This window comes from Leucopleurus acutus (assembly GCF_964270905.1).
Source record: "Leucopleurus acutus genome assembly, chromosome: X".
Lineage (NCBI taxonomy): Eukaryota > Metazoa > Chordata > Mammalia > Artiodactyla > Delphinidae > Leucopleurus > Leucopleurus acutus.
In genome coordinates this window covers 116,836,407-116,980,585 of record NC_139148.1, presented here as the reverse complement: position 1 = coordinate 116,980,585, position 144,179 = coordinate 116,836,407, and the positions used below count along the sequence as shown (strand labels likewise).

The following is a 144,179-nucleotide window of genomic DNA, read 5'->3' as shown; positions in this document are numbered from 1 at the left end:
TTCTGACTCCAATCTACTGTGTTAGACCTGGCCAAGCTGAAGCAAAATTGACTTCTTGAGTTTAATTAAACTCAAAAAGTACAAAAAAAAATCACCTTACAAACAGAACTTTAGATAATCTCCTAATGACAGCTCTATTTTGCAAAGGAAGAAACTGAGAACTGAACTGAATTGAAAGAGCCCACTGGATGCCCACAGGTTAGTGAGAGAGCCAACATATGAACCCAAATAATAATATTTAAAAAACCCATCTTATGATTCTGTCAAAGCTATTTTATAATTCTCCAAAAAGTAACTATATATACACACACACACTCATATTTTTAATTTTTACACTCATGTTTGAAAACTAAATCCACTTGCCTGATTCACCCTTTCTCTTTTCTCCCCTCTTTTTGGTATCACTGGGTTCGGGGGATTTTCTTTGCGGAGGTTCCTCTGCAGTCCTAGCACTGACATCTTGGACATTCGCAGTAGAACTAGACGCACCATCGTTAGAAAAGCCATAACTGGCCTGATATGTAGCAATAAAATCTTCAGTGATCTAAACAAGAAATTCAGCACACATACATAAATTCAAAAATGATTTCCTCACGCAAAAAGTTTACAGTGTTAAATAACAGCATATTCAGTTATACAACTTAACATACAAGTGTTTCTGTGTAAATGCAAGAGCAGTCACCTTATCTAGAAAACTGCACACAAAATAATAAAAAATTAAGACATGGGTACTTGGGTTATCAGCACAAAAGTCTGAGATACTATTAAAGGCATTTTAAGTTGGCACCTTTTCTAGTTGTTTCATTTGTAAATTACTATCTCTGCAGTCTACTTGACTAAGGCTACAAATAAATATAACAAAGGAAGTATCAGATAACAATAAACAGAATAAAACCAACAGTCAACTAACAATCTAACAACAGGATCAAATTTTCTTTTACTATATGGATGAACAAAAGTATACGTACTCTAAATATTTAAATACCTGTAGGCAGAGAACACAAAAAGGAGAACTCTGATTTGGTGTGTAAAGAATGGGGCTAACAATTATAAAATTAAATGCTATTTTAACACCGTCACTAATTAAATCACATTATCATTTAATGTCAGAACAAATCAAGAACAAATCCCAACTCACATCTATCCTCCTGGCTCTTAGGGAAAAAACACAATTGCACAACAAAAGAAATATAGTTATATCTTCATACCAATCAATGAAAGGCACACACTGGAATGAGGAAAATGTAAAACTTGAAGTTTGAAGAGGTATGGGCTTCCATAACATAAAAAGATAGAGCCACAAATTAATCCATTATCAGACGATTGTTAAAGTACTCCGAAGGCTGAAGAAACCAAATATGCACTCTAGCTGGCACCACCAGCAGCCAAGTGAAATAGTAAGTTTAACAATTCAGAGGGATTGGAACATACACACAAATACAAAGTGGGAAAGAAAAAAGGTGAAATAAATAATTAAAAAATCACACTCAAATTACACAATGGAGACACAGTTTGTATTACTGGCTTGCAAGTCTATTAGTGTGTGATAAGTATCCTTTTTTTCCACCCATACCGTGAGACTTTGATTAACAGGGTACTTTGACCAAAAAGTTTCGAGCCAAGTTTAACATCAGTCATTTTACTTTCAAGCTAAAATAGAATACCTCACAATTTCCAAGTACTCTAAATAAATATGCTCAGATCTTTTCCATCCATATTCTGTGCACCTCTTGTCATATTCCCGTGGTAATATGGTTCAAACATACGTGTCTAGGCACAAAATTTAGTAGGAAAGTAAAAAGAGGTGCAAAGTTCAATCAGTAAAGAATTATCAATTTATCAATTTTTCAAATTAAGAAGCTGAATTTTGCACATAGCACATCAGCTAAACATCTGAATTCCTAGGATAAGTAAGATTGAGACTACGTGAGATTAACATCGACTGAATTTGCTCTTGGTGTTTTTCCTCTTTGCAATAAAAAGCAGTCACCAACTGTAACCTTCATAGATAAAATTTATTAGGCATGGAAAAGGCTTAATAATTAAATTACATTGAAGCCATCTCCCTAAAGATTTCCGTTCCTTTACACGTCGGTTCTGCTACAGACACAACAAAAAGAAACGTCACTATCCAGAGGGGCTCTAACCCAGGACCTCAGCAAAGAAAACGTGAAAGGAGCGCCCCGCGAGGCTGGCCAGGCGGGCCCGCTGCGCATCGGCGCCCGTGCGACTTTTACCTTGGGGAACCAAGCCTTCTTATCCAGGTCCCACTCGTATGGGGTGTCAGTCGGCTGCTGCTGGAAAGAATCGTTTTCTCCACCGGGATCTTTCTCGGTGTCGCCGTCCTCAGAGCCTCCGTACAATTTTTGCATTCGCAACTGCTCATCAAACTCGTCGTTCTCATCCAAGTTGTTGCTCATGTTGCCGACTTAGCCCAGGTGCAGTGTCCGGGAGAGCGAAGAGGCCGAAGTGACGCTGGAGGGGAACAGAGAAAGGGAGGCTGGCCGTGCTCAGCCCGCGCCCCCCCCCCCCCGCCTCCCCGCGGCGCCCCAGCAGCCCCCGGGAAGTCAGGGCCGCTCGCCAGCCGCACCGCCCCCCGCCCACCGCGCGCAGGCGCCGCTGCTCCCGGCCCAGCCGCCCACCTAGCTCGCCCCGCTGGATCTTGACACCGCCACTCGAGCCACAACGCGGCGGGAGCGGGCACAAAGTGCTCTGTGCTCCCCGGCGGCCGATTCTAAGACGACGGCGGGTCCCGCCACAACGTCTGGAAACCGCTTGACAACGGAGGCCCGCTCACGCTGACGCAGTCGCCATTGTTGACGCAGTCGCCATTGTTGACGCGTCGCGACGTCGCGGGTCCCGCAGACACGCCCCCAGTGGCGTCAACAGGCGCCGACGCGGGCAGGCGGCGTGGGGCTCGGGGGGCGGGGCTCGGGGGCGGGGCTCGGGGGTCAGTTCTGCTGCCGGGCGGTGATGCCCAGCTGGGACTTCCTGGCGAGGCGCCTCGGGGCCGTTTGACTCCGCTGGGTCCCCGGTGGGCCGGGAGGGGCCGGGACGAGGCGGTAGCCGAAGGCGTGGGAAGGTTCCCCCTCGGCCGGCTCCGGAGTAGGCGTCGGGGCGGCCGCCATCTTGGGGGAGTGGACAGGGCGGGCGGGACAGGTTTCAGTGCGAGAGAAAGGCGCCCCTCCTTCGCCCGGAGGCTCCTCCTCCGCGTAGGAAACGAGTCTTTGGTTTGTTTCGTTACGATTTCACTAGGAGAGGCGCTGGCTCTGGTTAGCCCGAGTTCCTAGTACAGGGTCTGGTGTCTAGTGCGTGTGTGGTGAGTGAATGAATGAATGAACGAACGATGGGTGGAAGGACCAACCTTCTTTGCAAGCCTCTGCTCCCTCCTTTATCTCTCCGGTACCTTCCTCAGGCTGGAGATGTCTCTGGAAAGGAAGGGCAGCAATTGCCTGCCCCTTGTACTCCGTGATTCAGACGTGCTCAAGCTCCAAACCTAAAACTTTTAACGTCCAGTGTGCACGCCACCTTTACTGCCCCCACTAACGTCGTTTTTTGCTCTCTTAGAAAAAAACATGCACGCAATAGGACTTGCGTGCATTTTTATAATATAGATAACATGAGTTTTATTAGGCTCATTTAAGCATTGCTAAATATTTCTTCCAGGATTCAAAAATAGTGTACAGCTGTTTTCAGCAATGTGTTCATTGGGCTCCCATTTCATTCCTGAGTGAGTTCACAGCATAGGTGATAATATGCTACGCAGCCCTGCTGCACGTAACACTGAGTGCCTGCTCTCTCCACAGGCCCCTCTTAGCAGGTGGCCAAAAAGGTTACTTCCCATATGACCCAGTCATGGGCTACCCAGAGGCCTGTGAGGTGACCTGGTAGGGTAGCCCCGCATTCTAGACTGAATTTGATTCACTGAGCCAATAAGCCTCTCCCAGAAAGAGGGTTGAGTATGGAACAGACAGGGACATGGTCAGAGTAACCCAGAAGCAGGGAGGCCCACACAGGGAAGGTAGTAAGCAGAACAGAGGCCTTGTGTGGAGAAGTTCTTCAGGGGTGAGAGGAGAAGCTGAGGCAGTGACAGAGGGTCATTGAGTCACCGTAATAGTGGAGCAGTGGAGTTGGGACCTAAGCATGCTTGTACCTACAATGGCATTCTACTTGGCCACTGGCCCTGACAGTTTTGTGTTTTTTATTTTAATTTAATTTAATTTAATTTTTTTGGCTGTGCCCCACGGCATGCAGGCTCTTACTTCCCCGACCAGGAATCAAACCCGTGCCCCCTGCAGTGGAAGTGTGGAGTCCTTAACTACTGGACCGCCAGGGAATTCCCAGTTTTTTTCTTTTTTTTTAAGCAATACTTTTGTCTCTATGAGGCCTGGTTCCTGTTCTTATTTCCTTGCGGATTCCTAGAATTAAATCCCTAGGAACTGAGGTAATCTGGAAGTATCTCTTTATAACCTGTTCTTTTTTTATATATAAATTTATTTTATTTATTTATCTTTGGCTGTGTTGGGTCTTCGTTGCTGTGAGCGGGCTTTCTCTAGTTGCGTCAAGCGGGGGCTACTCTTCGTTGCGGTGCGCGGGCTTCTCATTGCGGTGGCTTCTCTTGTTGCAGAGCACGGGCTCTAGGGGCACCAGCTTCAGTAGTTGTGGCGCACAGGCTTAGTTGCTCTGCGGCATGTGGGCTCTTCCGGGATCAGGGCTCGAACCCGTGTCCCCTGCATTGCCAGGTGGATTCCTAACCACTGCGCCACCAGGGAAGTCCCTATAACCTGTTCTTATTTCCAAGATTTTTTGCAAGAAACACTCAAGTTAACAAGCAAAAAGGGGGGTCCTTTGTTATTATAAGGATGGGGGTAGCTCCTGAAACTCCAGGAATGGAATATGGATGGGCTGCACAAGGGGCTGCTGGACCCAGGAAGACAAAACCCAGACAGCCGGCTTCTCCCTGATCATCATCTTCGTTCTTCTCTGTGAGGGGTGATCTGTGCTGTACTCCTGGCCTAATAGGCCACCGACTTCTTAGTGGATAAAAATTCATTAACCTACAAAAGCAGAGACTGTCTGGACAGAGAAGTCATCTACCTGGCCTAGGAAGTCTTTCTGGAAAACTACTGAACTATACCAAAGTAGATTTTTTTTAATGGCCCATTCAGGCTCACTCTGTTCGGGAATTTTCCTGTCCCCACTTCCTGTAATCTCAAGACTTAGTGGAAATAAAAGTAACTCCTTTTGACAAAAAAAATTGATGGATCCCTGACTTAAGATGGTAATAACTGCAGAAATTCTTTAAACCCAAATTTGCTATTGTCAGTAGGTATACCAGTATTAAATGTTTTGTAATACTATCAACTTCAATGACAAAGACTTACCTAAGTTTGTGACTTTGTTTTCCTGCTTTGTAGCATATTATATTATTATGGTCCATTATTCTAAGTCTTGGGTCAAGGCAGGCCCTGAGCAAAATTGAGAAGTATACAAAATTTGTTTTTCATGTGTTCCCCCATGCCCCCATTTAGGACCCTCTCCAAAGAAGTGAAATGTAGTAACATTTCTGCACACAATAGTCAGTGTGAGAAAAATTGTGGATATTGGGGCCTACTTGTAAGTTTAGCTCTGACAAGGATAATCTGTGAAAAAAAAGACCGCCCACTCCAAAAAAAATCAAAGCAAAGCCATGAATTTTAATCCCAATTCCCTAATTCTGGATGGGAAGCTGATGCACTATAAAGCCATTCAGGGATTTATTTTATATCAGATCCCTAAGTCACCCAGGGATTACTGAGAATGAAGAAAATCAAACTTCTTGGAGCTCTAGTTTTGTCAACTGCTAAAAAGCTCGCTTAGGGGCTTCCCTGGTGGCGCAGTGGTTGAGAGTCCACCTGCCGATGCAGGGGACGCGGGTTCGTGCCCCGGTCCGGGAGGATACCACATGCCACAGAGCGGCTGGGCCCGTGGGCCCGTGGGCCGTGGCCGCTGGGCCTGCGCGTCCGGAGCCTGTGCTCCGCAGCGGGAGAGGCCACAGCGGTGACAGGCCCGCGAACAGCAAAAAAAAAAAAAAAAAAAGATCGCTTAGCTTTTGTAATCTGGTACTTTTATCAAGTTATTTCTAAAATGTTATGCTTAGGAGAATAAGGATGTAATTTTTACCCGGAGTAAGGAAAATAGTAAAATATTTTGGAGTTTGGCACTTGAAAATACATTTTGGAGTTAAAATAGGTTCTCAGTGATATTCTGTCAGAAGTATTGTTTTTAGAATATAAAGTTACACAGTCATTTAAAACTTTATTTCATATTTATTTTTCTCCCCTTGTTACAACATCCAACCCAAAGCAATACTAATACAATTCTAACACCCCCCCCCCACTTTAAGTAAGCCAATTTTACTTAAATGTAAAGTCTAGTGTTAATATATATCCCCTTTTCAAGCCACATCTTTAAGCAAAAGTTCACAATTACACAAGGCATTTAAAGAAAGCTCAAAACTACCAAAAGCACACCCCAAAATCAAGTTTTTGAAAATTCAAATTTAACTATCGATAGTGCCAAACATATGCTTTAGTTTGCCCCCAAGAAAACATTTTCTGAAACCATAAATCTAAATCTGACACGTCTATTGACAACAGTTGTTTGAAATAATATTTATTAGCAAGCTTATAGCGTTAGCAAGTAGGAGCAGAGGATAGAAAATCCTCTGATTTCCAAGGGCAGAGATTAATTAGGTCATACTCTTACAGGATTTAGGCACACATCAGGTTTAAGGTAGTCAAGCAGGAAGATGATCTGACAATAACTGCACACCCAGGTGTTAGGGATCTCATGTGGTACTTCTGCATTTTTTAGAAAGAGGGCACTGCTTACCAGAAAGAAATGAATTTCCTTCAAGGAAGGATTTCAGACACTGGCAGGCTCACAGGTTTTTTGACAGAGGTCCTTCTTTGGAGCCCTCAAATGACACCATAAACATGGCCACTTATTCTGCCTATGAAGAAGGCAAGTTCTTCACAATATGTGTGAAAGATAACTTTGCCCAATTATCAATCAATGGGAGTTGTAACTCCAGAACTACCTTAAGTCAGTAAGTGCTGACCTAGTAAGGCAAACACCTTGCCCCCGATCCTTAATCGGTACTTTATGCTCACTGACCCCAAGACGTTGTCATTGCATAGCTTTAGTTCTAATGGAATAGAGATTAAAGGAAAAGGGCAGTCAAAAACAAACCCTGGGAAGGTTTTTTTTAGGACTTTGTTTTTTAAGAAAACTGCAGAAGAGATGTTTTACCTCTCTTTGAGCCCCTTTTCATATGCAAAGTATAATCTGTAGATTTACATCGCATAATAAACACAGTCTTATGCAAATCACAGGAGTATATGTGAAATTATAAGCATCAGAGATGTGATGGAAACATATTAGATTTTTTTTTTTAGGGGAGTTCTTTATTCATAGGCCTAATTTTTTTTAACATCTTTATTGGGGTATGATTGCTTTACAATGGTGTGTTAGTTTCTGCTTTATAACAAAGTGAATCAGTTATACATATACATATGTTCCCGTGTCTCTTCCCTCTTGCGTCTAACATACTAGATTTTTAAGTGTCATCTTGTTTATTTCACTTCACCTCCTATTCAACCTCTCATAGGACCCACTGACATACGCAGATATGTCTTTCTATGCCTAGTGGGGCTCCATTTTATTTAGAAAGCCCAATAATGTTCGTTAATGCTTGTAGATTGAAGAAAATCATGGTTTGTCTGATCCTTCCCTCCTAAGATTTCAGCACAATTCTCAAGCAACAAAAATCCTGACACCATACACCTACACACAGCTCAGAGTCGAATACACACGCTGGGAGGAGAAATACTATTTTTAATTGAAAAGCTAGGCTCTGTCATCTTCCTTCTTCACAGTACAGCCAGCAAACACGGACACACTAATTTCAGACACCTGAGTGCTTGCAGCACCCCGGACCCTTCCCATCACGGCCAGGTTGTCAAGAGGGGTATCGGCAGCAGGAGGGTCAGGCAGCTCTGCCTTGCAACAGAATAACTGAGCTTTAAAATGCTGCTGGAACGTCTTGCTCAGCCAGTAAAGAGCAAAGGGGTTTACACAAGAATTGCTGAAAGCCAGAACCCGAGAGAAAATGGTGACAATGAAGTGAATGGCAGAGGGGTCCACGTAGGTTTGAGAAGTGAATGAGCGGTAGAGGTACAGGAGGTGATTCGGCAACCAGCAGAGAGCAAACAGAGCCACCAGCACCAGCACCGTTTTGGCAATTCGCTTTCGGGATTCAATCTATAGGGGGAAGAAAAATGGCAAAAACAAGCAAGAAAACAAAACAAAACAAAAACCCAAACAAAACAAAACAACAACAAAAAACAAAAACAACCGAAAACCCAATCAAAAACATTTAGCTGGCAGAGATTTAAAAAAGCTATTCTCTAGATTTACATAGAAATTTACAGTTAACAGGCTGGTGTCCCTTTGAACGTGCAGGTAAAGGAAGTCAGCCCGTGGCTAGAGAATACAGCAAGTTAATTGACATGGTAACCCGTGATCTTGGTCTCTGATTAGCTCTAATTTAGAGACTCCCATCCCTGGTTTTGAGATACTCTAGGGTGTCTCTAATTATCTCAAGCAGTGTTGTGGAATTATCGAAAATTTAATTTAATTAAGAAATAGATGCTATACAAACCTGCTTTCACTGCACCAGCAGAGGCTGACTAGGTTAGAATAGTCTTCTGGGGTTTATGAAAGTTGCTAAATTGGTACCCAAAATTGTTGTTAACATATAGGAATTCTAACTATATAGTCAAAGGAATAAAAATCAATGTGCCACCCTTCATGTATGAAAATAATCCTACCTGCACCTCTTAATAAGAGAAATGAACCAGATTAAGTGAAAACATTGCCTGTAGTCACAGATAGAGCAAAGATAACTGTTCACATGGGCATTAAAACGCAACTTTAGCCTCCTGACCACCACTGTTGAAGCAACTGAATGTACTAGCTCCAAAAAAAGGCGCTGAGCTCTGCACATACTGGTTAAGAGGTAAATGGAATCATCTCCTCCCACCCAAGAAAGATAGAAATCCTGTTGGGTTTTTTTAATCAAATGGAACGATGTTTTGCCAATATTCTTTTTATTCTGTTCATATTTATGAGAGGAGAGCACACCTGGGTCTTGCAATGGTCTTAATCAAGCTTCTGTGAATCACTGTGTTCTCTTGCCATTGGCACTGCATCCCTCGAGACAACCCCTCCGCCCAGTCTGCTGATCTGTGTGTAAGTGGTTTGCATTGAATAATGTTATGGCTTCTTGCCAGTTCTACCATCCTGTGTTTTTCTAAACAAAAGATGCTTCACTTTATAGTCTCACCTTGTGTGATGTTTCTCACTATCCTGTGGGGTGATTTTTGATCCCAAACTTGAGCTGCTCCCTTTCTAATAATAGTAGTCCTACCACTTATTGAATGTTTACTATGCAGCAGGAACTATGCTAAGCGTTTCATATATATCATCCAGACCTCATTTTCATTTTATACATGAGGAAAGTGAGGCTCAGAGATGTTAAGTAACTTACTCAAGATTGCTCAGCTGGTATGGAATTAAATCTTGGGTCTGACAGACTCCACAGCCCATGACCATAACAAAAATATGATACTGCTAAAGTATTTATTGCTCAGGGGTGCAAAAGGAGGCATTTCCCTTCTAAATTCATGTGTGAGTCCTGATTAATACATACCTGCTTGCGGGCATGGCTTTGTTCCTCAGTAGGTATGTTCAAGGTGCTTTTGTAAAGAGTCCTAGCAATCAAAGAGTAATAGACAGAGATAATCGAAAGTGGAATAATGTAGAACACTAAGAAGCACAGCAGAGAATGTATCTCCTGCAGGAGCCTCTCAGAAACAGGATAAGAGGCACACGATTCAAAGGTCATATTTTTGTGGGGATCTCGAAAAGTATATACATTTGAAAATATAGCCTCTGGTAGAGCAATGACCATAGACACGATCCAGATGCAGCCAGCTTTGGCACAGGTCTTCAGGATGGCATTGGGGGGCTGACGCTCCAACGGCTTCACAACTGCCTTGTATCTAGAAACACATAATCATAGCAAAGGGAAAAATCAATATCAAAATTACAGAATCTTAAAGTTAGAAGTGATCTCCGTGGTCATCCAGTTCTACCTTCTTATACCATATGTATATAACCAAGTCAACATTAACCAACTGGAATTGGTTATGATTTCAAATATGCATAATACATCCCAGTATTTTATATTGATGCTAATCACTTTTTCCTTTATTCACTGTTATGAGATATTCCAGATTTGCAATTTTTATAATTTTCTTGTAGACCTTCTACTTAGGGCAAATAAATATTTTTCGGCACGATTTTGTGTGTGATGGAGAGTAATTCATTACCTGTGCATTACCTTGTGTTCTAAAAGACTTCCTTTTTATGTAAGTGACTGATGTTAAACCTAATTCTCCTTTCCTTGTGAGAGAGCAGTCATCAACCTTCCTAGAAAAGAATTCCATGAGTTTATGCAGGAAAGAGGAGAGGGTTAATTTCTTCCCTGTTCATAAGTGCTAATTTCGTGCCCAAGCCGACCCAATCTGTAGGTAGATTTAGGGCAAGGCAAGGGTGAAATCGGAAACCCTGTACCCATGAAAAGATGCCTCCTTATTCTGACAAATCCACCTTAAAATCTACAGCCTTTAAGTAAATCTGCCCTCAAACAGAATATAAAACCAGTCAAAGCAAAATTCCATAAAAGACACAGGGAAAGCTTTTCCTCCTCTCAGATTCCAGAATCCGAAGAAGCTTTTCCTTCTGGTACTGCCAGGCATTGATTACTTACAGGCTTCTTGCAGGCTTTTTAAAGCATCACTTTTAACATTTGGAGCCTTAATTTTTCTTCATGCTTTCACAGTTATCATTCTACAATAGGCACAGAAAGACCCAGTACGTAGACTGAACATATCCTAACAGAGCCCAAACACCCTGGCTGCCAGAGGTTCTCACACGCTCCATCCATAGAGCTCTAAAAATCAGCCGGGATTAATTTATGTCTGGAAATGAGAATGTCATTGAACGCCTATAGAAATAAACAAATACAATTAAGTGATGACATTACACTGAGTTACCAGGAAGCTGAGAGCCTCACCGTTTTCTTGCCATTAATTAATTTGATGCATTTCAAATAAATTAGATGCATGTATCTTTTTACCATTCTTCCAGTAGACAGTAATGTGTATGTGGTCAATTTCACACCTATGTTGATGTTTTAATGTTGACAATATTGCACCACTAGGCTGCACTAATGTATAAAGAAAGGATTGTTTTTCTTTTACACCTGGAATAATTTGCCTTAATAAACCGAGGGGGAAAACACCGTTCAGTATTCTTTCAAACAAACAATTACACTTCAAAGAAATTAAATGATCCCTGAAGCACACAATTTCAATCTCTCGTCCGATGCTAACACAGGAATTTTAACATTCTTACACCGACTTTTATTTAAAATGCCCCCCGATTTTTCAATCTTACATCCAGGTTACAGAGTGTGAGAAAAGCAGAATAGTAGCCAGTGAACGCTCCGTACAAGCTTTCCTTTCTTTTCGCCTAATTTCACATCCTGGCAAATATAACTGAGAAAAGAAACCCACCTGTCAGCACTGAGAATTGTTAACGTGAACACTGATACACCAACAGAAGTGAGCCGGATGAAAGAGAGCACCTTACATCCAATTCTTCCGAACAGCCATCCTTCTGCAAGGTAGTGGGTTGCATCGACTGGCACACAAGTTAGCAGAAGTAAAAGATCTCCAAAAGCCAGGCTGGTGATGAAAATATTGGGAACTGTTTGCATGGATTTGGTCTTGAAAAAGACTTTGATGAGAATAGCATTTCCAAGTATGCCCACTGAAATGATCACAGCATAAGTGATATAGATGGCACACAATGCTTCTATTCCTGGAGAGTTGTCACCGGTCCTTCCTTTATTTGTGGTATCATTAGGAACGACAGGGCTTGATGATTCTGTTTCATTTGTGGTTGAAATTAAAGTCTGATTAGGTGACTGAGGCTGCCTTTGAGACATTTCTTCTGAAGCCTATGCCTTTAATATTTCTTCTGCTCAGTTCAAATGTAGTTGATTGTCACGTCCAATGCCTACGTCTAGTTACGAGATGGTAGAGCAACAGAGCAGAATGGAAAGCAAATCCAAGACACCCAGATACTCCTTTCCTTCGGTTGTTCTTTGTCTCCCAGCATGCTTGGCTAAATGCTTACCGATCTGGCACTGGAGTGTGGGAGGTGGAGGACTTTTACCGGCGTTTCCATGACAGAAGGAGGGGGGTTTGGGAAATGCTCTGCAGTTGCTTGTTCTTCCCTGTTAGGGAATCTTATGGACTACCTAGATGTTATTAAACAATACTTATTGTTTATTAGAATCACTCTGTTTCCATGTCTAACCACGAAGATCTGTATAGATTTTGTCAATTTTCATCCATTTCTCTGCAATCAGAAGGTGGTCTAGTGCACTCTCTTTTACAGGGTAAATAAGTATGTGTGTCCCCTGAAGCACAAACTTGAATCCACTCCTCTAGATTTAATATCAGAGAGGTGCTGAGGCAACAAATCATTCACATTTTGATAGGGCTGATGTCACTTCCGAGGAGGAATAATTCAGGTGACCTGGGCTTATCACCCAGCTCTGACACATGGTAATTCCCAACCCTGCGTATTACCAGGGCTCTGCTGCACAGTATCAAAGCAACCTTTAAGAGATGCAAAATCCAGGCAAACCACCAGTTACTTTGTCTCTAAATGTCCTAATAAAACACCCTTTTACCGTTTGACCGTCTGTTTTAATGCCATATATTTTTGTAAATGCCATTTAGGGTTTCTCCCTTTAGAAGTGGTTAAAAGGAACCTGCCTTGTTCCAAAACAAAATAATGCAGAACCCAGCTCGAGGTCCTGACGCAAAAGGACTTGTAAGAATGAAAATCATTCTTTTCAAGTGAGGGAATGCCACGGGCTACTCCAGAGGTGATGGACATGGAGATAATGTTTACATCAACCGAAGGAAGCAGAAAATTAAGGCAATTCCCTTAGTACCAGCAATAGTACCAGCAAGAAATGCCCCTTGACACAGAAAATGTAAGTATGTGATTTCTGCGTGTATATGCAGGGTGGGAGGCCAGCAGTCTAAAGGCATTGGATAATATTACCTGCTAAGGAATATTCTCTGAAATGATCAAATTCAAAGGATAATCTCTCAGCTAGGAGAAACTTTTTGTAGTAAGGTGCTTATAATTATATCCAGATCAGAATTAGTCTGGGAAGTGGCATGAAAGACAGCAAAGTATTTGGCTGGCCAATGAACAGGAGGCGCAAAGATAGCTTTTTCTACTGACGATAATAGGTGCAATAAATTCTACAGGGAGAGTGAATTGGATGAATTGAATCAATTATCTGGTTAATTTGAACAACCTAAACCACACCTATCCTCCACTCCTTATGAAATTATCTCCAGGTCTTGAATTACCCAGTGAAATAACTGTTTTTGATGGGAAAGAGGAAGGGGAATGCTTGGATAAACCCAAACCCCTTAGCTTTGAAGTATATACCCTTACGTAATTTCACACACTGGGCTGCCTCTTTAAGATCGGCTCTACAGAAAACGACTCTCTATACCGTTCACATCTTGTTCTCACAAAGCTAGTGATAAAATCTCTCTGGGATTCCTGTGTAACATTTAGCAAAGAGCAAGCAGTATTCCCCAATTCACACCTCGGCTGATGGCCACACAGCATTGTTTAGTAAGAAACAAACCCTGGCGGGCGATTTTTAAAATGATCTGAACTCGGAAGATCTCAGGCACGCTTGCCTCAGGCTGCAACCACATGTGTGCTTTCCCTCCTTCCTCTGCCCTCTGGTCAGGAGAGGTCAGGAGAGAGCAGTGATGTCCCGGGTGCTGTTGGTGTTTGGGGATCTCTAGAATTCCAGAATCCCAGCAGATCAAAGATGGAAGTGAACTTAAAGATGATGAAATCAAATCCTCAGTTTTTTCAGAGGCAAAAATGAGGTTCAGAGGGGGACAGTTATCTCATATGAGGTCACACAAAGCATTCCATAGCAGAGCTGAGATGGAAGCAGGTTCCCTCTGGACTCTGAAAGCAGCAAGAGCTAAAAAACAGTCAGTTCCTGACAATGAGCCATATTTGCTCATTTGGCATCGTGGACTTAGGTTTTCTGTGTGTTTTATTAACTAAAGAACAAGAGATTTCCAGGCTAACAAGTAAATCGTGATAGATAATTTAAGTTCATCTGCTTTAATATCTACTTCGTTTACCCTGTAATTCACGCACAAAGCATAATCGTGTCTAGTTAATCGTCTGTAGTTCAAGTTGCAGGGCACTTAGCCTATACAAGATGATGAAATCCCTTTTTGTTTGTTTTTAGTACATAATTGGTCAATATTATCATCCTAGATTTTCAAAACCAACTACTTGGTTGTAGATTAAGCAATTGTAATACAACCTTAATGTAACCTTTTAACTCAAAAGGAAGTATTAGACATTGAACAAATAAATTACCAATTTTCTAAAGTTGGTCTTCCTGGTTTCAGTCCAATTCAGTTAATGTTGTCAAATTTCAGCTTGAGTCAGAATCACCAGGAAGGCTTAACAAAACACAGATTGTTGGGTCTCACATCCAGAGTTTCTAACTTGATAGGTCTGGGGTGGAACCTGAGCATTTTCATTTCTAACAGGTTCCCACTTACATAGGATAAAAATGAAAACAGTCCAGTTGTTCAGGAGAAGCATGGTTTTTCCTGATATTGAGGTCGAAGAGAGATTTCTGTAGGTCTTCATTAAAGAAAAAGGAATTCTGTGATGTGATGGATACTTCAAAAATCCTCCGTATGAATCTCAGTCCCGGGTAAGCCACATCTACTGAACCATCGGGTACCTGCGCTCAAATGACTCAGGGTGCTTGAGGTGATCTTTCCAATGGGAGAAAAACGAAGTGGTTAAACTTTTGGCCTATGACTCAAGGTCAAATTCTGTCTGCATATTTGAGAGCTGAAAAATGAATAACGAGAATTCCCAATCTATAAGTCTCCAACAATACAGGTTCCTTTTTTTTTTTTTTCTTAATGTTCTTGTGCTGGGAAATAGGATGGATTTCTTTGTTATTAATTAACTGGGTTAGATCAATTTTAAGAGGACAAGTTTGACTTGTGGGTGTATTTAGATCTATGTAATAGTGATTCCTGTCATCACAGAGTTCTCTGTTCTCCCTCATAATTTCTTGCTCCAAAACCTTATTGGTATAGTTCCATATTTCAAGAGGAGACTACTATTCAGAATGGTCTCTGCAGAGACCAGGTTAAAAAAAATACAAATTATGTAATGGTAGGCTCTACAAGGAGTAGAAATTCCACTCGAATCTTTAAGTGGAATTTTTCGTTAAAGCAAATTCTTGTCATAATTACTGATGGCTCCGAAAAAGTGAACAACCATGTATGCTGTTCAGATTTCGGTGCCTTTCATGCCCTGACCACTGTACTTGTCCACCCACACATGCCTAATATTGTATGCTGTGGTCAATGAGTCTCCAATTATAATAGATGGAGGCAGTTTTGCATCAGATAAAATGTTTAGGCTTCCTAAATATTGAGGTACAAATTATGAAGTAGATAAATTTATCTCTTAGTGCATTTCTACCTCTCAGTAACCTCCCTTTTCCTAACATTCTCTCACATACCCTTAATCACGTGTTCTGTTTTCACGGGGCTTACTTTCAGCTTCCTGCAGCGTAATCCCTATTAAGGGACTCTAAGTCAATAAAGGCCACACAATTCCATTCCTAGGTATCTACCCAAGTAAATGAAAACATATGTCCACACAAAGACTTGAATGCAAATGTGCATGGACGCATCATTTATCAAAACAAACTGGAGGGCCTCCCTGGTGGCGCAGTGGTTGAGAGTCCGCCTGCCGATGCAGGGGACACGGGTTCGTGCCCCGGTCCGGGAAGATCCCACATGCCGCGGAGCGGCTGGGCCCGTGAGCCATGGCCGCTGAGCCGGCGCGTCTGGAGCCTGTGCTCCGCAACGGGAGAGGCCACAGCAATGAGAGGCCCGCGTACCGCAAAAAAAAAAAAAACCAAAAAAAACAACTGGAAACATCCTAAATGTCCATCAGTTAGCAATAGGGTAAACATAATGTGACTTATCCATACCGTGGACTACTAGTCAGCAATTCAAAAAAGAACAGTATTATTTTTAAAATCCAGTTTATTGGTTATTAATTTTACTTTTTTATGAGACATAAGTATTATCATTCTGTGGCTATTTAGTTAGCAACATGAAACCCTTTCATGATCTATTATCTGCAGTGGGAATCGTCCCAGATAAAAATGGTGACTCTTGCAAATTGGAAATTGCATATTAAATGCATTTTGATCATTCCACTCTCACCTTGACCGTAGGATTGGAATAACTTGGGAGAGTTGATTTTCCTACATAGTAGCACTAAACTGTCATGAGTTCAGACTGGCCACTGATCCCAAATAAGAACAAACTATTGATACGTGTTACAACAGGGATGAATCTCAAACATATGCAATGAAAGACACCAGCTACTCTGTATAATTCCTTAATATGAAATTTGTAGAAAATGCGAAACTATGGTGATGGAAGGCACATCAATGGTTGCCTAGGTCTGGAGGTTGGAGCAAGGATGACTGCTAAGGAGCCCAAGGAAAACTTTGGGGATAATGGAAGTGTTCTGTAATGATGTGGCATGATGATGTCTGCATGATGGTATAAATTTATTAAACCTCAAACTGTACACTGAAAATAAGTGAACTCATGATATGTAAATTATACTTCAAGGGAGCTGAAAAATGAGAAGAAAATAGTAAGTCCCTGGCTAGATGCTGTTGGAGGATGGCGAGGTGGAAGAGTCTCACCTGTGCCTGGATCAAGGCTGCTCTCGCTGGCACTGCTGCCGCCCCACCGGGCACCAGACTCTGCCCTGCAGCCCTCTGCCAGGACTAGGGCTCCTGCTTTGGGGAGATACAGAGATAAGTAAAACATAGCACTTGTCCTCAAAGAACTTAACGAGAGAGAGGAGGTAAGGACACAACCAGGAAACCTCAGTTTCTCGGGCACCTACACACACGGGCTCACGCAGGATCTTTTTATTTTTTATTTTTTTATTTTTTTTGCGGTACGTGGGCCTCTCACCGTTGTGGCCTCTCCGGTTGCGGAGCACAGGCTCCGGACGCGCAGGCTCAGCGGCCATGGCTCACGGGCCCAGCCGCTCCGCGGCATGTGAGATCTTCCCGGACCGGGGCATGAATCCGTGTCGCCTGCATCGGCAGGCGGACTCTCAACCCCTGCGCCACCAGGGAAGCCCCGTCACGCAGGATCTTTAGCTTCTTGCAAAGTCCTCCACCTCAAGTATTTCTGGCAGCCCCTAAGGATGGGGGTCTTAGCTGTAGTTTGGGACTCAGGTTGTGCTAGAGTTGGTGGCAATCGTTTAACTCTTCAAGGTTTTTCCTAGTGTCTTCCGTGTGCTCATGAACAAGTATATTCTCACAGGCGCTGTTGCTGCTCCACTGGGTGCCTTACCATCTCCGGGTCACTCTGCCAGGCCTCGTGGTCTTCTCCACTGCCCCACCGAGCACGGCAGTCCCTCTCCAGGGAGCACCACTGGTCTGCGAGGCTCTGCCAGTATGGTAGGGTAGGATAAGCCTGCACATTAAGAATAAGTTCTCCTATATATATAACTGATTCACTTTGTTATAAAGCAGAAACTAACACACCATTGTAAAGCAATCATACTCCAATAAAGATGTAAAAAAAAATAAGTTCTCCTTGAGTCTTCTTATTATTTTTGTAAATTTATTTGGTTGCACCGGGTCTTAGTTGCGGCAGGCGGGCTCCTTAGTTACAGCTCACGGGGTCCTTAGTTGCGGCTCCAGGGCTTCTTTGTTGCAGCTTGCTGCCTCCTTAGCTGCGGCACATGGGCTCCTTAGTGGTGGCATGCAAACTTTTAGTTGCAGCATGCATGTGGGATCTAGTTCCCTGAGCAGGGATTGAACCCAGGCCCCCTGCACTGGGAGGGTGGAGTTTTATCCACTGTGCCACCATGGAAGTCCCAGTCTCCATAAATCTTAAAACTGCTCATCACAAGAAAAAAAAATTTAAACTACACATAGTGATGGATGTTAATTTATTGTGGTGATCATTTCACAATATATCCAAATATCGAAGCGTTATGTGGTACACCTGAAACTAATATAACGCTGTAGGTCAAAAATACCTCAAAAAACGTCTCATCTTCCAGTATCCAGATTACAATGGCATTGAGACCCCGCCCCCATACACACTCTTTTTTTTTCCAGAAAGAATTCTAATGGTTCCCCTCCTTAAATTGACCCAAGCATCTCTAGGGTTGCTTCCACACATGCACGAATCAGTCGTCTGCTTTATTTGTTTGGTCTAGTCCGCTGGGTTATTGGCAACCTAACCTTGCCTCTTGAAATGGACTTCACAGCTGTTAACAAGGTGGTCCCATGTGCTGCTCTCAGTTGACCGATTCAGTTCTCCCCATTTACATATGAGAAAGCTTTACATAAGCTTTCCCATATTTACATATGAGAACGATCCCAGGTAGCTGGTTCCAGAGTCCTTGCTACTAACCACTACCCCCGTTAATCAGAGGTGGCCCCGACCAAACCACCAGCTTGAACTGGTTCCAGCACAGAGTGCTGACTTGGTCCATCCTCATCAAGATGGTTTCTCAAGGTGCCATTTCTACTCTGTCAGACTCAGCTCAGAAGGGTCCTAAAGAAAGACTGCCTGGGCCCTGGAGGATTCTAACCTTTCAGCGGCTTGGGTGCAGCTCTTTCCTTTTGAGGAGCACCCACAGGACATCCAGAATGTCTGCGTGTCCTGAACCAGATGCCCTCCAATGATCTGGACTCTGAGAGCCTGTCCACATTCCCCTTTTATGGAAAACCTCCTTTCAGAGCACCCTCCTCACTCCTTCTCAGCAATCTGACCTCATCTGGGACCACTCCAGGCCATTAGACATCGTTTATGCCAGGGGTCCCCAACCTCCAGGCCGCGGACAGGTAGCGGTCTGCAGCCTGTTAGGAACCGGGCCGCACAGCACGAGGTGAGCGGCGGGCGAGTGAGCGAAGCTTCATCTGCCGCTCCCCAGCGCTCGCATCACCGCCTGGACCACCCTCCCCATCCCGCCGCCCCCGCTCCCCTGTCCATGGAAAAATTGTCTTCCACGAAACCGGTCCCTGGTGCCAAAAAGTTTTGGGGCCGCTGGTTTATTCGTTTGAACCTCAGTGGGCTGTGTTAGGAAGAGGGGGTTAGGATCTCATTCCCTTTGCTGCCATGACAAGCCTTCCTGGATACAAATAGGTCCCTGGATAGGACAGAAGCAGGCATCCAGGGAGGCTGGGCTGGGCAGATTCAGTTACGAGCCTTCGCATTGCACTCCAATTCACGGCTTCCTACTACCGACTTGGCCTTTGTGCCTGAGGCAGCTCTGTCATGCTTGGTTATTTCCTCCCCTCAGGAAGATTTATCTCCTCAGAGGCCCTTAGCCCCACCACCGTTCCCTCAATTTACCTGACTGCCCAGTATGTCTCAACCCCAGCACCTAGGCTCTAGCTAGAATCCATGCCACAAGCAAAATAGAAAGTAAATTCTGTCCCGTTGGAGGAGAGCTGAGGGATCAGGAAAGGATTCATGGGAGAGTCCATTTCTTCGGAGGGAGTCTGGAGGATTTCAGTAGGTAGTGATGAGGGACGGGAAAGAAGTCAAAAATAAAAATAAACAGGGGAAAGGGGAAAGGGGGAGGGATAAATTAGGAGTTTGGGATTAACATGTATACACTATATAAAACAGACAACCAACAAGGACCTACTGTATAGCACAGGGAACTACATTCAATATCTTGTAATCACCTATAAGGGAAAAGAATCTGAAAAAAAAAATATGTATGTATGTATAACTGAATCACTTTGCTGTACACCTGAAACTAACACAACATTATAGATCAACTATACTCCAATAAAAAAAAACACCAAAACTCTGCAATAAAAATAATAAGATAAACAGCGAAGACACAGGGGTGGGAGTGTACATGGGCATGTTCAGGGAATAAACAGTCCAGTTTGGCTGAAGTGTGGGTGGAAAGGAAGCAAGGTGATAAGCCTGGCAAGGTAGGTTGAGGTTAACTTGAAAAACATTTGAACGCTGTGGTCTGAGACTGAACTTAATTTGAAAGGCAATAAGAAGTCATTTCAATAAGAAGTTATTTCAATGTTTTAGCCGAAGAGAGATGGCGTCAGATCCCCTCTCCACAATCTCAGACCAGATACTCCAGGAGCCTTCTTCTGTATTTTGGTTGACAATTTAGGGGTACAGCCACCACACTACACCTGTGGTTGAGAGAATTAAAGTGGGTGTCTGGATTAGCTTGGCTCCTTTAAAAACACCCGAGACACACCTTGTCCCTTAAGAGGTGCGCTGAACCACACCTAAGGGGTGTACTAGGGCAGATTGGCTGTGACCCTGGAATCATTTCTGAACATCACCTTAACCTGCCCATACCTCATCTTATCTTTGACCACATTGTCTCCAAGTCTTATTTGGTCTGAAGATCTGGTTTTGTTTTGCTTTTCCAGTTCCCATTTTCCGGGCCCACCCAGTACAAGCAGGGCTGGTTGGAGTGCCGTTGGGGGCTGGAAATAGGAAGGAGGGGCTTCAAAACAGGGTTCCTAGGGCCATGCCAACTTTAAAAAGCCTGTTTGCTGGAGCCGATGCTGGGGGATAGAAGCCACGTGGTTGAGGAGGGAAGTGTTCTAGCTGGAGAGTCGCGAGGTTCAGATATGAAGAGCAGAATATACACATTTGGCCACGACCAGACTTCCGTGAGGCTCGATTGGAGGTGGACTAACAGCCACCATGGACCTGAGCGCCTACTGTGCGCTGGGTGCTGTAATGTGTTCTCCATGCATGTTATCCCGTTTAATCTGGAGCCAGCTCTCAGAGGTAGATGATAGGCTTTTGCATTTTAGTGGTGAAGAAATTGTCTCAGAAGGTAAAGAAATGTGCTTAGGGTCACACATGTTTGTAAGTGGAAGAGCCAGAATTCAAATCCTGAGCCTTCTAGTACCAAGGTCTATTTTCTTTTTATTCATCCTTAAGGCCAGACAGAAAAGGACAAAGCATAAGGACGAACTGGAATAAAGAATAAGATCAGATGCAAAGAATGCAGGCTGTTGCCAGTTGAGCGCATTGCCGGAGCACCCCTCTTCTGGGCAGATCCCTGGGGCATGGTGTAGGGGCAGCTGAGGCTGTTTAGATCTACTCTCTAAGAACCTGGCCTTTTTGATTAGTGACCCGGCTGCTCTTCAGTGGGGATTCCTCTGGCACTGCCCTGGGAACCCCAGGCCCTTGCGGGCAGCTCTGACTTGCGGAATCTAGCCTGGTTTCTATGAGTTGGGTTCATCTGGGAGAAGGAATGGACAATAAAGCTAAGCACCTAGAGCTTCTTGAGTGACCGTAGGAGGAAGGGGAGGTGTGTAAATTAGAGAAGATGGGTCCGTGGAAGCGGGGGGAGAAGGATTGGTGACCCGAGCTGTTTCAGGGATTCTTCCCGAACCTCACAGTAACTTCCAACCTGTGAGTCACCCACCTCTACCCTCCACCAAGAAACAAGAGAACTCCCCGTGGAGGAAGGAAAATGAAGGGTACTTTGTAAAGTATTAAGAGAAGGACTTAGGCCCGAGTTTATATAAGGTAGGAAAAAGGTAACGTGGAAGGCCATCTAAACTAAAGGCAAACGCAGGGCCACAAAAAGTAATAAAGGAGCTTGAAGCCAAGTCCAGAATGCTGGCTGGAGCTCCTTACACACTCCTTTGCCTCAGAGCCAGTCCTCAGTCACGTGAACTGGGAGCTGGAACTGAATACATAGTTGCGCGTCCTACAGTCCCAGGAATGGAGGATGTGACAGGATCTGCACTGCCCCTCTCACAGGCCCGAGGAAGTGCTTTAGCGTCTGCTACAACAGTATAGTGACTTTCCTGGGCAGGGCTAACCCCGAGAACATCCATCTCTCAAGCGATAGACTTCAGGGTCTAGGGAGCAGGCCCACGGCGGCTTTGCTACTGTTATCCCATGCACCAGGGATCTGCCCAGAAGAGGGGTGCTCTGCCATGCACTCAACTGGCAACAGCCTGCATTCTTTGCATCTGATCTTATTCTAATGATAGTTTGAAGCTCTGGAGATGCACGTAAATAACAACAAGAAGTAGACCATGAACTCGTGACCAGCGAAACAGACTGCCATGGCCTTGTGAAGACATGGTGGTGCTTCAATTCCCGTTTTCTTTCTCTTGTTACTTCTGAGACGCTCTTCCTCCGTTTCAGACTATCCACTTTCTTTCCAGCGGGGTGCTGTGCAAAATAGCTCACTGCCTCACTTGGCACGTACAAGAGCAAGGGGGCCAGCCCCTTCCATGGGGCGGGGGTGGTGGTGGCGGCAGAGCATATGGTCCCGGCACCAGCAGGGGCAGTTAGGACGCAGCTGGGAGCTCCCCGCACAACTGGCCTTTCCGCTCCAAAGCCGACCTCACCCAGATGGCTTTCCCATGCAGTTTGTCAGACAGACCAAAGTTCTCATTCTTCCTCCTTGTTTAGGATTCAAGTACGCCCGACACACCCTCAGAGGCACTGGGCAGTCTTGTTCCTTCACGTGGTGTGAGGCTGGGGAGAAACACCTGTGTCCCAGGCTGCATATCAGGGGGGTCGCGTGGACTTAGGTACCGAGTCTCTGAGTCTCACGGCCCGTGGCTAAGTAGGGGTCCATGATGGACATGAGGTTAGGGAATGAACATCCCCAGATTAACCTGAGGTCGGTTAACAGAGGCAGGATGAGAGAAAGGCTGCCAAAACAAGACTCTCCTCGACCACCTCGAAGTTTCCTGTCTTTAAGGGTATATAACAAGCTTGCCTTAGTCATTTTTATGGTGGGCAATGAAATGAACTGTGTTATACGTCTCTCTCACACACACCACACGTTTGAGTGCACATCAATACGCAGTTACTTACATAATCTCAAAGATGATCTCTTGGAAGACTTTGAAAAGATTATGTGGTGACAAGAATCCTGAGTACGGAAGGGGGAGAAGTCGGAGAGCCTGAAACAATGACTCGCCAACACAGCTGCTCCAGAGTCCTCGAGAGTCAAGACTCCGCTTCTCACGGGCCTGGCATGCGGAGCTGTCTGCCTCAACCCATTCTTTAGCTCCCTTGTAAATAAAACAACTGTGTTAGGGCCTTTACAGGGCTGGGGTAAGGGATTTAGGTAATACTTTACTCTTTCAGCTGAATTTACTATGGGCAAGGGGACACTATCTCTCTCGGTTTCTAGAACTAATAAACCAAGACTAATCCTTGAATTTTGGGCAGTGACTCAACAGAGTAGAAAGGTGGATTTGTGATCATGGCTTTCAGGAGGTTAAAAGCAAAAGCCAGAAAACAAGGATTCAAACTTTTCCGAAACTGATTGACCCTCTTTCCCCAAGGATCAATACACTCTCCACACGTTCTGCTCCACTCTCCTTTCTGCCGAGTCTACACTGCCGTCTCCTCTGCCTTGGATAGACTGAGATGGGGCGGCTGCATTTGGGCCTTTACAGCAGCTGGGGCCAGGAAGCACCATCAGCTTTTCTATTTTCCCAGAGCCTGATCTATTTCCAGCGGAAGCAGTTGGGTATTGACTATTACAGGGATAGGTCAAGAGTCATCTTCCCCTCGATTGATGGGTAGAACACAGACCAAAGGGAGAATTAAAGGGAGCTCCAGTCCAGAGAAAATAACTAACAGTGGAGGAAATGTTGGTGCCCCATGAGGTCTAGCGCCTCCTTCCCAAGCCTCTGCTGCCGTGTGCCTGTGGTCTCTGCAGACCCCTCCCCTCTGAAATTGAACAGTTGCCTTAGGGACTCTGCAGGGGCCAGGAACTGGAAATAGCATCAGCTTTTCTGTTTTTCCAGAGTCTGATCTATTTCCAGTAGAAGAAATCATGCACTGGTTAAGGGGCATGGATCAGGAGACATCCTCCCCTTACTAGGCGGCTGGGAGGAAGCCCAGGGGGAGACTTGGTTGGATGGCCCAGTCAAGGAGATTTGGTGTTAGTCAAAAAATTGGTGGCAACGGCAGGGACAAATCTGCTGCCCTGTCCACGCTAGCTGCCCCTTCCTAGGTGTTACCCCTATGAGAGGGAGGCTTAGTGTGAAGACCCAGCCCGGGAACTCTGATAGTGGTCCTCTAGACTGTGGTAGAAACAGTGAGAACACGTTTTGGCCTTGGACCAGCGGGTGTGGGCGATCCCTTTTCTGGGCCACAGCAGCTGTGTGCCTGCCTTTACAGAGGCAGGTGCCTAGAATTACTCATAGCATTTCTATCATGTTTGAGCTTTAACTGTGTGGAAGGGAGCAGTGTGGGTGGTGATTTGCGGTAGATAAATTTGCATCCGTAGTGATCCTTTCCTTGTGAGGTGGGCTGGAAGACAGCTCAGGCTGGTTTGCCAGAGCCTGGCCCTGTTTAGAGACCTCTGCAAGTATTCTGTGGAATGATAGGAACAGAAAGGGAAACATCGTTGCCCTGGTCCCACTTGCACAACCTTTCTGGGCCTTTTCTAATATGCCAACAGACTCTACAACAGCCTGCCTTTCTCCTTTTACCGATACTTCTTGCTTTTCTCCTTATGCAAGTGGGGGCCTGCAGTCCCTAATGCCTGTTCTGTGTTCCTGCTTTACCTTTTCTGGAGGGAAAACTGTGTGCTGGTTCATAAGGGAAACGGATCAGTTAGTAGATGACGTCCTCTAGGGCTTCGAAAAGGGCCCAAGGGAGGAAGGAGCCTGGGGGTAATTGAGTATTGACCTCAGGACTAAATTGGCAGTGGTGGAACTAAAGTAGGGACAGGTGGAGAAAGGATGATGGCTTTGTGACACGCAGGAGTCTTTTTAGAGTGCACCTCCAGCCAGACAGCGCAGCCGTTTCTGATGCCAGCCGTGCTTAAGGGGGCTGTGCCCCTCCTTGTCCATCCTACCTCCTTCTCTCTCATCTCTGTCCCATTTTATCAGAGTCTCTAAAACTAAAACCCATCAGAAGTGGATGAGACGGGACTTCCCTGGCGGCGCAGTGGTTAAGAATCCGCCTGCCAATGCAGGGGACACGGGTTTGAGCCCTGGTCCGGGAAGATCCCACATGCTGCAGAGCAACTAAGCCCGCGAGCCACAACTACTGAAGCCTGCGCGCTAGAGCCCGCGAGCCACAACTACTGAGCCCGTGCCCCACAACTACTGAGCCTGTGCTCTAGAGCCTGCGAGCCACAACTAGTGAGCCCACAAGCCACAACTACTGAAGCCTGCACTCTAGAGCCTGTGAGCCACAACTACTGAGCCCACACATCACAACTACTGAGCCTGTGCTCTAGAGCCTGCGAGCCACAACTACTGAAGCCTGCGCTCCTAGAGCCCGTGTTCCGCAACAAGAGAAGCCACCGCAATGAGAAGCCCGTGCACCACAATGAAGAGTAGACCCCGCTCGCCACAACTAGAGAAAGCCCGCCTGCAGCAACGAAGACCCAAAGCAGCCAAAAAAAAAAAAAAAAAAAAAAGTGGAAAAGTGGATGAGCCACCGCTCAGAAGGACCGTCTTCTCTGGTTGCTGGGGAAAGTCTCCATCGCCCCCACCCCCTCCCATCCCCTCACAACCCCTTCTGCCTGGAGCCTCCCACTATCTGGCTACTCCTACTTGGAAGGAGGTGTGCCCTGGGGGCCAAGGGCAAGGCCTCCCTCCCCTGACCCTACCCCACCCCTACTCCTCCCTTCTCCCATGCTGAGGCACGGGGGGCAGGAAGGGGAGCATTAACTCGGGGCGCCATGGGGTCAGGCTGAGGGACTAGCCTGCAGGGGCGCTCCTGCCCCCAGGTTTGCTTCACGGCCGCACTGTCTGCGAGAGGGACTCAGCCTCTTCTTCTCAGGGGGCCGCACCTCAGCCCCTGTTGGCTATCCCTGATGGAAGCGTTTGGCATCTCACACCCCGCGGGCTGTCCTCCCCCCGCACCGCCCTCCAACAGCTCTTTCCTTCCTCCTGGCCACTCTCCTTCCCTCTCTTGCCTTCCTGCCCTTCTCTTCAGGTCTGTGAGGGTGACTCTCCCAGGAGAACAGGCTGTAGCTCAGGCTCTGACCCGGGGACCAGCGGAAGGCCCCCAAGAGAGCAGCTCACTTTCCCTGGTAGGGGTGGCATGTGCGGTCTGCCTTAGCTCGGTGTTGGCGATGGCTGGTGGTCTGGTCACATGATCCCAGAGCTGGACCTCCTGCAGGTGGGCGGGGCCTTTATGCTTTAACGGGGGCCTTCTCCAGCTGGTTTCTTGCAGAATATTCTGTGTTCTCAGACTTGGTGCAAACGTGGGTAGGGGGTCTTGGTGGACCTGGTATGTGCTAACTTTCTGGGTGTGCTCTAGCTGCCCTAGGCTGTGAGGGCCTGAGGGGCACCATGAGGGAGACACGGTGGGATCAGGTAGGGCCGGAGGCAGTCAGCAGCAGGTGACACTTGGAAGGGTTTGGTGCCAACCCCTGGGCTTTTCTTTACTTCAGGCCTGGCGTAAAAGCCAGAGCAGCAGGTAAAGAATGACCATAACACGTAACTGGTGCAGGAAGTGGGGTCAGTATCTGTGCCCCTCTCCCCCCAAAACGGGAGGCTCTGGCAGATGGGGGAGGGAAGTACCACAGCAACAGAGTCTGATGACATACAAGAGGTTTCCATTGGAAGGAATAGGCAAGGCAGTGTAATCAGGCTTAGGACTGGCTAGCTGGAATAATTTCCCTGGGCTCCAGGAGCTGTCCCTGCTTGTCTGGTACCTGGCCCTGGGGCCGTTAGGGCAGGTGGATAGTGGCTGGAGTGGAGAGTTGGGCGAGGGGTACTCTGGAGTGCTTGATTCACATTGAAATGACCTCACTCACAAGTTGTTTGTTATCTCTAGGAATTGTCTATCCTGAGGGGGCAGTCCCTCCAGGGTCAGCAAGGCCCCAGAGCCCAGATGTCAGAGCATCAAAATACAAAAAATAAAAGACCTGGTTATTAAACAGGGGACAACAGGTCAGCAACTTAGTGTCAACTGAAGAAAACAGAAGTCTTTGCATTGTACTAGCAACTTTTCTCTAAGTTTATTTTGAAATTTAAAAAAAAGGAAAAGAAAAAGAGAGAAAAGACAAAAAAGGGCCCATCCAGAATATCATAGTCCCTGAAGGAGGACCCTATCTTTCCCTCTCCTACATTCTGTTTCCATGGCCAGACAGACAGCCCAGCCCACCCCACTGCAGTGGGACTCAGGCCTTAGTAACTAGAACTCACTAGAAGAAGGCAGACAATTGTTGAGTAGATTTGGTATGGTCCCATAAGTCTACCATTTTGGTGAACCCCTGGAAGGCAGAAATTGGGGCCAAAATTGCAAGCCCCCCAGCAGACCTGCTGGTACTGGAAACGTAGAGATTCAGCCTTCTGCAACAACTAAATCACAGGAAAAACAATCTTGGGACAACAGGACGTCTTAGAATTGGCCACACGAATAGCCAGAGAGATGTAGCACCTAACTAAAACTCTTAACAATATAACTAAACTTTTACCTGAGGTGGTGGGAACTCCTATAGACCTTTCTCCTGGGCATCCCCTGCAGCCTGGGGAGACTGGCTGTGCGCCTTGTTCCGGGGTCCCTCCCGATGGCAGGTGGACTTTCCATACTCAGCTGGGTGTGGCAAACCAGCAGCACCTACATGCAAGTATACTTACAAGAGTCCTGGCACAGTGACCTAATGTCAGGGGGGAATTGTGGGAAAATAAAGTTGAGCGCAGTAAGTCACTGCTAGCAAGATGACATTTGACCAAACCATTCACATTGGCCAGGTCAGGAACTGTCGGAAGCCCCAGCTCTAATCACTATGTCTGATAACTTCCTTACAAGAAACCTGTCCTGCTTCTTTTGATCTCCCCCCAAACCCTGCAATGTGATGACTGCCCCAATATTATTAAAAATTCCTGCAGGTAGGCTCCTATCACGTACGTGTGTGTGTGTGTGTGTGTGTGTGTGTGTGTGTGTGTGTGTATCCCCACCCAGGGCCAGGTGTGCTCTCTCTCTTTCCCTCCACTTGAACATCAGAAAGCCCTCTAACCAGTGGGTCCACCCACCCAGGGATGGGCAAAGTGAGAGGAGTCCCTGGGAGAGAGAGAGAGAGAAAGAGAGTGCGGGTGGGCAGGCACCTGGTTCTGGGGACATATGTATAAAAATAAACCTCTGAATCACTTGAAAACATTGGCTCTGGTGTGGTGTGTTTTGACATCCAATACCTTTAAGCAGGAAAGAGCAGCAGACCCAGCACTGAGCTGAGTCAGATCGTAATGATGAGAGTCCTAGGTAGAACACTGGGCTTGGGGAAGAAGCATAGATCCAGTAACTAGAGCAAGGGACAAGGGAGCCTGGACCTTGGGACAAGGCATGTGCAAAGTGGTAAAGAGCATGACTTTGCTGCCTTTCTGTTCATTTAGAGCGTCCATCATGCACCAGGTGCAGGTGCTGGGCTACATGCTGGCTATACAGTGACAACTAAGACAGGATTGTCCCAGCCCTGGTGAAGTGGGTGAACAGAAATGGCTTCTGCTCTCCTGCTAGCTATGTGATCTTGGGAAAATCACTTCAGCGCCCTGTGATTTGGTTTTCTCAACTGTAAAATAAGGATGATAATACCTACCTCACGTGGTTGTTTTGAAGCAGTGGCAGCTCCTGGATTTCCATACAGGAGTGACTCAGGCACAGTTTAGTTGGAGGGGACAGTTTAGTTGGAGGGGACAGCCTAAAAAATAGCTGGGTCACAGTGTGTAAAAAATACCAAGGAATCAGCAGTGTCTTTTCATTCTGTATATAATTATTTGGAGTTGTTTTTCAGAGATATGATGGAGATGGGAGGAAAGCTAAAACTTTCCTTCCCCCTGACATCCTTCAAGCCACCTCCTGACTCAAATACTTCATGAGGACAAAGCAAAATAATGTGTGTAAAGTGCTTACTACAGTACCTGGAACATAGTAAGTGGAACCTTAACAAAATCCAATTATACAATTTGGTCCACAAAGACTGGACTTACACAACCATAATCAGGTTGGGCTAGATTTACAGTAATTCTTAGTTCTCGCTACACCTCAGCATCATCTCAGGAGATGTTAAGGGATACCTGTGCCTAGGCCCCAGCCCCAGAGGCTCTGAATCAATTGCTCAGGTCTGGATCCCTAAAATCTGTGTGTATGTATATATATATATATATATATATATATATATATTTTTTTTTTTTTGCCGCACAGCATGTGGGATCTTAGTTCCCCACCAGGGATAGAACCTGCGCCCCCTGCATTGGAAGCATGGAATCTTAACCACTGGACTGCCAGGAAAGTCCCTAAGATCTGTATTTAAAAAATCTCACAAGGTGATTCCTAATGTATGGCAAAGGTTGAGACCAATATTAGGGCCTGGAGATGCTGCTAAGTCTGGAACTGGGGGTCAAATTATCATCTCCTAGCAAGAAGGGAGACCTGAAGACCCTGGGAATGAGTCATGGCCTTTAAAAGTAGGGTTGGGGGGATGGTGACCACATTGATCAAACTACAGGGTGGGTGGCTGTTCCTTTTTCCTTTTCTTTTTGCTTTTATTATTATTTTAATGTTTTGCTTTCAAAGATATAGCATTATGTCAATAGAACTATAACCACAGTGTTCTTTCTCATGCTTTTCCCAATGTAAATGCCACATCATAAAACACTTTGGGAACTCACTGGCTAATTGAATGAATAATTCAATCTTCAGGAAATTAGAAGCAGCATAAACATCCTTTTATAAAATTTTGACTTTGAGCTCAAGATGTTGCTTGGCAAATACATTTGAGAATATGTGCATCTTGTTTATTTCTGGGTTCACAGCATCTATTCCAGTGACTTTATACAGAGTAGGCTCTCAGTAATTGTTTGTTGAATGAATGAACGAAGGAAGGAAATTAACATGGCTCCCCAGACTGATCAATGGAACTGAGCTTAGCTGCTAAGACATATTCTAGTTTAGGAATGCATACATGTAAGACAAGTCTCTTGTCTTTATATTAGGAAGTTAATGTTAATTTTAAAATAAATAATTGTAACTAAGGATTCTCATATGTGCTGCCACCCTCAGAAGACTTAAGTGAGTGAAGGGGAGTTAGAGTTATGACTCTGAGCTTGTATATCAATAGTTCTGATACTTCCTCCTTGAATATGTACCACTAGATCAGTGCAAACTTGCATCTTGATTATTAAAAAAATAGCTGAGTCACAGTGTGTAAAAAATACCAAGAAATCAGCAAAAAAAAAAAAGCTTGTAAAATTAATGAGCTAGCAAGGTTGCAGGACACAAGATCAACACATAAGATTCCACTGCATTCCTATACAGTAGCAACAAACGTGTGGAAGGAAATTAACAATACAACCATTTTAAATCACTCCTAAGGAAATGTAATAATTAGGTATAAATCTAACAAAATATGTATAGGATCTCTATGCTGAAAATTATAAAATGCTGATGCAAGAAATCAAATATTTAAATAAATGGAGAGACATACCTTGTTCATGGATTGGAAAACTCAACATAGTAAAGATGTCAATTCTCCCCAAATTGATCGATAGGTTTAATGCAATTCCTATCAAAATCCCAGCAAGATGTTTTTTACCTATAGACAAGATTATTCCAAAATATATATGGAAAGGCAAAGGAACTAGAATAGCTAAATCGATTCTGAAAAAGAATAAAGTGGAAAGGATCACTCTACCTACTGTTAAGACTTACTATATACCATAAAACCATAGGGAAGTGAGAGGTACAGAGCCCTTACAGATACACTTTCTCCAGCTTACTCCCTCTAGGCATCTTATCTGACCTCTCTCTCTCTCTCTCTCTAGTTTCTAGATCACATGGTCTTGTTTTTCTAAAGAATAGATAGTATAATATCGCTTATATGCAGAATCTAGAAAAATGGTACAGATGAACTTATTTACAAAGCAGAAATGGAGACACAGATGTAGAGAACAAACTTATGGATACTGGGGGGGAAGGGGTGTGTGGGATGAATTGGGAGATTGGGATTGACATATATACACTTCTATGTATAAAATAGATAACAAATGAGAACCTACTTATAGCACAGGGAACTCTACTCAGTGCTCTGTGGTGACCTAAATGGGAAGAAAAACTAAAAAAGAGGGGATATATGTATATGTATAACTGATTCACTTTGCTGTGCAGCAGAAACTAACACAACATTATAAAGCAACTATACTCCAATAAAAATTAAGATAAATAAATGAATAAGGGCTTCCCTGGTGGCACAGTGGTTGGTGGTTTAAATTTGGTGGTTTAAAACAACAGAAATTTATTCCCTCACAGTTCTGCACGGCAGAAGTCAAATATCAAGGTGTCAGTATCTTTCTCTGAAGGCTGTAAGCAAAGGATTCTTCCTTGCCTCTTCCTAGTCTCTCATGGTTGCTGGCAATCCTTAGCATTCCTTGGCTGTAGATGTATTACTCTAATCCCAGCTTCCTTTGTCACATGGTGTTCTCCTTAAGTGTCTGTGCCCAAATTTTCTTCTTTTTATTAGGACACCAGTCATTGGATTAGGGCCCATCCTCATCCAGTATGACTTCATCTTACCTTGATTATATCTGCAAAGATCCTATTTCCAAATAAGATCACAGTCATAGGTACTGGGGTTTTGGGGGAACACAATTAAGCCCACAACTTAAACCATATATTCAAAAAAGGCCTTATATCCATAATATATAAAGAACTCTCAAAACTCAACAATAAAAACACAATCCATCCAGTTATAAAATGGGTACAAGACATCAGCAGATATTTCACCAAAGAGGAGACTTGTGTGGCAAATAAGCACAGGAACAAATGTTCAACATCATTAGCTACCAGGGAAATGCAAATTAGAACCACCAGGAGTTATCACTACACACCTATTAGAACAGTTAAAATAAAAAATAGTAATAATACTAAATGCCGGTGAGGATGTGGAAAAATTTGATCACTCATGCACTGCTAGTGGGAATATAAAATAGTACAGATACTCTGGAAAACAGTTTGACAATTTCTTATAATTTTAAATATACACTTATCACATGACCCAGCAATCCCACTCCTGGGCATAAAGAAATGGAAACTAATGTCCACACAAAAAAGTGTACACTATTGTTCATAGCAGTTTTGCTTGTAATAGCCAAACATTGGAAATAATTCAAATATTCTTCAATGAGTGTTGGTTGCACAAACTCTCCTATATGGTGGAACACAGTAAAAAAATAAATGAACTATTGACACACGCAACAATTTGGATGGATCTCAAAGACATCATACATAGTGAAAAAAATCTCAAAAGGTTATATACCGTATTATTCCATTTACATAGCATTTTGAAATGACAAAACTTCAGAGATGGAGAACAGATTAGTGGTTGCCATGGAACAGGGATGGGGGTTAGGTGCAAATCCATAGAGGGAGCACCAGGAAGTTATTTTGTGGTAATGGAAACAGTTCTGTGTCTTGATCGTGGTAGTGGTTACACAAACTTATACTTGGGATGAAAATGCATAGAGCTGTACACACATGAGTGAATGTAGGTTTAAAAAATGTGGAAAATGAATAAAGTCTTTAATGATATTATACTAATGTCAATTTTCTGATTTTGATATTGTACTACAGTTATATAAGATGTCACCATTGGGGGAAGCTGGGGGCAGAGTGTGTGGCTCTTTCTACTAGTTTTGCAACTTCCTGTGAGTCTATAATGATTTCAAAGCTTTTTTAATGGTCTGAATGCCAGGTGTGTGTGTGGATTCCATTAAATTATCTTCATCATCTTTGCAGGATCATCAGAGTTATTATAAGCTCTGTGTAGTAATAATAAAGATTTATCAAGTACTTAGTATGTGTGAGCTACTGTGCTAAGCATTTTACATTCATTATCCCATCTGATTCATACTCCAGCCAGAAGAAATAGGTAGCATTATGTCGCCTGCCTTTTATAGATCAAGAAACTGAAAATCGGAGAAGTTCTGTAACTTGCCCCAGGTCACAGGGTTATAAGTGGCAGAACAAAGGCTTGAACATGGATCTATCTGACTCCAAAGCGTGTGATTGAAAACACAATGCCATAATGACTCCATACTCGGGCAGTTGTGAGGCCAAAATGGGCCATCATATGTCAGTTGCCTAGCTCATGTCTGGAACATGACCAACATCCAGTGACCAGCATGCTTTTACTATCATCGTCTTCATTACAGATGATCCCCAACTTACAATGGTTCAACTTGAGGATGTTGCAAAAGCGATATGCATTCAGTAGAAACCCTACTTCGATTTTGAATTTGACCTTTTCCCGGGCTAGTGATATGCGGTCAGATACTCTCTCGTGATGCTGGGCAGTGACAGCCATAGCAGCTCCCCGTCAGCCACGCGATCACGAAGGTAAACACCCGATACCCTTACAACCATTCTGTACCCAGACAACCATTCTGTTTTCACTTTCAGGACAGTATTCAATAAATTACATGAGATATTCCACACTTTATTATAAAATACTTTGTGTTAGATGATTTTGCCCAACTGTAGGCTAATGTAAGTGTTCTGAGCATATTTAAGGTAGACTAGGCTATGATGCTCTGTAAGTTAGGTGTATTAAATGCATTTTCAACTTAATGAGTTTTTCAACTTATGATGGGTTTATTGGGACATAACCCCATTGTAAATGGAGGAAGATACGTATTATTTACTAATTGTGGTCTTAGCCTTAGCCCTGAGGAACATCTGGTCCTTATGCATAAGGCAATGTGAATAATGCCATAAGAGTCAGATTCTCATTTGTAAAATCATAAAAATAACGACCACACAGGGTGATTGTGAGTTCTGAGTAAAATTAAAGGTGATAATATACGTGAAGAGTGCTCTGTAAACAGCAAAGGTCCCCACACGCTAGCTGCAGTGCATTTTATTCTATTACTTAACCTGGAGATTGGCAGCTAAAAAGCTTTTTGCCTCTCAGCCATGCCACAATCCACACGCTCATCACCCTGCTCGCTCGCTATGTGTTTCTATGGCATCAATCACCATAGTTTCTAGATTCTTTGACAGAAATATTAGGTGAAAGGCAGTTTAATGGAAGGAATCTGTGAATCTGATTCAAAGAACTCCATCCTTTCCAGCTTGAAGCAGCGTTAAGCTGAGCAGAAGGTCACATATTCACTGATTTTCCATTCATTGCTTCCAGGTTCCTTTTGCAAAACTTAACGTGATGAACTTAAAGTTTTTAAAATTATTATTATTTTTATTGAAGTATAGTTACTGTACAATATTGTATAAGTTAGAGGTGTACAATATAGTGATTGAAAAATTTAAAGGTTATACTCCATTTATAGTTACTATAAAATATTGGCTATATTCCCCATGTTGTAAATCTATCCTTGTAGCTTATATTATACCTAACGGTTTGTACCAAACTTAGAGTTATTTTTGAGGGTTTCAATAATTGATAGCTTTCCCCAAAATCGTCTTTCCTCCTGGTGTAGAATTTCATGGTCGTTCCTCTACATCAGGGGTTGGCCAACTATGACCCATGGGCCAAATATGGCCTCCCATCTGTTTTTGTATGGTCCTTGAACTAAGTGGTTTTGTCTTTATATTTTTTATTGCTTGACAAAAAGTAAAACATAAGAGAATAATATTTCACAGCACATGAAAATTACATGAAATTCATATTTCAGTGTCCATAAATAAACTTTTGTTGGAACATAGATACTCTCATTGTTCAGGCAGAATTGAATAGTTGTAAAGCTGAAAATTTTCTTAGCTGGCCCTTTACATATAAAGCTTGCCAACCCCTGCTCTGCATGATAAGAACATCAATCATCCCAAATGAACTTATCTACGAAAAAGAAACAGACTCACAGACATAGAGAACAGACTTGTGGTTGCCAAGATGGGGTGCGGGAGGGATGGATTGGGGGTTTGGTGTTAGCAGATGCAAACTGGTATATGTATTCGGTTGGCCGAAAATGTTCGTTCGGTTTTTTCCATACGATGGCTCTAGTAGCACTAGTTGTCTTTAAGTTCATTCCAAAACAATTTTGTTAGATTGTATGTGACAGCTGTCATATCAGCGTGCATTTATAAAAAGACATCAAAATTGGTGAATTTTTGTGTAGCCATTTTAATATTGAAGATGGAAGGAAAAAGCAACATTTTAGGCATATTATGCTTTATTATCTCAAGAAAGGTAAAAATGCAACTGAAATGCAAAAAAGATTTGTGCGGTGTAGGGAGAAGGTGCTGTGACTGATTGAACGTGTCAAAAGTGGTTTGCGAAGTTTCATGCTGAAGATTTCTCACTGGACGATGCTCCACAGTTGGGTAGACCAGTTGACGTTGATAGCGATCAAATTGAGACATTTATTGAGAACAATCAATGTCATACCACGCGGGAGATAGCCGACATACTCAAAATATCCAAATCAAGCGTTGAAAATCATTTGCACCAGCTTGGTTACATTCATTGCTTTGATGTTTGGGTTCCACATAAGTTAAGGGAAAAAAACTTTCTTGACCGTATTTCTGCATGCGATTCTCTACTTAAACGTAACGAAAACGTTCCGTTTTTAAAAACAAATTGTGACAGGTGATGAAAAGTGGATACTGTACAATAATGTGGAGCAGAAGAGATCGTGGGGCGAGTGAAATGAGCCACCACCAACCACACCAAAGGCCGGTCTCCATCCAAAGAAGGTGATGGTGTGTATGTGGTGGGATTGGAAGGGAGTTCTCTATTATGAGCTCCTTCCGGAAAACCAAACGATTAATTCCAACAAGTACTGCTCCCAACTAGACCAACTGAAAGCAGCACTCAACGAAAAGCGTCCGGAATTAGTCAAAAGAAAACACATAATCTTCCATCAGGATAACGCAAGACCGCATGTTTCTTTGATGACCAGGCAAAAACCGTTACAGCTTGGCTGGGAAGTTCTGATTCATCCACCATATTCACCAGACATTGCCCCTTCGGATTTCCATTTATTTCGGTCGTTACAAAATTCTCTTAATGGAAAAAATTTCAATTCCCTGGAAGACTGTAAAAGGCACCTGGAACAGTTCTTTGCTCAAAAAGATAAAATGTTTTGGGAAGATGGAATTATGAAGTTGCCTGAAAAAGGGCAGAAGGTAGTGGAACAAAAGGGTGAATATGTTGTTCAATAAAGTCCTTGGTAAAAATGAAAAATGTGCCTTTTATTTTTACTTAAAAACCAAAGGCACTTTTTGGCCAACCCAATAGAATGGATAAACAACAGAGTCCTACCGTATAGCACAGGGAACTATATTCAATATTCTGTGATAAACCATAATGGAAAAAAATATGAAAAAGAATGTATAACTGAATCACTTTGCTGTACAGCAGAAATGAACACAACATTGTAAATCAACTATACTTTAATAAAATAAATTTTTAAGAAAAGAACATTGGTGATTCAATATGGAGACCAATAAAAGCTAGCTAGTTCGACACTCAACCTACATTGAGCCCTACCCCTCATCCCTACACACCATTTTCCTCTTCCTTCCCTCCCACCCCCCATATTTCTAACCAAATCTATCTCCCACACTATATTGCAAGCTCTTTGGAGGGAAGGATCCATTTTTTTCTCCTTGTATCCTACAAGGTGCCTGGCACAGTGTTTTACTCATAATAGACAAGTGATGAGTGTGTTTTAAACAACAGAGTTGGATCAAATTTCCATAGCAACTGGGTTTCTGAAGCGTCACCATGCAGAATTCTTTATACCCAGTCAATCCATTCAGTGCCTGAGGTCAGATGTAGAGATGTTACAGGTAAAATAGTATTTACACTCGATTGCAGGAAGATTCAGGAATCACAGTTCTGTATCAATGTCTGTTGCTTTTACTCTTGGAGTGAAGACCTTCTAAATATGTCAGAAAACCCCCAAACCATAAAAAGATTGATACATTAGACTACATAGTAATAAAGAATTTATGAATGGAAAAACCACCTAAACAAAGTAAAGAGACAAATGAACTGGGGAGGAGAGGGATTAATATCAGATAAAGAGCAAATTTCCCTAAATGAACAGCTTTTACAAGTCAATAGGAAAAAGACCAACAAGCCTTAGAAAAATACGTGAAGAAGATGAACAAACAGTTCACAGAGGAGCAAATACAAATGGCTATTGACATAAGAAACGATGCGCAGGGAGGTCCTAAGTGTAACCCTCAGTCCCAGTTAGTTCTTGCCCGTGGGAGGCAGTGGATCCCGGGAGAAGTCCAGCACGAATCCCTCCTCCCTCATCTTCATCGCTTAGGGAGCGGTCATTTCATTCAACAGTCACTTACCACGCACCTGCTACAAACCAGATGCTCTGCGAGGTACTTATGTGCTTATCTTTTTTCTAAATTGAGGTAGCGTTCATACCCACCACCTATCAAAATACAGAACATTTTCATCTCCCCAGAAAAATTTCTTATGCTTTTTCCCAGTCTATCTCTGCCCCAGACCTTTATTTTGATTTCTATTATCAGGGATTAGTTTTGCCTCTTGGAGAACTTCATATAAAGGGAATCATACAGAAAAAATGAAGATGCTCAGCTTCGGTAATAAGAGAAATGCAAATCTAAATTCCACCACGATACCATTTTTCACCTATAACATCGACAAAGGTTAATGACATATTTCACTCATGAAAGTGTGGGGAAACAAGCACTCTCATGCACTGCCGGTAGAAGCATACACTTTCTCTGTATAAAAATACTCATGCCTTAAAAAAAAACACAGAAAAGAAAACAAAATATGCATGCCTTTTGACCAAACAGTTCCACTTCTAGGAATTTATTCTGCAGATATACTCATATATGTGTTAAATAATTTACACACAAGGTTAATCATTGCAACATTTTAAAAAATAACAGGAAAATATTAGAAACAAGCAAAATATAAATCAGTAGGTGACTGATTAAATAAATGATGTTAAATCTATAAATAGAATACTCTGCAGCCATAAAAAGAATAAGGTATAACTGATTCACTTTGTTATAAAGCAGAAACTAACACACCATTGTAAAGCAATTATACTTCAATAGAGATGTAAAAAATAAATAAATAAAATAAAGTATACCGGAGGATGCGCATAAAAAAAAAAGAATAAGGAAGGGTTTTACATGAAAGAAAATGATAGAATTTTCAACGTATGTATACCTTCTTGTAAATTTTGAATTTATAGCATGTAATGCATTACTTATACAAAAGTAAATTTAATTTTTAAAATGTGTTTATTTCTTGTTTCTTGATGGCCGACATTCCGGGTTTGTTTCATAGCCATTCCTTAGACGTATGCTAGACAATTCTATCTGTTCAGTAGTTAATAAAACCTATGAAATAAATGTTTGTTTGGAAGGGTAAGGATTTGCCGATTTAGGGAATACTTTAGGCTATTGGTCATGAATGTTAGCGCATAAAATTTGAGTCTGGGGCTTGGCAATGAAAATGAAGGTTTATGGAAATATAAACACATTTTAACTTAGTCACAGGCACCAATGGTGATGAATATAGGCAAAACCTCTCACTTATAGTGAATCATTAATTTTGACAATTGAAGTGTAAATAGGACCATAAATAGAATTCCCAATTATCCTCCTATGCCACATGCAGCAGATAGGGTTTAGTCATGACATATTTATAACGAGTGATATTTCTTCCTTATTTTCTGCACCCTGTTCTGTGCAGTCTAGTATTGATTATGAGAGAATGAAGGACTCTGCCTCTTCCCGGGTCTGTTTTGCTTTGTTATCCTTCCGGACAAATGTCAAACAAATTGGGATCTTTAATGGCTCCTTCATAAGCTAACCAAAGGAGAAAAATGCTTTCTTCCCTGAGTGTATTGTTTCTAGGGATGAGATTTGACTGAAAGCACGTCCATACACATATAAAATGAACTGTTATAATAGCAATTAATTTTGCTTATACTAACGACTGGGTGTGAACATCCTCAAAGTGCAATGTAAGTCTTCAGTATCCAAATAATATACTATATGATTTTAAAACTCTAGGAGTAGTCAATGCTTTCCAACGATGCTAACAATACCACACTCTAGTGCAAGGTTATTGCTTGTTTGCTGATCTGTCTCCCCCACTGGCTTGGGAGCTCTGTAAAGGCAGGGATCATGCATATTTCCATCCTTTTAGCTTCCTTCTCTAGGTTCTCATAATCTTTGTCATAGAATAGATGCTCAGTTGCTTGTCAAATGAATAACTCCCCTCTCCCTGTTGTTATCTGCCACATTTAAAAAAGCAAGAGTAGAGACTTTATTGTGTATGTTTTGGGGTCAAAGTAATAGGTAGAGGGCAAGCAGGACTCCCCAGTCATGCTTTACTGTCCCTATGAGCCCCTGACCAACCATGCCCTAAGTCATATGGTCTACAACTACTGGCACTCATAAAGAAACAAGTGTAAGAACCCCGAAGAGTAAAAAAGCACTAACTTGGAAGCACTGTACTCTTGGTCCCCATACTAATTTGTACCTTGTTAATTTTAATTTAATAGTCTCTGCTGCTTGATTCATTTACCAACACGGATAACACAGGTCCAGACAACATCCAACAGAAAAGCTTAGAATTCAAATGAATTTGTTTATGGTTTAAACCTCTGTTCATTCGTTTAATGAAAATTAAATGCTTAAAATTCATTCGAGTACATGTTCCTAACTAGATTTATCGCTTTTATCCATTTCTGTCTCTAAACCTCTGGCTACTCTGTAAACCAGGAGTTGGCAAACTCTGACCCATGCATAGATCAGTCACTTATTTTTGCAAATAAAATTTTATGAGAACACAGACACACCCATTTGTTTATGCCTGGGGCTGCTTTCACAGCAGAATTGAGTAGCTACGGCAGAGACTGAGTGGCTCCCAAGCCTAAAGTATTTACTATTTGGCCCTTTACAGAAAAAACTTCACTGACTCCTGCTGTTACTGCACGATCATATGACAAAAGATCTAAAGGAGGGTACATTGCCTCAACAAATAACTAATATTTAACTGAACTCGAATGTGTGCCAGACCCTAGGAATTAAAAGACGATGAAGACCCTGAATAGTGTTTGTACAAGATACACTATCAGCACCAAGAAAAGTACATATTCCCATTCCAGGTGACAGGGTAAACAGTGGTGCATTTGTGATCTAAATGTTACAGTGAAAAGCCACCAGACACAAGATGAGGATCTGAGGCAGGCTAATCTGCTCTGCCTTTCACAGAAGCAATTATATACTTTCTAGAAACCTGGAGAAATTCATTCCAGTGGAGAAATACCTACCTCAACCAAGCAATGTGCTAGGGAACAACTTGGACTGAAAGTAGGAAGACTCTCCGCTCTATAACTAATAAATAATAATAGTTAATACATAAAGCACTTATTATATGCCAGGCATATATATTAACTTGTCTAATGCTCATAAAAACTCCATGAGTAAAGAATTTTATTCATTATCCTCACTTCACACATGAGGAAATTGAGGTACAGAGAGGTAAAGTAACTTGCCCAAATCACACAGCTAGTAAGTGGGAGTAGGGATTTGAATCTATGTGGTTTGGCTTTGGAGTCTGAGCTCTTAACCATCCGTACTGTCTTTAACTGATTTGTGACTTTGGACACCTCACTCAATTTCCCTGAACCTCAGTCTCCTCATCTGTAAAATAAAAATGTTGGTCATAATCTCTCAAGTTTTTAAATTTTTATTTATTTTTTTTCTGTACGCGGGCCTCTCACTGTTGTGGCCTTTCCAGTTGCGGAGCACAGGCTCCGGACACGCAGGCTCAGCGGCCATGGCTCACGGGCCCAGCTGCTCTGCGGCATGTGGGATCTTCCCGGACCGGGGCACAAACCCGTGTCCCCTGAATCGGCAGGCGGACTCTCAACCACTGCGCCACCAGGGAAGCCCACCTCTCAAGTTTTTATAGCTATACTATTTCAAGATTCGTGGGATTAATAGACATTTACAAGTACCTAACACTGTGGGAATTACAAAAGACTATATAAGACATGTATAATTCATTCATTCAACAAATAGTTAATGAGTGTCTACTGTGTACCAAGCTGTGCTCCAGGCACTAGAGATATAGCAGTGAATGAAACAGAAAAAAATCCCTGCTCTCATAGTACTTGCATTCTATGCCAAAATAATATGGAAGAATATTTGTAGAGCAATTGCAATGCACCTGACATTGTGCTGTGTAATTTACATGGGGCGTTGTCTCCTTTAGTCTTCGCAGTGGTCATGAGCCCTATGGTACAGATGAGAAAACTGAGACTTGGAGAGGTGAGGTGCTTACCAAAGGTCACAGCAGAGCCCAGTTCTGTCTAGTTGCAGAGTTCATTTGTAACTCATGTTGCACTATTTTCCTTATAAGGACTTTATAACCAATGAACTGGCTAACATACAGTTATAGTGAACTCGCTTAAAAAGAACCTCTTGGCATTTTGATAGTTTTTAAAAGTGAAGCAAGAGTAATGGTAGGAATCTAATTTGAAAAGTCACATGAGAAACTCTGAGCTGACAAGACAGAACATAAGGATTCCTTATCTGTATGGTGACCACTGGGCCTCTTGAGAAGAATCACAAAAGGGATTTAGAGATTGAGTCTCCCATACTAGGATTAAAATTCTGGGACAAAGTAGGAAAACAAAGAGTGCCCTAACCTCTGGCTGGGGAATGGGGGAAGGCCCCAGGATGACGGAAAATTCACTCTAAGGAAGAAGATAGAAAAAGAAGGAAAGGGGGACTTCCCTGGTGGTACAGTGGTTAAGAATCCGCCTGCCAATGCAGGGGACACGGGTTCGAGCCATGGTCCGGGAAGATCCCACATGCCGCGGAGCAACTAAGCTCATGAGCCACAACTACTGAGCCTGCGCTCTAGAGCCTGTGATCCACAACTACTGAAGCCCGTGAGCCACAACTACTGAAGCCCGTGCGTCTAGAGTCCATGCTCCGCAACACGAGAAGCCACCGCAAAGAGAAGCACGCGCACTGCAATGAAAAGTGGCCCCCGCTCACCACAACCAGAGAAAAGCCCACGTGCAGTAACGAAGACCCAATGCAGCCAATAAATAAACAAGTAAATAAATAAATTTTTAAAAAAGGAAGGAAGAAGGGAAGGAAGGATGGAAGGGAGGGAGAGGGAGAGAGAGAGAATATACTTGTGTCTTTGGTCTTGACTTTGAAGTCATCAAAGAATGCATTTGGGACCCAGAGTGGTCTCAATCAAATGCTCTCTAGCCCAGATCCTAGAAGAACTTGTGCCCCCATAAAGTGTACTGCCAAGCAGGGAATTGACTCTCACAGTTTCAGTAGCAAAACTGTGCAAGGACTCAGAGCCAATTTTTGTGAATGTCCTAAAGTTTGGTGTGACCTTAGGGAACAACGTTTGCAAAACCTGAATGGATTCAACCATTCTAAAGTCCACCCTAAGGAGGTTTTATAAGGTCTTTGGGTTTTTGGTACTTGTGTTTATATAGCTAAAGTCAAGTCAAAGGCTGTATAACTATCCAATGAATTTAGAATATTCCACTGCCTCAACCATTGTACAAATGTCTTAACAATCGATTGCTACATGGTGGATCCAATTGGCTGGGTAGGTGCTAGGACTTGGCTCTGTCAGTGGTGTGGAGAGTGGGGAGACTCATTCAGGTTTGAAGCTAAGCTAGGATTCAGACACGTCTAAATTCTCCAACTTCATTGAGCCCTCCAATCCATCAACCCATCACTTTCTCTCAAGTTCTTCACCTTCTCCCATCTTTCCTTCCTTGTCCAGCTTAGGTTCCATGAGCCATTTTTATAATCACTTCTTTGCAACTCCCTGGTTTCTCTTTCTCCCTCGCTCCTCTCTCTCTCCTCCCCCATAGTATTCACCTGGCAAAAGTCCAACTCTGATTGAACTCAGCATCGGAGCCACTAAATATTTCTGGAGATAATCACAGAACTGGGATGCCTGCCTTCACGTTCAGTTCATGATCACAAGGATCAAATGGCACTTCATACCACCAGGAAATCCTGGTACGTTTCCCTGGTAAATTCATTTTATCACTCTCCAAAATAATCGTGTCACGTCTCTCCTCTCTCCTCAAACCTGCTATACTCCTCATTCTCAGCAGATGACCTCACTTTATATTTCATTGAGATAATAGAAGCCCCCTTACAGGAATCCCCTCCTTACTTCAGTTATCAATCATACCCTTCCCCAAGCTATTCCTAGTCTTTCACTGAAGACTTCAGTACCTGAATTACCATCTTCTCAGCCCAAACTCTTGATATTCTTGGTGACTTCAACATCTTAGTATAGGATCCATCCAACACTCTAGCTGCTCAGATCCATGACTCCCTTTCTCTCTTTGTGATCTTTTCCTCCAACTCACTTCAGCCACTCATTCCCATAGTCATTGTCCAAAAATGCACCATCTGCAAAATTTTGACTTCAAGCATCTCTCTGATTGCCACCTCCAACCCTTCCAGCTCACTTCTTCTAGTTCCCTTATGCCAACCATTCTTTGACTCTTATCTAGACCTCCAATCCAGTAACCCTACCACTTTTCCACCAACCAGTTGAAACTCTCATGTCTTCATTTTCTTCCTTACCCAGCTTAGACTCCAATACTATGACCACCCTCTTGCATATATTCTCAAAGGACTGATCCCTTTCTTCCACCATCATTCTTGCCTGACAAAACCTCAGTGGTGGTTAAACCCAACTTTCCACCTACTCTGTCCTAGCTCCTGAGCAGATAAGCCTGTCTGAAGGAAAGCACGCAACCATACTGACTCATCTTACTTAATATTTTTGCCAAGACCTCAAGTGGGCTCTCAGTACTGGCTGGCTGGCCTACTGTATACATTTCTCTAGTCAAGCTACTCTCCTACTCTTCCAGACGATTATTTCACAGCTTCTCCTCTTAAATCTCCAAGATTCTCTTTACTTTTTCTCTCAAAAGATGACTTTTCTTCTTACTTTATTGAGAAAATAGATATGATAAAAAAGAAAATTTCATATGTCTCTATCACAAAATGTACCAACTTACCTACCTCTCTAGCCATGTAATTCAATTGCACGCAAACCAGAGGCCAACCCCTCTACCTGTACACTGGATCCCATCCTCTCTTGCCTACTGGAGAATACAGCTCCAACATATATGGCCCCATCCCCTGCATCATCAAGATTCCTCTTGTACTGGATTATTACCCTCGGCATACAAACACGTGTTCTATCATTCAACAGAGAAAAGCCAAATATCCTTTAAGGTACCACTTCTTTTCTCTTCTCCTCTTTACAGCAGAACTCCTCAAGAGTTATAGAATTTCACTGTCTTCAGTTACTTTCCTCGCATTCTCTCTTGAATTCACTCGAATCAGGATTTCATCTCCACTAGTCCACTAAAATTTCTCTTAATAATCTCTCCAGTGATCTCCATGTGTCAAATCAATAGCTCACTTCTCAGCTCTCATCTTACTCAACTTCACAGAAGCATTTGACACAGTGGTTCCCTCCTTCCCTCCCTCTTGATACAATTGACTTTCTGGAAACCACACTCTTCTGGTTTTTGTCCTACCTTGGTAACCACTTCATCTCAGCCTTTCTTTTTTTTAAATTGTTTATTTATTTATTTTGGCTGTGCCGGGTCTTAGCTGCGGCATGCGGACCTCTTAGTTGAGGCATGTGGACTCTTAGTTGCGGCATGCATGCGGGATCTAGTTCCCCAACCAGGGATCGAACCTGGGCCCCCTGTATTGGGAGCGCAGAGTTTTACCCGCTGGACAACCAGGGAAGTCCCGATCTCAGCATTTCTTGCTAGTTCCTCCACATCCTTTCAACTTCTAAATGTTGGAGTGCTCCAGAGCTCATTCCTCAGACTACTTTTCTTCTCTATCTAATGTCGTTGTATCAATGTCCATAGTTTCAAGTGCCAGCAATCAGTTGATGACTTCCAAACTGATGTCTCCAGTTGTGACTTCTCCCTTGGGCTCCAGCCTCATCTCTCCAACTGCTGACTCTCCACCTCCACTTGTTGTCTAACATAGAGCTTGCATTTAACATCTTCAAAAAAAATCCTCTAGATTTTTCCACTAAAATCTATTCTTCTCCTAGTCATTCCCATCTCAGTTAATAGTACCACCATTTACCTATTTGCTCAGCCCCAAAGCTTAGGAGTCATCCTGGGTTACTCTCTTGCTTTCACACCAATCCATCAGCAAGTCCATTCAACTCTACTATCAAAATCATGACCAATCAACCTACTTCTCATCTTCCACAGCACCATCCCAGTCCAAGGTACAGTCATGTCTCACCTGGCTTACTGTAATAGCCTCCTACCTAGTTTCCCTGCTTCTTCTCTTGCTCTTCTGCAGTCCATTACCTACAAAGTAGCCAGAGTGATCCTTTATAAAAGTAAAGGCTTCTCATTGCTGTTAGAATGTAATCCAAAGTCTTTACCAAGGCCTATAAGGATGATCATAAACTTCCCATGCCCACATTTCCAGCTCTGACTCTATTCTTCTTTGCTAGGTTCTAGTAATACTTGCCTTCTTTCATCAGTGCCTCTAGCAGGTTTCTCCCCCAGGGATTTTTTGCTCATTGTTCCATTTCTCTGACACATTCTCCCCTCACATTCTTTTAGGGCTCTGCTCCTCAGAGAGGACATTTTTTGATTCCCTTTGAAACAATAACCACTTCAACTCCCCCATACACACAACCACCCAGTGACCCCTTATCCTATTTTATGTTTCCTCCTAACACTTGTATTTCTCTGAAATTCTATTATATATTCTATGTTTTTAATTCTTCATTACATGTCTTCTCCCTTAGAATGAAAACTCCATGACGTGAGAGGGGAGACTTTGTCTATTTCACATTATCCTCAGATAGAGCCCAGAACTGTGCCTGGTATGTGTTCATTGAATGAATGAATCTTGTCATCACCAAATCCACGATTCTACCTTTATCTGTACATGTCCGCTCCTTCCTCTTGATATAGTGAAGACTACCTCCTTCTTTCAAACTCACCTCTTGCAAGCTGTTGCCCAACTCTTCTCACCCACTCAAGGTTTTGACTCCTTTATTTATTCCCCTCTTTCCTACAGCTTCAATCACTCCATCTCTACTAGAACATTCCATCAGCACTTGAACATAATCTATTATAATCTCCCTTCTTAAAAGATTCCATAACTCCACATCCCTTCTCAGATTTTCCTGCTCCCCTTCACAGCAAAACTGTTTTATAGTTGTCTTCACATGTTGTGCCTTCTCCACTTTCTTACCTACTATTCATTCCTCAGTTCTCTCAGATCTGGCTTCTTTACTTATCGATCTATTGAGACAGCAATGAATATTTTAAAAAGGGATGTTTTCGAGTATGGGAGGGTTCTATAATTTTATCAAATGACCAATTAATTACCTGGGCCAGACAAATTGCCCTCCCTGGGACAGAGCAGCAATCGTAGATGACACAAATCAGTTCCAGTGCTCTTAGATGAAAGTACAATAGCTAGGGGACCAATCCTTTGTGCAGGAATCCAAGCATATAGAGACAACTCCCTTGAGACTATGCAGGCCTTAAAAGATTGTTTAAGTAACTCTGGTCAATGAAACAGGTGTTTCCTGTTTAAGTCTAGAATATACATTTTTCCTGAGCTTTTTATGTATACAGGGGGTGGGGAAAAGTTTGGGGACACATTATTGATATCTTTGGGCATCCATTGCTCCTGGGTTATCTGTTGGGGATAATCTCAAAGAAATTAATGGGAGCTTGATGGTCACTGGCTGTTCTCTAACTGATGTCAGTTACAGTACTGAACTTCTAAGTAGAGATAACCAGTGACCCTTATACTTACTTTAATCTGTAAAATCTCAACCATTCTGCCTCCTTAATATTGATTGCCTTGGAGATAACATTTTAAGAACAGAATTGTGAATGAAGGTATCAGAAGAGGCACAATGAAAGGATAATGATGACAATAACAACAGCAAAAATAAATACTTACTGAATACTTACTATGTGTCAGGCACTGTTGCTGAATGCCTTATATGTATTACCTTATTTAATCTTCACAACATCCCTATAAAGTAAGTACTACTTGCTCTCTCCATATTACAGGAGAAGAAGTTACGACACCAAGAGATTAAATGCCTTGCTTGAGGTCACACCTCTAATATGTGGCATAGCCTGAATTCAAATACAGATCTGCCTTACCCAGACCCACACTATAGGTTCTTCACTCTGCTAACCTGGAAAAAAAGGAAAAGAAAATGAAGAAAAATGACAATGGATAAATATAAACTATTTCATTGAAATGCCTGAAGATATCAATAATGTGTCTCCAAACTTTCTCCCACCCCCAATATTACTGAAAAGCTCAGGAAAAATAACTATATTTAAGGTGAAAATTAGGCCACCTTTACTTCCCCTTCAATCATCCACATTTGCTTTTTTTCTTTTCCAAGAAGCCACTCACTGGTGCCACAATGTTGTGATATTTGTCCTTATGTTTAGAACCTTGAGTTTTCAAAACTCAATTTCCTAAAATATCAAATTAATTGTAGTCTTATTCTGCTTCTTGGGGGTATTCTTTGGTGCAAGAACGCCCCCTCCCCAGCCTCTAGCTAGTTAAGCTGCACAGGAAACTAGTAATCAGCCCACAGCCCTATGCTGCTAGCTGAGTTCCTGTCTGATCATCTTGCTCTCTGACCCTCCTTGCAAGTGTAGGGAAGTTGGGCCTGGGGGCAGAGAATTAACCAGGATATAGGCCAAAGGCAGTTGGATTTGGATCCCAAGGACTGGAGGCTAAGATGGAGAATTACCCAAAGCAACCAGGAGTAGAAAGAGGCAGAAGTACCAGTGCAAGTCCTTAATGGGTATTGAGAATCATGCTAGGGAAACCAGTACAGTCACTACACCCCCACCAGCAGAAGTGGGGTGGAAAATGGGAGACAATGGGAGACAGTGACGGGATCAGGATGAAAGCAAGGTTGGAAGCATGTTGAGAAGGCCCCCGAGTGCTCCTTACCTTAGCTTGGTATTCCAAGTGCTCCCACTTCCTTCCCGACCTCCTGTCTCATCATCTTCTCCCCACCTAACGACATGAACACAGAAAGTTCTTCCATATCTCTGAGGTTTCCCATAGACTGTTCCCTTGGCCTGGAATACCTTTCTCCTACGCCTTGGCCCAGAGAAACCAATTCATCTTTCAAGGTTCTACTTAAAAGTCACCTCCTCTGTGAAGCCTTCCTCATCCTCCCCAACTTAAAATTAGTCACTGCATCCCCTGCATTATCATTAGCTTTACTTGTATCCTTCATAGCACATAAATTCTATGTAATATTGTAGTTATTTGTGAACATGTCTGCATCTCTCACTAATGTGTAAGCTCTATGAGGGCAGTTTTGTTTCTCCCTTATACCTAGTTCCTTGAGGACAGAGATTTTTAATTTTTGTGTATCTTTGTGTCCCCAGGGCCTAGCAAAGGAGCTGGCACAAAGTGAGGCTCTTCCTAAGTGATTATTGAATGAATGAATGAATGAGGAGTTAATGAATGAATGCTGGAGACACACCATAGCCTGTAAAACACTAAAACAGCAGGCAAGGCAAAACAAAACAAAACAAAACAAAAAAAACATTTTATCTGCACACCATCGTTTTCCCAAAAGGACTTGACATGGCTTGAAAGTCACGTATATTTAGATTAGGACAAATATAAAATTAGGACATTGCTGAAGAGGACAGCCAGCGAGTGATTTTTGTTGTAGCAACTAGTCTCTAGGTTTAAAGCAGTAAGAAATAAAAATCCATCTTCAAAAATCCCATTTTCTGCTTTTTCACTCTTGACAGACGCACATAACTTTCAGCAAAACAGTAATGTTCTTGGAAGAGCTTGAATACATGGGATACTAACACACATGTCCTTTCTCATTAATTTTTTGTTATTCTTTTCTCAGCACTAACTGGTAAAGTACATAGGTGAGAAAACAAATGTCAAGGAGAGATGAAGAAGAGAAGTGTCAAAAAAATTAAAAAAATAAAGATTCTAGGTAGAAGATGAAGGTAAGCTTTGCCCACTGGGATATGCTGTTGAGTCAGCTGTCCTTAAATCTAACAGCCAACGACTTCTAGAGAAGATCTGAAGAGGTTTACTGTGAGAGAGAGAGACAAAGACAGAGAGAGACAGAGGCAGAGATAGAGAGACTGGGAGAGAACATATTCCCCGGTAAGCTAAAGGAAAGATAAGGAGGAAAAATCAGCAACTCCATCAGGAAAGGAGGGACAGGAATGGACTAGGAACTGAAGATAGAAAGTTACTGCACCTGAAGGCTGAAATTGTCCTGGCCTCTCTGGCAATCAAGGAAATAATTCATGAAGTCCCGAGAGTAAGTCATCAACTCTGAGCTGTCTCTCCAGGAGCGAGGATGGCTCTGTTTGAAACCTTCCCCACTCTCTTGGCCAGTGCCCTTGGTGAGTTGTGACCCACACTGGCAGGCTTGGCTGTAACCTTGAGAAGAGGGGAAGCTGAGGGGCCCACAAGGTTCTGAACACGTGGAATTGTTAGCTCTGGGCTCCTACTCACTGAACTGCCCAGCCATGGACTTTGACAAGTGATAGGTAAGAAATCTTCCTCCAAAGAACCATATTTTTAAAGTAAAGATTAACACTTAAAATATGAACATTTAGATTTATTTACCTTGACTTCCTTTCTAAAAGAAAACCGTTGAAGATTACAGTGATGGTTTATTTAACTCCTCAATTTGGAAAAGCTTTTCAGAACATAGGAAAATAATAACTAAAATTTTCTATTTGTTAATTAGCTTTTCTCATTGCCAACAGCTTAAACCTAGTCCCCTCCTCCCCAGAAGACAAGTTACAGCTAAGGCTTAAACATTCATCTCTCCCTCCTAATTGCTGTGTAGGAGTAATTCTGTGATTCTGGAAGGAAACTTCAGTGAATAAATGAACGACTCTCTCATTGCTATTTGGAAGTTATAAAAATTACAAGACATCATTCCATTATATTCTCTCATTTCCTTGTCATTGGAAAAGGTTCCAACCTTTCATCATATTAAAAAGCAATTATCAAAATGTTTTATTCTATAATAAGTTTGACTACTAGGAGGGAAAGTATTCAGAAATCAAAATAAGGGGGTTCTTTTTAGCATATAAACAGGTGAGTCAACCTTCCAAATCTGAAAAAAATGAAAGATTACCTTTAAAAGCAACTTTTTGGAATTTGGTGTCTTTACTTTGGTGTTTCTGTACAGACTAATTCCTGTGAAACCACTGTGATTGCATGAAAAGATGTTATCTTCCTGCTGACTCTGCAAGCCGATGGACTTGAGTTACAGTTCCTTCTAAATTTGGCACACAATGCATTCGCCAAAGTCGCTGGGCTTTTTAGAGAGAATCTGCAGAGCACACTCCTGTGGAGTCAGCTGGTCGACTAGTAGTACGCTCTGAAGCCGCCACACGCAGGTCACTGTGCTTCCGGGCTGGGGAGAATTACAAAGGGATTTAAAGATATGCCACCTAACCCCTTCGTAATAATCCTTAACATTTGTACAGAACCTTACAATTTACAAAGGGCTTTCCCCCAGGTTATCACTTTTGATCCTCACAATAACCAAGAGAATCCGGTACAGCAGGTCTTAACAATCCTCATTTGATACGTGATGAAACCAAGGCTCACAGGCTTTATGCGCCTTGCCTGACGTCATGAGGTGAGCAAAAAAGGAGCTGGGTCTGGAGCCCAAGTCCCGTGATGAAGAGTACGGTGCTTTCGCATCCTGTTGTTTCTCACGTATCAACAAGTGCAGGGGCACCCATGAAAGTGACAGAACAAAACCAAATTGTATACAGAACCAGCAACCTGAGTGATCAGCCAGAAAGGAGCAAAAGATGCAGGAGCGGGGTAGGCTGGGTGTCACTCATGGCCGAGGCTGCTAGACTATAGGACAGCTTTGTGTGAATTAGAAAAAAGGTGCTCCCTACCTATGGATGCAGTCCCGGAGGTGCACGGGGCTTACAGAGCCTTTGTGGGAAGTAGAAAAAAGGTGGGGGGAAGGTGCCCCTTCCTGCCAGCAGATGTGGCCAGTGCCAGAGTGCAGAGCCTGGTAAGCACGGTTTAGCTTTCAACCCTCATTATCCTCCTCCGCTGGGTGCCTTGATGCTGGGCATTTCTACAAAGCCGTATGCGGTGGTCCTAAGTTAAGTAACTAGCAGGCCTAAGAATAGGGAAAGCTGGCTAGAGTCTTCGCTACTCAAAGTCTGGTCCTTGGGCCAGCAGCACGGGTTTCACCTGGGAGCTTAGTAGACATGTAGAATCTCAGGTACCCCTTCCAGATCTCCTGACTGAGCATCTGCATTGTAATAAGATGTCTAACCGATTTGGGTGCACATTTAAGTTGAGAAGCACCGGGCTACAAACAGGTGGGCCAGGAACGGGATGTCTGGGTGTTGGAGACAGGCGAATCACTGCTTATTCATGGACTGGCAAGCAGGTTGTCTGGCTGCAGAAGAGGTCTCGCAGAATAAAGCAGAGCCCCCGCCCTTCAACAGATGGCGTTCTGCTTGGAACTCAGTGTGGCAGGAAGTTGAACTCTTCTTGCGTTACTTCGTTCGGCGATGTTTGAGCCATCTCTGATGCATTAAGCTCTACACGTCTAAAGCTCATAATCCCTGTTCTCAAGGAGGTCACTGTCTTGAGATAAGAGAGAATATTCAATCCACTGCAACAGGCACCCCAGTGAAGGTGTAAACAAAGAGCTGGGGGAGCACCAAGGCGCAGCAAACCCCTCTGCCTGTGATATTTGAGTGCTGAGTTGAAGCACGAAGAATTGCTCGCACAGAGGGGAGAATGGAGTCTCTCCAGGCAGAGATGTCTATCTCCCGCGCTGAATTGTGGACCTTTTGTGGGTGTCTGATTTACTTTTTTAAAAATAAATTTATTTATTGTTTTTGGCTGTGTTGGGTCTTCGTTGCTGCGCGCGGGCTTTCTCTAGTTGCGGCGAGCGGGGGCTACTCTTCGTTGCGGTGCGTGGGCTTCTAATTGCGGTGGCTTCTCTTGCTGCAGAGCACGGGCTCTAGGTGCGCGGGCTTCAGTAGTTGTGGCTCATGGGCTCTACAGCTCAGGCTCAGCAGTTATGGTGCACGGGCTTTGTTGCTCCACGGCATGTGGGATCTTCCCGGACCTGGGCTCAAACCCGTGTCCCCTGCACTGGCAGGTGGATTCTTAACCACTGTGCCACCAGGGAAGTCCCCTGATTTACTTTATATCTTCCTCCCCTTCCCTTATTTCAGGGCCTAGCACAGTGGCCAGTGCACAACTGTTAATGAATGCTTGTTAACTGATGAACCAATAGGCAGACTGGATAAATAAGCGAATGGCTTTGGAAAGAGGAATCACGTAGACTAACATGGGAGGTGGAGAGACCTTATAATTGTTCAGGAATGACGTGGTTAAGATCTGCATTTGGTCTATGGCTGGAGAAATGAAGGAAAGATCTAAGAAATACTGTACTATGTCAGGATTTCTTGTCTGAAACAAAAATGTAACAATGTGACAGAAATATTCTTAAAATACACCTTTGTTAAATGTGAATACTCCTTTACAATGAGCTGAGAGAACTGCAATCAGATCCGTTCTCTCCAACTGGGTTGAGTGGAGGGCACCGGGGAAAGGCCGCTACCAGGAATTAGGCCTACATTTTCCAGCTTACCGTGGGGTTCCATTTGGCTTTGGATGAGTGAATGGGCATTTTCCTTTTATAGATCTTCACTGCACAGAATAAGGTAGGAGTCCCCTGAATGATATCTGGTCATTAGTTGACCTTTTCTAATCTGCATAATACTTCCAGAGCGGGGCAGAGGGAGGGGGTCACAGACCAGCCAGGGACCCAAAGGACCCTGTTAATACAACAAAGCACATTGCAGCCCACCAGCCCCAGAGCTTCCTTACACTGAACACGCAGTAACGCGGCATAACTGGCCTGGAGCCTGCATATACTGTAGGTTGAACACAGATGGCATTTTCTACAATATAAGGAATACATTCGAGGAATATAAGTAAGTTAGGCTCTGCTCCTTAGTGGAAGACATTATTGCACTTTCAGGGAAGGCTATGCAGTTCCATGTGGTTGAAGCCAGTAGAGTTGGTGGGGGAGGAGAGACTTCATATAAAAGATGCAGAGACACTGAATCAAGTTCTTGGTACCTGGAGAAGAAGAGGGAAGTAAGGACTCCAGAGGCATTTCAGAACTGGGGAACAAATTGAATGTGGGTGGCCAGACATTGGAGAGACTTGAGAATGATGCCCAGATTTCTCATTTGGGAAGATGGGATTAAGTTAATGAGTTGGGGTGTGAACATGTTGACTTTGAGGTGTCTAGGAGTCATTTAGATGTCCATTAAGAGTTGGAAATATAGGGCTGGAGTTCAGTAGAGAGGGTTAGGCTAGAGATACAGACATGAAATTTACAAGCATATTATTGCTAACAAAAGCCATAGGAGTGAATTCTCTCTCCCAGGGAGAATACACAAAGCAAGAAGAGGAGAGGACTGAGGAGAGAACTCAGGGAAAAGCCAACAAGAGCCAGGACAGAATGGTGTCAAGGAAGCTGAGGCAGGACAAAGTTTCAGCATGGAGGGGTGTCAATAGTTTGGAATGCTACAAGAGGTTGAAAAGGATAAGTGCTGAGAGGAAATCATCAGATAATTTAATTAGTAGGTCCTTGGTGATCTTTGCCCAAGCAGTTTCAGTAGTGCAGGGGAGGAAGAAGGTAGGTTGCTGGGGAGGAAGAAGGACTGAAAAATGAGAAACTGGGGATTGTGAGGGGTTTGGTGCTGGAAGAAAGCAGAATAGGGTGCTGGCTTGTGGGGGAGACAGATTCTGGGGAAGGAATTTTAGTATGCCAGAGGTTTGGGCACTGTGAGCAGAGGACAGATTTGGGTCATGGAGGAGAAGGAATTGATGGAGGCAGATCCCTGAGGAGGTGATGGAAGTGTGTTTCTTAGAAAGGAAGAACACCTTTTCTTGGAAACAGAAAGGAATTAACAAGTAAACAAACATGATAGAATGTGATGTTTTGGAGAACATCAACATCTTCACCATTAATAGAAATATTAGTGCCTGGAAAATTAACAAAGAGGAAAGATGCAATCAGGCTTGGCTGTGTAACAGAATAACTAATTCGAATCACTCATGCTAATAGCTCACCACTTATGCCTAATTAACATACGGCACGCTAACTACTGTGTGTACCACCATATATTCTATACTTGTCAGCTTAACTTCGTTTTAAGTTTTATTTTATTTCACAGATAAACTCTCTTCAGGTCTGCTCAGGCTTCACAACTTGTAGCTTATGTAATATCGTTTGTTCACCATCTTAAAAAGATTTTAGAAGGTGTATTGGCTTGGACAGGAGAAAATTCTCAGATGTCAGTTTACTTCTGTGACATTTAACTTGGAAGTTAGGGGCTGAGAGAGGAAAAAATAATGTATATACAGGAAAAAAGGAGGCCAAATTTACGGCCTTGTCACACTTAAGAGATATGCTCACTAATGGAGATGCTTGTCCCATTTTGAGAGAAGATTGTGGTTTTGAAAGAAGCTTTTCTCCTAGGCCTCTGGTAGTTACATATAATTACTCCATTCTAGGGAGCACAGATGTGATGAAAACTCAGCTGATGTGTTCTTTGGAGGTCATCTTGTGAGATGTGGTTTGATGTGCACTACAGCAAAACTTATTCTGAGATTTTTTTTTAACATCTCTATTGGGGTATAATTGCTTTACAATGGTGTGTTAGTTTCTGCTTTATAACAAAGTGAATCAGTTATACATATACTTATGTTCCCATATGTCTTCCCTCTTGCGTCTCCCTCCCTCCCTCTGAGATTTTTTTGTTCCCTCATACAATGACTCATCTGTTGGCCTAGGACACTAAAATATGTATTATTTAAAAAGGAATATGCTTTTAATTCTATTTTAATGTTATAATGTTTAATGGCTAATCACTATTAAAATAATAACTACCTTTTATTGAGTACCAATTATGTAATAAACATATTACATGTACTATCTCAGTACTCAAAAAATTTGCATTGGATCTTCTTTAATTTTGTCATTAATGTTGAGAGATAGACAATGCTATCAATCCCCTTTTACAGAGGAGGGGGCTAAGACATCATCTACCATCTACCACCCATTTCTTTGTTCCCACTCACAGCAAACACCATTAAAGAGTTGCCTCCGCTCTGTCTCCAATTTTTCCTTAGAGCTACTCCAATCAGGATCTCGCCTCCACCATTTATAACACCTGCTCCAGCGAAGTCGCCAATAACCTTCACATTCTCAATCCATGGGTCAGTTCTCAGTCACGGTCATCCTTGACCCGTCAGCAGCACTGAAGACAGTGGATCACTCCCTCCTCCATGCACTTCCTTCCTTAGCTTTCAGGACACCTCGCTGTCTTACTTTTCCTCCAACTTCATAGATCACTCCTTAGTCTCCCTTGCTGGTTGTGTTCCATCTCTGACTTCTTGATGCTGTGGGGCCTCAGAACTCAGTCCTTGGAGCTCTTCTCTAGTTGCACGCCTTCCTCAGGTGGTCTCACCTAGTCTCATGGCCATCTCTATATCCATGACTCCCAAATTTGTACCTCCAGCCCAGACTTATCCCTTGAACTTCAGGCTTGTGTTCTTACTAAACATTATCTCCACTAGGATTTCTTTTTATTTATTTATTTTTGGCTGCATTGGGTCTTCATTGCTACGCGCGGGCTTTACTCTAGTTGCGGCGAGCGGGGGCTACTCTTTGTTGCGGTGTGCGGGCTTCTCATTGTGGTGGCTTCTCTTTGTTGCCGAGCATGGGCTCTAGGCGCGTGGGCTTCAGTAGTTGTGGCACACGGGCTCAGTAGTTGTGGCTCGCAGGTTCTAGAGCACAGGTTCAGTAGTTGTGGCACACGGGCTTAGTTGCTCTGCGGCATGTGGGATCTTCCCGGACCAGGGCTCGAATCCGTCTCCCCTGCATTGGCAGGCGGATTCTTAACCACTGTGCCACCAGGGAAATCCTCCACTACCATTTCTAATAGACATCTCAACACGTCCAAAACACTATTTCTGATCTTTCCCCACAATAAACAAGTAAGAAAGAAGGAAAACCTGTTCCAAACTCTGCCTTTCATCAGATGTGGGCAGTAACTATACCTTTCATCAGTTGCAGGCAGGATTTCCATCCCTCTGGTTGTTCAGGCTAAAAACCTTGGAGTCATTCTTGATATCTTATTTTTCTCAATCACCATACCCAATCTGTCATGAAATCATGATGGATCCACCTTCAAAATATATCCAGAATTCAAGCGTTCCTCACCCCTCCACTGCCACCTCCCTGTTCCTTGATCTTGCCAGAAATATCTTTGTCCACCACTGGTAGCCATATGGCTAATTTCCTTTCCTCTTTGCCCAAATGTCACCTCTCAATAAGACCTACCCTGACCACTCTATTTAATACTGCAACCTGCACCCTATCCCCAACAACCCAATACCCAAGTACACTTCTCAACTATTTATTTAGTCCATGACATTTTCTACCTTCTAACTTATTTATTATGTTAATTGTTTGTTGTCTATCTCCCCCTTATTAAAATGTCAGCTCATGAGGGCAGGGATTTTCATCTGTTTTATTTGCTACTGTACCCCCGACCACCTAGAACAGAACCTTGCTTATAATAGGTCCATGAATTTTTGTTGGATTGTATTAAACAGCTTAAGTATCTTGCCAAGGGTTGGTGACACAGTGACAGGTCTAGCATTTAAACCCTGGCCTCTCTGATACTAGTAATGACTCCATTCTGCTGCCTTCCATTATAGCCTGTGGCAGTGGGGCTCAGCAGGTGTGCCCTGAACCTCTCTGGTGAGTCAAGAAAGTGATGTACTTTTACTATGACCAAACATGCAAAATGTCACGATGATGACTGTCGTAAAGAATATTGTGTTGAGTAGACCACGCAATATAGAATAGACTGGAGTTCAACCTGCAAAGGGGGAAGAGGCATAGGGCAACATCAAACAACATCAGATGGATGTCACAGAACAATATCACTCCAGATGTCCAGAAAGACTGCATGTTCACATGCCTCAAGGGTATATAAGTGAGGGTGGTCAGTGCAGGGAACTGTTCTACTCAAACCATGACACAGGGTTGACGTGTGCTGATAAACACGTAGATTAATGTCGCCATGCTATCCCAGGCCCTGTGAGACGTAGCAGTGAAGTAGGGACTACATTATTATTATTACTGCCTTGTTTAGTAAACTTTTGAAAGCCCTTCAATCTAGCTATCATATCCCAATAAAAGTTTTTAAAAAGTGTGTCATAGGCTTTTAAAAAAATTGTTGAGAACCCTTGCAATTGGGATAAGTTTCACTGGTTTTAACCGCTCTTCCCCTGTGTAAGCAAAGCAGGGCAGTACACCTTTTTCCTGTTTTTATTTTTAGATTAAAAAAAATAAACAGAAACCATAGGATGAAGTTGAATTCATTTAAGAGGCCAACGACAACAAAACAAGTGAGAATTCTCTCGAGTGGATATGCAGGGTTCAGGGGAAGGAGTACAGGGCTTGGGAGATCTGAATCTAGTCTAAGTTTTGCAACTGAGAGTGTGACTTTGGCCAAGTCATTTCCCTTCTCAGAGCCTCAGTTTCTTCCTCAATAAAAATAAGTGGTGAGGTGAGGGGCAGCCCTAGATGACCTGCACGCTCTCCCCCAGCTCTGATCCTGTATGAGTCCATTATTCTGGGTTGGAGATAAAGGTGTTGCTTGAAACAAAGTCTTCAAGAGATTAGGAAGTGTTTGGATTTATTTACCTCTGTATTTAGTTAGTGCCTTAGGTGCAGAAGGTTGAGTTAATCAAACACAGAATTTATTTATTCCCGGCCATCCCAGCATGTCATTCACACTCTCCTCCCTCATTGGCCACCATTCTCTTCTGGTTAATTACTATATTTTTGTTTGTATGTATTCTTATAAAATGCATATTATCATTTTCAATGAATGTCTTTAATTTCTGTAAATGGTATTACAGTAAATATTATTCTGTTTCTTGCTATTTTTTTTACCCAGTATTGTTTTCAAAATCTATACATGTTGTTCTATCTACATCTAATCCCTTGCTTCTAATTGCTGAAGACGACTCCCAAACGTGTGTCCACCACATTTTGCCGCTCCAACTTCCTGTCACCATAAGTAATGCTGCAATAAGAAACATTCCAATTTAGGGCTTCCCTGGTGGCGCAGTGGTTGAGAGTCCGCCTGCCGATGCAGGGGACACGGGTTCGTGCCCCGGTCCGGGAAGATCCCACATGCCGCGGAGCGGCTGGACCCGTGAGCCATGGCCGCTGAGTCTGCGCGTCCGGAGCCTGTGCTCCACAACGGGAGAGGCCACAACAGTGAGAGGCCCGCATACCGCAAAAAAAAAAAAAGAGAAACGTTCCAATTTAGAAAAGTATTGTTGGTGAGGGTGCGAATAGTAAAGGCAGCTGCTTCTGAGCTGTGACTAGAATAATGAGGTGCTACTGTTAAGTCTCCTTTTCTCCAACATGCTATAGAGCCTCTGGTGATGGAATTCAATCCAAATGCTTCCACTGGGGATGTAATCATGATTTGGGCTCTTCTCGTGCCAAGTAATTATGTTAGCAGGTTTCCTTCACTGAATTAACTAGTTGTTTGAATCAAGTAACCCAGTTGATCAGAGATCTTGACATTGTGTAGACCCTCCGCCTCTACCCTCACTCCCAGGACATGAACTCACACCATCCCCCCGATTATGACCTCAAGTGGAGCTTGAAGGAGGCCTACAAGTTCTTCTGTTTCCTCATTCAGCGCTTCCTCCTGTTCTCCATAGCAGCTATTTTAAACCTTCTCCACCTGATCACTTCTCCCCTCACTCTCAGCAGGTAACATCACCTCCTACTTCAGAGAGAAAATAGAAGCTAGCAGATGAGAACTACCTTAAATTCCCATTACCAAATCTATAAATTTGCCAGCATCCACTCCCACCGTTTCCTCCTTCCTTCCTGTTACAATGGAGTGTCTCACCTTCTGTCTAGGAGGTGTCTGTCCATCTGGGCTATGGGTCCCATCCCCTCCTTCCTTGCTCGGTTGGCTAAATTGTACCCTCTCCCCCTCAGTATTTCAATCTCTATACTTCAACTAGCTATTGATACTTCCCATCACCATGTAAATGTGTTCAAGTCTTTCTGATTTTAATACTATATTAAAAAAAAATCTGTCTCAACCTCAGTCCTTTCCAGTGACCCCCATCTCCACCACCACCTCCTGCAACATAGCAACTAAATTTATTGAAAGAGCTATATTTTTGAGCAATCAATGTAGGTTTAGAATCCGCCCACTGGCCTCATCCTTCCTAACTATGGATGGGTCTTTCACCAAAATGCCTGCCAGCAACTTACCACACTGATCGCAAACTCAAGTAACTGAAAAAGCACTTCAGAGCAGCTTCCCATGAGACCATTCTCTAAGAATTAGTGAAATGTTTACAAGAAATAATAATAACAGCTAGTGAGGAGGGGGGGTAGTGGCATTTGTTTCAATAGTTTGACTCCCATGAAAAAATTCTATATTAAAAAAAAAGTTTCCTTAAGCATGAAAGAGCTACAATTGTCCCCCTACACACTCAACCTCCTGATCTCACTAGAGTTTCCTTGTCACTAAATCCTGAAGAGATATTCCTCCCCTTTTCATATTTCCACTCTCCACAGCATATTGCCACTACTTTGTCTGTTGTGAACCTCTCCCTTCTCGGCTTGCACGACCCCTCATACTTTTGGTTTCCTTCCCACCTCTCTAGCCATTCCTTCAAGATGGCTTTTGCAGGCTGATCCACTTCTGTCGGCCCCTTCGTGTTCCTCACGTCTGGGCCTCCTTGCTTCCATTATTCCGCTATATACTATCCCTCAGTAATCACATTGATTCCTACAGTGGCTTTGATCGCCATCCATACCCCCCAAATGTCTATCTCCATCCCTAACTGCTCCCCTCTGATCCAGACCTACCTATCCAACTCCTTTCTAAACATCTACACCTGAATGTCCTGCAGGCATCTCAAAACCAGATGTCCAAGACTGAATTTGTCATCTTTCTCAACAATCCCCCTTTGATTACTTCTACTGTTACTATCTCAGTGAGTGAATGATAACAGCCAAGACAGGGAAACTCAGAACACTACACGTATTTGATCATTACTAAAATTTTATTTTTTATTACTAACATTTTAAATTACAAAAAGTATATAGGCTTTAATTTTATAAAAATTAAAACAATCCATAAGTATATAAAATAAAAAGTGAAAGTCCCCACCAATTACTCCCCCAGAGGTAAACCACTGTTAACAAGAGGGTGTGTATCCTTGCAAACTTTCTGTGGGCTACATATATATGGATATGCATACACACACGGTTTTATTTTTACACACATTTTATCATACTATATGTACTATTTTGCAATTTGCTTTTTAGCACAAACTATATTGTGGACATCTTTACATTATTAATCATATTGATGTAACTTATTCTTTTTATTAGCTGCATATTATCTCATATTATATATAGCCCACATTTATTTAACCATTATGATATTGCTGGGCTTTAGTTTATTTCCAGTTTTCACTGTTCCAGGGTTGCTGTAAAGAACTTTGCCCATACATCTTTATATTTCTATGCTAGGATAAAATGCTAGAAATTGGATTTCTGGGGATAATTACATGTACATTTAAGTTTGGGTGGATACTGCTTAAGTACCCTCCAAAAAGATTTTCCCTTCTACTTTTCAGTTGAGAGACAGCATACATAAAGTGGATAAAAGTTTCTATTTTAAGTGTGCAGCTGGATGAACTTTTATATGTGTATATTCCTTTGTAACCAACATCTAGATCAAGATATATACCATTTCCAGCACCCCAGAAATTTCCCTCTTGCACCTTCCCAGTATATACCCTTCCCCCAGAGATAACCTCTATCTTGAGTTCTATAATCATCAATTATTTTTGCCTGTTCATATAAATGAAATCATACTGTATATAATCTTTAATGTCTGGTTTATTTGACTCAGTATATATTTTACATTTACCCGTGTTGTTCTGTGTATCCATAGTTCATTCTTTTTTCACTGTCATGTAGTATTACTCTGCATGAGCCTCCCACAATTTGTTTGCTCCCACTGCTGATGAGTATTTGGGTTGTTTCCATGTTTTGGGCTGTTACGAATATCAAGCGGCTATGAACATTTGTGTACAAGTCTTTTTGTGGACATATGTTTGCATTTTTCTAAGGCGTATACCTAGGAGTGGAATTGCTGGGTCATAGAGTTGTTTAATTTTTTATTAGAAACTACGAAACAGTTCTCCAAAGAGGCTGTATCTATTTGTCCTCCCACCAGCTGTATAAATTGAAACCTCCAGTAATAGTGTGTGACAGTATCACACACAGTATTGTTATTGGACATTTGGTTTCCTGTCTCCCCAGTCAATTGTAGGAATTGTATCTGTCTTATTTAGCACCTCAAACATAGTGGATTCTCAATAAGTATTTGAGGAATTAGATTTATAATTAAGTGACTTCTGTATATTATGCCTGAGGGTCTCTACCACACAGTTTGAAGGGTGAACATTTGTTACTACAATTTGTTACTGGTGTGGATGTTTTATTATTCCAAGGACAGCCCCAGTTTCTTATGGGTAGCACTGTGGCTTATATATCACTGCATCCTCTGTGGTGTCTGGCATAGGGCTGGGCCCAGAGGAAGCACCTGTAATGACCAGCATGCTGTACTTGGTCAGATAAACAGCTTAAAAGAATGTCAGACCTCCCTGAAACCTTTACTTGCTTACATTTCTGGACTCAGTCAAAAGGAAGCAGTCACTAGCTGTATGGCCACTGGTCCCAGTGTTAGGAAATAGTCCCCCAACCTCAAGTCCACAAACCTATTTCTTTTTGGGGGGACATGTACAAGACTATTTATTGCAGCATTCTTTTGAAATAGCAAACATTTGGAAACCATCATTAGGAAACCTGTTTAAAAAGTTATGGTATAGCCATACAATGGAATACCATGCAGTCTGAAAAGAAAAAACCCTTCATGTTCTGACATATTGCTAAATGTAAAACAACAACAACAGTATCAAAAAAGCCAAGATGCAGAGGAGTAGGTATATTACACAACCATTTTGAGGTTAATAAAGGATGGGGAGAAGGACTGGGAGAATATTTTGGGGGTGGAAAACAGCTAGAGGACAATCCAACTCACTGTCAGCCTTCACAACTTGATTTTTTAGGTCCACCAACTGGGGAAGTCTGATCCACTATAAAGTATACCCCTCTGTTTCTACCCCTGAAAGGGCCAGTGTCTAAGATTTGATGGAAGCTGTTACACTAGGTCTTTATTCTTCCCCTATAATTGCTCTAAAGTTTTCCATTCCTCTGGGAATTGGTGGGCTGAAGATTTATTTTTTAATCTTTTTTGCATGAACTAGACCTTCATCAAAATTCACTGCAACCCAGATTCATTTCTATTTCTGGTCCCCTTGCTGCCCCAAACCAGCTAAGCACGATGGATGAGCTGGCTAACATTCTGAAGGTGAAAACTATCTATCTATCTATCTATCTATCTAACTATCTAACCATCTATCTAGTACATCCCCCGATTTGAGTGCCTTCCCCCATTAATGTAGCACATCCTTCAGGCTTGCCTCCCCTCCCATCTAAGTGATAGGAGGTGTGAGCAAAAACCTTCCACCTGTTTCTATGATGAATACTAGGTTCACATAAGTAAATATTGAAAACTTGAGAATTTGCCAGTCCCAACTTTTTGTTTAATTCACATAAACATTTGCATAAGACTACATATGTTAAAGAAACATCTGTAGCTTTCTTATGCATTTAGATGAGATGAATTTTTTTTTCAATATTTGAAGTTACCACTTACTATTGATTTCTTTGGGGGCTTTTCTTAATACTCACACCTGAATGCCATATGCCTCCCCCTTTTCTATGAATCTCACTTTGTGAGTATCATGCCAAGAGTATGGTAAGATGGGGAATGTAAGCAGATTTCCTTCTCCCACAACTGAGCCCTCCCTATTCAGAGCTGAAGGGTCCTAGAAGATGGGATCAAAATATATTTTCAGGACTTCCCTGGTGGCGCAGTGGTTGAGAGTCCGCCTGCCGATGCAGGGGACACGGGTTCGTGCCCCGGTCCGGGAAGATCCCACATGCCGCGGAGCGGCTGGGCCCGTGAGCCATGGCCGCTGAGCCTGTGTGTCCGGAGCCTGTGCTCCGCAACGGGAGAGGCCACAACAGTGAGAGGCCCGCATACCACACACACACACACAAAAGGTGCTATTGTATTGTGAGTGTTTTTGGTAGCTGTAGAGGAAATTAAGTCCAAAAGGATTAAGTGAGTTCCTGGATATTAAACAATGTGTTTTCAATCTACACAATTCCAATTTCCCAGATCCCCAAGTGAAAGAGCTTCATGTTAGGGAGCATGCTGAAGTTTGGAATCATTATTAACTTTTATCAATTCAATATCTCTGTAAGGTAGGAATCATTTCCTTTCCCTCAGTTTACAGATGATCCAGAAACTCAGAAGAAACACATTCTTCACACAAAATCACAGAGGAAGTAGTAAAACTGGAAATTAAAGCTTACTCTTTCTGACTTTTAAAACTATGCTACTGGTCTTCCCTGGTGGCGCAGTGGTTGGGAGTCTGCCTGCTGATGCGGGGGACACGGGTTCGTGCCCCGGTCCGGGAAGATCCCACATGCCGCGGAGCGGCTGGGCCCGTGAGCCATGGCCGCTGAGCCTGCGCGTCCGGAGCCTGTGCTCCGCAACAGGAGAGGCCACAGCAGTGAGAGGCCCGCGTACCGCAAAAAAAAAAAAAAAAAAAAAAGCCACACATCATGCTTAGCCACAGAGTGTAAGGCAGGCAAAGTTCATCCTCAGGGTCACTCCGCTGCCTTTGGATGAGTCTTCTCTCTTCCATCTCTTACTGTTGCTCACCCTGACCTTTGCTCCCTAGGAAAAACCACCAGCTTCAGACAGCTCCTGTTCTGTTCCCTCCCTCAGAACCCTGCCTCCTGTGCCCTCAGGGGCTGTCTTGGTTGAGAAGTTCATCCCCGCTAAGGAACTGATGGGTGTCTGTGGATTGATGAGCCACCGTTTTCACAAAACATGTTGACATTTTAACAAGGGGCTTCAATCAAAAGAGTAACTTTAGTAAAGCGGATTTCAGGTGCTTTGTCATGACAAGCCAACGGGATAGCATCTTTTTTTCCCCAAAAGGTATGACCTTGTGACTTTTCTTATCTACTGCCTGCGTGGGTGTCCGGCCAACTGGGTACCTGGAAACTTCTGCCGCCTGAAATTGTTTGACTCTCAGCACTGTAAGGACCCTGATCACGATCTTTTTTTTTTTTTTCTTTTAGGATGTAGACACAAGAGTTTTCGAAACAAAATCTCCAACGCTATAGACAGCTCTCCCTTAACATATCATAACTATAGGCTCATAACTTCTCTACAAAAAAATGTAAGAAACAACTATTACAATGAATAGGAGAATTATTCTGGCTTTAATATTCACTAAATGTTATCTTATTCTGCCCCTTCCAAAATAATATTTAGAATACAAAGTTGAAGCAGATGCTTTCACAAAATCAACATTTTCCCCAATCTGGGGGTAGGGGAAGGTGGGTATCTCGGCTGGGATTTATTGAAGAAATCTTTGTTTGTGAATGGAATTCATTTTGATTTCCACAGCTTCACAACTCAAAGGAGAGAAACAGTTGAGATCTTCATCAAAGTTGTCTGCATTAAAGAAAAAAAGAGGGCTTCCCTGGTGGTGCAGTGGTTGGGAGTCCGCCTGCCGATGCAGGGGACACGGGTTCGTGCCCCGGTCCGGGAAGATCCCACATGCCGCGGAGCGGCTGGGCCCGTGAGCCATGGCCACTGAGCCTGCGCGTCTGGAGCCTGTGCTCTGCAACGGGAGAGGCCACAGCAGTGAGAGGCCTGCGTACCGCAAAAAAAAAAAAAGAGCATTTTCAGCTGTGGCATTAGGGACTTTGCACATAGTAGAATCATAAGACATGTTTATCAAATGAAGGAATAAATAGAAGAATTAGAAAGGAAGTAAAAGTTGTGGCGCTTTCCTCGGATAGTTTAATCTAAATTTGGGGTGAATTAATTCATCCTGACAGTACTGTTAAGCAATTACAAGTGCATCTGTTCTTCCTGCCTTGTGAATAACAGACTATGTTATTCACAGTAACCTTAACCTAGAGGAGGCTAGTCATGGACAAACCTTGGAGGCCTTCAGGAAAAGACAACATAAAATCATAACACACCTATCTGTATCCCCTATGAATTTGATATTCCTGCTCTGAAGGTTCAGCTGTTTCTCAAGTTTGAGAGTGCCTAGTGGTACAGAGGGTGCAAGTTTTCACTCAGTGCCAATGGAATCGAGTTTCTGGCTGCCATATGTCTGATGGCAGCATCCAGGTTGCAGTCGTAGAACCTGTGGCCCAAGAGGCTGGACTACCTGCCCCACTGGCTGAGTTACTGTCATAACTGACAAGCATCTCAGTGCTGGCTGCAGGCCCCTGGGCTCTCCAGGTCTATAGCTTGGTCCAACGACATTAAAATCCTGGACATGGTATTTCCTACTACTCTTTCAAAGAAAAGTATGTCCATTTGGGCTGTATATTTGCTGATGAAACAATATCCCTCAAGGACAGCAGGGGAGCCAAGCCTAACTCACCCTCTTGAACATATTCCCCAATCAGATCCAACTATTATCCACTAAAAACCTTCCACAGTTCGTGCCTCTATATGCCATGGCTCCCCAGTGGCTCCACATGGGCACCAACATATCTGCAAGTTACCTGGCCAGAAATTTGATGGACGCTTGTGGCCATGGAAAGATTTTCTTCACATGCACCGACTTGCCCATGTAGAAATGGAGGCAGAGACTCCAACACTAGTCAATGAGCCTAAACTGGAAAATGGTGTGGCCTCACACAGTCCTGAAGCTGGTAGGCCCTTTGGAGATGATTCATCCTGCCCCCCACACCCCACCATGTTGAAGGTAGAGGGAATGTAGTTCCGAGTAGGGAAGTGATGTGCCCAAGGTCATGGAGTTAGTGAGTTGAGCCAAACTCTTCTGACTCTAAGTTTGGTGCCTTTTTTTTTAACCCACCATACTGCTTCCAGATTGCCTACAGCCCTTGGAAATAGAACTGCTGATGGAGCCAATAGAATGAAAACTACAGGGGGATGAGGCCATTCTACCACCAGCACTGAGATGGAGAGAATGACTACAGCTAGGCCACCAGAGGTGTTCTGTGTGTGAACCGGAGTCTACTCTGGTCTTTAAGAAAGGCAACCAAAGGCCACTGCACTATGGTCCATCTGGAAGCACAGAACACGGAGTCATCATAACATCACCTTGAAGTTCTTCAGTTTTTGCTCTAGTTTGCCTTTCTGCTTACTTTAGGCCTTTACAGCAATCCTTTCCCTACACTTTCCCTCCTAACACCCGTCTCCACCTCACATCTGTCTCTGTACCTAGAAGCTTGGCTTCCTGTGGAAGAAGGTGAGCCTCTAAGAGTAATGTGCAGCTCAGCCGGTATTCTCGGTGGGGTGCGATGAGCACTAGCTCGGGGGCCACTAGCTTCTGGCCCCAATTCTGCTGCTGACGGGACTGTCCATAAGGCGTTCTCCTCTTCCTGCTTAAGGTTCCTCATCTGTAAAATGAGGGGATTGCACTAGACAATGTATGAGGTGCCTTCGGATTTTAACAGTTTGTGACGATTGTTTGCAATTACCCATGCAATTTTTTTTCTTTACCTCCAGTCTCTTCTCTCCTCCGTGAACCTAATAACCCACTGACTTGTACATACTAAGTTCACTAGGTGCTTCTATGCACACTTTCTCAGTCCAGAGTAAGCCCAGGTGTGCACATGCACATGTGCATTTCGTTTTGAGGAGGAATCATTTCCCAAGACCATGTCTGTGGCCTCACACTAATTCAATACCTCTGGAATGTAAGTATAGACAGTGTAGCCTTTTCTCTCACCATTTGGGGAGCTTGTTTTTGAAGGAGTGCCTTGGGCAGAGCTTAAAGATTTGAAAATGGAACTAGTTGCAGTTGACTTGACGGACGGTGTCAACAAGTTGTGCGCAAAGGTTTTCTTCAGTCTTTCCTGTTTCTGCCCAACATTGAGCTCACACAGGCTGCTGCCATCTGAAATGACTCCCCAAACAGTTAAAAACAGAGAACTCATCAAATTCTACACTTCAAATGGGTAAATTATACCTTAAGAATCCTGTTAAAAATATAAAGCCCAATGTACAGTCTGTTCGTTCTGAGTACCTCAAGGAGGCAGCTTTTCTATGAAGTTGTGAGAAGTAAGTTTGAACTATAATGTGTGGTACAGGCAGGGCCAATTCACTTATCAAGGAAGACCGCTTTCCCTAGAGCCCAGCACAGGGACCAGCAGGTTACTGACATGCCCAGCAAAAAGGAACTGGATCTCTGTGCTACTTATAGCATCTTCTAGCTCAAGCATCGCCTTCCCCAAAGGCAATAAACTGAGTTTTGCATTGAGACTGAGCGAAGCTACCTGAATTGGATGGAAGAGCATTTTGATGCATAGAAAACCAGTTTGCCTGAACTGGAGATATTCTCAGAGGCAACACCAGAGTCCACTATACCTCCCACCATGCAGGAAGGGCCACTGGTCCATCTGGGCCGCCCACCAGCCAGGCATCTTGGGATGCTGACAAGCTCTCTCCTCCACCATGACTTCTTGCTTCCCACATCTGTTCAGTCAACTGTTGGCTACAGGCCAGAAAGCCCCACCCAGTGCCCGGAACACCGTAGGCACTCAATCAATGTTCTTTTAATTGAATTGAGACTTAAGTGACAGCAAGGACAAGCAGTCCAAGGAATTTGGGCCAAAAGCGAAGCTTCATTATGTTAAAATATGGCCGAAGTCCCATCCTTCACCTGACTTCATTCATCTCCGCACAAAAGCACAAATCTTTTTCCTGACATGGAAACAGCCTCCATTTGATGCTGATGGTGTATGAACTCGTCAGGAGACAAGTAAATCTCATCAGTTTGGAAAACCTGTAAATTCAATACCTTACCCCAAATGGCATCTTACCAGTATCCACTGGGCATGCTCCTTCATCACCCAGTGGAACACAAAAATGAGGAACCCTAGCCAGGAGAAGAAGGTCAGTCTTTTTCAACTTCTTTCACTCGCTGTCACCAATGCCTAGACTCAAGCCTACTCTTGTCACCATCAATACTCCTTCTAAGGAACCCCAAGGCCATTACTAGCTTTCTGAGGTCACCTTTCTAGCCTCCCTCTCAATGGCAGTGCTAGCAAAAGGTCTGTATCAAGGTTTCAGGTCAACCGCAGTTTTCCTCCTGGGCTGCTGTCTGTCCTAGAGCTTGAGAGATAAGGTCTGCAGTGGGAACCAGCCTCTGAAATGGCTCTCAGTGATACCCATATCCTGTCATTCACATCCTTATGTAGTCTCCTCCCATGTTGTACCAATAGAATATGGCAGAAGTGATGGCATGTCCCTTCCAAGATTAGGTTATAAAAGATGTTGTTCTCTCTCTCTCTCTCTCTCCAACCCACCCCCCGGGAAAGGATGACCCAGATAAGATTCAGAGCTGATTAGAAGCGACAATGGCAATTGTATTACAATATACAATGTATCAAATCAACACGTTGTACACCTTAAATTTACACAATGCTATATGTCAAATATATTTCAAATTTTAAAAAAGAGACATTAAAACTAGTGGTTACCAGTGGAGAGAGGGATGGGTAGGGGACTAAGAGGTACAAAGTACTATGTGTAAAATAAATAAGCTATAAGTATATATTGTGCAACACAGGGAATAGAGCCAATATTTTATAATAACTCTAAATGGAGTGTAACCTTTAAGAATTATGTAACATACATAATTGTATGTTACACCTGTAACATACGATATTGTACAGCAAGTATAGTTCAATTTAAAAAAGAAAGGAAAGAAAAGGGACGTTAAACGCTCTGCTTTATGGAGTGCGGAGTTCTCTGTCTCTAGGAAGTTTCAAGTGGTGACTTGTGACTTCCTGTCACTTGAAGGGAAGTTGGATCGGGAAGACCTGGCTTTCCTGGCCCCAGCACCGAGACTCTCTGATTCCAGGTGGGAGGCAGCAATCTGGAGGCTAAACGGTGACAAGTGACAAGCCCCACTACCTCCCCTGAGGGCTTTATCTCCATTTGTAACCAAACAGCAGTGGAGAGGAAGCCAGCAGCCTTCACTCTTTCTGAGCAGCAGCTGCCTGGAAGGTGGTCCGGCAGCCTGATGAGAGCAAATCCCAGTCTCCAAGCAGGTAAAACTCCTCCAGCTTCAGCAGGAACAAGGGGCCACAGTGACAACCAGCCCCTTACTGCTCTGATTTCTTGCATGGAGTTCAGCTAGTTCTCAGACTTAAAGGTTATTCTGTGAATTCCAATGAGCTGCCTGCCAGCTCGCCCTTTCTTCCTGACAGCCTTCCTTTTTCTTTCCAATAACAGATTGATCTGCTTACTCACTAGCACATAGGCAGGAGGGAAGATGTCAGGTTTTTGTCACCTGCATTTTTATTTGTGCATCCCTCCTTCAGAAATGGCTCAGCAAGAGCATCATTTTTTCACACGACCACAGGGCAACCCCCTTCAGCCAGAATTACAAACTTGCCATCTGTTTTTTTTTTTTTTTTTTTTCGTTGCAGAGCACAGGCTCCGGACGCGCAGGCTCAGCGGCCACGGCTCACGGGCCCAGCCGCTCCGCGGCATGTGGGATCTTCCCGGACCGGGGCACGAACCCGTGTCCCCTGCATCGGCAGGCGGACTCTCAACCACTGCGCCACCAGGGAAGCCCTACCATCTGTCTTTTAAATGGCTAATTTGTTCACTTGTTTCATTGCAGTCTTGTTTTGAATATTTAAGACGTGTGTGTGTGTGTGTGTGTGTGTGTGTGTGTGTGTGTGTGTCCATGGAACTCAAGTTTGAAACTCAGAGCTCTGAAAACACCCCCTTCTGCAAGATGGCGCATTCTACCTTGTAGGCGGGACTAGGAACTAGCAAGCCTTGGTGCTTGATTGACATAAAGTGCATCTGACAGACGCAGACAGCTTGGCTCTGTTGATGTTGGATCTGGGCTTTGGTTTTCGTCCTCAGGAGATCTCCCATTGGATTCTGCATCTACCCATCCAGGCTTCCCACTTAGACACGACTCTCTCCTTCCACCACAGGAATGGAGCACATGCTGTTTTTGCAAAACACCCCTCCCCCACTTTAAGCTCTAAACTTCTTTGCTTCCTGGTTCTTTTATCAGCTATTCCTTTAACCCCTCTTTCCATAAGGTTGAGTGTGTTTCTCCTCAGAACTCGTGAGCCCAAGAGTAGCCTGGAGTTACTGCTTAGGAAGAAATCCACACAGGCACCTAGTTCACGAATCTACCTCTGTCCACATTCTACAGCAAGGCCGCTTCGTTCTCAAAGCATCATGCTACTGAGACCAGGCTACCTCAGTGGAGGCCAGGTAAGGTCAAGAGGTAAAGTGCAGAACCATCACCGGGCCCTCGGTTGACGATCTAAGATACAACCAAGCGCTGGTAGCCTCAAAGGAAACCACGTGACAGTAGTGTGGAGAGCTCCTAAAAATTCTGGCCCTAGTGTCAGAAGGAATAAAGACGGCACATGGACGGAGAACAACATATCTTGTGTCTCTTTATATTCCAATCAGAATTGGCCGTGTAAGGTTGGTGGAATCCAGTGGGACAAAAGTTCCAATTGATACACTGCATTGCTCTAAAATGAGATGGTTTCTTGAATCACAGGACTTGCCGTCAAAGAGTATACTTTATTTTGGATTTTCCCCCACGCCCTGCAGCACCTTGCCAATGCCTGGCCTATATTAACTGCAGAGCAGCTCATATTTCCCAAGGTTCCTCAGGGGTTAACAACCACAATAACAAAGGACTCTGAGGTTTTAAAAAATGTTCAATTTAAAACAAATTTTTAAAGTTATTTTCCCCCAGCAGAATTTCTCAGAACTTGTACCATGCTAGGGAACATTGTGTCATTTCAAGAATGGGGAGGGGTAGTTTTGTGCATTTCCCAAATTTCTTTGACCATAGAACTCTTTCTTGCTGAAGCACCCTATGGGACCACCAGTTCCCTGTACTCTGATAAAGGGTTTATTGAATGAATAAGTAGTTAAGAGCAATAAGGGAGACCTTAACTCAATGGACTGCCCAAGTCGACTCACAGCCTGCCCCAGTACCCCAAATGAGCTGGCCCAAACTTGAGCATAAGAGCATGGGGTGGACTCTGAGACGCCCAGGAAATCATTCTGCATGCCTCTTCCTGCCAAGATGTCCAGATAAGCAGATTATAAGAATTCAGATTATAATGAACAGCAGCAATTACTCAGAAGTGTATTAACCAGAGCCCTACCTTTTACTCCTCATGCCATCTTTGGCCTACCATTGAATAACTTCATTAATCCTTTGTTCCTTTCACCAGAAAACAGACAGGAGACTAAAGAGCTATAGAGTCATTCGTTTAGGGTCACCTAATTCAACCAGCTGTGGTGACGTTTTCAAGACTGATTTGTAGCAAAACCAAGACCAGAACCTTGGCTTCTTGCCGTGGCCCACTGCTCTTTGCTCTCCACGTTCAATCCTCTATGGCTCTACAATTTCCTAACCTGGCTCCTTCCCACAGTATGAGGATATCTGATGCAGCCAGAGTCTATGGGGTCAGCAGTTTAATGTTTCTACTGTCCAGTAATTGCTATGTTCTATGGGATTATGTACTTCAAAATGTCAACACAGGTGTGAATCTGTACACTTACGAGCACAATGTGTTGATGTAATGAATACTGTAGGGTGTACTGCCTATCAGTGTTCGATAGAGACATGGCCAACTAGCTGCAGTTGAGTTAGCTATCTGGATTTCTCTCTACATCCCTGAGTAAGAGAGAGTGGTCTCGTTTAATGAAGCCCTAACATCTAGCCAATGTTTCTAGCGGCTGCCTGTCAGTCATTGACAGCAGAGTCCCCTTGGATTATTTTTTCCTCCTTTGAAAAAATACTGAATACTAAAGGTAAGATTTTCCAAAGCAGCAAAAACCTTGATGGAGGTTTAGCTAGCCAGAGAAAGTACAGAGAAGCAACAGTTACCTTGCAAAGTGTTAAAAATGGCAAAAAGATACAAGAAAAGGATCCTCACAGCTCCCCAGGCAAAAAAGGCAAACCCCCAGGTGAGGCCAAGTAAGGATGTCAGGCTGGTTGTGCCTTTGAGGTCATGCAGCATCATCTTCCGTCGAGTCTTCTGGCTTTGGGATTTCATGGAATTCGGTTGAGCAAAAGAACAGTGCAGAATGTGGAGAGATTCATGAGAAATATGAGGCAAAAATCAGCCACCACTGAGATGTAAAAGACAGGATCATCTTTTTTTTTTTTGTGGTACGCGGGCCTCTCACTGTTGTGCTCCGCTCTCCTGTGCTCCGCTCTCCCGTTGCGGAGCACAGGCTCCGGACGCGCAGGCTCAGCGGCCATGGCTCACGGGCCCAGCAGCTCCGCGGCACTGGGATCCTCCCGGACCGATGTAAAAGATAGGATCATCTTTAATCCAACAACTGGAAGAGACCAAGGAGAGAAGGCCATTGTGAGGTAGAGAAACATGAACTCCTATTTTTAATGCTACTCTGATGATCACTGAGTCAGTTTCATTTCACACGAGAACACCTAGGCCTAGAGTGTAAACCAACTCGACAGAGTTCTCTCATGCTCACCGCAGACAGAGCTGGCACCAGAACCCCAGTCTCCTGAGCCCCAGTCCAGGGTTCTTCCCAGCGTCAAGTTAAAAATCCTAGAGGATATTTCTGCCCTGCACATGCAGAAACCTCTCAGTCCAATTCCCTGGGAGGCTATTCTCTTCCTCAATAGTAGAAAAACAAATTATGTAATTCCCCCCGAAGTGGCTTACACCTGAGCTTGTATTTGCAGGATAAATTCTGCTTCGCATGATAAATTTCACAGTGAAAGGACACGGGTAATGGCTGGCTTTTTGGACTGCTATATCAAATAGCGATGAGATCATCAGAGTTAATGAAAATTCAACAAAAAGAAGACAGCTCTAACTGTATTGCTTTCAAATATGATGTTTATTTTCAACCCCGCACCACAGCTACAGGTTTGAATTCCAAAAGGCAACACTGGTCACTGGATTGATTAACGGCTTTACAGTTTCTATTAAAGAAGAATTATGCAGTGATTTATAGGAACAGATACTTCATCTCTTAACATTTCCAATTACTACATGCATTACCTGTGATTTTTGAACGTAGACAAGCTTCACTAATTTAACTGTGTGTCAACTTAGCTGAGACCTCTTTTCCAGAGCTAGAAATATCCCCTGTGGTCATATTGTTCACGTTGGTGTGGGTACTTTCATCTGTATGTGAGTTTGTGTGTGTGTGTGTGTGTGTGTGTGTGTGTGTTTGTGTGGGTCTCAAGGGAGTAGGGGTAAAGCATTTAATTTCCCTAATAGAATCTAATACTTAGGTTCCCCAGATTTGTAGTTGCCAAGGGGGATGGGGGATGGGGGAGGGATGGATTGGGAGTTTGGGATTAGCGAATGCAAACTATTATATATATGTATAACTGAATCACTTTGCCATACACCAGAAATTAACACAACACTGTAAATCAACTTTACTTCAATAAAATAAATTTTCAGGACTTCCCTGGTGGTCCAGTGGGTAAGACTCCACGCTCCCAATGCAGGGGGCCCCGGTTTGAGCTCTGGTCGGGGAACTAGATCCCGTATGCGTGCTGCAACTAAGAAGTCCACATGCTGGAACTAAAGATTCCCGCGTGCTGCAACTAAGACCCAGCACAGCCAAAATAAATAAATAAATATTTTTAAAAAATAAATTTTCAAAAAGATTTTAGATTTAATAAATATTGCTGCTGCATTCCTGCACATGCTTATTAGCCAATCTGAAGCGCAATGAATTGGGCATTCATTGCAAAATGTCTGTGGCTTATAACAAGAAAGACATTCAACTTCGTGGCCAAAAAAAAAAAAAAACCAGAAAAACTTAAGTTTCCCTGAATATCATCTTCAGCCTTAAAAGAGGCTATAGAAAACTCTTTTAAAAAGGCGGCGCTATATATTTGGTTAGAGAATCATCTCCAAGACATACTGTTAAGTACGAAGCAGTGTATATCTACTATTTGGGTGACAAAGTGTACCAGAGAATATCTACGCAAATTCGATTGTTGGCAATAAGAGTTGCATCAAGGGACGGAAACTGGGAAGCTTGGTGTTGGGAGTGGACTTCACTTTTCATCCTCTACCCTTTTGTACATTTGAATTTTCTACCGTGTGCATGTATTACTCCTTCAAAATATAATTATTTTTTAAAAGCTCTTAGAGCAGTCTGCCTCTTACTGACCAATTCACACATGAAAGGGCTTTTTCAGGGGGAGTGGAGTTGGTTTTGTTCTGGTTTTGCTTTTGCTTTTGATCTTTGAAGAAGAATCACCATTAGATACACACACTGGGGACCCTTTAAGTCACAAAACAAGCAAGGAGGGAGGATGGAGGAGGAGATGAAAAGGAAGGGAAGAGAAAAGGGAGAAAGAGAAAGGATAAGGAGCAATTATAATTACAAGGCATCTGCTGGCAGGGGCAATATAATTTTGACCCTCTGGAAACTGTCATCTCAATATGAAAGACGAAGAAGTTTGGAGGGCAAGACCTTGTGCATTTGCTTCCAGTCCAGTGGGAGAGGAACTCTATAGTGAAAAAGAACTTGAGAGGCTATGATACAGAGAATGGATACGGGTAAGTAAAAAACAATCCAAAGTGTAAAGTGAGGTTGTGCAGTCTGAAGGACTGCATGGTAACTATCTACAGGCCTGTAAAAGAAGGTTCTGGAGAGGTAGAGCGACTTGAATAGCTACTCTCTGGCACCTGTGGTTGAGAGAACCAAAGAGATGGGCTTTATGTATCAAAAAGAGCAAAGAAAAAGCAAGAAAGAAAAGTACAACCACAGGACAACAAAGCTGAGCCAATTTACAGAGGAAAGTGGTGGAGTCTTCTTCAGGGGAGACCGTTGTCGTTGAAATACAGAAACGTTTTCCAACCCGTTTCCGTATTTCGTTATAGTGGCCGCTCCAACTCCTAAGTTCTGCAAGCTTTCTAATCATGATAGCTGCCAGATGTCTATAACGCCGATTTCTTTTATTTATTATGTTTTCTTGCATTGTATTTACATCATTATTATAGCCCCATTTAATAAATTTGAGGGCTCTTTACCAGTCAAAAAATTAAATAAATAAATAGATAAATAAACTACTCATTAATTAATAATCACTACCAGATATGTATCACCGATGGGACAGGCCACATGCTGAGCGCTTTACATACATGGTGTCATTTTAATCTGCACCCAACACTGAGAGCAAACATTATTATCCCCGTTTCCCAGAGGAGGAAATGGAAGGAAGAGGTAAAGTAAGTTGATTGACCAAGGTCATACTGAGCGCAGACACCTAACCATTATATCAGTGCACGCATGACTTTGTTAGGGTAAAAAGACTGAGACCAATTTCCTCCCTGAAGCCAGTGTCAAGACCAAGCCCCAGGCCAGGGAGCACCTCACCATACCCTGATGGCCAAGAGCGTTACCACTGGAGAAGCAGACATGCTGGTACTTACAATGGAGTTGTTGAGCTCAGAGTCCCATACAGATCTTTTTCACACTGAGTATAATCACCACCACAATCGCTGGGATTCCTAGAGTGCGAAAGCAAGCCAAAGGCATCCCATTAGGAAGTGGGAGAGCTCCCGATCAATGACTGTTGGCACTGATACATTAAGACACTTTAAATGAGCCACAGATGTGTGGGCATCAAAATACCATTGTTTGCAAAATGTTTGTGAATTCTTCCAGGTTAAACATTTCTAGGAGTTCTCTAATCTGCTAAACTAAACAGCATGCCAATGGCTTCAGTACAACACCCACTGGTTATTAAAAATAGCACAAGTGCCAAAAATCAACTTGGCACATCTAGTTCATGGGAATGCAAGTTCGCATAAAGCATTTCTTCTCGGAGGATTGGCTGCCAATGTGTCTCTCTTTCAACACTGCCCCTTAGTTCCCGGTCTCTTTTTGTCTAGGCCACCTTGGAGGAAGGGCACAGGCAATCAGCTGCAGCCTTCAGTGCTTTTCTGACAGGGGAGCCGTTTCCACGCTCGTTACTAGTTTGACATTTTGACTAGATCGACCAGTTAACGATCAGTCAGTTCAGCCCAAGTATAATAAAGCAACCAGTTCAGTCAAAGTGGTCAAACGTGACATGAGTATAGACACAGGGTTTAAAAATCCAATTACCTGTACATTTGCAAAACTTAAAAGACTTCTTTCTTTTTCACAATGTATTTCTCCTAAACTAGGAGCATAACACCTGCACACATTTGAGGGGTTTTGTAAGATACTTTCCAAAGCTGTTTCAAACCCCAGAGTGCCAAGCATCTTAAGAAATCCTCCATCGTCCTATCCTGTGATTAACAGGACAGTCCCTTCTGCTCTGTGTGTGGCACACCTAGCACAGGGCCCAGCACGATGCAGATGTAAAAAATACTAGTTTGGGGCCGGAAGGGAGGGATGGAGGGAGGTCTCGCATTTAGGAAGAAAGTCGTGAGACAGTCCCCAAGCTGTGTTAACACTTTGCTAATTAAACCAAAAAAGATGCCTACTGGTTATTAAAAAATGTGGACAAATATATCTACTGCCTTCGACAGGGATTTAAATAAAGGAATGAAACCTTTTCAACAGGTTGTTTTGGCATTAGGAAGACAGAACTTCAAACACAGAGACTAATATTTATTTTCCTAACAGTTGATTGCATCTGTCTAATATTTAAACGCTCTGAGACTCCCTGTAGCAGGCCAGCTCTGCAGTGGCTCCCTGGCCGACCTTGCAGGGAGCCAGAGACCAAGCAGGCAAAGGCTTGTACCACGACTGATCTGAGTTTGGGTGGAATGCCTTGTGATCCTCCACGAATTCGAGAAGACGAGGCAGGCCTGTGAGGAGGGGCTCCGAGGCCATCTCCTACTCTTCTCCCCAGAAGGCTGTCATGATGCAGCTTCTCATCGCCTCCCGGGCTCTGAGGCAGGGTGGGGCTTTGCACCCTGCGCCCTCAGAACAGAGCTGCACAGCAGAAACCACATAGCTTCACCTGAGAGCTGGCTCGTCAGCAGCAGGGAATCCTGCGACTCGTGTGGCAGCCATCTGCTCTCTCTGGTTTGGGTGGCATTCTTTATAGTGTGGGGAGAAAGGACCTGGGAGCTGGCAGCTTTAGCTACTTGTCTTTTCACCGTCTACATAAGTCATCAACTGAGTCTGAAAGCAGCTCGTTGTATCTTTACTGGTCGAGCCGGTCAGGCCTTCACCATGGCTTGGCCTTGGCTTGGGTGTGTACTTGACACTCCTCAAGTTTTTCCTGCCTCCAATTACCAAGCCTTAGCCTTGCCTGCCTCCCCCCTGCACCCCAGACAGTGTGTGTGGAATGTGCAGATCAAGGAGATGAGAAGCCAGCCCTGGGGAATACCAACACGAAGGAGCAGGTGAAGGAAGGAGGGTCGGACGAGGAAGCCGAGAATGAGTGATGCCGGGGGAACGAGTGCTATTCCCAGCCCCTGCACAGTTAGCCAGATGTGGGTTATCCGCCTTCTAGGTTATTCATGAAGCCTCTTCCACAACATTTTTCAATCTTCCAGTTGACTCGAGGTGAGGGTTGCCAGGCACAAAAGGGAGTGTTCTGACTGCTTTTGGCTTTGTATTTCTGACGGGTTCCAAACTATACTCAAACCACTTCTTAGATCATGCTTTGTTTAGCAATTGCCCGTCTCTGCTCCCCACATTACCATGGCTAATAGCACTAACCGTGTATCCAAAGAAAGCATGTACTACGTTATGAACTCATTAAAAGGATGAGTAGCTAATTGCAAAGCTACTGTCTTCACCAAGGCAGTGGAAGATAAAATCTATCTTCCGAGGTATCCTACGCATCTCACTTAATACACATCCCTTATGGATCCAACACATTTTCTGAACCTCAAAGCCGGTTTGAATAGGCAAGGGGTGGGGAAGGGCTGAGTTGTCCATGTCAGTTAGAAATGCAGGAAAACCAACCAATGAAATGACATTTAAATTAGGAACTGTTCATGCTGAGTTCCTACCTGGTTTCTTCTATAGGGCAGCAGAACGGCGACAGTCATGAGGCGTGGTGTGAATGGGGGCATGTCTGAGCCAGCACCCTCCCACATCTTGCAAGTCTTTTCCCTGGCCCTTAAACAATATGACTGGATCCTAGAGGTCAAAGTCCAAACTATGGAGACAGACCCCCTGGTTCAAATCCCAGTTCTGCCACTTACTAGCTGTGTAAACTCTGGCAAATTACCTAATCTCTTTGTGCCTCAGCATTCTCATCTCTTAAATGGGAACAATGATGAAACCTTTCCCAGAGAGGTATCGTGAAGATTAAATGAGTATGAGACACTTACACTAAACGAGACACTTCAAACCGCGTCAGGCACGTAGAGCGCTACCTCAGTGTTGGCTGTTGTATCTGTGTGTATTTGCTGGGATTGTAACTTGAGTAAAGGGAAGGATAAAAGCTGACAGGTTCACTACTGTAGATCCAGCATTTAGCACAGCACACAAGCAGGTGCTCAGTAAATATGTGTGGACCGATTCCTCACCATAGAGGTTAAAAGTTGAATTTACAGAGCAATACAGACAGAAAAAGAAATGTCCACCCAAACACCAGTGAAGCAATCCTTAACTCCTTACCTATGATAGTAACAGCATTTGGTCCCAAATAATTTGTCTAATGGAGCTAGAATTAGACAGACACAGGCTCTAAACAAAGACATCAAGGACCATGGCAGATATACTTACCCCAACCAAAAAGACAAAATTTAAGGATATAATTGGGAATGTATATGTTGAAGACTTTGACTAGAGCAAAATCCATGTGGACTGCCTCCAGACCCATCCAAGTCAAAGAAACGAGCAGGAAGTAATGAAGTGCCACAGAGGCTGTGATACAAAGGCCCGATTTCTGGAATGATGATGACCAGGAATTGACCAGAAATACCAGGTTTAGCATCAGTAGTGCTGTGCACAGGTTGATCAGGATTTTGGAAGGATGATCTTTTCGAAGTTTGCTAAAGGAAAAGGCACAATGTTAGGTAGGGTCTCTGTTTTTGATTAAGCATCGCCATGTTTTATCTTCATAATAAGTGAAAGAATAAAAGAACTGCCTATTAAAATTAAATTATCCATATTATCTTATATGTACTGAATTTTCGAGTCCCCCACTCTCTTTCCAGGTAGAGTCAAAGTATTCTAAACATGGTGACCTTCACTGACAGGAATTATAATAGCCTCTCTCAGCTAAGCAGTTCCCTTTTTTCTGTTTCTTTTTCTCTTTTGAAGAGAAGGAAGGAAAGAGTTTCCTGGATACTACAGTTCTCCCACCACTCCTTCAGCAGACTCAAGGCTGGATCTACATATGGCCAAATAGCGCGATGACTTATGGAAACCATTTCAAGTAGCTACTTGGGTATTTCCAAAGATCCAGACATTTAGCATCATGGAAATATGACCTTAAGTTTCACAAAGTGATCACAATTGTACTTGTGAAAACTGATCCTGTATTTTCCAAATTAAAAAAAATCTTTCCCTTTGATTCTTTTTCATTTCTATTATATGTCTATTGATTTAAATTTTGCAATTTTCATTTTGTGTGTACGTGGGTTTTTTTAAATTGGGGTAAGTACACAAGTCCTAAGAATGCAACTCACTGAATCTTTACAAATGAATACACCCGTGGAACCCCCACACAGATCAAGAGGTAGAGTATTTTCAGCGTCTCAGAAGGCTCCTTCATTCCTTCTCCCATTAAATACCCTCCACTAGAGGTAACCAATAGTTTAACTTCTATCCGCATAGGTTTAGTTTTGCCTGTACTTGAAACTTCAAATAAATGGAACCATACAGCACGTTCTCTTCTTTTTCTTGCTTCCTTTGCTCAACTCTCTGTCTATGAGATTTAGATATTACATTATATTATGTAGAAGTATAGTTGAACCTTGGGAGTTAGGGGCACTGACCCTCCGAGCAGTTGAAAATCTGCTTATAACTTGTAGTTGTCCCTCCTCCTTATCCACGGTTCTGTATCCTCGGATTCAACCAGCCCAGAATCATGCAGTCCCCATAGTATTCACTATTGAAAAAATCTGTATATAAGCGAACTCTCACAGTTTGTTTGAACAACAAACCCATGTTGCTCAAAGGCCAATGGTAGTTTATTCATTTTTACTGCTGTGAAGCATTCTATTTTATGAATATACTACAAGTTATTCAACTAGTCAACTGTTAATGTACATTGGGGTTGTTTCCAATTTGGGGCCGCTATAAGTGAAGCTGCTGTGAATATTCTTGTATATATCTTTCCATGGACATATACAATCATCTCTCTCTAACAGTGAAATTTCTGGGTCAACAGCTGATGGATATTTATCTTTAGTAAGTACTGCCAAAGAATTTTCCAAAGTGTCTGTGCCATTTGTAGTTTTCCATATCCTTGTCGATCCTTGCTATTTTCAGTATTTTTAATTTTAACCATTCTGGTGGGGGCATAAAAGTATAATTGTGGTTTTGATTAGCATTTTTCTGATGAGTAATGATTTTGAGAACCTTGTCGTACGCTTGTGAGCCATTTGGGTAGAGGTTAGGACTAGACATGGATATCTTCTTTTGTGAGGTGCTTGTTCAAGTCTTTTGCCCATTTTTTTTTTTTTTTGTGGTACACAGGCCTCTCATTGTTGTGGCCTCTCCCGTTGCAGAGTACAAGCTCCGGACGCGCAGGTTCAGCAGCCATGGCCCATGGGCCCAGCCACTCCACGGCATGTGGGATCTTCCAGGACCGGGGCACGAACCCGTGTCCCCTGCATCGGCAGGCGGACTCTCAACCACTGCGCCACCAGGGAAGCCCTCTTTTGCCCATTTTTAACTGTATTGTCTTTCTTTTGCCTTTTGCTCTGTAGTTTTTATATATTCTGCATACAAATCCTTCGTCAGATATATGCATTGTGAATATCTTCTCCCAATCTGTGGTTTGCCTTTTCACTATTTTCATGGTATCTTTTGATGAAAAGAAGTTCTTAATTTTAATGAAGTCTGATTTGTCAACTTTTTCTTTTATGGTTAGTGTTTTTGTATCCTGTTAGAGAAACCTTCTCCTATCTCAACCCTCTTGCTTTTTTATTTATTTACTTATTTATTTATTTGAGTAATTCTGATTCATTAGATTTTTTTAAACATCTTTATTGGAGTATAATTGTTTTACAATGGTGTGTTAGTTTCTGCTTTATAACAAAGTAAATCAGCTATACATATACATATATCCCCATATCTCCTCCCTCTTGCATCTCCCTCCCACCCTCCCTATCCCAGCTCTTGCTTTCTTAAAATTTAATTACAATCTTTTTTCTTTTTCAGAGAAGCCTTGGTTGTTTTGTTTTGCTTTTAACCTGCCCACTTCATAATCTAATGGATCTGGCTTCTCCCTATTGTGATAAGAAACTTTTTGTGAAACTAACATGAAATTAACAAGGTTACAATGCCAATAGCATCCATCAAACCAAATTAAATTTAGAGTGAGACTCTACCAGCTTACTGAAAAGCTATGTATGTCACTATTGCAACTCCCAGGAAAATGGAGGAGATTCCACATCCGATGTATGTTATAAGCACTAATATCCGTTCATTCACTGCATCCACTGCAGACCTGGATAAATCCTAGGGAATGCAATGTGTTGTATTTTATACATTTGCCAGGGCAAGTTTATGGTAAAACACTTCCAGTGCTCACTAACAGGAGGTTCCCAGGATGTACAGCATCTCTGTTAAAGCTCTTACAAAACCAGAGTATGTACATGGATATATGATAACACTGTATATTGTTGGTTGAGTATGCCTAGTGCAACTTACTGTGTACAGGGCATGGAGAGTCATCAACAGTACTGGAAGAACATTTAGTCATTGGTTTTATTGTCATTAACATGTTCCACACTTCAAATATAACCAAACTAATAGATGTTAATTTGGGATACAAAGTGAATTATTATCTGTACTGAGCGTCCCAAAACACTGTACAGAGCATCAAAAAAATGTTCCTTTCCCCTAGACCTTAAATAATTTTCATAAAATTAAGTGACAAAATGGACCTTAGAGATCATATAAACCAGTCATTTCTTAACCTGAGGACCATAAAAGACCTGAAATGGGGGGCTTCCCTGGTGGCGCAGTGCTTGAGAGTCTGCCTGCCGATGCAGGGGACACGGGTTCGTGCCCCGGTCCGGGAAGATCCCACATGCAGCGGAGCGGGTGCGCCCGTGAGCCATGGCCGCTGAGCCTGCGCGTCCGGAGCCTGTGCTCCGCACCGGGAGGGGCCACAGCAGTGAGAGGCCCGCGTACCGCAAAAAAAAAAAAAAAAAAAAGACCTGAAATGGTATGCAAAATTATTTGAATGGTATGCATCGTACTGGGAAGACAGTCCATAGCTTTCATCAGATGGTAATGGAGCTTCGTGACTCATAAAAGGTTAAGAAGTGCTGGTCTACTCTGGTAGTTCTCAACTGGACACAATTTTGCCCCTGCCCAGGGACATGTAGCAACGTCTGGAGACATTTTTGGTTGTCACAACTAGAGAGGGTGCTACTGGCATCTAGTGGGTAGAGGCCAGGAATGCTGCTAAACATCCTAGAATGCACAAAACGGCACCCACAACAAAGAATTATTTGTCCCAGAAGAGCAATAGTGCTGAGGTTAAGAAACCCTGGTCTATTCCAATCTTTCACATTTCAGAAGACAAATGTAAGGTCCAAACAAGTGAAATAACCTGACCAAGATCACATAGATAGTTAGTGACAGAGCTGGACTGTGGGCCCTGGTCTTTTGACTCATGCCATAATGTTCTAACCAATTTGCAGGGGAGTAAACAAAATTCTTAAAGTTCAATAATTATCAGTGGAGCACCTCTTATTTGTTGAATAGATATGGTAAAAAGAAAGAAAAATATAAAACAGACTCTCAGTCCTCAAGGAGTTTACCATTAGTAGAAGAAACAACTCATACACAACACATTCAGATACTAGTATATACTATGTACAATAAAGTAATTTAGGAGAACTAACAAAGTACTCAAGGGTGGGTAGAGAAGAAGGAAACACAATTGAGAGCCATTCTGAAGGAAAACGCATCAAGTCCTGATGTTAGGGAGGACCATAGGAAACGAAGGAGATAGAAAAGTTAACAATGACTCCGAGGCTCTAAGCCTGGATATGCGAATTGATCAGATAACTCTTGTTTGGTTAAGTACCACAAGCACTAAAAAAATATGCACTTCCCTACAGTGCAATTAGACAATATCTATTACAATTTAATATTTTAATTGGAAGCAATTCTACTTCCATCGATTTATTCTACAGAAATGCTTACACCAATATTAGAAGACAAATAAAAATGTGTATTACAGCATTGTTCATAACGGAGAAAAACAGTAACAACTCAAATGCCTACCCATAGGGGATTGGTTAAATTCATTGTGTTAAATCCACACAGTAGAATACTATACATGTATTTTTAAAAAATTAAGTAGATGGATATGTATTTGCCTGAAAGCTGTCCAGTATATATTGTTAGGTGAAAAGCAAGTGTTTTTACACAGTATGAATAATTCGACCCTATTTTTATAAAACAAAAACATATATTAATATACACACAGGAAAAGAACCTGAAAGAATATACATAAAGGTGTTAAAGGTGGTGATCTCTTGGGAGGGGGATTATAGGGACCTTTTCTGTAATGTTTGAATTTTGACAAGCAGGCATTAATTTTATAAGGAGAAAAATAAATATTTGTTTCAATTTTCTCTACTTTGAATGAACAAGGTAGGGGGCTGTTTTTCCACTTGCGTGGAACTTTTCCACAACTTAGTTCACACATATATTTCTGGTCTGTAATCTAATAAAAAGTTGTCAAAATTCTATCAAGGAGTGATTGAGAGACAACTCACCATTAAGACTCCAAAATGGGTGAGGTGGTCACACTGACAGATTGTGTAATTTAGGTTTGTTTCCTTTACTTTACAGCCTGACGTCCACCTTGCCCATCTGCAAGCGACAGAAGGGAATTTCAAAGCAATTTTGCTTTTCTCAGAAATGTTTAACTTTTCATTATATGTACCTTTCCAAAGTGTGCTATAATTAGTATCGTTTGTTAAGGCAGCAGGATAGCCGTATAATTGAACACTGAAATTAAATTAAGTCTAATAGGCAAAAGTGACTTGTGGGGAACTTCGTAAATGGCATAACTTCTTTGGTTCTCACTTTTCCCATTCTTCTACAGATTAGGACAGACTTCAATGATGAACAACAGTTCTACCACCATGCTGGAATGACAGAGTAAGGACTGTTTTTTCAAGGAGCACAAAGGGGAAACAGGTAGATCTAGAACTTTTTGAAGGGCGTGAGCTATGGACTATAGGCTGACACGTGGGCCTCCTTGGTGGGACTGGAATAAACATCTGAAACAGCCAGCTCAACCCAGAATTCAAATGGTCTCAAGTGCTTTGCATTTAAGCCAGATGATGGTCTGGAACTCCTCAGGGCCAATTAAAGCCTCTGGTCTATTTGCCACCTGCCTAGTTCCTCACTCCTAAGCATATTCAGGGTTCTAGAACTAACCCACATACCTCAAGAACCTGTAGAGCTTGCGTACTAGACCAGGTTTAGAGTAAAACCTCCAGAGTGGTACTAGACCAGAGGGGTTATCCTAGGGCAGGCATCTAAGTGTGGTCAAAATTTGTCCATCCAGGATAATGATAATAGATCCCAGAAGTTCTGGATCCATGGACAGAGGGGCAGGGGCCAAAGATGACCTGGGAGGAGCCCAGCAAGAGGCATTATGAACACACAGATCAACTTATTGAGGCTGTGGGGAACAAAGCCTACCATTTTACGGAAATCTTATCCTGGGCGACTTGGAGGGGACCAGAACAGGACAGCGCTATCTCTGTTATAGGAAAGCAGTAGTATTCCACATGCCAGGGAGTCGAATGGGAAGAGAATTTCCCCCTTTTTCCCCCAGAACTCCGAGGATACTAAAAAAAGGAAAAGTCCCAGGCAGAGCTTCCACAGGTGGAAGGCCTGGTCCCAGAGCCACTCCTGACATTCCAGGGGCAATTGCTTCCGTGTGGGAATTCTCTGAGATTTGGCTATATCCCTGGAGATTCCAATGGCAATGACAAGCTTAAGAGGAACCCATTCAGCAATCCCCTTCCACGACCCCTTCTCTTTTTTTAAAATTTTTATTGGAGTGTAGTTGATTTACAACATTGTGTTAGTTTCTGCTGTACAGCAAAGTGAATCAGTTATACATATACATATAACCACTTTTTTAAGATTCTTTTCCCATATAGGTTATTACAAAATATTGAGTAGAGTTCCCTTTGCTATACAGTAGGTCCTTGTTATCTATTTTATATATAGTGGTGTGTATATGTCAATCCCAGTCTCCCAATTTATTCCTCCCCCCTTTCCCTCCGGGTAACCATGTAAAAAATCAAATTTTTCACATCCGTGACTCTATTTCTGTTTTGTAAATAAGTTCATTTGTACCATTTTTTTTTAGGGTCCACATATAAGCGATATCATATGGTATTTGTCTTTCTCTCTCTCACTTACTTCACTCAGTGTGACAACCTCTAGGTCCATCCATGTTGCTGCAAATGGCATTATTTCCACGACCCCTTCTCTTATGGTCCCCCAAAGACTCATACCCAGCCAAGCAGGAAGGACCCTTCGAGACCAACTAGAAAGTCTTATCCCCTTCGTGAAAAGATAAAAAGATTGAAGCCCCTAGAGAGTAAATGGACCACCCAAGGTCACACAGTCAATGTAGAAGAGAAGAAGGAAAAATGTGGCAAATCTAATGGGAAAGACAGATAAAGAGAGCCAGATCTTCATCCCTTAACTTTCTTCAAACAGCTCAGGACTGCTCTGTACTGGGTCTTGCAACTTTGTTTCTTCCAGCTTGCTGAGTTATGTGATTTTTTCCCCTGATCTCCAAAATAAGTCTCTTCTCAAAAAGAAAGTTTTACAAAAACTCCCATGCCCTAATTAGATATGAAACTCATGTTTGTATCTTGGTCATTCAGAGTCCCCTGTAGGGTCTGATAAGACAGTAACTTCAGTACAACTCGCTCCCAGGTAACTGCCAGATAGCAACATGGTCAGGGGCGAAGTCTCATTGAGAACCAAGGCCAAAGCTTGCTAAGAAAAATACTTACTGTTATTCTCAAGGTCCCAAAAGGCACAGTGAACTTGATCGTAATTCTAGAAAAAAGAAAAATCAGAGGCAAACACCTTTCCTTGTGATCGTTACCATACAATGACAGCTACACACAGGTGTTTTCTTCTCAATGTTTTCTCAAACACTAGACACACACACACACACACACACACACACGGACCGTTTGTGAGTTGGTTTTAAAACGAACCCCAAGAATCTTGGGGTTTACAAGTGAGAAAATAGTATGTTACTGCTGCATGGTGAACTGGTATGTGTCCTTTAAAGCATTTGGTAACATAAGAATTTGCCACGTCCTCCTGGTGCAAAGTCCAGGAGGGGACTGTAGATGGTCAATGCAGGTCTGATGTGAGGTGGGTGTTTCTTGTGGAACTGTGGAATTTGAGGCTCACAGCTTAGGTCAAGCCTTATGGATACAAGATTGAGCCGCCTATCATTAGGCCTAGTGAACATTCCTGAAACACTCTTGCAATCTCCAAGGAGATGGAGGGCAATGAGAAATTGGTTATGGGGGATGCTTGGAGAGCTGTGGCCCCAGCCAGAATGAAGAGATCTTACCCATTAAACATGCTTCATTTCGTATCTATTTCTGTTTAAGTTCCCTCTCCCACTCTTCCTTCTTCCCTTCTAGAATTAAGGTCTATGAAAAATGTGCTGTACCATATGGTCTTTTAGATTGGCAATGAAGGAAGCTATCAAGACTCCACACTGGACATACATTAACATCAAAGAATGGAATAGTAGTTCATTCTTATACCACGGCTAAATTTGATCGTTTATTAATATATTCTTTATGTTATGCCATACGACTATGGTTTTAATCCTTTGGTGATAATTAATACATATTTTAATGCTCTTCATGGAAAATCAAAGGATAAAAATGTTCCATTATTTTGAATGAAGTGGTTTGCCTCCCTCAAAAATAAACGGAATTAAATATCATTTAGAGTGATGGGACAACCAAAAGATCCACCTGCCCCCCCAGTGACTCCCCTGCCAATCTGCCATTGTTCTAGAAACCCACTATATTACTTATCCCTTTAGGCTAAGGCATTATTTCTAGAAGGCCCCAATTACAATACACCTCTGCTACCTGGAATGGGACAATTTTCATTAAGTCTTGGAATCACATCTGTTAAGTAGCCAATGTTTTTTTAAAATATTTATTTGTCTGCAGAGGGTCTTATTTGTGGCACACGACAACCCTCCCAACTTAGTCTAAGAGATGTAGTTTTCTGGAGTGAAAAGGCCAAAGTTGGAGAAACACACTGCGACCCAGGACTGAATTAACCTGCTCTCTGGCTTCATTTCCTTGACTTAAAAATGGCGGCTGTTCAGGGAAAGGAAGTACACCATTGCTCGCTCTTCCACCTTCTGGCTCTAGGCTCCAGTTGTACCTATTTCACTTCTGAACCTTTACAGAAGCCGTGTCCTCTGCCGGAGACACTCCTCCCTCCTTTCCTCACCCTTTTTCATCTTCTAGCTGGTACTCAACCTCGGGTCTCAGCTGATGCCTCTCCTACAGCTGGCCTTTCCTGAGCTCCCACACAGGGGTAGATGGCATCCCCGTGCTTCCAGAGCCCCTGTGCTGTATTGTACTTGCCTCGTGCTTTGTCCCTCTCCCCGAGGACTGCCCGCGAGTGGAGGGGTGGAAGGGGAGGCACGTGTTTTCCAGGAGTGGTGTCTTATCAACGATCCTTAAGGTAGTATGTTGTAATGACAGTTAAGATTTTGATTAAAAGATGTTAGAAGAAGCAGTGTGAAAGCAGGGCTGTGAGACTCAGAACTTGGGTGGGGGATGGGATGTAGTTTAACGGTGGCATCTCTTGTAAGTGCTTACTCCCCCAAAACAGTGGCCCAGGTCCCAGCCTCAGGTCACCCCCTTCCATGTGAGAACCTCCCCCCACCATCCAGCACCACACAAGACACATAGTAGGAATTTAATAAATATTTCCTAACTGAATAAATAACTGGGTGAATAAATGAATAAACTGTGTCACCTCCAGCAGATAACTGGGTGAATAAATGAATAAATTGTGTCACCTCCAGCAGGGCCCTTCCCCTCTCTGGGTCTCAATATCCTCATTGGTAAAATGAGGAGATGGGACACGATTAATTATAAGGACCCTTCCGGTTCTGAAATTGATGGTAGGCTACTTCTAATCCTCCTTCATCTAGCACTATGACGTCTGAAGGCTAATTTTGGCAAAGATCTTTAATCTCTTTCAGTGGAAGGTGTTAGTGAATAAAAATGACTTATTAGGTGTGAAATCTATGCAAAACAGGTTTATCTTTTATTCTACAAAACAAGCACAGCTCTCTGAAGAAAGGAGAGAAACTAAGACTAAAATAATGGCATCTGAGATGATACAGAGAAATTACAAGCTCACCAAAATGGCCTGAGTGCTATGAACCACATTCTTAATTTTTATTAAAATTATTTGTTCATTAACTGGCCTGTCCTGGGTCCAACCTATTATTTCCATTTAAAAAAAAAAGGTCTAATAAATATATAGCTACTGAAAACCTGTTGGGTACCTAGCCTTGTGCTAGGTGCCATGAAAATAAAACATGCCTGAGCCATGATATATGCCACAACCTCCTTGGGAATACCAATCTAGAAGCTAGGCAGAGGTGTAAGACAAGAATACAAGCAGGGGGGTGAGGACAAGAGCAGGGACTCATGAACTCCAGGCAAACTTCCTGGGTGGAATTTGAGCTAAGCCCACAGGAACAAATAGAATTTAGATAGAGGGGGAGCAGTTACGGAATTCCAGGAGAACTGAGCATCATACAGACATAGCTAGAGATAATGTGTTATATTTGAGTTGGTATGTGGTATGTTTAAGCTGGCTCAGTACAACCCCCCCCAAAATAACTCTGTGAAAATTTGACCATTAGAAATTCATTTCTTTGGATAGCATCCTTAGAAAATGCAAACACACCCAGGTATTAACGTATGAACCTCTTAAATACTTGAACTTTGGAGTCAGACATCCTGGGTTTGATTCCTAGCTATGCCACTTCCTAGCTGTGTGACCTTGGGCAAAACTACTTAACTTCTTTGTCTTAGTCTGTTAGGGCTGCTATAACAAAGTCCAGATTAAGTGGCTTATAGACAACAGAAATTTATTTCTCAAAGTTCTGGAGGCTGAAAGTCCAAGATCAAGATGCCTACATGGTTGGGTTCTAGTGAAGGCTTGCTTTCTGGTTGATAGATGGCACCTTCTTGCTGTGTCCTCACATGGTGGAAAGGGTGAGGGTGCTCTCTGGGGCCTCTTTTATAAGGACATAATTCCCATTCATGAGAGCCCCAGCCTCATGACCTAATCACTGCCCAAACGACCCACTTGCTAATACCATCACCTTGGGGGTTAGGATTTCAACACAAGAATTTTGAGGGGACACAAACATTCAGATCACAGCACTCTTTGAGTCTTGGTTTCTTGTGAGAAGTAGATGAGCTATTAAGTGTAAATAACAACAATTAATAGCGATCAACAACGTCATGCAGGGGCTTCCCTGTTGGCGCAGTGGTTAAGAATCCACCTGCCAAGTCTGTCATACAGAGTGAAGTAAGTCAGAAAGAGAAAAACAAATACCGATGAATTTGGTAAAGTAGCAGGATACAAAATTAATGCACAGAAATCTCTGGCATTCCTATACACTAATGATGAAAAATCTGAAAGTGAAATCAAGAAAACACTCCCATTTACCATTGCAACAAAAAGAATAAAATATCTAGGAATAAACCTACCTAAGGAGACAAAAGACCTGTATGCAGAAAATTGTAAGACACTGATGAAAGAAATTAAAGATGATACAAATAGATGGAGAGATATACCATGTTCTTGGATTGGAAGAATCAACATTGTGAAAATGACTCTACTACCCAAAGCAATCTACAGATTCAATGCAATCCCTATCAAACTACCACTGGCATTTTTCACAGAACTAGAACAAAAAATTTCACAATTTGTATGGAAACACAAAAGACCCTGAATAGCCAAAGCAATCTTGAGAATGAAAAACGGAGCTGGAGGAATCAGGCTCCCTGACTTCAGACTATACTACAAAGCTACAGTAATCAAGACAGTATGGTACTGGCACAAAAACAGAAATATAGATCAATGGAACCGGATAGAAAGCCCAGAGATAAACCCATGCACATATGGTCACCTTACCTTTGATAAAGGAGGCAGGAATGTACAGTGGAGAAAGGACAGCCTCTTCAATAAGTGGTGCTGGGAAAACTGGACAGGTACATGTAAAAGTATGAGATTAGATCACTCCCTAACACCATACACAAAAATAAGCTCAAAATGGATTAAAGACCTAAATGTAAGGCCAGAAACTATCAAACTCTCAGAGGAAAACATAGGCAGGACACTCTATGACATAAATCACAGCAAGATCCTTTTTGACCCACCTCCTAGAGAAATGGAAATAAAAACAAAAATAAACAAATGGGACCTAATAAAACTTCAAAGCTTTTGCACAGCAAAGGAAACCATAAACAAGACCAAAAGATAACCCTCAGAATGGGAGAAAATATTTGCAAATGAAGCAACTGACAAAGGATTAATCTCCAAAATTTATAAGCAGCTCATGCAGCTTAATAAGAAAAAAACAAACAACCCAATCCAAAAATGGGCAGAAGACCTAAATAGACATTTCTCCAAAGAAGATATACAGCCTGCCAACAAACACATGAAAGAATGCTCAACATCATTAATCATTAGAGAAATGCAAATCAAAACTACAATGAGATATCATCTCACACCAGTCAGAATGGCCATCATCAAAAAATCTACAAACAATAAATGCTGGAGAGGGTGTGGAGAAAAGAGAACACTCTTGCACTGCTGGTGGGAATGTGAATTGGTACAGCCACTATGGAGAACAGTATGGAGGTTCCTTAAAAAACTACAAATAGAACTACCATATGACCCAGCAATCCCACTACTGGGCATATACCCTGAGAAAACCATAATTCAAAAAGAGTCATGTACCAAAATGTTCATTGCAGCTCTATTTACAATAGCCCAGAGATGGAAACAACGTAAGTGTCCATCGACAGATGAATGGATAAAGAAGATGTGGCACATATATACAATGGAATATTACTCAGCAATAAAAAGAAATGAAATTGAGCTATTTGTAATGAGGTGGATAGACCTAGAGTCTATCATACAGAGTGAAGTAAGTCAGAAAGAGAAAGACAAATACCATATGCTAACACATGTATATGGAATTTAAGAAAAAAAATGTCATGAAGAACCTAGGGGTAAGACGGGAATAAAGACACAGACCTACTAAAGAACGGACTTGAGGATATGGGGAGCAGGAAGGGTAAGCTGTGACAAAGCGAGAGAGAGGCATGGACATATATACACTGCCAAACGTAAGGTAGATAGCTAGTGGGAAGCAGCCGCATAGCACAGGGAGATCAGCTCGGTGCTTTGTGACCACCTAGAGGGGTGGGATAGGGAGGGTGGGAGGGAGGGAGACGCAAGAGGGAAGAGATATGGGAACATATGTATATGTATAACTGATTCCCTTTGTTATAAAGCAGAAACTAACACACCATTGTAAAGCAATTATACTCCAATAAAGATGTAAAAAAAAATGTCAAGAAGGTATATCTACATAAAGTGTAGTTACTACAATAAAATAAAATTAAAAGAAGAAAGAAAGTAGATTGGAGGTTTCCAGGGGTTGGGGGGAGGAGAGAATGGAGACTGACTGCTAACATGTATGGGGTTTCTTTTAGGAGTAATTAAAATGTCTTAGAATTTGTGGTGATGGTTGCAAAATCTAGCAAATAGACTAAAAAACACTGAATTGTACACATTACATGGCTGAATTTTGTGATGTCAGTACCTCCATAAAAAATTTTAACTACATTGAGATTAACTTATACTTATCAAATCAAGATCCTAAAATCTGATAGCATGCTGTGTCGATTTGAAGATGTTCTGAAACAGGCACTTTCACACTTTGCAAGTGGGAGTATAAGTTGGTGCAATTATTACAGAGAGCATTTTGACACCATCAGAAGTATGATTTATTTGAAAAGACACATGCACCCCAATGTTCATAGCAGCAGTATTTACAATAACCAAGACATGGAAGCAACCTCAAAGTCCATTGACAGATGAATGGATAAAGAAGATATAGTATATATATATATAAATATATATATATATAAAAAAAACAGAATATCACTCAGCCATAAAAAAGAATGAAATATGCCATTTGCAGAAACATGGATGGACCTAGAGATTGTCATACTAAGTGAAGTAAGTCAGACAGAGAAAGACACATACCATATGATATCACGAATATGTGGAATCTAAAATATGACACAAAAGAACTTACAAAACAGAAACAGACTCAGACTTAGAAAACAAACTTATGGTTACCAAAGGGGAAGGGGGAGGAGGGATAAGTTAGGAGTCTGGGATTAACAGATACAAACTACTGTATATAAAATATATAAACAACAAGGTCCCTCTGTATAGTGCAGGGAACTCTACTCAATATCTTTTAATAACGTATAATGGAAAAGAATCTGAAAAAGAATATATATATTTACACATGTATAACTGAATCACTTTGCTGTACATTTGAAACTAACACATTGTAAATTAACTATACTTCAATTTTAAAAATACTAAAAGAAAAAAAAGGAAAACCATTAAAAAAATTTAAAAATAAAATAAAAAATACTGAAAGAAATAAGACAAATAAGAAAAAAGTGAAATGATAATGTAAAGTCTAGCTTTATCAATTCAAAAAAATTTTGGCATAGCAAATAAAAGATAATTTATCTTAAAGAAAAGTATGACTGACCCAGCAATTCTACTTTTAGGAATTTATGCTTCAAGCATACCATACTTACACAAAATGACACATGCATGATATCCATTACAGCAGTATTTTAAAAGTAAAGTGTAATTATCAAGTTAAATTACCATCCGCAGGCAACAGGTTAAAGAAATCAATTGTAGCATATTCATGCCGTTAATACAACTCAGTGAAAAAAAGAATGTATATTATATTATCATATACTAGTATGATAATATCTGCAATATAATGTTAAGAGGAAAAAGCAAGGTGCAGAACAGCGTGTATAGCACGCTCCACTTTGCATACAAAAAGGGAAGAAGAATACACACGCACACACACACACACACACGCATTTCCTTACAGATGCATAGATATCTCCTTGGATACTAACTGAATGGCTGGGGTTAGCAGTGGGAGGGAGAGGTTTCACTGCATACACTTCTTTATTTTTTCAATATTGAACTATATGAAGTATTACCTATTAAAACTTTTAAAAAATTAAAATAAAACAAAAAATAATTAGCCAACAATTATAAAATAAAAAACATTATAAAACAAAAAACACTGACCGTTCTGACTTCTCATGCTCCACTCCCACCTCCACCAATGTAACTACCTCGTTTCTGAAATTGGATTGTTGTCAGGTAGGTTTTTCTGCGGGTGGTTTGCCTGTACTCTCTCTGGTCTCAGGTCAAGTAGACAAGCTAACTGAGTTCCATTATTTCTCTAATGTGTACAGAACAGTCTTACCGTCACTTATTGTAATATTAGCAAGGTCCACAATCTTATTAGGAAGCGCTTGAAGCAATTTGCATTGTTTAAACTTTGGTTTTTCCCAGTGAGATTTGCCAGTGTTGATACTGATTGAGCTGAAAAAGAGAGGAGAGATAACAAAAAGCTTCATGGTTGGAAGATGAGGCCAGAATACTTTGAAAGCGAATGGTGAAGGAACACGGTGTGTCCTTGGCATGCCTCCCCTTTGCCCATTCCCAGCCTCCTGGCTGAGATAGCAAAGGTCGTAGCCCAGTGTTTGTACAGTGAAGAAAACTTTGCTCTTGGGGAGCAAGTGAATCTAGGGTCCCCATGCAGGAGGTATAAACAGGCAAGAGGGGCTGAGATGGAGCAGGACCACATCCATCGGACCGAGAGTCCAGGCAGAGATTTTTGCCCCTCTGGACATGACTCCTACCCTCACTTTTGCCCCTTACCCTCATTTGAAGAGGGAATTCCTGTTAGAATTGTGGTCTCTATCTCAGCATATTAATTTACTCAAGGCAGTTAGTATAGCACCCTCTGTGACTCACTGGCCTTCATCATCCACCCTCCACTATGCCCCATCCAATGCAAGCCAGTTCATTTCAAATCAGCTAACACGTTTATTGGGAACCTTCTGTGTTCTAGGACTGGTAGTAGGTACTACAGACAAACAGGGCAAGGTCTCGTCCCTTGAGGAGCTTGTAACTTGGTGCTTTGAGACTGTAAATGTAACTACATGTATTAGGCAAGATATGAGATGGAAAAAGTGTAGAAACAAAACAGAATCTGTTGAACCATCAATCAAGGAGAACTTATTTGCAACTTTTGAGCTGAGCTGGACGCTAAAAGGACAGAGATGGAGGAAGTGTCCCCCACTCCTCCAACCAAGCAGAGCAAACAGCACAAGCAGAGAAAGAGACGCAAGTCCAGAGTGGCAATGGCCCTTGTTGGCTGGAGTGCATGTTAGGGAAAGGAGCCTGCAGGTCTTGAGTACTTTAGGGGTTTGGACTTAATTCTTGAGGCAATATGGAACTGGAGTGGGAGATTGGAACGATGACAGCCATACGTTAGGAAAATCACGCTGGTGGAGTGTAGCTGGGGGGGTAGTGGGCAGTTAGAAGGCAAGGAGACTACTTTAATCGTAGGCACCCAGGGAGTGGCAGTGGGGTAGGAGGAGAAAGGGTAGATGTGAGCTCTGATTATGACCACAAAAGCTGCATGACTTGCTAAGTGATTAGATGCAGGCAGGAAGAGGTAGGACCCAGTCCAAGACGTCACCCTCCAAAAGAGAATTTTTAAGCTTTTGTCAAAACCTGCTGCCCCTCTGGCCTGCCCACTTAAGTTAATGGCATAAACCAGTAGCAGAGAGTAGGAAAAGAGGGGCTGATGATTTTAAAAAGGAAAATGTTAAAGTCAACAATAGAAGAGTGATTTAGTAAATTATTATGGCCCATCAACGAGGTAGCTTCTGAGGCAGGTTTTTGAAAAAGTCATTAAGAAGATGAATGTAAAGCATGGAAAACGTTTGATAAACCATTGAGTGAAAGGGTGAATGACATTAGTGCTATAAGGACGGTGAATACCACTACATACAATTTAAAGGGCATACGGTGAAAGGCCAAAGGGAAAAATACGACAACTTAAAAACAGCTGTGTTCAGGTCGTGGGATTATGGGAGCTTTTTTTTTTCTCTTCTGTTTTGAAATTTTTTCTGGAATGTTATTATATGGCATGTGTATGCTTAAGTAGGTCCACAAGGTAAAAGAAAGAAAGGGAGGGAGCATGCTCAGATGACATGGAAACCTGCTCCCAATTAAGCAGACCTTTATGTATCTGAACTCTCAATTAGAACTCGGCTGGTACATACCAGATTCTAGTAGCGTTTCCATCCTGATTTTTTATGCATCGAGTTTGGGCTGTCTCGGTAGGGTGGGTTAAGAGCCACTTATATGTCCCTTTGTATTTAGAGGCTGTTTCTTCAGCTTTGCACTTTCTGGGCTCTACAGAGAAAATGTATGCACATTTGAAAGGGCAAAAGGCACTTAAAAGTTTCATGAACATCCATTATCACCCAACATTATTACCCTGCACCTAAACATCAGCTAATAAAAGGGGAAAGTTTTCTACCAGGCAATTTAAACCAGGCTGAAAATAACATTAAATGGAATCTTTTTTTTTTTTTTTTAAATAAGGCTCCCAGTACGATCTCACATTTGGTCCTTTGCCTTAAAACTACCACTTGATGGGCCAGTTTTTCTGCTTTGGCTCTATTAAAATGGTACATAGGCATTGAAAAAAATCAAGCCACGCAAAGGAATGTAGAGTGAAAAATCAAATCAGTCCCCACCTGTCGATTGCCTTCCTTTTGAGTGGCAGTTGTTAATAGTTTGAGGTGCAGTGACAGGAGGCTAAAGGCTGGCTTCTTTTTCTGGTGGCGCCTCCCTTCTTAATGGGCTCTGGGGTGGATTTGGTTTTAGTAAACTCAGTGTATTCGTCATCGGTAGTACAGACCAGGTTGCTCTGTTCTCTTGTTGATGCTGACGGCAAGGTTTTGCTGCCAAGTGTTGTCACATTAAGGGAGACATGTCCTGAGCTAAGTTTATGTGGTAAGGTCCCAGGGTTTTTTTTTTTTTTTTGTGGGGGAGGTAGTTGTTTTGGCCACGCCACGCGGCTTGCAGGATCTTAGTTCCCCGACCAGAGATCGAACCTGGGCCCACGTCAGTGAGAGCATGGAGTCCTAACCACTGGACCACCAGGGAATTCCCAAGGTCCCAGTTTTTACTGACCACCCACGAGGTTTATGACCCTGATTCCGGAAATCAGGGTGGCCGGAGAAGCGGGCCAGCCAGCCTTGCCCAACCATCCCAGTTTTCTCTCTTAGTGAGGATGTAAGACGCCTTCCTCTCCCTCTCTGGTGTATTTAAGCAAGAGAAACAGTCCGCCCACTCCATTGATGAACTGGCCACTGCTAATATCCAGAGCAGATCGATGGTCTTGGTAACCCCTCTGGCACTCGTTTTTAAAGCTCTTCCAGGTAGAAAGGTTGCCAGGGCAAGATGAGCACTGAGGCTGTGGAAAGGAAATTGAAGACAGTTTCTCTCCCCCTCTGAAGGCAGAATCTCTTACTATGTATGCATTTGGAGCTTTATAACAAAGAGTGAATTTATATGGAAATACCCAATGGAAATTACCTAGTTTTTTCACTGCAACGTGTTCAGACTTTACTAATAACGTCAACTGATCTGGTGTGAAGTTTCCATGAGTGAGGTTGCCATGTATTTTCTTTTGATCCTGCTAATCAATTTGGTGGGCACTAAAGAAGAGTTGGCCTTTATGATGACCTGACAAGCACAGCTAAAAAGAAGAGCAAAAAAAAAAAGATGTTGGAGTTATGGCCACAGAGTGCAACTTGGCCTGCGTTGCAGCTGACTTAATTAGTAGTCCATAAATGTCAAGCATTTTACAGCTATTAAGTGGCAAATCTTAAGAAATGATGGAAGACAGCATATTGAAGTCATCTGATAAATTTTCTTGTATCCAAAACAAACAACTCAAAACCCATTTTCAAAAGAACAGTCAGCAACATTTGCATTATGTTGAAATTGACTAGCTGTGCGATTTCTAGGAGTTTGTGATAATTAATAGGGAAGATGGAGTACTCAGGATTTATTACTTCAGAGAAAACCTTTTACCCTTCTGGTCTCTAATTTACCCATCATTACCGCAATAATAAGGCAAACAGGCACATGCTCAATTAGTCTATAAAGCTGCGTTCTGAAGAAGGCCTATTTCTATAATAGAATAATAATGATAATAACAGTAGCCAACATTTGTAGAGCTCTTGTTCTGCATGTTTCAATTCATGTTATCTTCACAAGAACTTTATGAGGTAGTGCTATTATTATCCCCATTCTACAGATGAAGGAACTGAGCCTTAGCCAAGGTCACAAAGACCTAATATTTCATTTCGGAATATTCTGTCTACTAAAAGATATGTTATGAAAGAATAGGGCTGTCCTTAACCTCGATCTCTATAGCGAGGTCCTCAAACATTCTAAATTCCTCTGCTCCTCCATTACTGAGCACATTTCAGATTCACAAACGTACCTATGCCTTTTCTCCATTTCCATTTGTAGATACATCTTTTGGAAGAACACATTTCCTATATTTCCTATCAGCTCTTGAAAGTCAGACGTGCCTGTGTTTACCTAAAATTTCTCTCTACGTCCAGTCGAAGTCATGCCCCCCCCCACCCCGCGACTGATCCATATTTGGTGAAGTCCCTGTTCATCCTACCCATTCCACTGGTAGACTATCTTCTCAGCTTTCATCTTCTCAGTCTGAAGAGGACTCTTCTTTTTTAACCCTCTCCTCTTGCTGCAAGAGTAGAGCAGACCCTCTACCCTTAGCACCCTGAACATTTTAATGACCTTTCCATGAGCCTCCTATGGCTATATGTCCTTCTTGGGCTGCATCGAGCAGACCAGCAATAGCCAGTGTTCCGGGAGGAGCCAGACCACGAGTCTGAACAGGACCGAAGCTGCTTTCCATGTTGTTTTTCAATTTCTCTGCTCAGTATTTCCTGGACTTTTTTGATGACAATAAATGCTTTATTGACCTATCCCCAAATTATGACCACTTTGGACCCCATTTTCTCTTCACTACAAAGAGGCAGCAGGCAGGCTGTTAGGCTGTGCCGTGACCAACAAAAACAACTTATTTCGTGAAGGCAAGAGCCCATTTACAGCATCTGTAAAATAACCACCAGGTACTTTGATCTCCTTCTGACAACTCTGACCAACAGGCTACACATACAGAATTAAATGGAAGGAAAATCAGAACTAAATGTACCAGCTACGAATAAACTCAGCTCCTACCTGTATGGTACATGGGAAATTGTAGCCATTCCTTGCCCTTCTCTCTGTTTCAAATAACGCAAAAGAAAAGTACGTAGTCACTGAAATCTTTAAACAAACATCACAATTGACTAGGGGGCTTATCGTTAACAACCACGATCGTAATTATACTTTACATTTATGTAACCCATTGCCATCTAAAAATCACCTGCAAAAACATCAATGCATTCAGTCCTGACACCAACACTGTAGGGTAGGTAATGCAGGGGTGGTCACCCCATTTTCTAGTCTCACAGAACTTAAATGATCTGCCCAGTATCCCACAGCTGATGGCTCACAGGATTTGGATCCAAACATGGCGATGATAATTTTAACACTAGCAAGATTTCACTGTACTCTATGTCCTGTGCTAAGCACTGTATGTAAGTTAGCCCGTTCCATCTTTCCAACAGCCCTGTGAGGAATGGTGATATTATTATCCTCATTTTACAGATGAGGAAACTGAGGCATAGGAAGTTTAATTAAGTTGCCCAAGGTCTCACAGTTAGGAAGTGGAAAAGCAGAGATTCTAACCCAGGCAGCCTGACTCTGGGGACCATATTATCACCAAAAGGTTTTTACATCTATTATTTGACAGGAATTTTACTTATGTGATGTTATCTATACTGTGTTCAATCTTTAAATTCTGACTCAGGTATTTACAGAGGGTATTTTAAATGATGGCAGATAATTTGGAATGCACTGTAGGCTTGACTGTATTTTGTATAGTCAAAATATTTGTCTCAGATTTAAACACCTTAAACCCTGGGCGCATACTAATTCTTTCAGAATCTAACATTGTAAAGCTTTGAGGCACTGGAACAGATGATGGAAGATAGTTTTGTCACACTCTGGATTTATTACGTGAATGCCTGTCTTGCAAACAATTGTGTCACTCTTGGAAAAACCAGGCTTTTTTGCCAGATGTCTACAACCAAGAAATTCCATTTATCATTTACAATCCCCAAATCATTCCATACTACTGTAGCCCCCAAAATGTGCCTCAAAAAACTACCACATAGACAGTTCAGAAAAGCAGAGGATGGTTTTCTTAGTGGCTTCTTGTGCAGATCCCAAAGAAAGTAATGTAATTTGACCCTCAGTTATCACAACTGAACTTTGCCTGATAATATACCCTTGAATGGAAGAGCTATTTAGCTATATCTAATCAGGTATAGGATGGGTCGCAAGTAGATTTGTTTTGAAAAATTACTTACAAACGTTCGATCCATGGTTATTTCTTCCTCAGTAGTGTCTCTGTACCAAAATCATCAAAAAATTATAGAAAAATGAAATATAGTACCAAATACATGAGGGAACAAGTTCAGGAGAAAGACAACTCAGGCAGAACAGTAACATCCACCAGCTTGGAATTCTCATAATACTAGGGCTCTAAGGAGACACTTTAAAAGAGCTGGGTCATTATTTGCACACCAAAATGGTGGTAAGACTTTGCTTCAGCAATCCCACTTCTAGAAATCTATACCAGCCGGGGTGTATAAAATATATATACTAAAGTGAAGTAACTGAAATGTCCATCACTAAGGTAATTGGATAAATACACCAAGGCACACCCGTACAAAAGAATTCTACGTAGTCATCAAAATGAATAAGCTAGATCTGTATGTATTGGCCTGAGAGGATGTACATGAGGTATTCTAAAACAAGAAAAGAAAGTTGTAAAACAGTATGTAGAGTGGGAGCCCATTCTCTTAGTAAACACATGGCAACATATCTAGAGAAATATATAAAATAAGCTGTTAACCAGAGTAGGTGGGGAAAGGCAGGTTTCTGAAGATTTTTGCTATCCATGCTATATATTTCTGTAAAGCTCTAAGATTTTACAATGACCACATATTACCTTGGTGATAAAGAAAAATCATAGACACAGTTCTTTAAAAGAATGTTGTATACTCCAGACATTTCCAATTTTCTTTTAATAACCTATCGTGGATTTACTTCCATTACATTCTATGAACCTTCTTGAACCCATTTGTGTTTGAACACGCAAAAGAAACCAAAATCCCAGGGTATGGAAGACAGGCAGTCACATTCAATGTTTTAAAAAATCAGCTTACTATGGTATACCAGAACCATGCTTATTTTTCAAAGGGATTCTTCTGGATGTCCCTTTGACAGGGGGCTAGTATACGTGCAGGGCAGGAGCAGAGAAAATAGTTCTCAGATGACCAGTTGCCTTTGTCATGGTCTTCTGGATACTACTCAGTGCCTGCCAATTTCACTGCAATCACCTCTCCAAATCTGTGCCCCAGGCAGGTCTTGAACTAACCAGCGTTCCTTACTCACTTTAAACATTTCAAGTTCCCTTGGAATTTCTAATTCCTGAAAGTGCATTATCCAAAAGTAAAAGGCCTTATAAATCCTCATGCAATGGCCATCCCTAGCCTTTCATCCCTTTAAGACATGATTTTTTTTTCCTTAAGTCACACAATCATAGCATATTAAAGCTAAAAGTGGTATTAGGGGTAACTGAGTCCAATTCTACTGTTTCCCCTATTTACTTTCTTCTGTTTTGCTCTCCCATTGGCTTTATACTCTACAGTAATAATATAAACTTCTTTCTCATTCCAAAGAGAACTTACACTCAGAAGGGAAGATGAAACTCAAAATGCAGCAGTCTCTAAATCTCAGACAAAAACAAAGGAAATCCCCTCGGGATAGAAACAGACCCACAGTGGATGACACTCACATACCTGCTTTTAATTTGAACGGCCAGATTAGCAAGGACAGATTCACTGTCCTGAAATATAGAAGTCAACTGTAAAAGATAAGACATATCAGTTTGAGGACTCCTGCTGCTCTTTCTTAACCCAGCAGCGTTACCTGAGATGATGTGATCATTAAGCTGCATTCATTATTTCAGTTGGTTCAACATCTCCATCTCTCCACTCAGCTTTTCAATTTACATTTTACCTATTTTTATGGGCTGAACTGTGTCCCCCCCAAATTCATGTTGAAGCTCTAACCCCTTCATGTGACTGTATTTGGAAATAGGGCCTTTAAGGAGGTAATTAAGGCTGAATGAGGTCATAAGGGTGGAGCCCTAATCTGATAGGACTGGTGTCCTCATAAGAAGAGGAAGAGACACCAGAGATCTCTCTTTCTCTGCGTGCACACACACAGAAAATGCCATGTGGGAGGACACAGTGAGGTGGCCATCTACAAGCCAAGGAGACACGCCTCACCAGAAACCAACCCTGCCAGCACCATGATTTTGGACTTCCAAGCTCCAGAACTGTAAGAAAATAAATGTCTGTAAAATAACATACACATAACTGAACCACTTTGCTATACACCCGAAGCTGACCCAGCATCGTAAGTCAACTATACCACAATTAAAAAGAAAACGAAAGAAAAGCCTGTCATTTAAACCACCTAGTGCATCATATTTTGTTATGGCAGCCCTGGTGGATGAATACACCCCCCCCCCATTTTCAAGCACTTATAATCATGTCGTATATACTTGAAAATAAATGCTGATGGGGAGAGAGGGAAAACAGACATCATCATTTACTGTTGGTGGGAGGTCACTTAGTGATAGCTATTAAAATGTGAAACATTCATGTCCTTTGATCCAGCTATTCCAGTTCTAGGAATTTATCCTACAGAAATACTCAAGTGCCCCCCAAATTTATTGCAAGGGCATCATTGTCAACATTGTTTCCAAATAGAGAAAAAAATAGAAACAACTTAAATGTCCACAAAAAGATGCCTGGATTAAAAAGAAATACTGCAATACAACGATCCAGTGAAATCCTGTTAAAGTATATGAGGTAGATCTATATTTACCAGCATGAATGTGCTCAAAGATACAGGGTTAAGTGAAAAGAAAGCAAGTTGCAGAATAGCGTAATTACTGATTCTAATTACTTTTGTAAAGGAACACACATGTATCACTGTTATTATATGTATAGAAAAAATCTGAAAGAATATACTTTAAACTGGTAAGAGGAGTTAATACAAGAAGCAATATCAGGGAGGATATTTACTTTCTGGGTTTCAGATTTTAGTCTCTGAATTTTTTACATATTACTCTTATCATCAGAAAAATGTAAGGATAACTGAAACATCTCTTATGTAAAAGAGAGAAGAAATGAAAATGCAGAAAACAAAAATATTTTAAGTATAATGGCATACGCTATGTTATCACGGCTCTCCTAGGTTCCCCAAATAGGGAAATTTGGCAAAGACCCAGAATTCATGTCAGTGGAGGGAAATGCACAGTTCTAAACCAATTAAAATAATAACATCCCATAAAAGCTTTTAGCATTTGCACTATGAAAGAGAGACCTCATACATCCTCATGGTGTTGATTACAGAGTGGATAAATTTGCAGCAAAAATAATCAAAACCAATTTGCTGTGAAATGTATTATGGGTAGAAAAAAAGTGTAGCCTAGTTTTAATCTACTCAGTCATATATTTTCACGTATTTTTTATGTAGCACAAATATTCAAAAGATTATTTACCAATTTTTTGCAAATTCTTTTACAACCCTGGTAATAGGGATCCTTAGCTCTTCATCAAAGACAGAGAAGCTCATTTCAATATTGTAGAAGGAAACTGTAATTAAAAATAAGGAGATTAGGGCTTCCCTGGTGGCGCAGTGGTTGAGAGTCCGCCTGCCAATGCAGGGGACATGGGTTCGTGCCCCGGTCCGGGAAGATCCCACATGCCGCAGAGCGGCTAGGCCCGCGAGCCATGGCCGCTGAGCCTGTGCGTCTGGAGCCTGTGCTCAGCAACAGGAGAGGCCACAACAGTGAGAGGCCCACGTACCACAAAAAATAAATAAATAAATAAGAAATACCTGTACCCTTCTTTTTACCTTTCTGCCTTCAGAGAACTGGCTCCCTTGGAGAACACACATCCCATTGTGCATGCATTCTGTGATGCCACATATATTGCGGAACATACCTTTGGACTTAACAGCAATTGGTGAAGTCAAAGTTTCCATAGATAAAAAGGAAGGTGTGGAGTCAGGCCAGGTTGTCTCAAAAGAGGAAGATGGTAGTGAAGACACAGTTGCTGTAGAAGGATGTGTTACTCCAGTGGGTATGAGTGGAGATGGGGCTCCAGTAGCAGTGGATGTAGTAGTGGCTATATTTAGAACGGAGTCCTGTGTGGGCTTAGGAGGAACTAATATCGGGGATGCTGATGCAGCTGGGATTCTGCTCCACGTAGATGTTGTTGTAGGGCTAGGTAGAAGCATAGCACCAATAGACCGGGTGCGGTCAATTCAACCATTCAACCATTATTAACCATTTGGGATGTAGGAGGAAAAGAAGTCTTTGGAGTAGAGAACTCGGCTTCAGTACTTTGAGGTGAAAACAGAAATGATGTCAAAGAGGGTGGAGCTGTACTAGATGGAATCCAGGGAGGGTATGAAACAGGTGCATTCACAGACGTGGCACCTTTTGTCCCTGCTGTTGAAGTATTTTCTGACAAGGAAGTCATCTTTTCTGCACTTGAAGAATGGTAAGTGGTGGCTTTTACACTTTTTGTGGGTCCAGGAGTGCTCTTAAAGCCAGTCAAAGAGGGGGAAACCTGAATATTCAAGGAAGTGTGGGGATTTTCTGAGGGAGTAGATGAAAGCACACTTTCAGGGGTGGCAATTCTGGAATAAGTATTTGTGAGAACCGTTACTTTACCACTGCTTACAGTAGACAGAGAGCTATTAGTAATCCCAGAGACTATGCCCAGAGTGGAGACCTCATATTGTTGTGATGGTTGTTGTGTTGTTGATAGAAATGGTGAAAATGTGGTCTTTGGAATGGAAGAAATAGCTTCATGTTCTTAGAACTGAGTAGAGGAGAGGCAGGCGTGCTTACGAATGTAGTCACTAGCCCAGCCATTATAGTGGTCAGAATAGTTTTCACAGATGGAGAAGTTGGCTCTGTTGGGGAGGATAAGGATGTAGGTGTGATCCTGGAGGACACCTCGGTTATTTCTGAAGTAGTGAAAGCACAGGAAGCCACAGTGCTTTTTGAAGTAGACCCAGCATATGTCACAGGTGTGACATCCAATGTCGATGTTTGCACGGTCATAGAAGGCCTGGGGGTAATTGAAGACAATAAGTATAGAATGATCCACCCATTGTGGAAGCATCAGAAGCAACAGCAGAAGGTGGAAGCGCAGAGTCATTAGCTGACATTGAGGACATCTCAGCCACAGGCCCAGAAGTGGCTACAGAGGCTTTTCAAACAGTCTGCGAGCACTGTTTTAGAAGATTCAGTCATTAGTACCGTGGGAGTGTCAGAAGCGCTTTTGGAGGTGAAGGCAGTGACACTAACTGGTCGTGGGGACCTCTGGTAGATGGGAATGGACGTTGCCATAGCGGTTTTCCCAAGAAGTGCTGTAGGTACATTTGGAGCAGAAAGGGCTGTAGCGATCCTGTCAGGAGACATAGTTGTAAAATTGGCATTAGATAGTCAAGCTGTGGAAAGAGACGGAGTCTCAGGGGAGGTCTGTGTGCTTTCAGAAATAGGAGAGGCAACTGAAGACACCTCAGGTTGAGTCCTAGATGAAAGCAAGTGTGAAGGAGCTGTGTTATTGTTTACAGGATTTGATATCCTGGTTGTCCCAGAAGTTATGGTATCTGCAGATGAAGTATCCTGGCGGTGTGAGAACGGGTGAGTCACAGAGGTAGTGCTTACTACCTTTTTCTCAGTCCTGGGAGTATATACTGAGAGGGCACTCATGCTCTCTTTTTCAGGAGACAAAAGCGTGGTCATTGTCAGAGCTTGTGAAGGGAGAGCTGTTTTCCCAAGACTGGGAGGCGTTTCTGAAATGTGGACATCTGCTGTTGAGGTAGGTGGAGTGTGCGTGCTCCCAGAAGTGGGAGATGAAGTTGGACTCTCATTAGGTGGAGTCACAAATGGAGTCTCTGAAAGTGAATGTGTTTGGTGACTGGAAATTTTCGTGCCCTCAGCAAATCCTGTGTCTGTCATTTCCGAGGATGAAGTACTGTGGGAGTCGGAAATAAGAGGATTCTTTGATGAGGACATTTCTGTCACCTTCAGAGTTCTAGGGGTCTTTCCCAGGGAGGTGGTCATCCGCTCCTTGTCAGAAGATAAGGTAGAAATGTCAGTCACTAATAAGGTGGGGACCAGTGTGTTTACAAGATGTGTGGAAGATTGAGAAATGTGACCGTAGAGTGAAGTAATAAGCTTGTTGGTAGAGATGTGTGAGGGCATAGTGTCATCAACAATGGAAGCGTCTGTGGTGCCGGTAGCCAAGCTAACAACGTGTCCACTACCACTGAAAGTGTATGGAAAGCTGAGAGCAGGGGTAGAAGTCTCCTCCACTTGAGCTACGGGTTGGGTTGCTAATGGTGTAGACATAGTTGAGGTTACATGAGTGGAGGACACAACAGGAGTGTTGTCAGGGAGAGCTTTAGAGCAGCCAAGAGTGGGTGTGGAAGGGGTTACTGTGTCAGCTGACGGGGACAGAATGGTGGTCTCAGCCTTAGTTGCCACAGGAGTGGGAGGCCTCAGGGAGGGGACTAGAGTTTCTGTCAGAGAGGGAACCGCCGTGGGTGTCATCCTGACAGAGATCCCTGTGGCCTCTGAAGTGGTGTGGATGGAGTCTCTGTGGGAAGGCACGGTACCACTGGTTGTGGAAGTGCTCTGATCCAATGGCGCCATCGATGCTGTGGTCACTGCAGCTGATGACAGAGTTGAGATATCTGAGGGCAGAGATGTGGAGGAAGCCCTGGCCAATGTAGAAGGCCCAGGCATGGTAACCTTAGTCTCCTCAGACAGCACCATAGAGGTGACAGCAGAGACATTAACCGGCAGTGAGAACACAAGGGTAATAGGCACAGGGGTTGCTGAGGAATGCGTGGCTATAGGCTGTGGAAACAAGGCACCAGCAGTCAAGGACATAGCCGTCCTGTCTGTAGGGATAGTGGCAAAACTCATCCTCAGTATCCTTGTGGTGGAAGCACCCAGGGGTTCAGAAAATGTCTCTGTGCTCCCACAAGTGGGAGATGGGGCTGGATTCCCCTCAGGTAGAGTCTCTGAAGTCCAATGTGCTGTGTAGATGTGGGTGGAATTAAAGATTTCTGTAGTTCCATGAGGTGAATTCTTAGGCGTGGTTTTCACCGATTTTGTAGAAAGCCAACTTTCTCTCACTTCAGTAGTTGCAGTTGTATTATCCAATTGGGTAGTCAGCTTCTCCATATCAGGAAGTGGGGAAAGAGATTCACCTCTTGCTTCCAGTATCGTTGCAAATGGAGAAACCTCGGTTGTCGCTGCTACAGTCGATTTTCCCTTAAGAAAATGGGAAGTGGTTTCTTTCCTTGTCACAGCAGTTCTGAATCTTTGTGCTGTTGCAGACTCTGCAACAGGGGCTATTGTCTCTCCAGATGCAATTGTACCATTTGTCTCTGTTTGCGTGTTCTCAGAAGCACTCTCCTCAGTAGAAAAATTTGGTTCAACATAAGCAAGGGAAGATATTCTATCTACTGGTGGAACAACTGTCTCCCTTGGTGTTGAAAGAAGTTCATTTCCAGCTACTGTGGACATAGAGGTGGGTTTTAGTAGTAAGCTGGTAAGTTTACACTCAGGCAGTTTGGTTACAGATGTGGCTCCAGAAACTGTGGAGAAATTAGCAAACCACGGAGATGTCAATTTGGATAGAACTGCTGTATATCTGTCGGTAGTAACATCAGCGGTGGTAGTGGCCTCACTCTCTATGGATGCTTCTGGTTGGATGATAATATTAGCAGTTGTGGATGAATGCTCTGTATTAGAAGTACTCCCATGGAATGCTGATGTCAACAGGGTCTGTTCTGGCCTGGAAGTCCAAATGATCTCATTGGTGGAGGATAGATGGTTATCTTCATCAGTTACTGATGTGGGACCAGACTCAGACACCTTGGATGTGGAAGCTGATCTAGTGGAAATCAGAGAAAGCATGTTTTCACCACCGGGGGGTGTATTCTGGGTATATACTGGCCCAGTGATTGTGGGGTAAAGCATAGTTCCAGCCACTGTAGGTGCAAGTGTGATCCCAGTAGTCAAGGCTGCATGTGTAGTCTCAGCATCAATAACTGTCTGTACACTCTGAGCTCTGGTGAATGGAGAGGATGTCCTAAAAGAAAGGGCCACGGAAGAGGCCTCTTTTGGCACAGAGGTAGATATTGTGCCCTCCACTCTGGGTGAAGAGACATCCTGGAAATTTGTAAATGCCGGCTCTGTTTCAACTGTTCTTAGCGCAGGTGTCATTTCAATAGACCTAGTTGAATAAACTGTAAAGGGTATTTCCGTATCAGTTGTTGCCAATGTGGATGCCGTCTGATTTCTAGGAAATACAGAATCCACTGGAACAGCTGTGGAGAGGAGCACAGACTCAGGTGGCAGTGCTGATGCAGTCCCAACGTGAGTAGTTGTAGCTGAAGTCTGGTCCACCGTGGACTGAGGTACACTTCCAGCAGCTGTAGATGCAAGAAACTCCTGGCTAGGGCTTCCCTGGTGGCGCAGTGGTTGAGAGTCCGCCTGCCGATGCAGGGGACACGGGTTCGTGCCCCGGTCCGGGAAAATCCCACATGCCACGGAGCGGCTGGGCCCGTGAGCCATGGCCGCTGAGCCTGCGCGTCCGGAGCCCGTGCTCCACAACGGGAGAGGCCACAACAATGAGAGGCCTGCGTACCACAAAAAAAAAAAAAACTCCTGGCTAGCTGTGGAGATAGGGAGAGCCCCCATACCTGTGGATTTGGGTCAAGATGTTGTAGACATGGATGTCGACTCAATAGATGAGAATAAATATGTTGTCCTCCTAACAGCCGACTGAGATCCAGTCACTGAAGTTTTGAATGTAATTAACTCTTGGTAAATCCAGATGTGTACAGAAAACTAGTAGCTACTGTTGGATGAAAGATCTCAGTAGCAATGGATTCAGCCATTTTTGTTGTCCTTGTGCTCTCTGAAGATGGGGATTTACTTATTTTCATGGAATTGGCAGTAGGGCCTATGGAGGTACTCTTGGTAGACAGAGCAATGACTGCTGAAGTAGACGAAATGTCTGCTGCGCATGTAGCTGTCTCAGCTATGGATGTCTTTTTAAAAATTGGTGCAGTCATTGTTTCCAGAGGTGGAGATGTTGTATTGGAATACGATCTGGTTGTATAATCAGTTGCAAATACAGGCATGCTTTTAGACTCCACGGTAGAAGAATAGACCGTCTTTTGTGGTTTTAGTCCAGTAACTTGGAGTGGTGTTGTCAAATCTATTTGCTGTGAAAGAGTTGTAGTTGTTTCCTGAATTGCTATATTTTCAGAAACAACTGAAAAATTACAAAGCATGTGTCACTTTGGATTCAACTTTAGAAGTCAGAGACAATTTAAGAAACAGCTCTATAATGGTTTTTCACATTTTTAAGAGGAGATAAGTATCAGATATAAATCAGATCATGTGATTACAGCTGACCCTTGAATTATAGGGTTTGAACTGTGTGGGTCCACTTACACGCAAATTTTTTTTCAATAGTAAATACTACAGTACTACACAATCCACGGTTGGCTGAATCCTCAGATGCGGAAGAGCGGATATGGAGAAACCACAGACACAGAGGGCCAACTATAAGTTGTAATGGGGGGACTTCACTGGTGGTCCAGTTGTTAAGTCTCTGCGCTTCCACTGCAGGGGGTGCAGGGTTTGAATTAAGATCCCACATGCCACGGGGCGCAGCCAAAACAAAAAAATTGTAACGTGATTTTCCCTGCTCTGGAGGGTTGACATTCCTAATCTCCACATTGTTCAAGGACCAACTGTACTTGATTTTTCTTTCTTTCTTTCTTTCTTTTTCTTTCTTTCTTTCCTTCTTTTTTTATTTCTTTCTTTTTCTTTCTTTCCTTCCTTCCTTCCTTCTTTCTTTTTTTTTTTACTTGGTTTTTCTTAAGATGATTTTCTACTTTCCACAATCTATATATGGTTCTCATAATGCCCTGGTTAAGTAACAGGTAGAAGGATATCCATTCCATCGTGTCTCCATAAAAAAATATAGGCACTCCTAAAAGAGGGGTGCATACTAGAGTAGCACACTGAGTGAGAGGATTAACTTTGGGAAATGAACCAATTTCTTGAATGACCAGTGGTCAAACTTGCTTAAGAAGAAATAGATGACTTGAATGGTCCTATATCTATTACAGAAATTGGATTGTGTGGTTAAAGTCTTCCAAAAAAAGGAGGACCAGCTTTGGATTCAAATAGATGTATTTTTAAATCCTGGCTCCCTCATTTATTCATTATGTAATTATGGACTAGTTAATTAACCTCTCTGTGTTTCAATTTCCTCCTCTGTAATGTGAGATAATAACACCGACCTTAAAAAATTGTTTTGAGAATTGAGTTAATGCATGTAAAATACTTAGCATAGCACCTGGCATATAGGAAGTGCTCAAAAAATGATTAACTGTTGTCAAATGCCTATTATTCATCTCAGTACTATAAACTGAAAATGTTTTGATCTGGGACCCCAAGATTAAAATTTCTTTAACATATGCCATTTATGTATATATATTTACCAATAATGTATACATATGTATAATAAATTTACATGATGTACATTATAAACATACTCAAAATATGCCAAAAGAATATGATAGGGCTTCCCTGGTGGCGCAGTGGTTGAGAGTCCGCCTGCTGATGCAGGGGACACGGGTTCGTGCCCTGGTCTGGGAAGACCCCACATGCTGCAGAGCAGCTGGGCCCGTGAGACATGGCCGCTGAGCCTGCGCATCCGGAGCCTGTGCTCCACAATGGGAGAGGCCACAACAGTGAGAGGCCCGCGTACCACACACACACAAAAAAGAATATGATAAAAATAAATATAAACAGAAGTTTCACAATATTTTCTTCCTGCATTCTAATATAATGATGGGCACAGTCACACAGGAGGATGAATTAGTATGTCTATAAATTCATGATCACCAACTTCAAATAAGCTTTTCACACTGCCCATCTAGCCTACCACTTTTCTCTGGTCAATTTATGCTCCTACTCTCTGCAGTAACTACTGAAAACCTTCCCCAGTCTCAAACTTTACCCTCACATGTTTATCAAGTAACCTTTTCCTCTTATTTCATAGGAAAAAACAAAGGAAGTCATCAGGTAGAAACTTAGCTGTGCTGCCGTCTCAGAAAGCTGACACCAACAGTCATCCCTCCTTTCCCTAAGGAGCCTTCCCCTTCCTGATTTAAAACATGTTCCAGTCTGTTGCAATAAAACATAAAAAACCCCGGGCTTCCCTGGTGGCGCAGTGGTTAAGAATCCGTCTGCCAATGCAGGGGACACGGGTTCGAGCCCTGGCCTGGGAAGATTCCCACATGCCGTGGAGCAACTAAGCCCGTGTGCCACAACTACTGAGCCCATGTGCCACAACTACTGAAGCCCACGTGCCTAGAGCCCGTGCTCTGCAACAAGAGAAGCCACCACAGTGAGAAGCCTGCACACCGCAACGAAGAGTAGCCCCTGCTCGCCACAAATAGAGGAAGCCACGCACAGCAACAAAGAACCAAAGCAGCCAAAAATAAATAAATAAGATTTTAAAAAATCCACATCCTTCTGCAGGTACTGCCCTGTCACTCTGCTCCCCATCACACCCAAACTTCTTTAAAGAAAATTGATCTCTACTGGCTGTCTTCATGCTCCCCTGACCCATTCTTTAGCCCACAGTAATCTGGCTTCTGCCATCATCATTCAACTGAACAGCACTCACTAAGGCCACCAATGGCCTCCATGTAGACAAATACAATGGATACTTTTTCAGTCCTCATCTCACTTGACCTTTCAACGGCTTTTGATAATGTTGACCACTCCTTCCTTCTTAAGATATTCTTTGAGTTGACTTCTATGACATAACACACTCTTGGTTTTTCTCCTACTTCTCTGGCCACTCCTTCTGGCTATCACCTTTGCAGACACATCCTATTTCACCTGGCCATTAAATATCAGGGTTCCCCAAGGCTTGGTCCCAGCACCTCTTTTCTTCTCACTCTATAATTTCTTTTTTTTAATTAATTAATTATTTTGGCTGCACCAGGTCTTAGTTGACACATGCGGGCTCCTTAGTTGTGGCATGCGAACTCTTAGTTGCAGCATGCATGTGGGATCTAGTTCCCCAACCAGGGATCGAACCTGGGCCCCCTGCATTGGGAGCACAGAGTCTTACCCACTGCGCCACCAGGCAAGTCCCTCTATAGTTTCTTCACATCTGGGATTCCAACTTACACATATACACAGATGAATCTCAAAGTTATATCTCTAGATCAGATCTCTATTCTGAGCTCCACATTTACATGACTAATTGCTCACTTGACATCATCTCCTGGATATCTCATTAACACCTCAACTCAATATGCCCCAACTTGAACTCTCTCCAAACTGGGTTCTCTTTCAGTATTCCCACAGTGAATCATACATTTAATTGTGTAAGCCAAAACCCTCTCCCTCTGTCTCCTTCATTTCCTCTCACCTGCTATAGCCAATCCATAATCTTGTCCTGTGGATCTTACCTGCTAAATAGTTCTTTACTCCACCTGTTTATCCCCACCTTTATCACTTACCACTCTGACCAAGCCACCATCAGTCTCTCACCTGGACTACTACAGTAGCTTCCCAACTAGATTCTGCCTCTACTCTTGGGGCCCCTCCAATCTGTCCCATAATGCAATCAGAATGATCTTTTTGACATGCAGATTTGATCACGTGTCTCTCACACATACACACACACACCTTCACATACTCAGCTCCCGTTAGTGGCCTTGTATTACTCATAGGATTAAAAAAAAATTTCTTAATAGAGCCTAAAAAAACTATGCATGGTTTGGTCTCTACCTGCCTCTCCAGCCTCAGTTTGTACTAAGTTTCTCCCTTGTTTTCTGGGCTTCAGCCCGGCAGTCTCATTTTAGTCCTGCAATACTTGGCATTATTTTCCCACCACAAGACTACTGCATGTCCTGTTGCCTCTACTTAGAACGATCTTCCCAACCTTCTTCATCTGATTAACTTCTATTCTTCCTCCAGATCTCGCTCATGCATCACTTTTTCAGGGAAGACTGCCTTCCTTTGCCTCCATAACTAGGTCAAGCCAATCTATTATTCTAGGCTCTTATGACATACCTCTTATGACAACCCTCATACCTCTTCTTCATAGTACTTGTCACAGATGCAGTTTTTCATGTGTGTGTGCTTATTAATACCTGTCTTCCTCACTACACTTTATGGGTAGGGCCTTCATCTTTCTTTGCTCACTCACCATTACATCCCCAGTGCCTAGTACAGGGCCTGGCATGTGGTAGATGTCCAATAAATATTTGCAGGCTAACTGAACAAGTGGAAATGATGAGGGCTTGGAATGAGATGAGAGTAGTGTGGGGAACCCTAATCCTACAGCTATTGGAAAGGAAGAATTGACATGACAGTTTATGTTAGTGAAGAGGTTTAAGAGATGAAGACAGAGAAATGTCAGAGAACTTGACTTTTGCTTTTGGGCTACTTGGAGAACAGTGGTGATATTCATAGAAATAGGAAAATTGGGAGGGCAGCCTCACTCGGAAGAAAAACACCCACTTCAGGCTCGGATAAGTGGAATTTGGAATGATGGTGGAACATCCAAGTGAAAATGGTACATAGTGAAATTCAACACTGAGTCATAATTTTTTACCAGTTCAAATCACCCAAAATGAAATCATGCATATTTACCATTGGGAAATTAGCATTTTGAATTTATCTACCTGAGAAGCATAATACCTATGATGTAGGAATAATTATGGTGGTAGACAATCTACTAACTTATTTCACTGTCTCGAGCATTAAAATTACTTTTAATTTGCATATATAGAAATTCTGAGATGTGTGGGGGATATCCTTTGGGATTTTGTGGTCATTAGCAAGTAGAATGAGTGACAATCAGAAACCTGCAACTAACTGTATAGATGAGTAGACAAAAGTTCACACATTTATAAAAAGAAAACTCAAAGTGATATAAGAAGTACTTTTTTACTTAATTTTACAGCATTGTTTCAATTATCAGAGATTCACATCCTATTAGGCAGTATCAAGAAACCGGTACATTTCAGCAGCACAATATTTATTTCAAGCTTCTGCATTCAAATTTTTCCATAACTGCAAGTAAAAAGAGAATTGTCAGGATCTTGGTTCCCATTTTTGCAGATGGCTTTACCACAGCCAACTGGCTTAGCAAACCTGTTACAGTGTCACTTATATCACATTTGAGGAGTGTGGCATCCCAGGGCCTGAATCACTCCCTATGAATGCACTAATTGTTGAGAGAAGATTTCACAATTCCCATTCCTTTACAAATGATTAATGATTGAGCTGTGTTAACTTTCTAGGAAGACAATAAAACACTACATAACACAAAAGCTTAAGTAATCTTCTTTGATCCAGCATTCAAATAGCACTGTTAGAGAAATCCGTAACAAGTAAACTCTTTTAGAACACGGAGGATGGGAGTTAGGCATGATATTTTTATCTGGAGAGGGCTGAGCTATAGACGTTAATTGTTATTGACACTTCCTGTAAGCATCTCAAAAAGAAGCATAAGACTGAGAAAAAGAAAAACAAATGAGTTGAACAAAATTGCCAAACAGGTGGCATTTTAAGTACCAGATATCTCCTAGGAATGAATGCAACTTTCATTTTAACTTAAAACCTGGATTTGTATAATTCAGCAAACCTCCCATTGAAACTTTCAGATGAAAGTGGTTTTTTTCCAGAGACGTTACTGTCTCAAGGTTTTTCCTCTAAAGTCTTTATTAATAAAAACTCAAATCTTCCTTAATTAAATCACAGAATTTTAGCACTGTGTTGGAGATTGTATTCAATCCCCTCATTTAGAGATTAGGCCCAGAGAGGTTCAGTGTTGAGATGAGATTTCCACCGGTGACATATGTAGAGAAGAAATAAGACAGTGTGTGCTAGTGCTTCAATTATCCAGTACCCATAAGTGCATGCCCTCAATTTACACAGAATCATCACAAACCCTGGAGAAAGAAGAGACTCTACCTAAAAGAATCAAGAATTAACAAATTTAGATAATAAAAACCAAGTTCTGCAAATGCTGAACTGCTCAAGAGAAAGCTATCACCTAAAATAGTCAGACACAAACTTTAGAAGAGAGAATCACAGTGCTAAAGTAAAACATGAAGGCACCCTTGCAAGCCTAGGCATTGAAACCCAATGTGGATCCCAATTACAGCCATGCCCTGAAACAATATTCCTTAAAGAATCACTCATATCCCAAATAGAGGTAATCCAATCAAATGTCAGTAGCTTTTTAACCAGGATCCATAGGGATTAAAGATCCAAGGAAGCAACCTAAGTGTCCATCACTGGATGAATGGATAAAGAAGATGTGGCACATATACACAATGGAATATTACTCAGCCATAAAAAGAGACGAAATTGAGCTATTTGTAATGAGGTGGATGGACCTAGAGTCTGTCCTGCAGAGTGAAATAAGTCAGAAAGAGAAAGACACATACCGTATGCTAACACATATATATGGAATTTAAGAAAAAAAAGGTCATGAAGAACCTAGGGGCAAGATGGGAATAAAGACGCAGACCTACTAGAGAATGGACTTGAGGATATGGGGAGAGGGAAGGGTAAGCTGTGACAAAGTGAGAGAGTGGCATGGACATATATACACTACCAAACGTAAAATAGCTAGCTAGTGGGAAGCAGCCGCATAGCACAGGGAGATCAGCTCGGTGCTTTGTGACCACCTAGAGGGGTGGGATAGGGAGGGTGGGAGGGTGGGAGGGAGGGAGACGCAAGAGGGAAGAGATATGGGAACATATGTATATGTATAACTGATTCCCTTTGTTATAAAGCAGAAACTAACACACCATTGTAAAGCAATTATACTTCAATAAGGATGTTAAAAAAAAAGGCATTGCAGATAATGTGATTGTCCATCTAGAAAATCTCAAGGAACCTAAAAAAACCTAAAACACAAAAAACCTCCTGGGACTTAAAAGTGAGTTCAGTAAGGTTGGAGGATACAAATTAACACCAAGCAAAGAGTTCTTAGACTTGACGCCAAAAGCATGACCCACAAAAAGAAAAATCAATAAATTGTACTTCACCCAAACTAAAAGCTTTTGCTTGGTGAAAGCCCACGTGAAAAGGATAAAAGAGTAATCTACAGATTAGGAGAAAATATTTGCAAAGCATATATCCAACAAAGGACTAGAATCTATAAAGAACTCTCAAGACTCCGCATTAAAAATAAAAAATCCAATGAAAAAATGTGCAATGAATTAGGAGTTTGGGATTAACATACACACACTACTATATATAAAACAGGCAAACAACAAAGACCTACTGTATAGCACAGTGAACTATACTCAATATCTTGTAATAACCTATAATAGAAAAGAATATATACATGTATAACTGAATCACTTTGCTGTACACTTGAACCTAACACATCATAGTAAATTAACTATACTTCAATAAAAAAGAGAGAAAAATCGGTAAAAGACATGAATAGTTCACTGAAGAGGTTATACAGATGGCAAATAATCACAGGAAAAGATATTCAACATCATTAGGCATCAGGGAAATACAAATTAAAACCACAATGAAGGGCTTCCCTGGTGGCGCAGTGGTTGAGGGTCTGCCTGCCGATGCAGGGGACATGGGTTCGTGCCCCGGTCTGGGAAGATCCCACATGCCGCGGAGTGGCTGGGCCCGTGAGCCATGGCCGCTGAGCCTGCGCGTCCGGAGCCTGTGCTCCGCAACGGGAGAGGCCACAACAGTGAGAGGCCCACCTACCGAAAAAAAAAAAAAAAACCACAATGAAAATCACTACACACTTACCAGGATGGGTAAAATTGAAAAATAGTGACAACACCCAATGCTGGCAAGGATGCAGAGAAACTGGACCATTCATACTTTGCTGGTGGAACAGAATATGACACAACCACTTTGGAAAACAATCTGACAGTTTTATATAAAACTAAATGTGCAACTACCATAATGCCCAGCCATTACACTTTTGGGCATTTATCCCAGAGAAATGAAAACTTATTCTCACACAGAAACCTGTACAGAAATGTTCATAGCAGGCTTTTTTTTTTGTAATAGGCAAAAATTAGAATCAGCCCAGATGCCTTTTAAGAGGTGAATGGCTAGACAAACAGTGATATATCCATGCCATAGAATCCTATTCTACAATGGAAAGAAACAAACTACGGATACATACAACAACCTGGATGACTCTCCAGAGAATGATGCTAAGTGGAAAAAAAAGCCAATCCTTAAAGGTTACATATTTCGTGACTCCATTTATTAACATTTTTTAAATGACAAACAGAGGACAGATTAGTTGTAGTTGTCAAGGGTTAGGGATGTGGGAAGCAGAAGTGGGGGGAAAGGGAAGGAGGGAGGTGGGCGTGTTTATAACAGGGCAACACCATGGATGGTTGCAGTGTTGAAACCATTCAGTATCTTTTTTTTTTTTTTTTTTTTTTTTTTTTGCGGTACGCGGGCCTCTCACTGTTGTGGCCTCTCCCGCTGCGGAGCACAGGCTCCGGACGTGCAGGCTCAGCGGCCATGGCTCACGGGCCCAGCCTCTCCGCGGCATGTGGGATCCTCCCCGACCGGGGCACGAACCCGCGTCCCCTGCATCGGCAGGCGGACCTCCAACCACTGCGCCACCAGGGAAGCCCCCATTCAGTATCTTGACTGTGGTGGTGGACACGTAAACCTATACAGGTGATCAAACTGTATAGATCTCAATACACACACACACACGCAAATGAGTACAAGTAAAACTAGAGAAATCTGAATAAGATCAGTGGATTGTATCCATGTCAATATTCTGGTTGCTATACCATAGTTTTGCAAAATGGTACAATTGGGGAAAACTGGGCAAAGTGTACAAGAGATCTTCAGCTGCATGTGAATCTACAGTTATCTCAATAAAAATTCAACTTAAAAGAAGCAAATGCAAAAGCCCACACCGTGCAGGTAGTTGAATGATAACTGAATGTCCATTTGTACTGTGGGGACCACAGAAGCCATGGAGTCTGGCCTCCATCTTTGAAGGGCTCACAAACATGTTTTGCCGCATTCATCCTGTTCCCATTTGCGAACAAGTGATCACTTGCACAAGTGATCTGCATGAGCTTTGCTGTCTCTGTATTTTAAAGCGGTGATAATCCATGCTAATTCACAGGGGCCTGTGGGCTTAATTGCCATTTGCTCCTTCACTTTAGACCAAATTGTATTATTGTAATCATTGGGAGCTGGAGAACAGAGGTATAGAGTAGCTGCATATTTATGAGGCATTTTGTTGCGGATGTACCTGCCAACAGAATATTAAGTAGAACATTTGCTAAGGTACCGAATTCTGCTTGTGATTTGGGTATATCGCCTCATATTAAATCTTTGCGTTTTTCGAGCCCACATTTTGCATCTGATTTTTCTTTCAATCACGACCTCTGGAAATATAATTCAGAGCGTGTTTATTAGATTTGTGAGAGATAATGGTGACCAGAAACTGTCACAGACACATCTGCCTGTGGGGTAGAAAAAATATGAAATGAGCATCTTTAACATGATGAGAAAAAAAAATTGTTTTCAAAATGTTGTCTGTATTCAGTTTCCAGGCAAGGACATGAAAAATGAATCCTGCAATAGAGAGAGAGACAGGCTAGAAGCTTCCATCTCTGAATCCATAGGCGAATGTCACCCTGTGCAGGAGACTACAAATTAGGAGATTTGAATGAACTACAAACAGCTCTTGCTTATCTTTCGTGATGAAAAATGAGGATAGCACAGAGAACTGATGTACAGGGGCAAAACCAAATTGCCTTTTAGCTAGAAGAGCCCATCACAATGAAACCTTTCCTATCAGAGCTGATAACTGGATAGAAGGCTTAATAGTGGGCCAAAGGCCTTAGAAAGTACATAAACTATATAGTCAATCTCTGCATATTTTAAGAATGGTTAGTTCATAAAGTAATTCAAAGCAGCTGGAGCATTAGATTAATTGATAAATCTTAGCAAATCAATAGCTACACACACACAGGGACCCTATGTTTTGATACAGGGTAGATTTTGCAGAATGGACTCAATTGATGTTACTTCATTCTTTCCCAAGAAGGGATTTCTCAAATGCATTAACTAAGAGTGATTTAATCTACATACCTTTAGGAAGTCAGAACAAATCCTTTGTTGGATCATGTGTCTGAGCTGAGATTAGGAAATTACTCTCAATTTACCTAGAGAGGAATTTCAGCTTCTCATCAGTCCCTAATGATCACATCAAGAAATTCCAGTCACCATCCATACCTTTTAAAAATACATTAGATTTTTGTCACAGCTAAAACCTGGATACAACTTAAAAGTCCTTCAAAGAAAGATCATTGAATAAATTATAGCATAGCTCTATCATAACCCCTACACCAAAAATAGTCAGGTAGGTCTATACTTTCTGATATGGAAATATCTGCAAAATATACTATCGAATGCAAAAAAAAGATACAGAGGACTATGCTTATGATGATGATACCACCTGCGAAAAAGAAAGACAAAGAATATTTACACACAAACCCAAGTTTTAAATTGTTTCTGCAAGGATATATAAAAACTTTTTAATCATTACTTTTAGAGAGAAGCACTTGGGGTAAGGGGATTGAAGAGAAAGGAGACTTTTAATTTATATCTTTATGCATTGTTTGAATTTTAACCATGCATGTCTATTACTTTTACTGTAAAAACTAAATCAATTTTAATGAATAGTTAACTTAATAAAATAACTAGCAGAAAAGGTAAACCAACTTAAATTGTAAAAGCTTATATCCTTTTCTCTTAAAATTGTACGTTTAATAATGTGTCCTATGAAATTACAAGCCCATGTATACTGAGATGTGTGTACAAGAAAATTCATTGTAGCGTTACTTGTAACTGCAAAAGTTTGGAAGCAATTTAAACGCTCAACCGTGGTGAGTTAGTTCAATAAATTATAGTACATCTATAAATGGATATATGAAGCCCCAAAATGGATAAGCTGGATATAAACCTACTGATGTGTCCATGATAATATTAAGTTAAAATAAATCAAATTGTAAACCTATATGTACATATGCATATATTATTTTTATTTTTTTAACTATACACATCCATACACACCCATGCATACACACACACATTATAAATCCATAGGGAAAAAAATTCTAAAAAAAAAATAGACACCTCTGTGGAGAGGACGCAGGGTAGGTTTTACTTTATGCTTCACGTATTTTTGCATTGTTTGAGTTTGTTTTATTCACAATCATTTATTGCATTTGTAACTTTTTTAATAAAGAAAAAAGGCTTAAAAACTACTCCAAAACTAAATTACTAATGACTAGCACCTTTGCCATGATTATTATTTATCACTGCACTGTTTAAATACTCCTGAGACATCTCCAACTACAGTGAATACTTGTTTATTAAACCCAGGTAGCATTCATGGTTTTCAGCAAAGGTTCCCCCAAAGCCCTGTTCTCATGAATATATAAATATACACATATATAGTTTATGTGTAAATAGATTTATTGAGAATTGTAACCTAGCAATGTGTTCATTAAAATTTAGTTTTGAAAGGTCATAATCCTTCTATGGACCATAAATAGCAATTTATTAGGCAAAAGCTGAAGCTAGACATGTGGTAACCACTCCTATCTATTCAGATAACTGCCTTCATTTTCCCCAGATGTCAGACAGCAAGATGGAGGTAGAAGAAATTCTATGGTGTTACAGCTCCTTCAGGGGTGAACAGGCAGTGACCATAGCTGGTAGCTTAATTTCCCCAGGTGGATGTTCAACACCAGCAATTCTCTTCAAAGGAAGCTTCTCAGAGAGTGGCTCATGACCGTTTTGGGGCCACAGACTCCTTCGAGGCAGTCCTGCAAGGTGTGTGGGGTGAAAAGAATGGGCTTTGCAACAGGACAGATCCTTGTGCAAATCCCAGCTCCACTACTGATTTGATGGGTGACCTTAAGCAATTTATTTAAACTCTCAGGGCCTTTCTTTCTTCATCCATAACGTGCCTGACACACGGCAAGGACCTAGTAAAAGGCAGCGATTATATTATTTTAGAATATGATGGAAGACTATAGACTGTCCTCAGGAGGAAAAAATTCATCTTGCATTTTTAGAATGGTGCGTACCATCTCAAGGGCTTTGCTCACCTGTCAAGGCCATTCTGAACCTCAGGTTAGGAAACCCTGTCTAAGGTTTGGAAAGAACATTTGAAGGAACCTGAATAGTAGAAATAACATTTTCTACTCCTTTTACTGATTGTCATTTTAGGTTATGTTTTCTTTGGCTTGTTTGTTGTATTGGATTATTTGTATATTATGCCCACCAAGACTTAATCAGACTAAGAGGATAGATTGTACATTAAAAAGTGTACAAAAGAGCAAAATAAATGAGGGTCATCTAACACTTTATCACTTCAGTTAGATTTAGTCATTTACCAGCAAAGTGGTATGAAAGGCCATGGCAATTCACTGGCCAGATTAGGTTTTCAACGACCACTGCTAAGCATATGGATTTAATAGAGCCATACTTCTGGTTCCTTCCATCAATGATAAAGTTACTTTAAACTGCTTTGAGTGAGCTGTTCAGGCTTAACCTACTAGCTCGCTTTTGTAATCAGAGCCAGCTAGGACTTTTCTCTTTCATTTTCAAGCCTTCAGAAAGGAGAAAAACCAAATGCCTTTAGGTAGTAGCTCAAAGGAATGGCTTTCCTGTTCCTCTGCATTAGTCTGAGCTCAAAGAAACACAGAAACCCTCTGCCATTAACTCAAACAGCATCCAGACCGTTGGTGAAAACCTATCTGCATAGTCTGCAGGAGTCCTATTAGGCATGGATCTAGGCCCCCTTCCCTCGCTACCCCCTCCCAAATCCATAAGAACAGTAAATACTATTCCTCTAAGAATAAGTGAACATTTCAGGAAATGAGAAAAAATTCTATCTTGATGCTGTTATCAATGACTACCCATGCTTCAGGACTGCAGCTGTTGACGATGGAGAAGATTGGATTTGACGGGAGAGTGGGGTTGTACAGAGAAAAACAACCTTATATTTCCTCCTAAAAACTGGAAAGAAGGGAGGAAATACATGTGTAATTCCAAAAACCCAGTTTTCTTACAAGAATTCCATCTAACAGTTCTCCCACAACGTCATTGCTCTCAAAAGAAAAATGAATTGGTTTATCAATATCATTCCCCACTAAAAGGGACTGGGGCTCTTTGGTAAAATGGCTGATTCTTGGGCTGAGTGGGAAGACTACAAGATGAGCCTGTAACATCTTGTTGTGCTAGAAAGTACGGAAGTGCTCGAAAAATAATGGGAATGTGTCAAAAGGACACAAGAGCCAGACTGAAGGACTCCCACTGGCCAAATCTGGGCCAATTTGAGGAATAAAATAAATGACAGCAACAGATTGTAACCCATTGAATAAACTAAGAGTCCACGAATTCATGCTGATATAAACATATAAACAACTGAAGGAATAAATAAGTAAATGTAGAAGCGAGCACTCTCCCTCACAATAGAATACTAACTAATAAATGCAGAAAAATGATGGAGTTCCAAAAATCGTCATTTGGCAATCATCATAGTAATAAGTGATTGAGGCAGGAATCGTCGATAGATATAAAACTACTGGGTGAAAGTTTGATAAGAACAGGATATTGATATAGCCTCCTAATATCTCTCAGGAAATTACTCAATTATAATGGAAAAAGAGTAACTTTGCAGTGGAGAAATCTAACTATCATCATTAGCATCAAGTGATCAAAGTTACCGTCACCAGTATTGAGACAAATTGGCATCATGAAAGACAGGGAAAAACTAAGGGTCTGTTCCAGATTAGAATCTAAAGAGACACCATAACTAAATGCAATGTATGATCCTGAATTGGATCCTGGACCAAGTAAAATATAACTATAAGAGAAATGATTAGTACAATTGGCTAAATTTGAATATGGACTATGAATTAGATATTAGTACCATATCAATGTTAAATTTCCTGATTTTGACAACTGTACTGTGGTTATGTAAGAGAATGTCCTTATTCTCAGGAAATTACACACTGAGATATTTAGGGGAAATGAGGCCCTATGTCTGCAACTTAATCTTAAATTATTAAGAAACAATTTGTGAGTGTGTGTGTGTGTGTGTGTGTGTGTGTGTGAGAGAGAGAGAGAGAGAGAGAGAGAGAGAGAGAGTGTGTATGGAGTGGGGAAAGAGAAGGGGACAGAGAGAGAGGGAGAATGATAAAACATATGAGGAAAATGTAACAGTGAAGCTGGGTAGAGAATATATAGAAAATTTTTGTCCTATTCTTGCAATTTTTCTGTAAGTTTGAAATCATATCAAAATACAAGACAAAAAGTACTATTTGCTCTACGTTAAAAAGTAGACGACAAAACTGTGGCAACCTTGGGCCCCTCTGAGGAAGACAGAGCCCGGGCCTAGGACTGGGTTATTTATAGTAGCGAGCAGAAGAGTTCTGCACCACCACTACCCTTGCTAAGGAAGACAATTCATCAGTTTCTCACCGCAGCGCACTGTCATGTCAACGGTTGGAATGATTTTGTTGATGAGCCAAACATCTTCTTCCCAACTAACCACGTTTCCGCTCAAACGCTTCATAAACTCTTCATTTCCCAGGATGTGGTCCCGGAGTTGAAAGTAGTACAAGCTGCTGGTGAACCTAGGAACCATGCCTTTAACATGGTCGTCCACTTTCTTGCGAAAATGTCCTAGAACCAGAGTCCCATTAGGCGCCAGGTTTTGTGGCGGATCCATCATTACCAGTATCCTTTCTTTACTCAGGAAGAGCTCTAATCTGCCTTTCACACCATCCCATATCAAGCATATTGTGTGCCACTGAAATGGAGTCAGGTGGTAACGGATGTAAAAGGTCTTGCCCAAGTTGTACACAATTAGCTGCTGATGGTCTCCTGCAAGTCCAAGGTCTATGTCTCCTCTACCCAGGAGAGTAGTTTTAGTAATATAGGAGAAGGCCATCCAGTCACTTGATCTGGCACCCACAAATCGCAGGTCAATGCGTACTGTGAATCAACTGAGTTCAGGAATGGTGTTGGTCAGGCTTACATATGTGTCAGCTCTGCCCTAAAAATCCAACCTTTTCCCTTTTAGTGAAAGTGCATGTGTCCACATTTGGGGAAGGGAAAAGAGAAAACAAATGAAATTTTTTGTAACAAAAAAATCAATTTTAACATCTTTTATAGCCGTAGAGCCAAATCCAGATTATACAATACTATTATGAGTCAATACCGGTGCAAGTAAGCCAAAATAGTTGATATACAAAAATCATCTCTATTTGACGTTAGCATGTGACTTGACCTTGGCAGAAGAGCTTCTTCCTAATTATATTTTGCCTGGGCTAATAAGAAAAGTTAGATTAGTGTTCCCAGAGCACACACCAACTGAACACCTTGAGGGGGCGGTTAGAAGTGGGGTTGGGGGGAGACCAAGGAAAAGGTAGCTTGGACTTAAAATTTGCTGCACATAATCCTCACTCATATAATCAAAAGATGACTATTTCCATCTACCTAACTGCCTTCTTATATTCACGGTGCAACAGCAGTTTATTTCTCCAATGCCTTTTCCTGAGCCAAATTACCTGATTTATTCTGTCTCTGGAGACGGCTTCTCACTGAGGCACTGACAGGGGCCTGAAGGATAGACAACGCTGAAGTTGCAGGGCTTCCGTTTGTGTTCAGGAAAGGGAGAAAGGGCGCTGCCCGGAGTGTATCCTGATTCCTCCCTTCCATTTCCTCACTAAGGGGGCTGCAGCTTTAAGAGGCTCGAGATGGCCACGTACCTGGTTACCGCTGGCTCTGCAGTCAGGCAACCTGGGTTGGAATCCCAGCTCTGACGCTCATCAGGTGGGTCGCTTTGAGCAAGTGACTTAACCTCCAGATGCCTCACCGTTTGCTTCAGTAAAATGGGAATTCAGGGCCACAGTGTTGCATGAATGCACAACCCAGGGCCACCACTATAGTCTACGCCAAATAACACCCCTACCTGCTGTCCTTACAAGATTGTTTGAAGATTAAGTGACATGATGTGTGCTCTCAAACGTTGCTGAAGGACATGCGCATTGGTACAGTCTTTTGGCGGGCAATTTGGCAATATCTATGAAAGTATAAACTGAGTATGCCCTTTGTTTCATAGGTAGCTATTAATGAATCATGATACTATCACCATCGCATACCTCACAACCCAGGGCACTAGGCAAATATCTGAGGCTTGCCGAACATCAACCTAATTCCACTCCCAGCATAGCCCAAGACAAAGCAAAAAGAGCTTTATGGCAGAATGGAACGTTAACCTTTCTCTGAATTAGGGGTGTAATGTTGGGACCGCCACTCTAGAACTGACAGCTGTAACAGCACACTACACAGGCTGGCAGGAAGTGACAACTTCCCTGCTTTGGGAAGATGTCCCCATATGAAAGCTTCTAGATACTCCCTAGCCCTATAGAATTCTCTCCCTCCATTCCTCCACTGAATATCTTCCAAAAGCAAATAAATACGTGTCTGCCTACACATACTCGCCTGCACACACACACACACACACACACACACACAGAACCATACGCCAGAACTCATAGCATCCACCTGCCAGGGAGCTATTTCTGAACCATTCATGGTGGATGAGCAAGTGCTCTTTTCTGTCCTTGGCTTATGTGATTATAGTATCATCATCTTTCATGTGGCTAATAAATCAAGAGCTAATCCCACATGGCGATAATTGCTATGAAACCCAAGTCTCAATTATGGTTGGTTAACATTGCTTCTCTGTCCAGCCCTCCAAAATGACGTCAAATACAACACTTAAGAATGGTTATTATGGTGAACATAAATCTCCAGGGCTTACTTGTCCCTTAAAAGAGAATGTATCATAATTTCACATGCTCTACAAGGGCCTCTGCTCTCTGCAGTATGATAGTATAAAACCAGTTGCCAAAGGACATGAACAAGCAAGTAACTAAATCAGAAATATAAAAAGATGGGCTCTCACTATTTTTAAAACACAAGTTAGAACAACAATAAGATATCATTTTTTGCCTTTTAGGATGATAACACTTTAGATTAGAATATCTGGTACTGACTAGCCTGTGGGGAAACAAGTCACTTTAAAACACGGCTGGTGGTGGGAGTACAATTAGTACAGTCTGTCTTTTTTGTTTTTTGAAGGGCAATTTGTCAATATCTATGAAAATTTTAATTGTACATAATTGTGCATATGCTTTTGACCCAGCAATTCCATTTCTATCCATTTATTCTGGACAAGCATACATGTGTACAAAGCTGCAAGTACAAGAATATTTATTGCAGCATTGTTTGTAATTGATAAAAAAAGAGGAAAATCTCTATGTCTCAAGAAGTTAATTGTCACCTCTATACACTGGAATAGTAAAACAAACAAAGTACATGTATAGAGTCATGGAGAGATTTCCAAGGTTTACTATTATGTGAAATGGGAGTTACGTAAGTATAGATATAGTATTATCCTATTTCAAAAATAAGAGAAAAATGTGTGTGCCGGCATACACTAGAAAAAAATCTGAAAGAATACACTCCACATAAGAATGAGTATCTTCAGGTTTGAGATTTAGGGAGATTTTTACTTTCTATGTTATTTCAGTAATATTTGCATTTTTTAATAAACAATGTGTTCCATTTATAATCAGAAAAATAAGGATGGATAGATGATAGGTAGATAGATAGATAGATAGATAGATAGATAGATACATACATACATACATACATACATACATAGGACAGATAGATAGTAACCACTTGTGGCCATCCTTAAGGTTCTGCAGACAGAGGTAAGTCTTGCTTAGATCTGAGCAGAAGTGTGGTGTAGTGGAATCCAAAAAGGCCAGATTCAAGTCCCAGTTCTGCCCCTTCCTAGCTGCGTGAACATGGGAAATGAATGCAGGTAAAAGCATTTAAAATTTAAAAAAAAATTTTTTCATGAAGTATAGCGGATTTACAATATTGTGTTAGTTTCGGGTGCACAGCAAAGTGATTTGGATATACATATATATTATGTATACATATATAATATATATACATATATAATATGTATATTCTTTTACAGATTCTTTTCCGTTATAGGTTGTTACATGATATTGAATATAGTTCCCTGTGCTATACAGTAGGTCCTTGTTGGTTATCTATTTTACATATATAATAGTAATGTGTATATAGTAGTGTGTGCATGTTAATCCCAAACTCTTAATTTATCCCTCCCCCATGTGAAAGCTTTTAAGACAGCGTCTGGCATACGGTGAGCACTATATGTATGTTAAACTCACGTCACTTCTCTGAACCTCATTCCTCCATGGTAAGATGGGCGTAATAATTACCTACCTAGTAGGGACGTTATGAAAGCTGATGCAATAACTAACAAACTGATGCAATAACTAATGTTTAGGTCACGTTTGTGAGAAAGTTGATAAACTGCGAAGCCCCGTGTAAATGCCAGCTGCCGTGTTTGCCATTGTCATTATTAGAGGCCTTTTCTTCCACAACCTCCTCTGCGCCCTCACACATGCAAGCACGTCTGCGCTGAGCCCTTGCTGCAGCCTGCAGGCCCTGAGCAGGGCTTGGAGGAGGCTGGGCTGTGATGAGTTGGGACAGAAGCTTTGCCCTTCTGTTTGGCCAGGCAACCAGTGTTCTCTGGCGGGCCTCTCCAGGGCCCACTTCAAAAGCCACTTGTGTCTTTGCATATGATTTAACTATCCATTGCAGATGTCTGCTTGAACGCTGCCATCTGTTCCCTGGCAATTTTCAAGTTCAAATTGCATGATTGCTCCCCTGAAGCAATTGATTTGGCCATCCTCTGTGTCTCTTCGCCTCTATCCTCTGTTTCCTTTTGTTTTAAATTACATGTATTGTTTCCCCCACTTTAAAAAAAAAGAGGTGTTTTTTCCATTATAAAAGTGATACTGTACACGCTTTTTAAAAGAAAAAAATGGAAAGTATTAGAAAGTAAAAAGATGAGAACGAACTCAGCCAGAGTTCCACCACCCAGAGACAACCACCATTAACATTTTACAATATTTCTTTTGCTGTTTTGGTTCTGTGCATGGGTTTTGCTTGTTTCTATGCAGCTGAGATCATATTGTATGAAAAATGTGGTACCCTGCTTTCCTCACTTAACATTATGACATAAGTGTTTTCCCTGTTGGGAAAACCTTATCATAAACCCCATTTAAATGACTATGTTACAGCCCCCAGGAGTGCCAGACATCACTGTATTTGTATCGAGAAGATACACATAACATAAAATTCACCATTTTAATCATTTTAAAGTGTACAATTCAGTGGCATTTAGTACATTTACGATGGTGTACAATCATCACCATTATCTAGTTCCAGAACTTTTCATCACCCCCAGAGGAAACCCTGTACCAATTAAGCAGTCACTCCCCATCTGCCCCTCCCATCAGCCCCCGGAAACCACTAATCTGCTTTTTGTCTCTGTGGATTTGCCTATTCTAGACATTTCATATAAATGAAATCATACAATGTGGCTTTTTGTGTCTGGCTTATTTCACTTAGTGTAGTGTCTTAAACGTTCATCCATGTTGTAGCATGTGCCAGTACTTCATTCCTTTATATGGCTGAATAATTTCCATCGTATGGGTATACCACATTTTAAAAATTAATTCATCTATTAATGGATATTTGGGTTGTGTCTACCTTTTGGCTATTATGAACAGTGCTGCCATGAACATTCATGTTATTCATTTTGTTTGAACACATGTTTTCATTTCTTTTGTGTATATACCTAGGAGTGGGTCATATAGTAATTCTACGCTTAACTTATTGAGTGACAGCTGACCTGTTTTCCACAGTGGCTGCTCCATTTTACATTCCCACTAGCAACATATGAGGGTTCCAACTTCTCTACCTCCTTGCCAACTCTTGTTGTTTTCTGGGTTTTTTTAAATTAGTATTATAACCATCCTCGAGGGTGTGAGTGACATCTCATTGTGGTTTTGATTTGCATTTTCCTAACGACTAATGACATTGAGCATCTTTTCATGTGCTTGTTGACCATTTGCATATCTTCTATTCAAGTCCTTTGCCCATTTTTTTTTTTTTTTTTTTGCGGTACGCAGGCCTCTCACTGTTGTGGCCTCTCCCATTGCGGAGCACAGGCTCCGGACATGCAGGCTCAGCGGCCATGGCTCACGGGCCCAGCCGCTCCGCGGCATGTGGGATCTTCCCGGACCGGGGCACGAACCCGTGTCCCCTGCATTAGCAGGCGGACTCTCAACCACTGCACCACCGGGGAAGCCCCCTTTGCCCATTTTTAACTGGGTTGTCTTTTTATTGTTGAGTTGTAAGCAGTCTTTATGTATTCTGGATACTAGGACCTTATGAGATATATGACCTGCATATAGCTCCCTTTCTGTAGGCTGTCTTTTAACTTTCTTGATAGTGTCTTTTGATGCACAAAAGTTTTTAATTTTGATGAAGTCCAATTTATCTGTTTTTTCCTTTGTTGCTTGTTCTTTTGGTGTCATTTCTAAGAATCTATCTACTGTCAAATCCAAGGTCATGAAGATTTACCTCTATGCTTTCTTCTAAAAGTTTTATAGTTGTAGTTCTTACATTTAGATTGTTCATACATGTTGAGTTAATTTTTATATATGGTGTGAAGTAGGGGTCCAACTTCATTCTTTTACATGTGTTTACATGTATTTGTATGTATACATGCATATATGTTTACATACTCAGTTTTCCCATCACCATTTGTTAAGTAGATTATTTTTCCCCATTGAATGGTCTTGGCACCCTTGTGGAAAATTAATTGACCATATATGTATGGGTTTCTTTCTGAACTCTCAATTCTGTTCCATTAATCTATGTCTATCCTTATGCCAATAACACACTGTTTTGATTATTGTACTTTGTAGTAGGTTTTGAAATCAGGATGTGTGAGTCCTCCAACTTTGTTCTTTTTCAAGGTTGTGTTGGCTATTCAGTGTTCCTTGCAATTCCATGTGAATTGTGGGATTGGCTTTTCCATGTTTGTAAAAAAGACCATTGGAATTTTTTTTATTTATTGAAATGTTTTCTTTTTGGCCACACTGCACGGCTTGTGGGATCTTAGTTCCCCCACCAGGGATTGAACCCAGGCACACGGCAGTGAAAGCACTGAGTCCTAACCACTGGACCACCAGGGAACTCCCTAAAAAAGACCATTGGGATTTTGATAGAGTTTGCCTTGAATCTGTGGATCTCTTTGAGGTATATTGCCATCTTAATATTAAATCTGTAAACATGGGGTTTTTCCCATTTACTTAGGTCTTCTTTAATTTCTTTCAGCAATGTTCGTGGTTTGAGTGTAGAAGTCTTTCACCTACTTGGTTAAATTTATTCCTTGGTATTTTATTCTTTTAGAAAGTATTGTAAATGAAATTGTTTTCTTAACTTCATTTCAGATTGTTCATTGTTAGTGCATAGAATGTACTACTAATTTTTATGTGTTGATCTTGTATCCTGCAATTTGTTTGTTAACTTAATCATCTGTTTTTCAGATTCTTTAGGATGTTCTTTGTGTAAGATCATATTATCTACAAACAGAGATCGTTTTACTTTTTCTTTCCAGTTTGGATGTCTTATTTCTTTTTCTTGTCCAATTGCTCTGGCTAGAACTTCCAGCACAATACTGAATAGAAGTGGCAGAAGTGGGCATTCTGGTCTTGTTCCGGATCTTAGGGGAAGATTTTAGCTATTCACAATTAAGTATGATGTTCACTATTAGGTTTTCATAGATGCCCTTTACAGCTTGAGGAAGTTTCCTTCTATTTCTAGAGTGTTGAGTGCTTTTATCATGAAAGGGTGTTGGATTTTGTCAAATGTTTTTTCTGCATCAATTAAGATGATCATATGTTTTTTTCCCTCCAATCTATTAATGTAGTGTATTACATTGGTAGATGAATTTTTATATGTTGAAACACCTTTGCATTCCTAATATAAATTCCACTTGGTCAGGGTAGATAATCCTCAGTATGCTGCTGGATTTAGTCTGCCAGTATATTGTTAAGAATTTTTGCATCTAGATTCATATGGGATATTGGTGTGTAGTTTTCTTTCTCATGATATCTTTATATGCCAGCTACCATTTTATAACTCTCTAGCAGATTGATATAGCAAGAGAATGTGCCCCAGGTCTTTCTCTGGCGGAGCCAGAGGGAAAATAATACTCTTGCCATATTGCCACAATACTCACTCAAGATGTCATTCTATTTTGCTTTTTGCTAAATTCTAAAGCTGCTTTGCCTGAGGATGCCAAGTTTAAGCAATTTTTAAAGCAGAATTGAATTCACTGAGCATAAAACAATGCCAGTTTTTCCCAGAATGCTCCAACTTTTGTATTATCTGATTTTCTGGGCAGTAGTATAACTGGAGTCTTGGCCACTATTGCCAGTTTCCAGTGCTCAGCATAATGGTTGGCACGTAGTAGGTACTTTATTGCTATTTACTGAATATAACCATTGTTCCCTATTATTAGGGTACTGAGTTGGAAGCTGACAGGTGAGCATATGGAGGGCTGTCCCTTGTGCAAAAGTATCAGTGCTGTGGGTGAAGCATCTGGCATAAGATGACAAATTCTGAACTACAGACTGAACTTGTGCCCTGCCCTCTGTTTTAGAGAACCTTTGGCAAAAGATCAGGAGATAGTTCCCTCTCCCCATCAGACCCCAAAAGTAACAAATACATCCATTTTAAAAGTCAGTGAGGTTGGGCTTCCCTGGTGGCGCAGTGGTTGACAGTCCGCCTGCCGATGCAGGGGACGCGGGTTCGTGCCCCAATCCAAGGAGGATCCCACATGCCGCGGAGCGGCTGGGCCCGTGAGCCATGGCCGCTGAGCCTGCGCGTCCGGAGCCTGTGCTCCGCAACGGGAGAGGCCACAACAGTGAGAGGCCCGTGTACCGCAAAAAAAAAAAAAAAAAAAAAAGTCAGTGAGGCAAATCTGCAAAATTATTAGTGACTAGTAGTCCAAGGTCTGGCCAAAAGACTTGTAAATTGTGTCAAGTGTTCATTGAATTGAATCAGTGTTCACTGATGTCTCCTCAGTGAACAGTGGGACGTACAGATAGAGAAGCTCTTTGTAGTTGCCAGATCAGCTCGGCTCATAAGCCTGAGTTTAAAAAGGCATCATTCTCCCCTCACACTTTAATACTGTACAGTCCAAACCCCTAGGACTCATGGGCAGTGCTTTGAGCCACTTTTTTGACAAAAATGGCTCCATTTTTCCACTCTGCGGTTTTCTTAAAATAGCTCAGTGTTTTCTAGTCACCGTAAAGTAGTGTTGATTTCTAAGCTATCACATTTGACTTTATTCTTCTACTCTGAAAAATCTTGACTTGTTTGAGTGTATATAATATATATAAAGGGAGCCTTAATGGATTTGTTTTCATAATTTAAGATTTTTTGTATTTGCTCTTGTATAATTGTTTTTAAAGGAAAGCATTACAGAATTGAGGGTGGAATTCTTAGAACCAAAGTTGCTCTTAATAAAAATCACCACATACTTGGACCACGAAAAAAAAATAAAGGTCAGTGAGGGAATTCTCTGGGGGTCCAGTGGTTAGGAGGCTTTCACTGCCATGGCCCGGGTTCAATCCCTGGTCAGGGAACTAAGATCCCGCAAGCTGCGAGGCGTGGCTGATAAATAAATAAACAAACAAACAAACAAATAAATTAAATTAAATTAAAGGCAGTGAATAAAACGTTTAGAACTCTAAGAGATAGATAATTTGCATGATTTTTTTTCAGTAAAGTCCCTTTATTTTCTGAGACAGCATTAGTAATCATCAGATATATTCTATACTTGTTTTCCTGTCCTCTCTTGGCAAAGATTCTCCTTGAAATGTGAAAGTATTTCAAAGGTTAGGGGACTGAGATTCTAGGTGCACTGCCCTGCATCGTCTTAGGAGGAGTGGACGAATGAGGTTTACCCCTGGTCAGGCACTGTGGGCATGATCTGGTCACTGTTTCTCCCCCATGAGGTGACCTGTTTCCTCTACTTTACCCAAGAGTTCTGATCCAGGGAACCTGATTGAGCATCAGAGTCTGAGTGTAATAGTTGCTAGGGTGCTGTAACAAAGTACCACAAACAACAGGAATGTATTGTCTCACAGCTCTGGAGGCTAGAAGTCTGAGGTCAAAGTGTCAGCAGGGTTGTTTCCTTCTGAGGACTCTGAGGGAAAAATCTGTTCCAGGCCTCTCTCCTAGTTTCTGGTGGTTTACTGACATATGTGGTGTTCCGTGGCTTCTGCTGCATCACCCCAATCTCTGCCTTTATCCTCACACGGCCTTCTCCTTGTGTGCTTGTCTGTGTCCAAATGTCCCCTTTGTATAAGGACCACCATCATATTGGATTAGGGGTCTGCACTACTACAATGTGACTCCATCTTTCCTTGACTAATTACATTTGTAATGACCCTATTTCTAAACACGATCACATTCTCAGGTGCTGAGGGCTAGGACTTCAACATGTGAATTATGGGAGGGAAACAATTCAACTCATAATACTGCATAAGGCTCAAGGCCCAGCTAACCACCTGGCAATACCTTCTATTCAAGGAGGGAGAGGGGGCAGAGCAGATTTGGGGGATGGATCCCACCGGAGTCATTGGCTGTTTCAATCCTGTAGAGAATCTGCCCACTGTGAAGGTAAGCATTCTGCCAAGGGCACACCATGCCTGCCTCAACTAGGAAATGTCATTACTCACTCATAAAAGGGCTCTTCTGGCTCTTAGTATCACAAATCCTTGCAAATGAATAGCCAGGAGCATTGAAACACTTGGTAGACCGGGTGCTGGCAGACCCATGGCTGTCTGAGTAGATACAGTAGATTCATGCTTGATACTGGGAAGCTTCATTACCCACATCACCATGGCCAACCTGTGGACAACCACAGAGGCCCAGAGCTACTGCCATCTATTGCCTATACTTCCCACTGGTCTTGTGAGTAACCAACTAATCTTTAGATAAACCCTTGTACATTGTTGGTGGGAATGTAAATTGGTGCAGTCACTATGGAAAACAGTATAGAGGTTCCTCAAAAAACTAAAAATAGAGTTACCATATGACCTAGAAATTCCATTCCTGAGTATATATCTGGAAAAAACGAGAACTCTAATTTAAAAAGATATATGCACCCAACAATCAAAGCAGCACTATTTACAATAGCCAAGATGTGGAAGCAAACTGAGTGTCCATCAACAGATGATTGGATAAAGAAGATGTGATATCTATATCTATATAATGGAATATTATGCAGCCATAAAAAAGAATGAAATTCTGCCATTTGCAGCAACGTAGATGGACCTAGAGAATATTATGCTTAGTGATATAAGTCAGACACTGAATACAGTATATCATTTATATGTGGACTCTAAAATGTAATGCGAATGTATATGCAAAACAGAAACAGACTCACAGGTATAGAAAATAAACTAGTGGTTACCAGTGGAGGAAGGAAGGGGGAGGTACAATAAGGGAGTAGGGGATTAAAAAGTATACACTATTATGTACGAAATAAGCTACAAGGATATATTGTATAGCACAGGGAATTCTAGCCATTATCTTGTAATAACTTTGAATGGAGTATAATCTGTAAAAATACTGAATCACTATGTTGTACACCTGAAACTAATATAATATTGTAAATCAATATACTTCAATAAAAATTAATTAGTTAATAAAAACAGATGATATATTAAGCCTGAAACATTGTATATGGAAAAAATTTCCTACCATCAATGAATAACTTTGCCCTCTACAAATGTAAAAAAAGACAAAACCGAAAAACCAGATCTGCCATATACAGAAGCATCCAACTTTGAGGCTCATTTCTCTCACCAGTCACCAGTTACAGAGTTATCCACATGTCCTCTCCTCCAGTACCAGGTTGCTGACCACGCGTGTGGCCTGCCAAGAGTTCTTGTTGGAATGGGAGGCAAAGGAATTACCCTCACAAAGGTAATGAGATTGCTCCTTCAAAATTGGGCCTAAGGCCCATGTCTCACCCAACAAAATGGATGCCCTTACTCATAAAGCCAGAAGTACCCTGGACCATTCATTTACTTGACACTGATGATCACTGAGGCCCAACTATATGGCAGTGTTGGAGTGCAGTGATAGAGCGAACACATGTCCACACCAGGTCCCTGACCTTCGTCAGTTTAACATTCCAGAGAGAGAGAGAGGCAGTCACTCAACAAGGAGAGAGAATTACAAATTGTGAACAGTACTCGGAAGGAAATTAACAGGCTGATGAGCTAGATAATGCGAGGGGCAGGGATGAGGGGAACGGGAACGTCTACATTCAATCAGATAGCTAAGGAAGGCCTCCCTGAAGAAGAGTTATTTGGGACTTCCCTGGCGGTCCAGTGGTTAGAGGGCCACGCTTCCACTGCAGGGGGCACAGGTTTGATCCCTAGTTGGGGAACTAAGATCCTGCAAGTTGAGTAGCCAAAAAATAAATAAATAAATACACATTTTAAAAAACTTATGAAGAAGAGTCATTTTAGTTTAGTCCTAGGAGATGAAGAAGAGCCAGGGTTACAAAGATGTGAAGTAAGAGTGACCCAGACATGGGTAATAGTACGCGCAAAGGCCTTGAGGTGGGACTATGCTTGCCATTCTCAAGGACTAGGAAGGAAGCTGGTGTGTCTGGAGTGAGAGAGAGGGAGAGGAAGCATAGTAGGAAACGAGGCCCAAGAGGCCCTGAGACCAGATAGCGCAGTGCTTTTTAGGGCTAATTAAAGAGTTGGGATTGTATCCTAATTGTGATGGAGACATATTGGCAAGTTTTGAGTAGAAGAGTGACTGATCTGACTTAATACATCAAAGGATGGCTCTGACTGCTGTGTTGAGAATAGGCTATCGCAGAGCAAGAATAAAAGCAGGGAGCCCAGAGGCTATTTCTGTTTTATTCCTTACCTCTACCCTTTCTTCCTCCCTCCCCCGCTCCACTCTGCAACTATTCAGTTCCTGACCTCAGTCTTCCTCCCTTCTTTCTGGCACTGCTCTCACCTTTAGACTTTACAATGATTTGATTTCTTCTTCTTGACCCTTGGTATTTCCTCCATGGGCATGGTTTTGCTCCACACTCTGGCCTCATCCAGCGACAGCATCTGAATCACCCTCTGCCTGATCTAGGCTTGGCCCTCGCCCTGTCTCCCACGATGACCCTCACAGTTGGGAGGCTGGTGACTCTTCTGGAGCCTGAAGGGGACTGAACCTTAGTCATACTATTTTTTTCAAGAACCAATTTTTGTTCCAGGAAGAAAATGATGACTTTCTCACCAACTGAAGGACAATGAAAACTGTTTAATAACCTAAAAGAAACACTGCCTTGCCTCATGGATTTGAAGGTTTAAAATCTGCACATCTATCATAATTTCCATTGACCAATGACATTCCTCACAAAAGCCATTCTAACCTTCCAGCATCACACACTCTTCCACTTTTTCTTCCATGACTACACTAAAGACTTCTAGATCGCTCCATTCCTAGATCCCTCTTATCCATGCCCCATGCCCTGCCCACACACACACAAATCCACTTAGAGTTTGTGTCACGTACACCACCACCGTACAGGTGTTCAAGGTTTTATCATTTCAAACTGCATTAATTTATTAAATCAGCAAATATGTACTGACAAGCTGTGTGTCAAGACCTGTGCCGGATGTTTTGGATAAAGAAATCGAGCAAACACAGTTTCTTGCCTTTGAGGAAATAGTCAGGGAAAAGAGAAATCAACATCCTAGCAGGTAGTCAAGGCCAGGCGACACAGTTGCCACTGTGCCCCCTAGATTCCATTTCAAGCTTTATGATAAGAAACATGGTTTCCCATCAGGCTCTGCACACAGTCAGTGCTTGTTGTTGATGGCGATGATGATTTGGTATTTTTCCAGAAGATCAGCTCTCAAATCTGAGGGCCACTCAAATCAAACCCCACTTCTGTTTCATCAAGGAACTGTCCCTCATTGGCATGTATGGCCTTTTAGCTAAAGACTGATGTGCTAACTGAGCAATGTTACCAACTGAATTCACTTAACATGGACAAGATTGCAGTCTTCCAAGACAACCTCGTTCTTATGTCTGCAAATTACCAGCTACTTCAGTTCAACTGTCTCCATCATCTATTTGCTGCAGAATAGAAACAAAGACAGAATCTATCTCCATTCTGATCAGAGTTTAGGCAAGGGCTGGGCCTCCCAGAACAGATGCCTGTTCATCACACCTCAGCTTCCCTGTCTATACGCTATGATTGTTGATATATATATATATATATATATATATATATATATATATATATATATATATATATCATGGAGACAGAAAGATGATATCATAATGCTCCAGGGAGCTTTAAATAAAGCATTATGCATAAGAGAAAACAGCCTAAAAGAAAACCCAAATCTTATGTTAGGTGTGTATTAGCCACCAAATGGCATGTCAGAGTTTCATTAAGATATGTCAAAGACAGCAGTAGTCCAAGCTACTGTCTACTTGGGGCCAGTTCTCCACCAGTCACAGGGAATCCTGAGAGAGTGGATTCACTTGCTGAAGCTCCAGCTTGTCCTATAGCCATATGGACCGACAGGAAGCCATTGAGAAGCAGCCCAGCAATTTTTCAAATGGTTTATTTCGGTAACCTACTGTCCATGAGATACTGAAAAAGATAATAAGAATACATTTTCTTACCTGAGAGAAAGATAAAACTCAACATGAGAATGGTTCCATAAAGCCTCTGATATATGATGTGTTCTTTCATTGTCTAAACCTGCGTTCAAAAAGTCAGAAATATGCCCAGTTCAGATTCAGAACAAACGATCTCCAAGTACATGTGACTATACTTTTCCTTCGCATCCCACACAAGACTTTTTCCTCATGCTCAAAGCCATGGCAGCAGCCACAGTATAGACCCTTGCCTGAGTTATGCAGCCTGGCGGCAACCTCACCAACTGATTTCTTTGCATATCCGTTTAACACATTTTATTGAGTGCCTACTATGTGTCAGACACCGTGTTGTACACTGGGAATACAGTGCTGGGAAGACAAGACAGAGATTCCTGCCCTCACGAGGCACTTAGTCCAGAGGGGAAGGCAGCCATTAAATGCATAATTACAAAATGTGATGTATTCAACATTAATGCACACAACTTCAACCCAACAACTTGCTGTTTTAATGATCTGAAACTTTTTGGAGGAAGCATTATGCAAGATCTTATTAACAAAAGTAACTCATCAAAGCATTGCTATTTTTTAATCTTTTTTGTTGTTGTTGTTTTTTGGGGGGGGGGGTTTGGCCATGCTGCACATCATGTGGGACCTACCAGGGATCAAACCCATGCCCCCTGCAGTGGAAGCACAGTGTCCCAACCACTGGATAACCAGGGAATTCCCAAATCATTGCTATTTTTAAAAAGCAGACCTGTTTAGAGAAACCTGACCACCTCATTACATTTATCCACCTTCTCTCCTTAAATAATCGTAACTAAAGCTACTTATTTGGGAAACACACTGGAAGTCCCCCTTTCTCCAACCAAAACAGTATTGAAACTACAAATCCTATAGAAACATATTACAGAAGCTTGGCAGTAAGATGCTGATGGGCATTTTCTGATTTTAAATAAAATACACTTCTGAATGATTTACTACTGATTTAAACATTTTTTTATAGGATAATGCAACATATTGTATTTCTTTCCACTTCTAAGCAGGGTTTGGAGTGAATAGACTCACTTTACATTTAAAGTAACAGAAGCCAATTAGGAAACCAAATGAGTCTTGGGCTTGCTATGAGCGCCAGCCATTAATAAACCTCTTCATATTTACCAAGTGTTCTACTGCCATTCTCATTAGAATAATAAGGGAATTTGTATGACTTGGATGGATTTTCTAAACTACGAGCTTAGAAGTAAGGGGATGTCTAAATCTTTTATAACTTGCAAGATGAAAGGCAGCTTAAACTTCCAGTGCTGGAAGAGGAACAGACTGCTAATCCGTAACTAGCTTTGAGACCGTATTGCTGTTCCTTCATTTTCCTGGGCCTCAGTTTCCTTATCTGTAAAAATAGAGATAATAATCTGCCTATTTCCCAGAACTGCTATAAAAGAGGATCAAATGAGGTTATATTTCAAACGCAATTTTCAAAGTATAAAGGGCTATAGAAATGAATATGATTGCTATCTATAAAATGGAATTTATACCTTTCTTGAATTTCCTCTAAACTTTTATAACAATTTCACGGTATGTTTCAGAAACTTACCTCACACCCCATAAATAAATCATGGGACATTCTCACTACAGAATACTATGCAGTCATTGAAAGGAATAAGGTAAGTCTCTGTGTCTATCAGGCATGAAAAGGTGGGTTGGTAAAGGGGGCAGGGACTGAGGACTTTTCCTTTATATACCATACAATTCTGTACTGCTTGATTCTTTTATAATTATCATACGTTACCTATGTGATTTTAAAAATTGAAGGAAAGGAAAAAGAAAGGGAGGGAAAGAGGAAGGGAGGGAAAACAGGAAGGAGGGGGACGAGAGAGATAGGAAGGAAGAATGGGAATGAAATCAGTTTCCTGTGTGCCTCATACCATTCCATACTGCTTGATTACTTTACAGTGAACCTGTATTACTCCCATAATTTTTTTAAAAATGAAGGAAAGAAGGAAAGAAAGAAAAGGGAAAGAGAGAAAGGGAGGGTAGAGATTAAGGACCTTTATGCCTCATACAGTTACATGCAATTTGGTTTTGTATGATGAATATCTGTTACTTTTATAATTTAAAGAAATTTAAAGGAAGGAAAAAAAGAAAGAAGGAAGGAAGGAAGGAAGAGAGGAAGACACTTACCTGAGAACTAGACTCCCTTAGCCTCCCACCCCCGTGTCACCGTGGGGTCCAAAAGAAGAGTTTGCTTTGCCAATGACCAGATCTGGTCTCTGAATCCCTATGTTTGATGTGAAATGAAACGAGCAAAACAAAAAGCAAGAGCTTCATTATCTGCTGGCCATGCCTCACTCACCTTCCTTTGTGGATCAGACCAGCCTCTCTGCTCTTAGCTTTATGGGGCTTGTTGGTCGGGCACATCCTCTTTTAGTGGCTGGTAGCACGTCATGGGGCTGCTCTCCCAAGCATGAAATGAGCATGAGCAAAGTTCTCAGGTTATTGCACACCCGCAATAACCCATTAATTTGAGGGCTCTTTCCCAGTTTTCACTAACGATTATCTTCAGTCGCTAGTTGATTTTGGCTTTAATTAAATTAGATCTATTAAACAGGTACTTACTCACTTAACTCAAGCTCATTTCACTTTATTGAGAAAGTGGGGAGGGGGCGTGGAGCAGAAAGCAGAGGCCAAGAAAGTATTAATTTGTTCACATCTCACACTGTCAGTATGGGGGAGCCAGCAGTTTACCGTCACTGCAGATCCATCCTTCAAGTTGCCTTGAAAAGAAGTAGAATTACTGAGGGACTTCCCTGGTGGTTCAGTGGTTAGGACTCAGCGCTTTTACTGCCCAGGCCTGGGTTCAATCTGTGGTCCAGGAACTAAGATCCTGCAAGCCGCTAGGTGTGGCTAAAATAATAAAAAAGAAGTAGACTTACTGAACTGGTTTGTTGGTATCATTCTCAAGACGGGGGATGTAGTTTTTACCCCAGAATGTGTCATTACAGCCCTTTGGGGATGATGGAAATGTCAAATCCCATCAACCATCCAGAGATGGTTCCTGCCACCCTCTGCATTTCCAAGCTCAGGACCCTGAGGTCCACAGGGTGGAATGATTTGCTCAAGGTCATGGACCTTATGAGAGGCAGGGCAGGGACTAGAACCGAGGCTCCTGACTCTCAGACCAATGTATTTTCCTTTCCACTTCACACCTTAAATGGAAAAAGTCAGTCTAAAAAGAGGCTGAGTCCAAAAAATAAAATAAAATAATAAAATAAAATAAAATATGAGGTTGAGTCAACCTATTATCTGTAGGTACTCCATGGGGGGAGGAGGGGAGAAGGGGTGGATCAGAATCACGCATTACTCACCCCCAAGCCCAGAAACTGTGATCAACATGGTGGATGAGAACCCAGGTTTTGCAGAAGATAGATGAGTTCGAATCGCCATTGTGTGATTTAGGGCCAGTTCCCTAACATCTCTGGAGCCCTCAATGTCCTCGTTTGTAAAACGTGAATAATGCCACTCACCCCATATCACTGTGAAGATTACGTGAGACGGTGGGTGTAACGGGCTTAGGCCAGGGCCTGGCACGGGTGTCAGTGCCCCCTGCTCTGCATAGAACTCCACCGCTTCCCCTTTTCACTAGCAACAAGGCTTAAGCTTTTGAGGTCTGCTCCCTACTCGGAGCCATGCAGCTTACAAGAGGATGTGGGGCAACTGCTAGGCATCTTGGCGCCCCCTGGCGGTGGTTTATATTTCCCATCGTGCTTGCTCGTTAGTCCGTCTCTCCCCGTCCCCCAGGAGTTCTGGAAGGGCTGGGGCTCCATGTTATTCAGTGGTTCACACATTGCCTGGCACACATGGAGCACTCAATCAAGATTTGATGAATGAATGACTACATCTTTCTCCCCTCCTAAGGACAGGAAAACACATCTCTCCTCTCGTGCCCCAAGAGTTAGCACAGTGCCTGGCACATAGTACGTGCTTAACGAATATTTGCTGAATTGAAAAAGAATTTAGAGGAGAATATATTCATACATACTTGGATATGTTTTTAAAAATCTCTGAAAGGAGACCCTGGTGAGAAAAACTGATTCTAGGAAAGGAGACTGAGAGGTCTTGGATGGGAAGGAAACTCACTATTCTCTGCATATACTTTTGTACTATTAGAATTGTAATCATCTGTATGTGTTGCTTTTTCAAAGAAAAACACTGGGTTTTTGTTAATCCAATGTAGTGCAAATGAAATAATTGACGGGAAAACGAAATGTGCAAAAAAATGAAGAGGTCAGAACCATTTGGTCAAGAAAAAAAATACCACCTGAGGAGGAAGGGCTTCAATGGCTATCTTCCATTCTCAGGAAGGTTATAAGGAGAATGTTGACCATCTGTTCTCTGTATCTATAGAGTAATAGGAAATGGATTAAAATTGCAGTGGGAGATATGAGTTAAACATAAATAAGTCATTATTGACGATAGGGGTTGATAAACACCAGGAAAGGCTATCATGGGATGTTATGAGCCATCCATCCCTGGAAACTCGAAGGTCTAGATAGCCATATGGCTCTGCTGATTGAAGTATCCTCCCACACAGAGTGCTGAGCTTGGTGAGACTTTGTCCCCGTTTCTGACAATACAACAGACCCTTAATCTGGTGAAGGTCCAGGCTGTCATTGTTCCCCCTTCTCTTTCCTGCTATGAGCATCCCACCAGACCAATTAGGAGTCTGATGATTTCCATACAACATGTCCCCCCACAAGCACGCTATTGAATTCAGGGCTCAACCATAGAAACAGTGGAAGGGTTGGTGACTACCTAAGAGATTTTCAAGGACAATCTTGATTATATTTGATTGCTACCTCAAACACTACCATCCAAAAAAATCCCTGCTGGTAGTGGTTTCTGTGCGTACCTTCATACTTTTGCTACATATGTAGGCATCCCTTGACAACATGTAATATTATTTTTAGGAAAATGCCAGCTTAGGTATTTGGGATAAAGTGTTCTTACATAAGCACAGTACAATCATCAAAATTAGGAAACTTACCTTGATGTACTCTTACCTCCTATACAGTTCATATTCACATTTAGCCAACTGTCTCACTAATGTCCTTTATTGGTTTTCCCCTCTGATCCAGGGTCCAATCTAGGATGACACACTGCTTTTAGCTGTCATTATTTTTTAGTCTTCTTTAATGTGGAAATATTCCTCAACCTGTCTTTGACTTTCATGACATTGACCTTTTTGAAGTGTACCAGCAGCTGTTGTATAGAATGTCCCTCAATTTGGGTTTGTCTAATCTTTCCTCATAGTTCAGGTTATATACTTTTGTCAGGAATAGCACAGAAACGATGCTGTGTCCTTTGCAGTGCATCACACAGGACACACATGATGTCATTTTGTCCCATTATTGAGAATGTTAACTGTGATCACTTGGTTAAGGTGATGTCTGACAGATTTCTCCATGGTAAAGTTGTAATTTTTCCATTTGTAATTTGTAAGTGGTCTGTGGGAAAATACTTAGAGTCTGTCTAAATATCCTATTCGTCCTTGTCTTAGTTCATTCAGGATGCTAGAACAAATTACCATAGACTGGGTGACTTATAAACAAGAGACATTTATCTCTCACAGTTCTGGAGGCTGGGAAGTCCAAGATCAAGGCACCAGTAGATTTGGTGTCTGGTGATGGCCCACCTCCAGGTTCACAGACAGATTTCTTCTTGCTGTGTCCTCACAGGGCAGAAGGAATGAGGGAGTTCTCTGGGGCCTCTTCTATAAGGTCACTAATCCCATTCGTGAGGGCTCCACCCTCTTGACCCAGTCATCTCCCAAAAGCCACACTGCCTAATACCATCACATTGGAGACTAGGTTTCAACGTATGAGTTTGGGACATAAACATTCAGTGTATAGCACTCCTCAAACCTTCAACCATTAGTTTTAGCAGTCATTGTTAATTTTTGCCTGATGGTTGCCAAATGGCAATTTTCTATTTCCATCATTT

General features: G+C 42.1%; 3 protein-coding genes across 3 annotated transcripts in view; all 3 read right to left on the bottom strand.

Annotated features, from left to right (window-relative positions):
• The window catches only part of HTATSF1 (HIV-1 Tat specific factor 1), a 16,061-nt gene extending 13,232 nt beyond the window's left edge, over window positions 1–2,829 (bottom strand). The window contains exons 1-3 of the mRNA XM_082864044.1: window positions 2,643–2,829; window positions 2,238–2,475; window positions 364–544 (exon numbers count right to left, since the gene is read on the bottom strand). Coding sequence (XP_082720170.1) covers window positions 364–544; window positions 2,238–2,420 — 364 coding nt within the window. The 5' untranslated portion in view covers window positions 2,421–2,475; window positions 2,643–2,829. The remainder of the gene's footprint in view (window positions 1–363; window positions 545–2,237; window positions 2,476–2,642) is intronic.
• Window positions 2,830–7,890: 5,061 nt separating this feature from the next.
• On the bottom strand, window positions 7,891–12,118 carry BRS3 (bombesin receptor subtype 3; the record flags this gene model as incomplete). Its single annotated transcript, XM_082864414.1, has 3 exons — window positions 7,891–8,304; window positions 9,755–10,106; window positions 11,685–12,118. The coding sequence occupies 3 exons, from the start codon at window positions 12,116–12,118 to the stop codon at window positions 7,891–7,893; spliced, it is 1,200 nt and encodes a 399-aa protein (XP_082720540.1).
• A 54,554-nt stretch (window positions 12,119–66,672) lies between these two features.
• ADGRG4 (adhesion G protein-coupled receptor G4) lies at window positions 66,673–138,276 on the bottom strand (the record flags this gene model as incomplete). Its single annotated transcript, XM_082864413.1, is given in 31 exon segments — window positions 66,673–66,760; window positions 66,917–67,095; window positions 67,387–67,641; window positions 68,521–68,576; window positions 72,591–72,771; window positions 72,774–72,891; window positions 76,141–76,180; window positions 76,183–76,218; window positions 79,388–79,656; window positions 82,173–82,294; window positions 84,574–84,670; window positions 85,252–85,276; window positions 94,470–94,588; window positions 96,343–96,475; window positions 97,667–97,759; window positions 97,762–97,829; window positions 99,353–99,396; window positions 103,883–103,953; window positions 104,305–104,602; window positions 104,650–105,176; window positions 105,179–105,463; window positions 105,466–105,574; window positions 105,579–105,818; window positions 105,822–108,860; window positions 109,071–109,109; window positions 109,113–109,213; window positions 109,216–109,674; window positions 123,981–124,503; window positions 124,507–124,557; window positions 124,561–124,595; window positions 138,207–138,276. Coding segments are annotated over 31 exon segments (7,770 nt in total).
• Window positions 138,277–144,179: the final 5,903 nt, after the last annotated feature.